The sequence below is a fragment of the Stegodyphus dumicola genome, chromosome 6 (genome assembly GCF_044657685.1).
Source record: "Stegodyphus dumicola isolate Sdum_Otavi_A_Nest chromosome 6, ASM4465768v1".
NCBI lineage: Eukaryota > Metazoa > Arthropoda > Arachnida > Araneae > Eresidae > Stegodyphus > Stegodyphus dumicola.
The window spans coordinates 2,668,570-2,795,445 of NC_140773.1; the positions used below are offsets into that span (position 1 = coordinate 2,668,570).

General features: G+C 35.3%; 1 long non-coding RNA gene across 5 annotated transcripts; it reads right to left on the bottom strand.

The window, feature by feature from the left end:
- Nucleotides 1-29,561: 29,561 nt before the first annotated feature.
- On the bottom strand, nucleotides 29,562-100,942 carry LOC146996646 (uncharacterized). 5 transcript variants are annotated; one of them, XR_015041440.1, is made up of 4 exons: nucleotides 100,700-100,942; nucleotides 83,259-83,344; nucleotides 69,287-69,833; nucleotides 29,562-30,149 (listed from the first exon to the last, which is right to left on the bottom strand). It is a non-coding gene; the product is annotated as an uncharacterized LOC146996646 (long non-coding RNA). The 5 variants fall into 5 exon arrangements; XR_015041438.1 differs by lacking the exon at nucleotides 83,259-83,344 and having other exon boundaries at nucleotides 69,695-69,833; XR_015041442.1 differs by lacking the exon at nucleotides 69,287-69,833.
- Between the last annotated feature and the right edge of the window lie 25,934 nt (nucleotides 100,943-126,876).

Below are 126,876 nucleotides of genomic sequence, written 5' to 3' on the forward strand. Positions count from 1 at the left end.
ACAATTTCAATCCATTAATTGTTGAAATGAAGAGTCATTTAGAAACTTTGAGTTCATATTTAAATATTAAGGTACATTGGGTTAAAGCCCATATAGGCTTTATTGGTAATGAGAGGGCCGACAGCCTGCCCAAGCAAGCGGTCTCAAATGTCAGTGCAATGGATATTGAAGTAACAGGTTCGAAGAGAATTGCAATTCGAAGAATACAAAAAAATTACGTTAACAAATGGAAAATACAGTGGTTCTCTTCACCTGAAAACAAAGGATTTATGAAACTAATTAAAATCACAAATAAAATTAAATGTATGAACAACATTGATGTTAATCAGGTTTTAACTGGACATGGTAGGTTTCCGTTCTATTTCAACCGATTTGGTGTGGTGTATTTAATTACGGCAAAGCACACTAGGGCTATCTGCCTAAGGGGAGGGATGCCTTCGTGGAGGACTTTCTAAGGGAAACTGGCTCGTATACACGTTACACATGGGGAAAACCACGAAAACACCCATGCAGCCAGCCCGTCCGCGGGATTCGAACCTCAGACCGAACTACCGGTGTTCAGCGACTTTACCGCTCGGCCGCTGGTGAACCTTCAACCGATTTAATCTGCAGAAAATAAATTATGTAATAGTTGTCAGGGTGATGGTAATGCTAGGCATTTCGTGGTTGATTATAGTTTAACAGTCCCTATTAGACAGATTTTTAACACTACTGATTTTAATGTAAGTGTCATTAATTTTAAAGTTTTTAAATCATATTCTATTGCTCTAATGAAGTTTATGAATGAAAATAGTGCGCTGGTAGGAATCTTCTGTTAAAATTGAATTTTGTGTTTATGTGGGTTTTGGATATCTGTGGTGTTCTATGTTGTGAATTTGTGTTTATGGATTTTTTGTTTGTTTGTTATTCTGTAATATTGTGTTAGATGTGCTTATTTATTTTTGATTTAGTATTTTTGTTTGTTGTTTGGGGATGGCTGGGTTACTGGCTGCCCTCTTTTGTGGAGATACGGGATTCCTTTTTTTGAGCTATGGGGACACTCGTGTCCAGGTGGGCTGAAAGGAGTCTCCAATTCTTACACTTCTTACCCATCATGCAATTATTTTTGTCAACCGATCAATTGATTATGATTTTGCATTTGAAATCATTTCTTGCCTCGTTTGCAGTGATCCCCCAAATACAGATCCCCCAAAATACCTTCGTTTCGTCGATTGTGAATGAATTCATTTTGCTACGGTTTTTTAACCTGTACCTATTGGATTCAAATGTCAAATGTTCTAGAAATTCCTTGCCAAACATTTCCAGTGGTGTTTTGGCTTCATAAGCAGTAAATTTGGGTTTCAATTCACTCTTTTCGGTAGATTTTTATCTACCCACTCCACAGTTTTCTCAAACTAACATTTAAAATAAAATGTCATAAATTACTAATTATGAATAATAAATGGCAGTATAAGAAAATGTAAGCAATATTATATGATGTTTAATTATGAGAAATTGTACTAACTTGGAAACAGAAGTAGCAGTCGTACTGACTTGGAAACAGAAATACAAGCCATTTTCCAAATAGCAATGCTTTACTTAGTGATGCTATACAGCCATCTATGATCGACAGTTGAAAGTTCTAATTTATAGAATGAATAAACTCGGGAATGGAATCCGTTAAGGCATTTAGAGAAGAATAAACAAATTTACACTTTTGTTTACTAGAGTGGACATGATGCGAGTGAACTTGTTAGTAACTAGAGTGGACTTGTTAAGTAACTTAATAAATCCCTACGAACTCTATAATTGGATATAAAAAATTTGAGCTGGTCTTGTTTTATTCTGTATAACTAAGAACATTTTCGTACTTTCATCTAAAATATATTTAGTGGAAATCTTTCTTTCTGGAATAGCCTTTCTTTCCGTATGATATTTTCATATGCAGTTACATTTTACTTGTTGTTTATTTCCGTAGTTTCAATGCGTAAGCAGCACATATCTCGAATTATGCAAGCTTAACACTTTTTCTAACGTACCTATACTTTTTCTAATATGGTTCATTAATAAAGAAATTTCTAGAGTTCTAAATAGTCAATCGATAATTAACAAGCATTGGGCAATAGATAATATTACTTTATGAAAAATGTAATCGTATTTGCTAAAATAATGATAAATTCAAGAAAAGAATTTAATATATGCCAGGAAATTCTGGCCAATAGAAAATATTTTCTAAATCCATCAAAATGAAATCAGATCCCTGATATGTTTTTCTTTTCTTGGTTATCCACCGGTGTCTCTCTCGCAGTACTTAGTTTGTTGTTTCACTTTCAACAAAGCCGCTATTTATAGTTTTCTGTTGAAAGAAACTCCTGCTGAAATATCAGCATAATTATAATTATAATGAGAAATAGTATTTTTAGAATATCTGTTCCATGGTAACCAATATCTACAAGGTCGCTATTTATAATTTCAAGTTGAAAGAGCTTTCTACTAATATCGGTTTCTAATAATAGTTTGAAAACTCATAACAGTGGCAGTTTCTAAAGAAAAGTAACTAATTGCTTACTGTACAATAGATTTCATCTTCAATTTTTAAGTGTCTTATTTTTAACCTCATGGCAACAAGTAACATCGTTCATAGTTTTAAAACTGTGTACTACCGAAAACAAAAGTGCTACTAGCTGGCAATAACGCCAGATGAGTGGCCAAAGCGAAAATTTAAGTTCTATGTACACATGAGAAGTAAATATTTTAGTATGAATGAAATCAATTTTTCTTTCAAAGCAACAGCCAATTCGTAAATAACTTTTTTGTTGCAAAACCAAAGGGATAAAAAACTTCACGCACTTCAGGTTAACATGTATGGTCGTCATGACTTACATTTAATATAACTTTTTTCAAAATCAGTAAAAGAATTAACGTGGCAATAACATATCGGGTCAGTTATCCTAATCCGGAAAAAAAAAAATTCCTAACAGTAGCTATTTATTTTATACACTGGCATTAAAGAAACATTTCAGCATGCGATGACATCACATGCAGTCGAGTGCTTTCTTCAGCATCAGAATATAATTCTACTAGCAACTTCGCTGCCAGCCTTCGTCTGGCTTTTAAATGTACCGAAAAAATGGCTGAAGGAAACGCCAAACGTTAAATTTAAAAACTGCGTAGGTTAGGTTAGGTTATTTAATTACGGCAAAGCTTCGAGGACTATCTGCCTAATGGGAAGTACGCCTTCGTGGAGAACTTTCTAAGGGAAACTGGCTCGTATACACGTAAAAACTGCGTAGAATTTTACTCTGCAGAACAACTTCATAAAAAAAAAGTTATTACGTATAACAAAATTACAATGAAATAAGCAATATCCCTTAATACAAATATTAATTATCCTAATAAATAAATTAACCAACTTCCCTTTGCAAAATCTTCAGAACTCAAATGGTTAAGAACTTTAAAAGTTTTAAGAAAGGAGGTTAAGAACTTTGCTTCCTAAAAAAATCACTCAAAACTTTTCAATATCTTAAAAACAGTGAAATGAGCAATAAATAACATAAAAGAATACAAAAAAAACAAAAAAATTCTGTAAAGCAAAGTATAATTAATGATATTTTATCTTACATTTTTAAGAGAAGAAGATTACAATGAAATAAGCTATATCCCTTAATACAAATATTAATTATACTAATAAAAAAATTAACCAACTTTCCGTTGAAAAAAAACCATACAAAACTTTTCAATATCTTACAAACGGTGAAATAAGCAAAAAATAACATGAAAGAAACTCCAAAAAACAAAAATTTCCGCGCAGAATTTTACTCCGCAGAACAACTTTATCAAAAAAAATCAATGAAAATGTATTATATATATATAAAAAAATGACAATGAAATATGCCAATCTCTTAAAAACAGTGACATAAGGAATACGATGAAAACTTGTTGCCAACCCCATATTTCTAAAAGAATGAAACTATTCAAAATGATGCGATTTCATCAAAAATCTATCAACAGCAATAAGAAAGGAAAATTGTTGCCAAAATCACATTTTGAAAGATGAATGATGTGAGAAGTGTACTCGGAAGCTTTATTTAAATTTAAAAAAAAAATACAAAATATTATCATTTTTCCCAAATTCTTTTTGTAAAAGCAGTCGGAAGGATGAAAGTTTAACGTGTCCAAAAGTCAAAGAAAAACAAACTGCACATTTTTAAAAATAAACTTTTTGAGAAAAAATCTCGTTGAAAAGGTGTTAAGCTCATTTTGTTAAATAAATTCGTATTGAATCGATTTATTGAAACACGAAATTTATTTTAAGTTCGTAAAATAGCTAAGTGCCTACATTTCATGATGATGTGAAAATGGAGTGTGTAGAGTAAAATCTCGCTTTCCTATAGCCCATTATGTCTCAAAATGACGCGATTTCGTCACAAAACATAAAATAAAAAAAATTCGAATTCGAATTTTTTATTTGAAAATGCTAAGAAATGTAAATACTAAAAGTAGAATAGACGTTAAACTGAGTAAGGTTTAGTTTAACACGTTGAGCGCCAAGCGTATTTCTCAGGCAATCTCGTTCAGGCCACGCGCGCCGCTTAAAAGCGCTGGCATCTTAAGGCTAGCGATTCTTATCGCAGTAGAAGATAGTTTACGTTTGGAACGTGATTCCTATAGGCATTCATTCAACACGTTACGCTCCAAGTCTGTTTTGTAGTTACATTCTATGCAGAGGTACTACAAAGCAGAAAATTAGTATTACTGAAGTCCGGAAAGAATTAGCGCTATCCCTTACAAGTCGTGAAAAAAAAAGATGTTCCATTGAACAGAAATGCAAGAATATCTAAAAAACGGCAGCATAAACTCCAAAGAAAACTGAAAAAAGCCTCTGAAGTACGGAAATATTGTAAATTATGCTATGATAAAAATGCAACTGAAGCTGGTAGAGTAATGGCTAGAAAAGAGACTAAGACAGTTGTCACAATTTGTAATAGCTGTAATGGAGAACCGTTTTTATACTTACGGTGTTTCAATGAAATCCATTAGTCGTGTAATGAATCAAAATTAAGTAAATTTTAAATAACTTTTCTGTAATTCCATAAAACAGTGTAAATTGTATAGTTATATATCATGTTACATGCTGTCAGCCAGCGGCAGTCGAGGCTGCCTAAACAGAAAGTCTAGTGTCAGCCATAGATGGCTGACATGGCGCTCAACGTGTTAATTAACAAGCTTTGCTGAAGTCTAAATATAGCTTATACTTCTGCCGTTCGTCTATTCTACCAGGAAATGTAAATGAGAGGGATTTCAAATAAGATAGTGATTATCTTATCCGTTTGTGTCCGACGTAAAGGACGTTGTTTGTGGTTGGTGAATTTTTCTTCCCTTTGCTGTAATTCGTGAAAAAAAACCGACCTTGGTGTCATGATATAACTTAATTGTATGAATTGTAACAGAAAATTCTTATTCCGACTAGAAAGAGATGTCAATATGTGTTCGTTAATTTTATTCTATACTTCAAGCTGAAGGGGTATCAGAAGAACGATATACTAACGTTAAACTGGTCATTTTCGATGTACCTTTTGTCAAAATCTTATGTAGATACATGTTTGAATTTTTTTTTTTTTTTTTGTGTGTGTAATTAAAGTATACCTATATGATTACACTTAAATGAGATTTTGAAAAACTTTGAATTTTAGAGCAATGTACAGAATATTTTGTTAGGCATAGTAAAATTTAGCCCTTTTCTCACACAAAAATATTTTTAAAATTTGTTTTCTTAGTTTTTCAAAAAGCTCAGTAAATATTAGGAAAATTAACAAATAAGCCATAAACAGTTTAGCTATCTGTGAGCAGTAGTTCCTGAGAAAAGGTACATCGAGTATAAAAAAATCACGTTTGAAGAAAAACGCGTTTTTATGTAAAAATCCTTATCAAAGCATTCGATGACAAATTTAAACTAGATTTTTTACAGTTCTAATTCTCATAGAAATTAAAGAATGGTATTTTTAGAAAGATAAATGTGTAGAGAATTTGAAAATGCAAAAATATGAAATCGCCATTTTTTGAAGATTTTTGGGTTCTAACACCCCTGAAGGCCTAATAAATTTGCATTTATTTTCTGTTGTATTGATTTATCGTTTTGATACTGCTAGCTAGTTTCGGGATGAAATTCGTCTGGTATACTGAAAGGTTAGAATAGTATTTCGAATTTAGACAAAATGACAAATAACAAAATAAACACGTCGAAGTATAACTTAAAAGTAGTGTCTTTAAATATCTATTAACTTAATTTTTAAATTTTTGTAACTTTCCCGGAAGATGCCGCTACCTTCCTGTTCGCTTTATTACAGCAAAGTATAAGTAGGACCATTACGTCCGCTACTTTCGAGTCTTGCAAATTTCTTTGCTCTTGATGAAGAGGTACCTGTTTTTCCTCGAAATCGATTGAGATTTTTGTCTAAATCTACGCGAAAATCAAGGTTGTTTCTTTACTAATTTTAGATAAAATGAGTTTATTGTCACAACACTTAATGCTGCAAACTCGAAAGAATGTAACATGAATGTATAGAGGAGTGTACACAAAAGTACTTCCGCTATCTTTTTACCCATAAGTGCTTCAGTGCAACAAGGAAAAGTACTTTGTCGAGTGATTACCGCGTATTACTGTACAAGACAAGTGGTCATACAGTAATAATTTCTCATTTATCTTGAATGCAGATATCATTGTAATTGTTACCGATATCTATGAGCAATGTAAAGAGTCCATGGTGGGGAATCCTACCCGAATTTACCAGTCATAGGTAGTGTACCCAAACGTACTGTTATAAACATAAATGATAATAAGGAACATTTAAAAATGGCACATAATTAGTAGCAATGCGGAGAATAAAGAGATTTTCCTTAAATGAAATTTGAGAACAGATATTAGATAGATACAGATAATAGAGATGCCCCTCCCGGAGGCATATTTCACAAGTGCACATCTGTGTAGCCACCGAGGGAGTGGCTTCTATGATGGACCAATGAGCATCCAGTAATATTTCTGTCACATGACCTTTCGCGTACTTTAAGATTTAAGTAAGATGGTTGAAAATATTCTGCCACGCAATTTTCTGTAAAAAATGATTAAAGCATCGTCGATTGCTTCTGAAACTTTTCATTGCGAAGTTAGATCAAATATAGGCAATTATGAAGAATACAAACACATGTTGGATACTTCGCAAAAATATCGATGTGAAATATTACTTAATAAGTGATAAATGTAAGATAAAGAAAGAAATATGTGATAAACATCTGAACGCAAATGCAATCTTTACATAAAGCTATGCGCATCAGAAAAATATTTACACCAATTAAATATGTAAATAGAAGTGAGCGCTTTTTATTGCAGTCTATATGAAAAAAAAAATTTCTATAATAATAACCAATGCAGAATTTTATTCAAAGTGAACTTTACTAATTTGCATTCGTATACACATTTAGTGTGTTAAATTTCACATTTAATAACTGCTACACATGTACTGTCTACACAAGTACTCATCAAGCAGAGTGAATTTATCTTATTTACAACGAGTATATTCAATTTATTCATACATAACTTTAATTTTAACAATGAATATAATCAGATCATATGTATTCTGAACCTCACACTTTAAAATTCAAAAGAATGCAAGCACTGAAATAAGAAAACACTAGATTCATTGTAGCACTTTCAGTCATTCTCATCTCAATTAAAAAAGTATACACTTGAAATCTCTTAATCCACATAATATGCCGTGAACATCAATCCAAATATTAATGCCTGATAAAAATCTTTAAAGTAAAATGTCAGCGATTAATTAAATTCAGAAAATTAAAGCACTACAAGATTTCTACTATTACGCCATATATTTATAACTTCGAAACAAATGCAAATTAAAACGTAAACAACATACGCTCCCATGCACGAAGATTTAGCGTCACAAGAGCAATAGCAACTCATTGGTCCATTCTCGAAACCCCTCCCTCAGTGGCTGCGCTGATGTGCACTTGTGAAATATGCCTCCCGGAGATAAGCATCTTCTGGGAATAAAAGAGATCAAATAACAATCGCGAAATAAAATTCAGACAAATTACAGATCATATGCAAATAAACGCGTCAATTCGTATTTTTTATGCAAATGCAGTGGGTTCGTAAGAAAAGATAATAATAATGGAGGCTCATCCGTCAGCTCTTTTATGAGCGCTTAGCATACTAACCTGCTCGTTTCATAGATGGCGCTGAGTGTTATTACTCCGTTTATTGCGCTTCTCGGTGATACTGTATTCTAGTTTTGTTGTATTGCTTAGTTCTTTGAAAATGGCAAACATGCTTCCGAAATAAAGTTCTTTTCTCTGCTATGAAACTGCGTTTTCCATTTTCTCATCCGAGAGTAATTTTAATGGCTGTTTTTAAAATTCATTTTTCTTTCTTCTGTTTCTCAGATGTCTTAGGATGGGTCAAATGCTATCTCGTTATAATGCTATTTTTATTTTAAGTTTCTTTTTGTTGATGTTTAAAATCTTTCCACCATTTAGCAAAATTTATTTACCTTTGTGTGCCTTCGTCTGGCTTGAAAATGTATCGGAATATGTTAAATTTAAAAATTGCGTAGAATTTTACTCTGAAGAACAACTTCATCCAAAAAAAAAAAAATAATAAATAAATAAAAGTATTATATGTAACAAAATTGCAATTAAATAAGCAATATCTCTTAATTCAAGTAATTTCAAGCTATTATGACGTGTCACACGACATGGTTCTGACACCGTAGACTCAATAATTCGTTCCAGTTAACAGTAAGAGACACAACTTTACGACCAGTATCAGGAGATTTTAGCGTTCTGCTCTGTGTCTGTAGTCACTGCCTCTCTTTCAAAGCCTCTCGCTTTCAGGAGGGCTGACGAATCAATGATCTTGTTTTTCCTCTAATCGTTCCAGATATAACGAATCAGAGGATATAAAATACATTTGAAAAATTAGAAGACTGGCTAGTTCAGTCTGAAGATTTTTTCCATAGGAACAAGACCTTAGAATGCTCTTGAACCGTCCACTAGAGAGACCCTCGTTAGCAGGTTCCTCACACCCTACTTCACTACAATCACTGTTCTATGCTATCCATGAATTACATATATGCAAAGAGTTTCTCATAATTGTAGAAAATGTTTTGGGTTTAAAAGGCAGTAAGTAAGCACGCAACCTCACAAACGTACCAGTCATTATACGGAGTCTGATGCGCTACCTGCCTAGCCACCCACAATCGTTTCCTCACATTTGCATAGATAATGCAAATTTAACATGCTGCATTCATGTGAAGGAAATTGAAAATGTTAGCTAGAACAGCCAATTATTATATATATTATTGATTTACGTATTTATTATAAGAAATTACAGAATTAATTATTAGAACATCATGTGTATTGAGTGTTTGTATTGAGAATACGGCAAAGCACACTAGGGCTATCTGCCTAAGGGGACGGATGCCTTCGTGGAGGACTTTTGAAGGGAAACTGGCTCGTATACACGTTACACATGGAGAAAGCACGTTTAAATGAGCAGTGTATGTGTCTTTTTACCTATGATTTTTACTTTTTGTGCGAGACAAAAATATTCATAAAACAAGCATAATCTTACGAATTTTGTATTTCGATAGGTTATTAAATAACCCTTTGGCTTGTAACCACGAATCTGACTCGTGGTAAAGAATTTGTGCCATAAACAAAAGCCACGAGTCTGACTCGTGGTAAAGAATTTGTGTCATAAAAAAAAGCCACGACTCGTAGTGAGGAATTTGTGCATAAAATGTCGCGTATTATTATTAGAACAAGCGACTGGAGTTATTCTACATCGAATATTTTCCCTTTGATTGTAACGTCAGTATTTTGTTTTTTTTCAGTTGTTTCTGACGAAACTGGATGATCTGTTACTTTAGTTCCCCGTAAAGCATCGTTACGTTCACACGTTTCAAATATAATTTCCTATAAAGAATTAAAAAACTCTTATACTCATCATGCCAAACTCTTATACCCATCATGCAATTATTTTTTTAACTGATCAACTGATTATGATTATACACCCCAGACGTCTTAAAGTGACTATTTGTACGTAAACATTGTTTATTATCTCACAATTCCTTTCGTTACACTGAAATATATATGTCATGAAAATTATACATTTAGCGCCAGTTCGAGTACTTGGCTGAATAGTTGAATGACAGGACTCGCGACCGAATGTCTGAACCCTGAACATAGGGCGTCCCCGAAACATTCTCTATGGCAGCCTCTTTTGCGAGTACATCCGCTCTCTCATTACCGTATATTCCGATATGGGCTTTAACCCAACCAAACCCCGCTTTAAAATAGCCGAATTTGAGGATTAAAATTGAAAGATAAATAGCTTACATTTTGCCGAATGGCATCAGTTTGGCGCTGTGGTGATAAAAATGCTCTATTTCGAACAGTGTTACCGTGTCTAGCTTTAAAATAATCGACTTTATGAAACAAGAAAATGCGTTAAATTTTTACAAAACATTAAATAAATCAAAAACAAATTCGAAATTCGGTGGCTCTTAGGTGCCGTCATTTTCCGGCAATGCGTGAAACATACATATATACAGATTTTTCATTTTCTTTTTAAAATAATGCACGGTGGAAACAATTTTAAAAGTAAATTCGGACACAAAGTCATCTAGACAGAAAGTGAGTTTTGATACTAGTAGCACCTCTGATGCTAATAACTGATCTTCTGTTTAAAATAGCGTATTGTTTTTATACACTTTTAGTAGATACATTATTTGATCTTTTAAATTTAAATTTAAGGAAATTATTATGTTACAATTTTTAAAGCAATCATTTCTTTTCATAACTATTAAACGTAAATGCTGTCATAACTTAATTTGTTGTAACTTTTAAGTAAATGTTGTCATAACTTATACAAACTAATATTTTCTAATTCATGCCACTCGCAGTTAATAATGAACTCATAACGCCCAAAATATTTCCATGGAGTAGTTTCAGCAAGTAGTGCCTAAAGAATCTGCAAAAAACTTTTAAATATTTGACTTCTCTGGCTGTACAGAGCTGACCTTACTAATAACTTTAGAGAGGAAAACATAAAAATTCTATCTCTCTCTAAAGGCAACTGTAGTTTTTTAGTAAAAAAACCTACAAAAATTTTCAGACAAATTTTAGTTTGATTTTTTTTCCCTCTCTTTCTCTTTTTCATATTTGTTCTCTCCAAGTTGTAAAAGAAAGTTAAATAGACATAAAATGTCAGACCTTTTTCCAAAACCTTTTATAAGCATTTTAAAGAAAAACTGCGACATTTAAAAGTTTTTCTTTCAGCCACCTTGCTCTAGAAAAGTTAAAATAATTTTCATGCTTATATAATAATGATGATAATTACGATCTTACTGGATGTATGCGCAAATAATATCTAGACGTAATTTAATAACAACTTAGTAGTGAATGTAACGTCATGCATATTTCTTCGCGTATTTTCCCCTAGCTTTTCAGTGTTAAGTAAATGTTTTAAAGATATTCACGTAATTTTTCCCTTCCTTTTTTATACATAATTCTTCATTTTGAGGACTAATTTACTGGTAAATTTTTATTCCATTGATTATTTTTATTTGGTGTATTCAATTCGTATTTGCACTTTTGTATTAGTATTTCATTCATTTTATTTTCCTTTCCAATCATTATTTGAAATGTATTTTGTCTAGATTCAGCTTAGGTTTAATGGCTCAAGAATTAAATTTGTCGATTCTATGAGATACTTGGGTGTCATTATCGATTCTAAACTTACTTTTGCTGAACATTTTAAAGCTGTACAAAAGAGTGTAGAGTTCCTCACTTTGGAATTCTATGTTAATGTTGGAAGTGAAGAATCTAGGAACTGATAAGCGAATAATCGCTTGCGTTCGGTGACAAGAAACAACAAGATAGAAGGGTAACTAACCTTTTATTATTTCAATAAGATTTAACAAACCTCCACCTGGGAGTGTACAAGCAAATCCCGCACTTGGACTTGAACTTAAAAGACTAAGAATTAAACTAAAACTAAGATTAACTAAAGAAGTATAGCCGACGCTATCAAGGTTCAAATTGAGCTGGCCCCTTAACTTATTTGACTACGAAGCTTAGAAAGCCTGAATACGGCCGGGCGTAATAACAGCTTTGAGAGAGAGAGTGGCCAAAAAGGCAGACGCGAGTAAATCAGAAACTCAGATTCTCTCTGATTCAGTAAGTAACTTCGTGGTTTAAATACCGCTCCTCCTCATTTAATATGAGGAGGAGCGGTATTTAATGAGGAGTAGCATCCTCATGCGTTCTGGCCGGAAGTAGTAAGTTGAAGTTAAGAATTTGACAGGAAAGGAACTTTAACTTAAAATTTAACTGTTAATAAAATTAACATAATCCTTACAAGAGGACTAACGATATACTAATTTTTTTATAAGTGTTCTTTTTCTGCCCATACTGTGAACTTTAAAGGCAAAACGATTCGTGATATTTACAGGAATGTTGTTGTTCCAATTACTATGTATGGTATAGGCTTCTGGGTTTCCAGGGCAGGGGAACTCTGTCGACTACGGATGAGTTAGATACCATACAAAGGAGCTGGTGCTTGGCCCTGACACGTAGCTTTAGGACGGTCTCTACGAAGGTCCTTTGCATCCTTGCTGGCACTCCGCCTCTCTCACTACTTTATAAAACATGATAAATTTCTACTTAGAGATGGCAGATTGGATTTCAAGTTATATGGTGATAAACTAATTACTAGACATGTGTTTGAAAAATTCGACAGGCTGCTTGTTCATCCTGCAAGCAATCTTGTTTGCTATTTTGATAGGGAATTACCCACCAGCGATATGTTCGATATTTATACCGAAGGCTCAGACATTGATGGAAAGATTGGCGCAGCCTTTGTCGTGTTTTACTATGGCACTGAGATTCATCACGAGCACTATAGGATGAATTTTTATAACTCGGTGTTTCAGGCCGAATGCTGTGCACTAGAAAAAGCTTTGTTGTATGTTCGATCTAATATCCCACGTTTTTCTATAGTTCATATTTACAGTGACTGTCTCTCTTTATTACAGGTTTTATGTCGTCCCATATCAACCAATTATACTGTTTTTAATATCAAGAAATTGTTTGGTGATGTCTTTTGGCCATACTATAATTAAATTGCGTTAAGGCTCATGATGGGTATGTGGGCAATGAGAGAGCGGATGTGTTGGCGAAGAAAGCTGCTTTGTCCGACCATGCTAAATATATCAGGATTCCCGGTTCAAGGAAGATTGCAAATACAGTGCATATTGGAAGACTGTCTGAATGAGTGGAAGCTTAATTGGTTCGGATCTGAGAGAAATAAAGATCACTTACGGTTTTTGCAGATTAAGAGACCTATGACACTTTACAATAATATTGATGTTAACCAATTCCTTACTGGGCATGGCAGATTTCCTAGCTACCTGAAAATATTTTCTGTACAAGAGACTGATCTATGTCCAAGGTGTGGGGTCTCAGCAGATTCTAATAATTTTTTCTACCGATGTGAAATCTTTAAAGACTTAAGGAATGTATATGGTATCACAGATGAAGACTTCTTGGACGTTCGGGAACATGTTAAGTATGTGGAGGCCGTCCTGGGCTACATAAATGTAAATAAGATTGAATGTGGAATTTTAACGTGAGTAACATGTTTAACCACTGTATATATTTATTTTATTATATCTCTTATGTATTGTGTTTGTTGAATTTTAAGAAGTAGTGTTTTAGCTTTATTATGTTGTGTATTTGAAATTTTTACAAAGGATTTTTATAAGTTTTAATAATAATTTTTATTAAATATTGATGGTTTTATTGTAATTTTACTTGTGATATGTCATACATGTATTTTATGTTTGATATTCTGAATGCTTTCAGAAAATATTATTTTATCTCTTTATACTTATGTGTTTTACACTCATGTCCATAAATTAAGGATAATGCAAAATCACGCAAAGGAAGAGTTAGAAACAAAACAAATTTGACTTATTTCTAAAGCTTATTTATTAAACAAAAGGTAAAGAGCAAAAAAAGATGCTATATGTTTGATATTATTTAAAAAAATAGCGATTTTTTACTTCCTGGAGCAAATTACAAAAAAAAAAAAAAAAAAAAAAAAAAACCTATTTACAAAAAAAAAAAAAAAAAAACAATATTACATGGTTGGTATGATTGTTAATACATTGTATGTCTCCCAGACGATGCAATACAGTCCGTACAACGCCTAGGCATGCTGAGTATCAAATTATCGATCTAATCTTGGGGGATATTACACCACTCAAAACGCAATGCCCTCCGAAGTTCCGGTAGACATGTAGGAGGAGGTTGACGGGCTGCAACTCGTCGGCCAAGCATGTCCCACACGTGCTCTACTGGATTCAAGTCCGGTGAGAATGCTGGCCAGTCCATAAGGGTGATATCCTCCGATTGAACGCATTCGCTTACGATGTTTGCACGGTGAGAACAGGCGTTGTCCTCCATAAAACAAATTGTGCGCCCATGGCGCCCCGAAACAAATGTGTATGTTGTTCCAGAATGACGATCCGATAGATTTGGCTTGTCATGGTTCCAATTTGAACATGCAGGTCAGTTCTGGAACCCAGAATAATTCCACCCCAAACGAGCACTCCTGCACCACCGTAACGGTGTCGTTCAATAATGTTTTCTTGTTGTTAACGGGTACCTGAAGCTCTCCATATGAAAGTCCGGCGAGAATCAGACTGCAAGCTAAACCTGGACTCGTCGGAAAACATCACACAAGCCCACTGTTGCGGTGGCCACAATGCATGCTCTCTACTCCAGGCTAACGCAGGCAACAGTGAGTTGCAGTAAGTGGAACGCATCTGACAGGTCTACGAGCATATAGAGCAATCTGCCCTAAGTGTCTGTACACGGTCTGCCTTGAAATTGTCGTACCAGTGGCTGAAAAGAGCTGATGAGACAGGTCTGAGGCTGTGCTCCGCCTGTTTCGTTTGGAAGTAACTGCCAAATACCGGTTCTCATTCGACGTTGTAACTCTGGGGCGACCTGTGATGTAACGTCTACTCACATTACCATCATCTTGGAATCGTTGCCAAAGCCTGGAGATAACACTCTGGGCAATTCCAAGTTCATCTGATACTTCCAGTTGGGTACGCCCACATTCCAGATGGCTGATAATTCTACCATGTAAAAAATCATCCAAATGCGTCCTATGTGTCATAACTATTCGGTTATTGCGCTGAAATGCTTATAAAGCGCCTGCGAACAATTTTACTTCTTTGCCTGTGTACGTTCCGATGTTTAAAAATAGTGGACTGCAAATTAACTTGATATTACTTCAGTATAGAACTCAAAAAACCTCAGACTCCTAACGTTGACCGAAACTTCTTTATTGACTTTCAAATAGTAAGTTAGGCGAAGAGGAACGGCGAAGACCACACAAACTCCGACTTCAGTGGCGGCTTACCAACACAAACTCAGAAGAACCTCCGCTTAGTTGAAACTCCAGTAATTCACAGCAACCTCGAAGCTCTAACCGCGAGCTTTAAAAACCTAACAAATTTGCGTCTGCGCCGCTCCTCGGTACAAAGAAAGAAATACAATTTGCATAACATCGAACATACCCCCAGCCTTGAAGTCCCAAGGGGGTTCAAACAATAAATTTAAACTGTTGAACTGCATAAACCTGAAAAAAAAATTAAAGTCTCTAAATCAAGAATTAAATGGCAAAGCGCATAGCTTTGCTATAGGTCGTTTTATTTCACCATTAGACGTGCGTAAACTCACCACTCGAACTTTCTCATCCAGACCGGGATGCACTTTAATAATTCTACCTAATTTCCAACGTAGCGGAGGTAGATTTTCGTTCTTAATAAGAACCATATCACCAATCTTCAGGTCTTGTTGTACCTTGCACCACTTGGGTCTCTGCTGCAATCTAGATAAATACTCACTGCTCCAACAATTCCAGAAATGTTGAAATAACCTTTGCACGTTCCTCCAACGGTCACTGCAGCTCATGGTTTCTTGAATTTGGTTAGATTCTGGAATAGCGCTTAAAGCCGCTCCGGTTAAAAAGTGTCCTGGTGTTATCGCCTCCAAGTCGCTACAATCACTTGAAGCTGGTACCAAAGGCCTAGAATTAAGACAGGATTCAATTTGGGTTATTAATGTCAAAAATTCCTCATATGTTAAAATAAGTGTTCCTAAACATCTTTTTAAGTGATGTTTCATAGACTTGATACCCGCTTCCCAAAGCCCTCCAAAATGAGGGGCAGAGGGAGGATTAAATAACCATTTAATATTTTCTGAAGAAATATAACCCTGTAGCTGTTCATCACGTTGAACAATGGGAAAGGCTTTCCTTAATTCTTTATTAGCTCCTATAAAATTCGTTGCACAATCAGTGAATTTCACACGGTTTGCCTCTACGAGCTATAAACCGCTTAAGTGTCGCGAGGAATGATTTTGTTGAAAGATCTCCAACTAATTCTAAGTGTATTGCTCTTGTAGTAAAACAAATAAATAGACATACGTAACACTTAAAGATTTTGACTCCTCTACCAGGACGATATTTAACGTTAAATGGTCCTGCTAAATCAATCCCTACACGAGAAAAAGCTCTACTTTGAGTAACTCTTGAAGCGGGTAAATCTGCCATTAGCTGAGTTGCAGTTTGCGCTCTAACTCTACGGCAGATAACACATTGGTTTATACACTTTCTTATAATATCTCTAGCATTCACAATCCAAAATCTATGTCGTATGACAGAAGTGAGTAGCTGCGTACCTGCGTGAAGATACGTGTCATGATAATGCTTAATAATTAAACGCGTAATATTGTGATTCTTAGGTAAAATCATAGGATGTTTCTGATTATTTGAAACTGCAGAGTTTCTGAGCCTTCCGCCTACACGCATTACTCCCGCGGAATCCAAGAAGGGACTTAAGACAGTAATTTACTTGATGTCTTCAAGGGTTTACCAGATTCTAAACAGAATAATTCTTCTGGAAATTCGGCTCTTTGCACAATCCTAACAATCATAGAAGTAACTTCACAGAATTCTTCAGTAGATAAATAACCCTTTATACGCTCTGTAGGTAACTTGCTACAATTATTTCTAAATCTTAAACACCACGCTAACACCCGACATAACTTTAACCATGACGAAAATCTTGAAAACACACTAGGCTCTTCAAATTTGGAAGCATTTGAACTGAAACTCTTTTTCAATTCCTTCAACATAACTTCACCCTCTAATTCTACACTTGAATTTTGCTGTACATGAATTACGGATTCGTTTAACCACTGCGGTCCCTTCATCCATAACTCACATTGTAGGAATTCTGATGGAATAAAACCTCTGGACCCACAGTCTGCAGGATTTTCTTTCCCAGCAACATAATTCCATTGAATACCTGGAACAGCTTCCTGGATTTTTGCAACTCGATTTGCCACAAAAGGTAGCCAACGGCGAAGTTCGGATGAAACCCATGCCAATGTAACCCGCGAGTCGGTCCATGCGTAAATATTGTTAATAGGCAGTTCTATGCATGATAATACTGCATGTAAGAGGTTTGCTAAAAGTAACGCAGCACACAACTCTAGTCTCGGAAGAGACTGGGTTTTTAAGGGCGCTACTCTGGTTTTCGATGTCAGAAGGCTGACTTTGACTGACGAATCAAGGTCGATTGTACGGAGATAGATGACTGCACAATAAGCCTTTTCTCAAGCGTCGCAGAAAGCATGGATATCTATCACTACTGCCTTCGGACTCAAGACATACCTCGGAAATTGTAAGCTTGAAAGTAAGGGTAATTCTAGATAGAAACGCTTCCATTTTCTACTTATTCTTTTATCAACGAGTTCATCCCAACCCAGCTGTAAGTTCCATAACTCTTGTAATAATATTTTCGCGTATATTATTGTTGGCGCTAACCATCCCATTGGATCAAAGATTTTGGCTACTTCTGATAAAATAGTCCTCTTAGTAAACTCTTTATCACTCATGCATACCGAAAAATGAAACGTATCACTAGAGTTGTTCCAATTAATTCCCAATACTTTTACTTTCTTGTCACTGTTTATTTCAAGAGAAATACTGGATTCTCGTAAGCACTCGGGAATATTCTCTAAAATAGCTGAACTGTTTGAAATCCACTTCCTTAAGCGAAATCCACCCCTTTTCATCATTTCATTCAACTGCTGAACTAGAACATTCGCTTCCTCTTCACTTTGGCCCACCAGCGGCTGAGCGGTAAAGACTCTGAACACTGGTAGTTCGGTCCGAGGTTCGAATCCCGCGAACGGGCTGGCTGCATGGGCGTTTTCGTGGTTTTCCCCATGTGTAACGTGTATACGAGCCAGTTTCCCTTAGAAAGTCCTCCACGAAAGGCATCCCTCCTCTTAGGCAGATAGCCCTAGTGTGCTTTGCCATAATTAAATACACCACACCACACCATCCTCTTCACTTTGTGCCCCTGAAAGCAAATCATCAACATAAAAATCACGAAGGGCAATTTTTGATGCTAAAGGAAATCTGACTTGTTCATCTAATGCAAGTTGTTTCATTACTCTAGTAGACAAATACGGCGCACAGGCAGTCCCATATGTAACTGTCACTAATCTAAATGTACTCAAGGGCTCACTAGGACTATCCCTCCAAAGCATTCGTTGCCAATTTGTATCTTCTGGGTGGACACGAATTTGTCTGAACATCTTCTCTACATCGGCACATACTGCAATTTTGTAATTTCTAAACCGTAGAAGAATTGGAAACAGCTCTTGCTGAACTCTTGGCCCAACCATCAAAATATCATTCAATGAAAGACCCGATGTCGTTTTAGCCGAAGCATCGAAAACAACTCTCAGTTTAGTCGTAGTACTTGATTCCTTTAATACGGCATGATGAGGCATGTAATACGTAGAGTCAATAAGAATCTCTCCCTCAGGCACTCCCTCCATATGTCTCAGCTAAAGGTATTCCCTCATGAAATCCTTATACTGTTCATATATCTGAGGCCTTTTTAGAAGTGAATTTTCTAAAGATTGGAATCTACGCATAGCTAATTGTCTGGAATCTCCAAGCTGAGAAGGCGGAGAGTGAAACGGTAATTTCACAGTATATACCCCACTTTCCTCTCTCGTATATGTAGATTTGAAATAATCTTCACATGATCTCTCCGATTTAGTAAGTATGTCAAACGTAGGTACAGCATCCAATTTCCAAAAGTCAGACAGCATCTGATCAGTTTCCACTTGTATATTATTAACAAAGATAGTAGGATTAATTTATTCACACTACCTGAAATAATCCATCCTAGTTCAGAACGAGAAGCTACCGGTTTACCTTCTTCGCATTTAATTATTTCTCCCTTTAAAAGAGGTAAGGCAATATCTACGCCTAAAAGTATATCAACAGGCCCACTTTTGTAAAACGTTGGATCTGCTAACATTAAATCATTATATTCCTCAACGTACTTCTTATCCAATGTAAAATGCGGCAAAGTTCCAATAATTCTATTGATGATAAATACTGGTGTTTTAAATGACACTTTCGTCGGAAAATGCGGAACGAAGTTTATTTCCGTAATCCCATTAATTTTCGTATCCAAAGACCCTAAACATGAAATAAAAACTTTGGTATTTCTTCTTGCTAACCCTAGCCTTTGTACACAATCTTCTGAAATCAGACTTGCTTGACTGCCAGGGTCAAGGAGGGCTCTACACAATTGGTATTCACCCGATGAATCTAACACTTTAATAACAGCCGTACATAATAAAACTTCACTCTGAAAATTAAAGTCTGAAACACAAGATTTAATTACTGGACTAGAACTTGCGATATTCTTCCCTGACCCAGCCGATTGAGCGCGAGGTTCTGGCCCAGGGAAAAATGTCTTAGCCGTCACTGATAATTCATTCGAACTGTTCGAAACTCCTTTAAGTGCCTTTGGTTCATTTTGAACTCTTTCAAAATGCAGTAGTGTGTGATGATTTTTAAAGCACTTTTTACATTTATGTGTACTTCTACACTCGAAAGCTTTATGGTTTGAAACCAAACAATTAAAACAAACATTATTTCTCTTGACAAAATTAACGCGTTCCTGCACATTCAGATTTAAAAACTTATTACATTTAAAAACTGAATGACCGGCTTTACAATACGTACACTGCGCGCGAATCTCTGAAGCCAATGAAGTTAATTTGTCTTTTGTAACTTGTTTTTTAACACCTTGCGGTTTACCTGCTTGCAAGGTTCTGGCATGAGATTTCAAGAACTCTAGCAGATTATTAAGTGTTGGTATTTCCTCACTCTTTAATGTTCTTTCCCACCATCCTCTCGTCGAAGAATCCAATTTAAACTGTACTATTAACATTAAAATAGTATCTGCGAATTGCTCCACTTTGAATCCTAGATTTTCAAACGAACATACACACTCTCTTACAGTGTCTACTAACACTAATATCTGACTAGGAATTTCAGATTGTAAATTTGATAAATACAAGATTTTCTTTAATAACGATGAAAGTAATTCTCTCTTATGTGAAAATCTTTGACACAATAAATGCCACGCTATTTCGAAATTCCTGTCACAAATAGTTAAAGCTTGAACAATCCGCAAAGCATCTCCTTTTAAAGAACCCTTTAAATATTGTAGCTTTTGTGCACCTGATAAACGGTCATTATCCACTATCGCCGTTTTAAATAAATCAAAAAATGATAACCATTCTTCAGTACTGCCACTAAATACAGGAAGAATTAGCTTAGGTAAGCGTATACTCGCTATTTCACAAGATTTAGTTTCCACACTAATGTCTTTAACATTCTTAAGTCTGGTTAGCATTAAAATTAACTCATCAACAGTATCTTGTATGACCTGTTGTTCTTCTATAAATACATCAATATCTTTTTCTTCACACACTACAAATATGTTACTAAAAATATCCGAAAGTTCGGTCATTAAGTCATTTAATCTAGATTTAAAAAGTTCTAACTGATCAACATCAGCAGAATCGTAAGTCACGGTAATTTTCTCTTTCAGTTTACTTAACTTAGCTTTAGCTAGACGCTTTTTAGTCTTCAACGTTGTAAATTCCATTATCTAATAAGAAAGATAAAAAAACACACTGACTCACCAAATTTACTGTGACTCCGTAGCCGACGGACCATAAAACATGTACGTTCCGTTGTTTAAAAATAGTGGACTGTAAATTAACTTGATATTACTTCAGTATAGAACTCAAAAAACCTCAGACTCCTATAACGTTGACCGAAACTTCTTTATTGACTTTCAAATAGTAATTTAGGCGAAGAGGAACGGCGAAGACCACACAAACTCCGACTTCAGTGGCGGCTTACCAACACAAACTCAGAAGAACCTCCGCTTAGTTGAAACTCCAGTAATTCACAGCAACCTCGAAGCTCTAACCGCGAGCTTTAAAAACCTAACAAATTTGCGTCTGCTCCGCTCCTCGGTACAAAGAAAGAAATACAATTTGCATAACATCGAACAATTTGCATAACATCGAAAGAAATACAATTTGCATAACATCTGATACTTCCAGTTGGGTACGCCCACATTCCAGATGGCTGATAATTCTACCATGTAAAAAATCATCCAAATGCGTCCTATGTGTCATAACTATTCGGTTATTGCGCTGAAATGCTTATAAAGCGCCTGCGAACAATTTTACTTCTTTGCCTGTATATCACTCTCTTACACTCTCGTCATTGTGACGTATCATCGGTGTCATCTGGTTACTTCCTGAAATTTGCATATGATTCTTGAAGATGTGTGTAGTGATTTTACAGGTGATATATTTATTTTAGAGTTCAATTTCCGCGTGACTCCGAATTATCCTTAATTTATGGACATGAGTGTATAGTTCTTTGTTTAATATGTTGTTGAAATATATGATCTGTAGCATTTATTTTCTCAGATCAGAGTTGTATAATTGGTATTGTATTTTATGACTCATGTACAGTGTTTTATACTGAAGCTCTGAAAGTTCTTTTATTTTAAAACCCGAAAGAGTTTTATTTGTGATTTGTCTTTGTTGATGCACAATGCACATGCACAATGATAGGATCATCATTGAGGACATTATATATGTTTAATTGTTAGTTTTGATGATAGCTCATGGAGATTATAACCAATGTTCAAACAGGGCTTTAAATATGCGGATCATTATTGGAAAAATTCATGATTAATTATTTGAATGCCAACTTTAATCTTTACACTTGAATTGAATTTTAGAACTGAATTGTAATTTATTTTGTAAGAACCACTGAGAACTAGGGTCTCAGTGCTTAAATCGGAAATGATCTTTCTGCTAGTCGTGCTTAGAGTTGGTATGGATTTCGTATTGAGCTTGGGAATTCCTCGTTGGTGTCTTTTCCTGGCCCTTCCTGGTGTTTTTTATATGTACGGCTGTGTTTTTGATTTATGTTTTGTAGTTATGTGTGGTTTTTTTTGTGTGGGTGTTTGTCGTGCGTGTGTCGGTGGATGTTTATGTTTCCTTCTCTTTTTTGTTTATTAAACTAACAACATTATTTTGATTTAATTATCTTTTGTTTTTCTCTCTTTCTTTTTCTGAAGAACGCATTATCAGATTTGCGGCCATACAGGTTTGTATTTTTGCGTTTGCTTTTGTTTCCTTATCTAACGTTTTTTGTTACCCGGACTCATTCCTTGCTTTCTCGTGGCAAATTATTCTATCAATTTGTTCGGTGGGCACAGCTGGGCCGCTGGTCGTCATCGTTTGTGGTTCGACGGAAGAAGCTCCGATAACCATAAGGCAGCAATGACATGCGGGTGGACTTCTCTCCTCTATTCTTACCCTCGTAAAGGTGTCGTTCAGTGATGCTGTCTTGGTGGTATCTGGAGTTCTTCATACGAAAATTCGACGTGAATCAGAGGGCAAGCTAAGCCTGGACTCGTTGGAAAACGTCACACAAGCCCACTGTGACTATGCACACGTTGAACGTTCTCTACCCCAGACTAACTGCAGGCGACAGTGAATTGCCGTGAGCTGAACACATCTGACAGGCCTTCGAGCATATAGAGAAATCTGTTCTAAATGTGTGAACACGGTTTGCCTTAAAACTGTTGTACGAGTAGCTGAGGAGCTGACGAGACAGGTCTGATGCTGTGCTGTGCTTACCTCTTTTAACAATTACTGCAAAATACCGGTCGTCATTCGGCGTTGTAATTCAGGGGCGACCTGTACTGTAACGTTTGCTGACATTTCCATCATTTTGAAATTGTTGCCAAAGCCTACAGATGACATTTTGGGCTATTCCAAGTTCCTCGAATATTTCCATCTGAGTACGCCGCCGATAAATTCAACCACGTAAAAAATCATCCACATGCGTCCTCTGTGTCACAACTATTCGGGTGTGGAATTGAGCAGCTTACAGAAGGATTGTGAACAATTTTCCTTCTTTGCTACCATCCATTATATACGCTTCTCTTACATTCTCGTCATTGCGTCATCTGACGAGTTGTCGTAGTTTGCATATTCTTGAAGATGTGTGCGATAATTCTACAGGTGAAAATTTTACTTCAGAGTTCGATTTCCGTGTCATTCTGAATTATCCTTAATTCATGGACATGAGTGTACGATTCTTCCCTGCCCTGGGCTAGGCGTGTTACACCATTTCGAGGTAATCCTTAACAAATATTTCACATGGTCCCCACACAAACAATCTAGTTTGCGAGAGTTGCGGGTCCGTAAAGCTAAACTTTTCCTCTTATTTGCCCGAAATGGCGTTTTATATCTAGACAACAAGTTTACATATTTACAAAACCATACTGTGTCTCGTGCTGAGCACGTTATGTCTGCCCTGTTTTTGCATACTCTTGCAAAACGACCAGAACAGGGCCTTTGCTAGACCATAGGACGCCTACTTACATTCCTAAGATAGCTGCCTGCAAATATAGAAAAAATGCTCAATAATTAATAGAGTTTTTATTTCACACACATAAGTGCTTACGGATTGCATAAAGTACTTACATATGACAAGTACTTGCAATGAATTTAAAGTATTTAGACATGGTACCGCTAGAGTCCGATCGCATCAGATTTTGGCCGCCAGCGTACTTTTACGCGCTGCACCTAATCTAGGAAAGGCCCTGAACCGGAAGCAATTTCAGACTGTGCAATTCTCAGACAACTCGCCTGATGGTGATTTGCAAGAGGAAATGGGATTCTTGAAGAATTCGTGCATCACCTGGCACACAATTTCCATTTAAATATTAGTAAATCAAGCGACGTTACTCCTGTCTATAATTATGATTACAATTCTCGTAACTATGTGGAGCGGTTATCTTAAGTAACAATCTGTACATAATTCATTACGTTTCTGCATTTTGTTTCCTGCATCGTATAAATTTTGTAACATTTTTTATTTATTTATTTTATTCCGTCTGTATTGATATATTCTAAATGTTGCCTAAAACTGTTACACTGTTCGCTTTGAATTGTACTTAAAGAACTTTTAGCAGTAATGTCATGTCGTCAGCTTATCCACACCTGTTAAATTTTATTTAATTCTAAAGTAAATCCTTATCTTCAGCAATTATTCGGACCATACAACATTTCGTTCTAATCAATTAGTTTCGATGGAGGTTAGACCAAAGAATATTTATATAAAGAAGGAAAGCTTTAATAGACGTAATGTAAATCAGTTCTGAAACGGTACTGCGCCGCTGTATCGCGGAAGGAAAACTTCTCGTTTCCAAATGGCCAAGTGTACATGATATTGAGGAGGCCCACTAGCGGCCGAGTGGTAAAGTCGCTGAACATTGGTAGTTCGGTCCGAGGTTCGAATGCCGCGAACGGGCTGGCTGCATGGGTGTTTTCGTGGTTTACCCCATGTGTAACGTGTATACGAGCCAGTTTCCCTTAGAACGTCCTCCACGAAAGCATCCCTTCCCTTAGGCAGATAGTCTTAGTGTGCTTTGCCATAGTTAAATACACCACATGAAATTGAGGACCACGGTGCAAATTCAAAGAATTTGTAGTATTCGTTCTTTAACAAAACTTTTCAGAATAACTTAGATTTTCGTAGATTTTGTGAGTCGAAATAAATAATCCATTAATTAATCCACTTGCTCTGATTTGATTTACGTTGATACGGCGGAGAAAAAACTGGTATCACAGAGCTTTAAACTCTAGACCAGGGTTTTTTAAACCTTTTTCAGTCGTGACCCCTTTTTATTATTGCGATTTTTTTCGCAATCCCCAGGATCCCATAATATTTACAAAACGTTTTGTGGAACCCTCATAAGTATTGCGCAAATCCGACACACGCGTCATTGTAACTGTCATTTTTTTCAATTGTACTGTAATATACTATTGCAATTTTATGTCATTCGCTTTAATTTCTAATTTTAAGTCATAGAACAATGTGAAAATTTTAAATAAGTAACAAGCGGAATGACAGCGTTACTGCAAAGCAAGGAAAGTGAACGTTTATATTATAAAAAGAATGCGCCGAAAGGTTTTTGTTTTTTTCTTTGTCTGTATGATCTTATCTTTACATTGTGTAAAAATATTTGGTAACTGTAAAAGTATTAAAATAAGAATTATCAAAACTGCTAAAAATTTTTGGTGACCTCCTGCTGCCCACAGTTTAAGAAACCTTGCTCTAGACCAATCGTGAAATTCGGTCTTCGACACCTGCTCGAGCAGGCACAAAATGGTATTAAAGCGGGATTTACACCGACTGCTGTTTCGCGCATGGGCAAAATGATATTAAAGCTGGATGGATAGCTAGCTCCCTCTGCGGTCTTGAGGAAGTGACCCCCGCTTCGATGTTTTCGTTTCTAAGATGCATGTACTTTGATTGGACCTCGAGTCAGAGCTCTCCGGTACTAACACCACATCTACACCTGATCCGATTTTATCCGTACCTGTGGCTTTTTGGAACCACCAGGTGTAAGAATTGGAGGCTGCCTTCAGCCCACCTGGACACAAGTGTCCCCATAGCTCAAAAGAAGGGACCCCGTATCTCCACAAACGAGGACAGCCAGCAACCCAGCCACCCCCAAACAACAAACAAAAATACTAAATCAAAAATAAGTGAGCACATCTAACACAAAATTACAGACCAACAAACAAACAAAATAAAATCCATAAACACAAATTCACAACATAGATATCCAAAACCCACATAAACACAAAATTCGATTTTAACAGAAGATTCCTACCAGCGCCCTATTTTCATTCATAAACTTCATTAGAGCAATAGAATATGATTTAAAAACTTTAAAATTAATGACACTTACATTAAAATCAGTAATGTTAAAAATATGTCTAATAGGGGCTGTTAAACTACAATCAACCACGAAATGCCTAGCATCACCATCAACCTGACAACTATTACATAATTAATTTTTCTGCAGATTAAATCGGTTGAAATAGAACGAAAACCTACCATGTCCAGTTAAAACCTGATTAACATCAATACTGTTCATACATTTAGTTTTATTTGTGGTTTTAATTAGTTCCATAAATCCTTTGTTTTTACGTGAAGAAAACCACTGTATTTTCCATTTGTTAACGTAAAATTTTTTCATTCTTCGAATTGCAATTCTCTTCGAACCTGTTACTTCAATATCCATTGCAATGACATTTGAGACCGCCTGCTTGGCCAGGCTGTCGGCACTCTCATTATCAATAAAGCCTATATGGGCTTTAACCCAATGTAGCTTAATATTTAAATATGAACTCAAAGTTTCTAAATGACCTTTAATTTCTACAATTAATGGATTGAAATTGTTTGGGCGGGAGAGAATATGAAGAAGTGACAGGCAGTCAGTGTGAACCACCAGGTGTACCGAACTTATCCGTACCGCTGTGTTGGAGCTTTCTAATTCCGGATCTTTTATTTGGCTTCTCCTTTCTTCCTCCATTCAGAAATGCGGTCAAGACTCATTTATGTGAGTTGCCTTCGGAGTTTTACAAGGTAGTTGGGTGAATCTTCGGATTATGGTAACTTGGCGAAACTTTGGCGACCAACCCTGCTACAGCAACCTGCTAGTATTTTTTTTGGACGCCATTTTGTTTTCACGATGTAAAGGTATGCATATATATATATATATATATATTATTCATCATTTTTTCCAACTATCTGCTAACCGAATTACACTTATGCTAGAACTTTTATGGAACAAAAGTGCTTAATCATGACGAAGATTAGGTGCAAAATTGGGAGTGCAGAATCGCCCACTGCTTCGCGCATTTTTAAGAATTGCACATACGCAGTATCCATGTACACGTCGACCTATTTTCACTTAAAAATCATCCCAGAATTGCACAAAAATGGCATTGCGCACACGCTTGACTTTATCCAGGTACACATCGACCTATTTTCACTTAAAAAGTCAAAGAAAATTGACAAAAGTCCAATTCTTCTTACTCTTGTAAAAAGCGCCAAACAAATAAGTGGGCGATTCTGCACTTTAGCAGCGAAATTGTTTTAAAGTGCTCATTAGCTAAAATCACGATCGAAATTTTTCGGAAAATGTCACATGACATGTCTCATGATCTCTCATTTCTCTGAGACAAAATAATCTGTGATTCGAACTGTGTACTTCTCAGATTATTGCTAAAGTCCTAGCTAGTAACCTTTATCGCCTTACCAAAATGTCTCCAAACTACCTGTTACCATATTCCAAAGATTAGCCGGTAGTTGAGTGTTTGGCTCAGTTACCGTCCGATATCGGTTCAATATCCATCAGATATTGTGATGTTAATATGACTACGTGTTCTTATTGGAATGGAGGTTTCTTCTAAAGAAATAATATTGTGATAATTACCAGTAGATTATTTATGCCTATTTTTCATTTGCTAGGTTTTTAAGATGTTTCTAGAAAACGTACTTTTTTTTAAGTGAACAAACGTTTTCTTACCCCAAATGGGCGTTCACCTCAAAACAAGATTTTCCATCGAATTATTATAAAAGTCTGAAACACTTTTCAAATTTTGTCACCAAATTTTACCTCCCTGTATTATATTTAAAGAAACTAAATAATGAATCAACGTGAAAGAATGTTTCTCGCATTGTGACAAATAACGGTACTTAGAATCGTCAAATTCTGAATGACATAGTCCTCCACCCGAACATGGGCACCTCTAAGCTCGAACTTGGAATTTGTTTTATTGTCTGTTTCATATTCTGTAAAACTTTAACGAATTTTTGATTAAAACCTCAATAATTTCAAAACGAGTAGTGGCAAGACTGTAGGGAACAGAACATATCTCCAGCGCGGGGACTGTCTATCGGAAATTCTAAAGCTACGTTGCTTTTAAATATTTTTAGCCTAAGGGACATCAGCCCAAATGCTTTCGAAACGTGTATGTATCTGTAAATGAAAAAAATCGTCTATTTGGGCGTAATATAAAATCTGAAATTTTTCAGATTTTTTTAGATTTATTATTAAGTTTCTAAGTTTACAGCCACTCTTTCTTTTCTTTTATGTGATGTTTGAAAGTCTGTAGTGCACTTATAATTCTTTTTATAGAATAAGGTCAAGCATATTTATTCGATTCGAATGCGCTAAAGATTATATAAGAATTTTAATTTGCTCATTTGTAGAAAGCATTTTTAATAGACAATACAGCTTCTAAGAAGCATAAATTAAAATGAATTAAAAGTTTAAAAATAATTATTTTTGATAAATTAAATTTATAAATAATTAAAAATTATGAATTAAAATATGTACAATTCAAAGATAATTCATTTAAAACAAATAGTCATAAAATTAAATCATAAGTTATAAATTAAAATAAAATAATTTGTAAACTTTATTATTTGCAAATTATTATGGTGACGTACATCAAAACATTTTAGAAGTTATTTTATATTAAAAATCAGGATTTATATTCAGATTTTCGAGAAAGCATCTTGCTGAATATCATAATTTTCGAGTATTAATTAATATAAGAATTAAGTTACTTGAATTGTGAGAATAATTGTTGTACTGTTGATTGCTACGAATAGCAAAGCATGTACAGAGAAATTTTACTTGCAAATTAGTAACTTTCTTTCCCTTTAAAATCACTTCACTAACTGATAGATTGACACTTTATACCGAAATTGAAGAATAGAGCTGCAGTATGTAAAACTAAGTAATTTCATTTGATTATTGATGATTTTAGAGTAAATGTTTTTTTCAGTTTCTGTCTCAAACTCTGGGGAAAAATTATGTATTTTTTGTCATTCTTAAGTATTAATAAATATGTATTTTAAATATATATTTACATATTCCGGATTATTTGCAATTTTTTATATTGTTGAGGAGATAAAAGACAAGGAAATTTCTTCAGGTTCTATTTCTTCAGGCATTTGTTGCTTTATTGTACAACACGTTTAAAAATTATAACAATAATACATAATATATAGAGCTTGATATTTGCAAGCAGTTTAGAGAAAGTGTTATAAGTCTCCATAAATTATTGCATTGAATCAGAACTTACTAGACTTTAAAAAAAAAAAAATACATATGTAACTCTGAATCAGCATGAATATGAGGGGCGTTTATAAGAAAAAAATTGCTTTCAAATTTTTTATTAGGCCATTAAATTATGTAAGAATATAAATAACAAAAGAAAAGTTAGGAAAGAGAGATTTTTCCCACGATGATATCAGTCGTGATATTGTGTTTAAAAATCATTACACTAATGTGGCATATCCTTTCATAACCGTAGCAAGTGATTTACAGACTTTTTATAAATTATTTACTCGTATTGAATCGGAGCTCTGTACAAGAAAACAGACTTTTTGAAAAGCTAGCACGCCTGTGAGATTTATCGATACCTGAATATGACTGATTTTTTATTTTTTTAAATAATATTACATTTCTAGTTTTGTTATGTGTATCAGCATCAATATTTTGTTTACAAACAGTTTCATATTTTATTTAATGTTTTTTAAATTATACAAGCATGGCATACTTTTCATTTTTCATTCAATTTTTATAATCAGAATAATAATAAAAAAGATCCCATAGGTATTTTCTAAATTTCGAATACAATGGGCAACGAATCCAATTTTCCTCACGTGTTAAATTCAAGTCTTGCTCGTCTTACAGCAGAGTGGCGATATCTTCTGTCTAGAAAAGAAATTAAATGATCCTTCTTAAATTAATAGAAAGATTTTTTTCTTTTTAAATCTTGCTGCGATAAGTAATCAGAGTTTTATTTAATATTTTATAGACATCTAATACAAATTAAATGATAGTAGAGGAATGTATGTGGCGTTTTCTGAGCCATTTATTTAAGTTTCAGTCACATACTATGCAATATATAGCATACATTAATGTATAAAAAGGTATACAAATAATTTGTTATTCATGCTAAGTATAACAAACATTGCTTTCTCTTATATTTTCTGTACTAAAATATGTAAGTTTTTGCATGTTTATATATAAGCATTAACCTAGAAGGGCTATTTTTCTCAAAAAGCATTTTGCGTCGAATCATTAAATGCGGTGAATCACTTTAGAAATTGTTGCCACCAAATATTATCGCCTTGTATTATATTAAAAAATTCAATAATAAATAAAATCCATGAATATATGCATATTTCTCAGTGTTAAAAAACAACGGTACCTAAATCTATCAAATTTTGAATAACATTGTCATCCACTCGAATATGTGGGAATTTGGAATTAGAAATTTTGTTTTATCAATTTCACATTTATTAAACTTGAACGAATTTTTTGTCAACGAACTCAACGATTGCAAACCGAGCAATAAAAACACTGTACGAGAGGGGGGAACATTTTTAGCTACTGCACCGGAAACTGTCTATCGGAAATTCTAAACAAGTTATGCTATTTTTAAATACATTTATCCCAAATACTCTCGAAACGTGTGTGTAAATAAATGAGAGCAACGTCCCCTTTGGGCGTAATATAAAATATGAAACGTTCAAACGTTTTTTTTTGGGGGGGGGTTGCTTTTTGTGTCAGATTTAGTAGTATTTGGTTTTACGTCGACATAACTTTCCTTAATTGCTTACTGCAATGGTTTCAAACTCAAATTGAGCCCGACATTTTAACAAAATATTCCTTAACTAAATTTTAATTTTTTTACTCAATATTTATTAAAGCATACAGTAATAATAATGATACAAAGCTCAAAAATCTAATTCCATCTACTTTCTTTCAAAAATCTAAAGAAAGTTGAAATCAGCAAAAATTACATACACTTTGTTATTGAAACCTATTGATAGCTAAATATGAATTCTTAGACTGATATTTATTTCCAATTTTTCTAATAAACTGGATTAATCACTAAATAAATTTTAATGTAATTTTAACTTCAAATAATACTTTTAACTTACATTAAAAATGAACAACCTATGAAAACTTTGCAAGTGGTACAAAATTTGAGATTAAATGATAGGAACCTTAATTTTTTATTTATTTAGTAAATGTTTCTTGAATGTATACAAAAAAATTTACTATATCAAAGATAAATTAATTTTCTCCATTTATAGATTTTTAGGACGTTACTCGTTTTCGTCAATGAAAGTAATGTAAAATAAAGCTCAGAATCATTAAGATCTTAAAAATTCTTCCAATAACAAGTTATGTCGTACTAATTTGCCAGAAATATATAAATAATAAAATTTCTTAAAGAGCCCCATGCGGGCCGCGAGCTGCCAATTTGAAATCACTTCCTTAATTGTGTAAAAGAATCTGATGTATACACCACAAGACTTCCTTGTACGGAATATTAAATTATATGCATTCCTTCTTGTATTTCATTTAAACTTATTGGACTGAATTAAATCTACTTCCTCGCACAGTAGAATAAATGCCGTCTTTAAAATTCACCATCTTTGTTTACCATAGCTACACTCTGACACCAAGTTCACTTAACAGCGTTACATTTCGTTCATATTATATAACTCAGAATGCACACAATTTATATCATCTGAAGAATTATCTAATCGTTGCCACATGTTCTATTCAAATACTGTAATAAATCTAAAACTATGATAAAAGAAATTAAGCAAATAAAAAAAAGGAAACGTTTTCACGGAAGATTCAGTATTTTTCATTCAATTAAATCAGTTCTCACTTCCCGACAAGGAACAAATACGTAAAAACTCAAAATACTCGTATCTATATTAAAAATTACGAAGTATGTCTTAAACCGTCATTTCCTCGAACAAATTCCGGAATGGATTAAGCATGATTTAATTTGCAAAAATAAAAGAAGGCGTTATCTTTGTTGTTGCGAAGCTAAGTTTCTCTAGATTGGCAACAAATCTACTATTCTGCTGTTTCAAATGTAAACCAGCAATGGCCGCCATCAAAAACATTGTTAGGCTTAGCGGCACTTAAACAACTTTAAAATTGTCGAGAATTCTAAAAATATTGCATGCAGATTTACTAAAGGCATAAAAACCTTAACCGGAAGATAAAAACATAATACAATCATTTTTAAAGCAAAAAATGTTCAATTTACAAACATATAAGAGTAAAGAAACTGAGATCACTGAGCCGGATAACAGAGTGGATATATATATAAATATATTTATATACGTTTCGTGCGGCCGATTGCAACCAAAATACGACGTGCACATCTTCATGTTATAGCAGTCCTATATACAAAATTTCAACGTTGTGAGGCTACTCGTTTTTGAGTTATGCGATATACGTACGTACAGACGCCACGAGAAATTCTCTTCAAAATTAATTTTAATTCAATTTTATAGTTTTGTGGAGGAAAAGCGTCTCTTATTCTGTTCCCTACTTACAGATGTAACGCAAAAACATCCTTAAATTGCATTCGATAGCGGTCATGATGGGTATTTTCGTCAAAATATGATGCCTGACACTTTTCGCGATTACAATACTTCCTTTTTACTTCGTACAAGGTAAAAACAGTGATAAATTTAAAATATAATGCACTTTACCAAAAAAATAATCATTAATGTTTGAAAGAACTAAAAATAGATATAAATCTAAAATTAAGCTCGGATTTAAATTGTTAAGCATTTAGAACTTCATTAATTCAGACAGTATAAATGATATTTTACGCTCTTTCCTATAAGATATTTTATCTTTTAGAAATAAGTGACATCGTTTGGCATGTAACTGTATCAAATTCTACGTTGTAGAAATAGGTACGTAATCTGAGAATTTCATTTGTTATTTGGGCAAAGGGACATTAGCACAAATGCCCTCGAAACATATATGTAAATGAAAGAAAAAAAATAATACCCCCTTCGGGCGTAATATAAAATCTAATATTTCTGTGTGTCTTTTTTAGGATACATGTTTAATATTTTATATTGAACCGCATATGAATACTTAATAATAGAACAGTAAAACTGAAACTTTAGTTAGGTTTGGTATAGTTACGGTTAATTACGGCAAAGCACACAAAGCGTTATCTGCCTAAAGGGAGGGATTCCTTCGTGGAGGACTTTCGAAGGAGAACTAGCTCGTATACACTTTACACATGGCAGAAGCCACGAAAACGCCCCATGCAGCCAGCCTGTTCACCTGGATTCGAACACAGATCGTTTGGCCGCTGATGGACCAAAATTTAGTTATATTCATGTTGTTAATTATAAAACTTAATAGTAAATGACATCATAGAAAATTCTCGAATCTTCAGTTAAAAATTCGTCTAAAACTTTGTGTATAAAACTGAGCTGATACTATAGAATGTTGATTCTAAGAAAAGTTCCTTCTGGATGATTAAAAATAAGTATGGAATGACTTAAAACATTCTCCTTGTGATACACAACGGGAAATGAACTCAGGAGACGAGAAGCTCAGATTTTTCTGCTTTAATTATTAAATGACGAGGACACCAAATCTCAGCGATCAGGATAATGATCTTGTATTTTGTTCCTTCTTCCAGCATGGCTAATTGGCGTAACGATAGCACACTGGCCGCGTATTCGAGAGGTCCAGGTTCGAGTCCTGGCGAGGGCATTAAAAAAAATCTGACTCCACAATGGTACCTAAACTAAAAAGATGGTTGGCAATAATTCATCACTACACTTTAGATTAGGTGGGAAATAATGCAACGATATACTGCGGATATAGGAGTGCGAGTTTCTGTAACATAGTGCGAGTTTGAGTAAAGTTTACAGTGCGGTGAAACTTAGGTGGAGTTAATGTTTCGTGGCTTTAGAGCGGAATAGATAGTGTTACAGCCGTGTAACGTAGTGCGAGTTTGTTCCGTGGCGTTAGAACGGGGTAGCGTAGTGTTAGAGCGGTGTAACGTAGTGCGAGTTTATATATCCTGGCGTTAGAGTAACGTAGTGCGAGTTTATGTTTCGTGGCGTTCGAGCGGTGTAACGTAGTGCGGATTTATGCTTCGTGGCGTTAGAGCGGTATAACGTAGTGCGAGTTTACGTTTCGTGGGGTAAGAGCGGTGTAACGTAGTGCGGATTTATGCTTCGTGGCGTTAGAGCGGTGTAACGTAGTGCGAGTTTATATATATCCTTGCGTTAAAGCGGTGTAACGTAGTGCGAGTTTATGTATCCTGCCGTTAGAGTAACGTAGTGCGAGTGTATGTTTCGTGGCGTTAGAACGGTGTAACGTAGTGCGAGTTTGTTTCGTGGCGTTCGAGCGGTGTAACGTAGTGCGGATTTATGCTTCGTGGCTTTAGAGCGGTGTAACGTAGTGCGAGTTTATATATCCTGGCGTTAAAGCGGTTTAACGTAGTGCGAGTTTACGTTTCGTGGCGTAAGAGCGGTGTAACGTAGTGCGGATTTATGCTTCGTGGCGTTAGAGCGGTGTAACGTAGTGCGAGTTTATATATCCTGGCGTTAAAGCGGTTTAACGTAGTGCGAGTTTACGTTTCGTGGCGTAAGAGCGGTGTAACGTAGTGCGGATTTATGCTTCGTGGCGTTAGAGCGGTGTAACGTAGTGCGAGTTTATGTATCCTGGCGTTAGAGTAACATAGTGCGAGTTTATGTTTCGTGGCGTTAGAGCGGTGTAACGCAGTGCGAGTTTGCTTTGCGGCGTTAGAGCTGTGTAACAGCGAGTTTGTTTCCTGGTGTTACAGCGGTGTAACGTAGTGCGAGTTTGTCACGCGCCGTTAGAGTGGTGTATCGTCGTGCGAGATTTTTGCAACGTAGTGCTGTAGCGGGGTAACGTAGTGCGAGTTATGTAGCGCGATAATCCGTTTGGCTCCTGCTTAACTTCAAAGCGAGATCATGCTTTAAAAGCCCGAACTCTGGTAAATCCTAGCTATTCTAATTTAGTATGCTTTTTCACTTTCCTTAGAAGCATAACTAAACTCCATTTTAGTAAAAGCCCTTTACCAACGCTTTCCAGTTCCTATCCCTCCTTATTTGCGCCAGTTGGAGTCTAGCTTCAAGGTAATTGAAACAAGTCTAAAACAGAAGCAGTTTGTTTCTATTTTAGTTAAAGCATCAAATCGTTCATCTCCACAACAAATCGTTCATCTCAAAGCAACAAGCAAGAGGATGTCCACAGGGATCGTGTATGAGCGCGGGCCTTTGAAATTTCACTTTTAACCGTATTATCGACCATCACTGGCCTGCTCACACACAAATCGTAGCATTTGCAGACGATGTTGCTTTCATCATCAACGGCCGCTCCAGAGAACAACTCCAGGAAAACGGCAATAGTACCCTTCAAATTTTCAACGCTCTATGCAAAAGAATAAAACTACAGATCTCGCACCAAAAATCGCAGGCACTGATTGTCCACAAACCACGTCGAACTATTACTCGAAATCCCACATTTAAAATAGACAACCACAGGATCCGATGCGTGGAAATGATTAACTACCTCGGCCTCACCATTGAATACCTCACTGGCTTCAGCACTTACACAACAAAAAAAAAACTCACCACTATGAAAATAGCACAAGCTCTGAAGACAATGCGTGGTTACTCATGGGTCTTGAACCACCGAATTACGAAAATACTACTTACAACCGTGGTGAACAAAATCATATATGGAGCCGCTATTTGAGCAATACCACAATATTGAGCAACCACCAGAAAGTTGCGAGCTCTAAACGCCATACAAAGACCTTTCCTTATAAATATCGCCAGAGGATTCTCAACTACCTCTAACAACGCCCTACAGACACTGGCATGTGTGCTTCCGCTCCCAATCCAAGCACAAATGGACGCAATCTCCACAATAGTCCTCCAACTCAAGAAAACAACTAACTTTAATGACACCACATTCCACCCAACAGACTACGAAGATCAGCCTAAAAAGTACGTTGCTTTGAATCTTCAAAACCTGCACTGCATTTTCGACAAATCACCACCCACAACGGAATACACGGCTTTCACTGACGGCTCAAAAATCGAACAAAAGGTTGGCAGCGCTGCAACCATCCAATATAACCTTAGCTCACACAAATGGCAAGGGCACCTTACATATCTAAACAGCGTGTACTAAGCTGAACTGACAGCAATACTCTACAGTATGCAAGAGCTCCACCAACTATCAACGGATACTGTCCATATGGTCAGGGACAGCCAGTCATCAATCTATGCTATTAAAAATCCCTGCACAAATTCACCAATAGCCCTTCAAATACAAACAATTATCAATTCCAGCCAAAAGAACTTCGTTCTTACATGGACGAAAGGTCAAAGCAATTGCGCCGGCAGGTCAAAGCAAAGCAGGCAGCTCTCGAACAGTCAGGTACTACCATCCACCTTCCATGGCCACGCTCCACACTGAAGTTTGCTCTAAAAGTGACGGCCAAAGAAGAGTGGCAGAGACAATGGGATCAAGGACCGCAAGGCAGAAGGACGCATTCACTTGTCCCATGTGTCGATACTGAGCGCACCGTTTATAATTATTATCTCTCTCAATATATCTCTGATCATGGACCGTACCCAAAGAACTTCTATGAACGAAAACCTTTCAGAGTCTGAAATATGCGTTTGTGGCAATCCGGGTGATCCAGACCACTATTTATTTCAATGCCCAATAACAGAAGACTATCATATCCGCCATCCCACAGCACCAGGAACAGACTTCAAACGCTTCTTGATAAAGCACCGGAAAATCCACATTAGTATCAAAAACATAATTGACACACTCTACCGTCACGGTTTGAAACTGTGTACTCCATAACTGTTTTAAGTGCTTTTTCTTCTCTGGTACGAACGCCAGTTTTCCAATTGGGGTGCCTTTATAGTCATTGCAATAGTTTATCTTAGTGTATCAATGTCAGTACAGATTTAGCACCTAGACAATACGATCACAGTTATGCACATTAAAAATGGCATAACTGGATCTGATGAACTCTACTGTATGTATGAACTGTCAATGAACTGTGAACCATCTATGTACTGCTACTGTCCCAATAACATCACATTAATATCACAATAACTTAGCCAAGATAATAATGTTTAATGTTTTTCCATTCAATTCTTTTTTTTATTTGTGTTTATTTGTGTACATATATTTATATTTATAATTTCACCATCGACTGTAATGTATGGTATTGTATTTGTAATGTCATTGTCATCAGCAACTGTATCTCCCGTACCACAAGTTCTCTATGCCCTAATGATTAACGTTTCAATTAACAGTGATGCGTGGCGTAAGTACGCCCTGTGGAGGTGTTCATCTCAAGAAGGTTAGTGTGAAGGAGCGACACCAGTTCTGCCAATGGCAATGTATTTGTGCTTCCCACAGTCCTGTCCTGTTTCTATTTTAGTTTCTATTTCGCAGTGGCTAGCGCAGCTGCACCACATGTCCGGCGTTCCATACCCGGGCTGGGCAAGGTTCACTCACCCTTTTATTCCTTGAGTGGCTCGATAAAATGAGTACCAAGTTCGCTTGAGGCTAAGCACCGGGGGTCCTGCGACAAGCTGACCACTTGTCCATATGCTCACACACAACTCGAGACCCACAGTCAAGAAAGCAGATTTCGTGCACTGCAAGCCTTGGCCCACTAGGGCTACTTTAACATATTTTACATTTTTAATTTTGCTGAAAGGAAATGAGTGATGAGTTACAAAATGTCGTAAAACGTTTTCCAAAACGTTTTACGACATTTTTGTCTGAATCTGTAAAACATAAGCATAACAGCTTTGATTTAACAAATGATAAATATCCTTCTTTAATAAATGAAGTGTAATAAGCAAAATTAGCGAAGATAAAACAAATTGTTCATTACAGCAGGTTGAACCGCTATGATATTCTAAATATTGGAGAAGAGGACAAACTTATAGCTAAAGTCGCTGAACACTGGTAGTTCGGTCCGAGGTTCGAATCCCGCGAACGGGCTGGCTGCATGGGCGTTTTCGTGGTTTTCCCCATGTGTAACGTATATACGAGCCAGTTTCCCTTAGAAAGTCCTCCACGAAGGTATCCCTCTCCTTTGGCAGATAGCCCTAGTGTGCTTTGCCGTACTTAAATAAACCAAACCTAAACCAAACTTATAGCACCACCATCTTCAGAAAATAGTGTTGCTTGATGAAAGTGTTGTTTGATTTTGCAGAAAAAAGTGATGTGAAGATTTCCCTGCTAAGTATAAGGATAAGGATAGGGGGACGTGGGCACTATGCCTCTACCATACGGTTAATTAGTATAGCACCACGTCCACCATGATCTAGATAACCCTTAAGACAACACTAATTCAAATACGTGAGTACATTATTGAAAAATGACCCGTAGGAACCCATAAAAGTTTTTTTATTCTATGAAAGTTCAGGGTTTTTACGGACAATTGGCCTACGAAGGCCAAATCTCCGTAAAAACCCACTAGTCTACTTAAGTACCAAGAGTGAAGACACACTAGAAGTACCTAAAGTGTAGAGAGACTAGAAGTACCGAAAGTGTGGACAGACTGGAAGTACCGAGAGTGCAGACTACAAATACCGAGAGTGCAGAAACACTAGAAGTACCGAGAGTGCACTTAAGTACTACATAATTACTAGACACACTAATAGTACCCAAAGCGCAGAGAGACTAAAAGTGCCGAGAGTGCAGACGCACTAGAAGTACCGAGAGTGCAGACATATTAGAAGTACCGAGAGTACTACTTAAGTACTAGACACACTAATAGTACCCAGAGTGCAGAGAGACTATAAGTACCAAGAGTAATTTTAGTCTCTTTAAGTACCAAGAGTGCAGACACACTAGAAGTACCCAGAGAGCAGACACACTAGAAGTACCCAGAGCGCGGACAGAATAGAAGCACTGAGTGTGCAAACACACTGGAAGTACCAAGAGTGCAGACACACTAGAAGTACCGAGAGTGCAGAGAGACTAGAAGTACGGAGAGTGCAGACAGACAGGAAGAATTTTGCACGCAGGGAAATGGAGGACATAGGATTGAATTGGATTATTGTAATTTGGCACAAAACCTGTCAAGGTTATCTGCGCCAGACTAATGGTAACAATGCAATTAGTCATTTGTAAAAACTTCCAGCTTAGGTAAGAAGAGACAGATTACAGTTTATGATAAGAGCTGATATCTTTTAAAAAACAGGTTAAAGTCTATTATAAAAGCCAATGTCTTTTAAATACAGAAACAAATTACGATGATGTGTTTTTCCAATTAAAATTCCTAAGTCCAGTTCTGAACAATTAAAATGTTTTTGGCGAAAATAATTAAAACTCTGGCATTCCACCAAGATATGATAGACTGTCAGATCTGCATTGCAGTTTGGGCAGCTGGGATTCTCTTCTCCCTTCAGAAGATACTCATGGGTCAGGCGACAATGGCCAATTCTCAGTCGAGTCAAGAGGACATCTTCCTTTCTATTAGCCATACATGGCCAGTATCCAATGGTGGGTTTTACATTTCTCAGCTTGTTATATACTTTGTCATCCCATTACTTCTGCCATTTGCTGAGGATTTTGCTTTTGACAAAACCTTTGATGTCTGCTAGTGGAATCTGAAGATTGTACATTGTGGTTGCGGTTTTAGCTGCAATATCCGCCAATTCATTCCCCTTAATGGCAACGTGTCCAGGGATCCACGAATATAGAATCTGGTATCCCCGAATTTTTAAAGAATGATTCAACTTCAGGAGGAGGACATGGGAAAGCTTTTCAGTGTATTATAATAAAGGAAATCCGAAAAGAATATGAAATAAATTATATTTTATAAGTGTTTAAGCAGAAAAAGTGTAAAACGCCCGGAGAAATTTGACAGTAGACTGACCTTATATTCGACGGCATTTTACTGTCTTAGTGCTCCAGGTATTGATTTCATTATATTCTATATTATAAAAGTGCGTCGCTCATCAGCGCAAAAAAAGGTCATCATGTAAATATTCCATCAGATGTTTAAGAACATATCTGAAAAAAATGTTATTTTATTAAATGTGTATGAACACAGTATATGGTCTGCAAAATTTGCATGTTTCGCATTAAAAAATATTTGAAGTTATTGTACACTAAAAGGATCTAAATTTTATGGTTTATATGATGTATAATTTATATCTTCTGTACGAATTAGCAATGTTTTTATAGTTATGAAAATGTGTATTTATGAAATTCTGTGTGTTTTTTTGCACGTGTAGTAAGAACAGCGCGTTTACCGTTAACATAATAAAGACTGTTCAAACATCTTTAAAATGTATGGAATTTTGAAAGAAGACGATACCAATAAGTCGAATAATCCTTCCAAACGAAAACTCGCATTTACAAAAAATGCAAAAAATTAGACAAAGATGCATTCTTCTGAAACACGTTTTCAATACATAATACAGAGGCTGTTCGCACATGTTTTAGACGATTTTCGTATGCGGTAATAAAAAATCGTTTGCTGCAAAAGAAGTATATGTACTATGCTTTTAGAAGTCAAGATTATCGTCTGTGGCTTGAAAGTTTTGTTTTTATTCAAAATGGCGAATTTAACAAAGCAGTGGTTCGAAGGCTACATTGACACTCTTTTCGAAGAGAAATATGCATACTCCGTTATCCATAAACGATGTGAGAGTCATGGTTTTGTGATATCTAAAGCGTCGATAGGTAATATCATCAACAAGAAAGAAAAAAAACGTCAAATTGGAGTCTCAAGTGGGACAAAAATTCCAAACAAGTATCCAAGGAAAAAACGGACATCTTCGACTATTTCAAAGATACGTTGTTTAATGTTAAAAGAAAAATCCCCCTAGTCAAAGGACAGTTGCAAAATCATTAAAATGCTCGGTGTCCACTGTAAACAAAATGATAAACGTTGATTTAATCTTAGAAAGCGAAAAAACGCAATGTGCATCGTCTTCTTCCAAAGCATATCGCTCAACGCAGGACACGCTTCAGAATTCTATATGAGAAACACTTATCCAAAGAAAAATGGAAAACAATTGTCACAATAGATGAAACATGGGTGTATTTTAAGGACTGTAACAAAAAAAGAGCCATTTATTATCATAAAAGGGGAGAAAAAATTTAAGTACATGGTTCAAAGAATCGAAAGAAAGTTTTCTAAGAGATTCATGATTGTTGCTGGTTTTTCTTATAATAGCAAGTTAAAAATAAAGAGAGTGCAAATAAAAATGTCAAGATTAACTTCAAATACTCTCAGGAACATATTTTATCGCCAATTTTTTTGAATGAAATACCATCGCTTTATCCACAGTGCCATCAATCTGTGAGACTCCATCAGGACAAAGCTAGCAGTCACACATCAAAATCCACTGTAAATTTTCTAAAAGAAATGGAACAAAAAACTGGTATCAAGGTCATACCCTTCACTGATATACCTACTAAATCTCCCGCTGTGTCACCTATGGATTTGTGTGCTTTCGAACTTTTAAAAACTGCATTATCTAAACATTGTTCCCAAACCCTAGCAGGACTCTGGAAAGCTGTTCGGGAGGAATGAGATAGAATATCTCTTCTGCCACTTCAAAAAGCATTATTATCCTAGAAATTGCGGTGTCGAAAGACAGTTCAGAATAAGGAAGATTCAAATAGAACATTTAAAACACAAGAAGTATATGTAATTTAGTTTTGTGAATACAATATACATCCTCTAAAAAATGTGTGAACAGCCTCTGTATTCGTTTAAAGTAGCGCTTCTCAACCGCTGGTACGCAAAACAAAAATTAAGTGGTACGCATATAAAGTACTTTTAACTATAAATTAAAATATCTCGTGAATAAAAAGAACACCCGGGAAAAATTTCCTAATTGAAGATTTCAAAAATAACACCTTTGTTCACATTTGCCGTAACCGTAAAACATTATTTAAAGGCATTTCAAATAAAGCTATATGAATTTATTCGCACAACCTATTTGTGTAAACAAAGATTTTCTTCCATGTTATATTTGAAAAACAAATACAGAATAAAATTAAAAGTAAATCCTAATTTACCCTTAAAACTAAGTGATCTAAGACTAGACAAAGAAATTGACCTCTCCTAAACTGGCACAAATTTCGCACTAAATTTTAGAATTAAAGTATAACATAAATTTTGATATTGTTACGTTTTTCTTCTGACACCAGTTGTTACGTTATATCCTTCCTTCAGGTTCGTACGGGGTTCGTAGATTTGGAGTGAATAACGACGACACTTGATGAAGTATCGAAACACACTTTATTAGTCAGTATTGTCAGGACAGCTCCACGTTTTACAGTCCTCGATGAACTACTATAAACACGCTGGAACTATCAGCAACACAGCCTTCACAATTTCAGGCAATAACGATGGAGACAGCTTCCTGCAAAGCACCAGAGTGCAGCTCCTGACTCTGCTTGGTCGTTCTCAGAACTCCACGTACTCTTAAGACTCTCCACACTACAACTCGCGATGCACTGGACGACACACGAGCACAGCTCCCGACTCTTCGGTTCAGTCGTTCCCGGAGCTCAGCACGCTCTCTCGACGATGCACTAACCGCGATACACTAAGAGACTCCTTCGGTGCACTCGACGACCCACTCGGCACTCGTTGCCCGGCTGTCAACTCGATCGACTCCGCACGGCTCGCTACACGAGGCACACTTTCTGAGACACACTCCCTCACTGCGGACCAGCAGGGTTTATATAGCTTTCGGCTTGTGTGCGGGAACATTCTGGGCTAAACTGGTAAGAATTCGTTCCAGAAGGTTCTCCATCCGTCCATAGTATGTCGCCAAATGGGTGATTTCTCGCCAAATGTGGCAACCCTACCTTCCCTTGCCATTTTATGGCAACCCTAAAACTGCTTTGCTGGGAAGCTACCTTACCGCGCCTTAACATTTCGTAACAATATTTTCATGTGTGTATATTAAACACAAATAGCCAATACGTTATGCAAAAGACAAAATATATTTTTCATAATACTTCTATTCAGAATTTAAAAAATGTAGTGGTTGTACTAAATTTTTTCAATTCTTTGTTCAGATGACATTGCTCGAAAGGTTGAGAAAAGCTGGTCTAGTTAGCTCAAAACGAACTTCATACATCTGCAAACTATGTTAATTGACGCAATTTATATGTGTTGTGGCCGTGATAAAATGGTTTCACGTATTGTGAACCATATTATGTCACAAATGTGGAAAACGCTGAGTGCGCGGAAGAAATCGTGGACGGAAAGAACTCCTTGGTGGAATTGAGGACTAGAATAAAATAAGAAGACAAGTAAAAATGGCACATAAACGGACACAAAAGGATTGATATTCCGCGTAAAATCGAATATAAAAGAAGAAACCCAGCAAACTATAAAATACTTATCAAGCGTATGAGGAAAGAACGTAAAAATTCTGATTTTGAGAAATGGGAATTATTATAATGGATTCTTTAGAGTTACCCCGCTAAAATGAACAGAAAATAATTATTGAGAGAGAAAGTAAAGGCTCCGACTGCGTCCATTGGGGACAATTACAAATTATCGAAGATATTTTATGTCTTAAAGATTTTAATGAGGATATAAATGAAGAAATTATGTAGCGGGACGGGGTCTGGGTCATAATCCCGACAGCCGAAATCCCGACAAGCCAGAATCCCGACAGTCGGAATCTCGACTGTCCAAAACCCCGACAGGGCCGAAATCCCGACAACCCAAAGTCCCGACACGGTCGAAATCCCGACAGGGTCAAAATCCTGACAGGGTCAAAATCCCGACAGGGTCAAAATCCCGACAGGGTCAGAATCCCGACAGGGTCAGAATCCCGAGTGTCCAGAATCCCGACTGTCTAAAATCCCGACAAGTTAATATCTAAATACAAACACTCAATTTAGCTTAATAAAATACAATTTTAACTAACTATTACATATTACTAATTAAAAGTTTAAATCAAAAAATCATAAAAATTATGTCATTACTTAAAATAATTTTTAACAAATTGAAATGACCGTTAAAATTTGAAATGAAGATTTATAAAATTCTTTTTATTAAGAAAAAGAAAACATCACTTACACATGCAAACGACATATTTACAGAGACACATTGTGAGCGATAGCACGAAGATATTCCATCACAGGTCGATTATCACGATCGTCCACAACAGTCATAATTCTCCTTTCTCTGTCATCATCTACCTTTCTACGTTTTCGTTGTTCTCCGCGAAGAATGCATTCAACTTGGTATTCCACATGCTCCTGTACTTTTTGAAATCCTATGATGTTATAAACGCCAACATGGCCCGTCCAATTAAGGTCTCCCATCTTCTGTGTCAATCCTCGACAGCATTTTGAGTGCGCGGAGCATTTATAGCTGCCTTTTCTAGATCACTAATGATTCTAGATGGCCTCAGTTCAATATTATTTTCTTCAGCGAAATCAATTAAATCTTGGAATAATCTTTTGTAATTTTTTTCAGATTTGCTATTCATCAAAGCATATACTAGTTGCAGCTATGGAAGTATGTTAAGGGGTCATTAGGCCTTATTGGGATTTCGCCCGTGTCGGTATTTTGACCCTGTCGGGATATTGGACAATCGGGATTTCGACCCTGTCGGGTTTTTGGCTTGTCGGGATTTCGGCTATCGGGATTATGTCCGGATACCAGCGGGACGAAGACTGTTTATAATGAAATTTTGATTGCCATGAAAAGTCTACGGATAAGGTCTAATCCTGGGTTGGATAGGATCGGGGCTACTTTGTTGAAGATATTGTTTGAGAATTCTCCTTCCTTTTTCATAGTCTTATATAATAGACGCTTGAAGATAGAGGGGGCGGAACTCAGACAAATCTCACTGCCACCTGTAAGGCGCTTAAGGCTGTTGCCAACGACAGGTGCATCTTACGCTCCTTGCCAAAAGGAATTTCGTGGGCTTGGGCTGATGTTACTGTCAGACAAATGAGCATAAGTAACAACAACAAATAATTTTTCGACTTATTCTCTTCGTAAAAACTAATGTTGCCTTTTTCAATTCGCTTATGTAATCATTTACATCGTAATTTTTTTCGCCCGGCGGGCACTATTTTGTCTTTTTTTGACATTGGCCACTCCTAAGCCGGAAGTGGTGGCCATTACTTTATTGTGGAGGCTCATAATAAGCGGCCACAGTTTCGTCCTATGAAGGGACGAACAGTTATAACCGTGCCTTCTCCAGAAACTCGAACCCGGGCCTTTTGCTATCGTAGTCGTCTCCCCTAACACTGCTATATCATCTGGGCGGCCTTACACCCAAAAAATGTCAAGCCAATACAAAATACACCTGTATTGGACATCAAAAAGTTTAAATTTTAGTTTACTGGTATATACTGAGCAAAATATGTTAAAAATTATCATATAGGTCGGCTGAAAGAAAACCAGTAAATATGAAAAACAGAAAAGCGTAAAAAATGGCGTATGATTTCATCACCTTCGATTAAAAGCTTCGCTACAGCAGCTATAGAATTAAAATTGTAAATTAGGATCAAGATTGTATAATTTTGCCCAGATTTTTGTGTATATATGTAATTAAGACTTGTAATTACATAATAATTTAAACTGTATAATATTTTTACAATGCTCTTATACGTATTGATACTTTAAATTCCCCAACAATTTTTATAATTATGTTTTTGTATGGTCGCGTTATTATGATCGCTTCATGGTTGAAAATGATTATTTGTTCATTTAAATACTAATTCTGTGTATTGAATTTTTGCTATTAAAATAATTTACTCAAACATGCGAAGGAGACGAAACGCAGTAAAACCCGAATTATTGCAATTTTTTGAAGTGTTGGTGTATGTGATTTTGGCAAAGAATTATCTGCCTAAGGGGAGAGATCCCTTCGTGGAAGACTTCCTAAGGGAAACGCTCATGAAGCCAGCCCGTTCGCAGGATTCGAACCTCGGAGCGAACTACCAGTGTTCAGCGACTTTGGCGTTAGGCCACTGATGGACGCAATTTTTTGAGGAAAGGGTTAATTCTCCTTGATAATGAGACCTCTTCCGGCTAATGGTCATTACTTTATTTCCTTTTTACTTCCTTGTACGAAGTAAAAAGGAAGTATTGTAATCGCGAAAAGTTTCAGGCAGCATATTTCAACGAAAATATCCATTTTCACCGCTATCGAATGCAATTTGACGATGGTTTTGCGTGATATCTGTACGTAAGAAAGGAATAAAAGACTCGTTTCCTCCAAAAAAATTATAAAACTGCTTTAAAATTAATTCTGAAGAGAATTTTTGGTGATGTCTGTACGAACGCATGTACGTACGTATCTCGCATAATTCAAAAACGAGTAGCCTCAGAACGTTGAAATTTTGTATGTAGGACTGCTACAACATGTAGATGAGCACCTCATATTTTGGTTGCAATCGGCCGCACCAAACATATACAAATATATTTATATATATATCCACTCTGTTACCCGGCTCAGTGATCTCAGTTTCTTTACTCTTATATGTTTGTAAATTGTACATAATTGTCAACAATTTTAAAGTTGTTTAATTGCCGCTAAGCCTGTTTTTAATGGTCACCATTGATGTTTACATTTGAAACAGGAGACTAGTGGATTTGTTGCCAATCTAGAGAAATTTAGCTTCGCAACAACAAAGATAACGCCTTCATTTATTATTTAAATCATGCTTAAACCTTTTTGGAATTTTTTCGAGGAAATAAGTGTTTAAGATTTACTTCGTAATTTTTAATACACATATTTTGAGTTTTTTATGTATTTTTGCCTTCTCGCGAAGTGAGAACTTAGTTAATTGAATGAGAAATACTCAATTTTTTTACTGTTTCTTTTTTGTTTTCTTTGCTGAATTTCTTTTATACATCATTCCAGCTTTATTATAGTATTTGAATAGAACATGTGGCAACGATTAGATAATTCTTTAAATGATATAAGTTTTGTGCATTATGAGTTATAATATGAACGAAATATAATACTGTTAAGTGAATCTAGCGCCAGAGTGTCGCTATGGTAAAGAAATACTAGAGTGAATTTTAAAGAATGCATTTATTCTATGGCGGTTTATGCGCTGTCGGCGAAGTAGATTTAATTCAATCCAATAAGTGTAAATGAAATGCAAGAAAAAATGAGTATAGTTTAATATTCCGTACAAGGAAGTCATGTGGTGTACACATCAGATTTTTTATGTACGCACTGTTCTGCCTTATTTTTATGTATGTACTGTTCTTTTTCTTTCTTAAAATGTGCGATTTTAATGCGTCCGATTACTAATTTTAGAAGTTTATTACAAGTTTTTAATAGCAGTTCTTTTAAATTCTAATATTTTGTAATTTTAATTTGCTACAGTTTTACATTTCCTTTCCTAGGAGAAAATCATAAATAGAAAATTAATAATTACATATATATGTTACTGGCAAAGTTTGAAATCCAGCATTCTATAGCAAGGCTTCTTAAACGTATTTCAAATCCCTTTTTAAAAATGAGATTTTTTTCCCCCCTACCCCAAGAACACCATAATATTTACGAAAATTTTGTAGGCCCCCCATGATCATTGCGCAAATCCCACGCACGCGTAACTGAAACGTTCAATTTTTTTCACTTGTGACTGTAATATACTATTGGAGTTTTAGGTCATTAACTTTAATTTATGCTTTTAAGACATAAAAACACGTGAGCATTTTAAATAGGTAACAGACGAAATGACAGCGTCACGTGCAAAGCAAGGAAAATGAACGTTTATATTATAAAAAGAATGCTTCGAAACGTTTTAGTTTTTTCTTTGTTTGTATTGTCTAAGTTTTATCTATTTTCAGATACACTGTGTAAAAATATTTGGTAATTGTAAAATTATTATAATAAGTCAAAGAAATATTAAAACTGCTAAAATTTTTGGCGACACCCCCTGCTGTAAGTCCCGGGACCCCATGGGAGCTGCGACCCACAGTTTAAGAAAACTCTGTTCTACAAAATCCTAGGCATTGTATATAATGCTAAAACTAGCCTGCGATGTGAAACGATTCATATTTCGTACATTTCCTAAGCACGTTATATAATGCCAAATAACAAACCGGCAAAGTATCAAAGACATATTCAGATTCGGCTAATCTTTGGAATATGGTAACAGGTAGTTTGGCGACATTTTGGTAAAGCGATAAACGTTACTAGCTAGGACTTTAGCAGTGTACATGGATGTAGTCAAGAGTGTGCGCAATGCCATTTTTTTGCAATTCTGGGATGTTTTTTTAAGTGAAAATAGGTCGACCTGTACATGGATGATACCGTGTATGTGCAATTCGTAAAAACGCGGCAAGCAGTGGGCGATTCTTCACTTTGTCCCAATTTCGCACCTAATCTTCGTATTGATTATGCATTTTTGTTCCATAAAAGTTCTAGCATAAGCGTAATTCGGCTAGCAGATTGTTGGAAAAAAATGTTGGAAATATTGAATTAAAAAAAAAAAAAAAACATGCCTTTACTTCGTGAAAACAAAATGGCGTCCAAACAAAAACTAGCAAGCTGCTGTAGCAGAGTTGGTCGCCAAATTTTCGCCCAAAAATCGCCAAGTTACCATAATTCAAAGATTAACTCAGATTCCTTTCGAAGAATCAAACTACTTACCAAAAGTTAACAAACGATGTAAAATGGCCAAAATTACTACTAAGAAGGAATCACTACTGATTGCCGCTGATTCGCTAGAATGCGATTGTTTGGACAAAACAAAATTGCATTTATTTATCGTGTTAAAGAAAGCGTCAGCACTATACAGTTTTATTCACCAACGCGGAGTTACTTCCGGTACTTGATCAAAACTCATTCCAGTACCGGACTCGGACGAGGTGACAAAAAGTTGAAAGAAATTACAACCAAATACACAAACGTTGCACATAATGATATTGAACTGTACAACCACCTTTGCGAGCCCTGCCAGAAAAAACAAAAAGGTATTAACCCCTTGGGTATATTTGACGTCTGAAACACGTCATTCACTTTTTTTCTCCTAGGAGCGGTTGACGTGTCTAAGACGTCAAACCAAAAATTAAACTCTTGGGTACATTTGACGTCTGAGAGACGACATTCACTTGTTTTCCCTAGGAGCGGATGACAAGTCTAAAACGTTATTTGAGGTTATGCACAATTCTATTCATTTCATTGTAGCTTGTATCAGTCATAATAGAAGAGGCAATTACAGTGTTTCGGTGAACATTATTTGCGATACACTGCCCCATTATGTCAAAAACAAGGAATATATTTTATGATAGTGATAGCGAAAGTGACTTTGAGTAATCTAAAGAATTTTTTAGTGATCCTGAAATTGACAATTACAATGAAATACAAAGCGAAGGTGTTGAAGACGATATTGAACTAGAAAATGATGACAATTGTAATATAATATCAAGGTTTCGAAGACGCACAAGACGTCTATCGAGCAGTGATAGTGAATCTTCTCGTGAATCAGTATCAGTGGAATGGATTTTGGAAGAAGAAAATGTAGCCGATATAAAAAAATTTTCTGAAATATCTGGAATTAATCCTTTGAGCCTGCGTAGACTAGGTGGTGGTAATCCTACGCCTTTAGATGTTTTGAAAGAAGTCTTGAATGAAGATTTTTGGGACACTATACTAGAAGAGACGAATAGATATGCCAGACAAGGGATAGAAAAAAAAGGTTGTGTTAAAAAAAAAAAAAAAAAAAAAAAAGCTGGTTTCTTGTAAGTTCTGATTAAATGAAAGCTTATATTTCATTATGCATCTTGATGTCGCACATGAAGAAGCCAAAAATGCATATGTATTGGTCAAAACGATATGCAATAAGTACTCCAATTTTTGCCAGCACTATGGCACGCGATAGGCTTTTGATATTTCAAGCTTTCTACATTTTACGGATAATGAAGAGGAAAATAAAGATGACAGAATAAGAAAGATTAGAAATATAGTGGATTACCTAAATACTAAATTTTGTTACATTTATACTCCTAAAGTGAAGTAGCTATTGATGAATCGAACCAAAAATTATATCCGTTCCACATGCAAAAATTTTCTCAAATAAATCCGTACCCAAGGGGTTAAAAAGGGAATTATTGTGAAACTTGCGACTGTTTCCAATTTCCATTGTCAGGTAAATCTTATCGATTCCCAGTCTGAGCCGAGCCAGATAGAAAATACAAACTGATTGTGGTATATCAAGATCATCCCACCATCTTTATTTTTACATATTTCGAACAACAGTTTTTTTAATGGCACTCTTTCATTAATTTTTCAAACCGACATTAGACTTATCGTAAACCTTTTTTCATACTTTCTACAGCATTTGTTATTCTATAGAATGCCTAGATATTATATGCAATGCCTAGAGACAGTGTGTAATAATTCTCATACTTCCCACGTTCAATCGTCCGGTATTACATACAATGCCTAGGCATTCTATAGATGCTGATAACATATACGCACACACAGAGGAAAAGATAAAATCGCAACAAATTGAAGATAGCTTAAAGATTCATATTCGTCTTAAAATCCAATATCCCCAAAGGCAAATTTAAGAGAAGCATACTGAAAATATCTAAGCTTTAAAATCGTCCGGCATTACGTACAATGCCCAGGCATTCTATAGATGCTGATAACATATACGCACACACAGAGGAAAAGAAAATCGCAACAAATTGAAGATAAAATGTCAAAATTTTAAAAAATAACTAGACAAGTAAAAACGTATCACTTTACTCTTCGTGCAACTCTCACAAATAAGAAGCATTTTCTTATATCTTAACCTAACATCCAAATCTTGGACACTTTTGTCAATAAAGTGCACATTTAACAATACTGAAATTTTATAATTATACTCGTTTCGAAATCAGGAGGCTTCATTGAAGGAAATACGAAACAGGAACTTTTGTCAGTTTAAAAATTAGAAGTAAAAGGACAAAGTCTTAAAACTATACCTTTTTTCTTTTTTTAAGAATATATTTTTATCTTCATAGCTATTTTAGGAACTTAAAACTGCTGAAAGTTAACACTGAAGTATATCTTGTATAAATGCTACATAAATAGAGAATGACAGCTTAAAGATTCATATTCGTCTTAAAATCCAATGTCCCAAAAGGCAGATTACTTTTCAGCAAAAGAGAAGCATACTGAAAATATATTTAGACGCATTCTTCAGTTGTTCCTCCTGAACATAATTGCTTCCAAAAATACATCTGTTCTGCTTAAACGTGACTTTAAGAAGCAATATCAGAATTTTTAAATCTCATAAATATGACAACTGTGTTATAAGTAGAATCTCCAAGTTGTTTAAGTCTGTATGATTTGTGTATGAGCGAATACAAAAACCAGGAAAAATAAAAGAATTGGAATATATAAACAAAAAATATGTTTTTTGAAAGTCAACATGAAGATCATTGCTTGCTATAGTAACATCACAATGAATTGCTCCAGCGACGTCATAGGTTATTGGAGATAATAAACTTGGTTGTTTGTATTTAGTACAAGTTTCGGAAAATAGCGTTTCATTATTACATTTTGGAATCTTTAGACCCTTGCACCAACTTTTCAGAATGCATTACGTTTAAGTCAGCTAGATTTAAATAATCACACCTTTCATGCCACAGTTTCAGTTTACTGTTTGATTCATTTGCATTACTCTTTCCAACATCTGAAACCTCAGTTACATCCTGTTACTTCACAACATACAAGCCATTTTGCTTCGTTGCATGCGAGACTATGAGTTTATTTTTTGTCTTTAACACACACGCATGTTTCTAAAGTAGACATCCATTTTTTTTTGCGCATGTACATTTACGGTGCGTAACCAAGTTAACAGAAATTAATTATCTTTTTAGATTGGAAACGTAAAATGCATCATTAAGTATTATGCGTTGTGAAGTTTTACAGGGTTCATAGCCACATTTTAGTTAAAAAAATAAGCACCTATAAGCACTTTTCAAGCACATTTTAAGGAAAAAATAAGTACCTGTCTAATTACATTATACACAACTGCATAACCTTAAAAGAAAAATTAGACTTGTAATTTAAAATATGAGTAATGCAATATTTATTAAGAGAATAAACATTACCTCAACTATGGAAAACAATTAACTTTTTTTTAAAATTTTAAATGACAGTTCAATTCACAGAATTAGTTTACAATGAGAGAAAAAAAACTATGCAGAACTAAACTATATAACTAAATTTAATGATGATATTTCAGTTGAAAATATAGAAAATAAATAATAAGCCATATTAATTGTATTCGTTTGGCATCTAATAATAAATACAATTTATTTTTCCACTCATATTAATATTTAAATAATTTAACTTAAATCAAAATTCTGAACATTTTCTAAATTTTCATTGCATAACAGTTTTTCCTTAACATATATCAAAGTAATTTAAGTAAAAAAGAGGCACATTTCTGAAATCAGAAGACGGGATATTGCTTCATGCAGTCATCCTTTAACAGTAAAAGCTTAACTAACCCGCATACTCGGAAATTCCCGAATATTCCGGATAGTAACTGGAAAAAGGGGAGTGGGGGAGATTGTAGCAGTTCTTTAGATTTAAATTTAGGCTAAATAAATGATTTTGACATTTCGATATGTGCATCATATAAAAACCAACGGAACTGAGAAATATTCTGCTTAGAAAGCACAGTAAAACTCTTTCAAGTGTTCATAAACAAATCTCAGACTGAACATCAAAATTAATTATTAGTGCAAAATACCGCAAACGTTATTGCACAATACGTGCGACGTAATTCTTCCATATGTGATATTACGCAATCGGAATCAACACCTGCCGGTATGGTATTCGGAGAAAAAAGAACTAAATAAAGGAAAAGAAAGAGACTTACTAATCTGGGGTGTTTATGATTCTAATTTTCAACAGACTGTATTAAATTTCCGGAATAGACTCAATCTTCGCTTGGGTTGGGTAGACCGCAAAAACTTTTAGTCCTATTCAATCCAGATTGGACAGTGACAAAAAAAAAAAGTCCGCTGCTTCAATATTAGGAGATTTTTGCGGAAAAACTCCCAACCTCCGTACTGTATAATGTATTGGCAAAGAAAATGAAATTATTTTGACTATTCAATTACTTTCCTTTTATTTAAGCCATTCCGAATATTATTCCTTAGAAAGCTAATCTGTGTAAAAACACACCCATTTTTGGAAGTTTATCTATACTTCAGCAGTTACTGCAACTATATTATTATAAATATTCATACATATGTTCATAATATAAGTATAACGATCATAATAAACACGAATATGAACTGACTACGCGGAACGAGAATGCAAATTATTAAAATCTTGATAGAAATTCAAACGTGTGTAGTATTTGGTTGGGAGAAAAGGAATACCGAATGTACCAGAATTTTCTACGTTTTCGCAAATCTTTGGCCAACAGAACGACGTGCACCTGTCTGTACTCTCGCGCGCACCATAGGTTACGTTAATGCAGAGGAACATGGAGGTAGGAAAGGGAGGAGGGGCCATTCCGCGCTAGAAGTGAAGCACTGCTTTGAAGCTTGGGTCACCAGACGGGGTGTTCTTTGTTTACATTCAGAAGCTCGCTTGACAAGATTCTGATAGTATTTCGACACACGACAGTTCCATAGAATTCGATAACTAACAACAGCGATTTTGATTATGAATTTGTTTTATAAAATTCTAAGCTGTTGAACTACAAAAATATAGATTTTAAGAAAATTGCTAAAAGAGATCTGCCAAAATTTATTTTCTAGATGATTTGAAAAGTTTGAAACTTGATGGCTAAAGGTAAATATAAAATTATGCATGTTAAAATATTTGTAATTAGGCACATAGGTCAGATTAAGTTTTTATTAAATAGAGTAACGCATGCAAGGGCTATCTGCCTAAAGAGAGAGATGCCATCGTGGAGGAATTTTGAAGAAAACTGACCTTTGAGTGGGTATTAAAAATAATACTTATAATTTTCATTCAAATTATATTCATATATATTTTTTATGTAAAACTTTCGGGTGTATGTTAAATTAGTGTAAATTACTTTACACGAAAAATATAGTGAATGCACAGGAATTAAAGATTTGCACATGCCGGAAATGATAAATAGGAAATATGTATGGGTATTTATGCATGTGCTTGCAAAAAGCATGTATCTGCCTTTGACAAAATACTTAAATATTCATTAAATTATTTATAAATGTATTTGAAATGAATTTATTCACTTATAAACAACTGTGAAAGTACTGTGAAGAAATCTAATGATTAAATGTATCTAATTTATAATGATTGTAGGTACTATTCGGTTTCGAGGGCCGTAAAAAAATTGCAGCGAAAATGTACGCCAAAAGCGCCAAATCTAGCAAACGCGCCCATTTAACAGCGCGCCAAATCTAGCGTACGCGCTGATTTTAGATTGCGTAAGTTTATATAGTTCTATATTTCTTAAGACGCCATTGAAATACTAGTTTAATTTTTAAATCCTTTTTTGATATCCTATGGATTTAACAATTTGGGAATTGCCCATGACGAAAACTCGGCAATAGAATTTTGGGTAAAGTGCAGAATCACGAACTGCTTGACGCGTTTTTAAGAATTGCACATTGTCGGTATCCATGTGCACATCGACCTATTTTCACTTAAAAAAAATCCCAGAATTGCACAAAAATGGCACTGCGCACATCTTTATCTATGTACACATCGATCTATTTTCACTTAAAAAGTAAAAGAAAACTGACAAAAATCCAATTGTTTTTACCTTGTAAAAAGCAGCAAATAAGTGAGCGATTCTGCACTTTACCGAGAATATTTTCAAAGAAAAGGCATCATTCATTATACAATACGTTTGAACAACCAACGAGATGAAATTATGCTTTAACGATAAATCGATAGCGAAATAGCGATGCAGGCATCTATTCAGTTATGTTTAGCAATTTTTATATAAATTATAGTAATGATCTGAAATAGTTATTTACTCTTATGCTTCCATTCAGTCATGTTTAGCCTTTTTCATGTAAATTATAATAAAAAAGTATTATATGAAATTAACCTTTCATCTAAATTAAAACATTAGTTTGAAATAGTTATTTACTATTATACTTCCTTTCTTGCCGCAATGATTAGGGTTGCCGCAATTATTTTTGGCAGCATTGGCATCAACAATAGTTTGGCGATTTTTTACGGCCCTCGAAACCGAATAGTACCTGATTATAAATGTTATCTAAATATATAATAACTTTAATATTGAATTGTAAACATAAATTGAAATCCTGTTGACAAATACGTTATAAAACTATTTAAGCAAGAATTGTTCATATTGGAAAGCAATCTGTTAAAAGGTATTGTAAAGCAAATGCTATGAGATGCGCACTTAAGAACGTAATAAAGAGTTTTGGAATATGTATTGTTGAAATGAAGGGTAAAAAAAAAATCTGATAAGTATAATTAAAAGAATTATTCCCTTTACATTTTATAATAACTCAGTTACAAGTTTTAAATAATACTTAAAAAAAAAACTTATTTTATTCCCTTTCAGAAATGTTCAGAGAAAGTCAAATACTATTTAATACCTATTTAATTATTAGGAATTAACGAAATACTTATTTGAAGTATTTCGCTAATTCCTAATAATTCTCTAATTTAAAATGAACCGAATAGAGCATTAATTATAAATTGACTTACATTTTTCGATTTAAAAGAAGCCAAAAAATCATGTCATATTTAAGAAAGTATTTTAGGAAGAAGCTCTATAAATAGAAAAGAAATAATGCATAATTTTAATATTAATAATAGAATAAACTTTGATCTTAATTTTTGTACCTTAACCGAATAAAATCGAATTACCTTAATTTTTTTTTCTAATGTAATTAACGAAAACTTGTGAAAATATTTCATTCAAATTAAACCATTCTGAGAAAACTGTCCTGTGAAAAGTATAGCATTTATTTCCGTTCAGAATGAAATGTTGTTTAAAAATATGTTGTTTTCACATACTTAGGACTCTGAAGTGTTGTAGAAAAAGAAAATATATACATTTATATGTATATTTGCGACATAATTACAAAATATTTACACCCGAACGCGTCAAATCCCATAGAACTCAATTGTAAATGACCCAATGTTTTGGTCACCACGTAGGGATCGCCGGTGCTTCAGAGCAGGGTACGGAGAAACTTGTTTAGGGCGACTCCATCTTACTTCCTACCTCCATGCAGAGGAAGGGGGGGAAAAGCAATTTTCGGGAGTATGATTCACCATCTGACAATGCATATAAAGAAGAAAAGTTGTTTGTTTAGTTTCGGCTTTGGTACGGGGAAAAAAATGCGCGTTCATTAAAAACAAAGGATTAAAAAAAAAAGCACTAAAAGCACAAAATAAGCACTAAAAACAAAAAAATAAGGGTTTTAAACAAAAAGTAAGCACCTATAAGCACCTCGTATTTTATTTTAAAATATAAGGACTTATAAGCACTTGTAAGGACCGCTACGAACCCTGCGTTTAATAGACACTTGCATAAATTTCAACTTTCTCTTCTCCTCTGACTTCTAAAATTTCATTATTTTCTAACTGAACTTCGCCTTTTATTTCAGTTACAGACGTGAATTTACTTATGTCTTTGCATATGTGTGCTGTTGCTCCTGAATTAAGGTACCAGTTAGGTGTTTCTAATTCTCGTGTTGAATTCACTATGATGACAGAACAGCTTCGTTTAAGGGATTCTTGATTAAGATTTTTGCTTGGCAAAGTTTACAATTGGGTGCCCCTTGTTTCTTTTCGGGCGCCAAGAAAGCACAATTCCAAGATGGCCGCTACACAAAACCAAAATAAGAAGTATCATCAACTTAAAAAATATTAACAGCTACAATCAGAAGACAAGCGTCTCTTTTGAAATCATTCATACCGATATTTCACATGTTAATATTTTTAAAAATAATAACATGCAACACATAGTTGAAAATATTAAAACAAGTTTTTACTAAATGTATAAGATGTAATAAGTAAGAATAAAATTCATATTATATTAATGACATAGTTTACAATTCGTAAAAAAAAAAAAAAAAAATAGAGCTTACCTTGATCATTATTGCGACATCATTGGAGAATATGCAGGTACACGTACATTTGTGATGCAATTCAAAAAGTGCCGGGAAGGAACCGGAAACATACCGAAAACTAATCGTGCATACACCAATCAATAACAGCTTTCTTACCGTTTTGCTCCAATTAAAAAAACAAGGCATATTCATTTTTCCAGACATTCCACTTTTCTAGATGACGGAGAACGCTAGAGCTAAATATCAAGCAGGCAGCTAGCAGTCAAACAAAATGGCGCTTAAAATTTGAAAGCACACAAATAAATTATTTTGGTTTTGTCACGCAATCACGAAAACAACCAATAAAATTCCCATTTAAGAAAGTGACAATGATAACATCATATAAGGTTAAAAAAAGTTACGGTAATCGCAAGGTGACATGCTTATTTACAAAGCCTACAGACCGTTTCTATTGCTGTTTGCTCCGATTGGTTGAAACAGGAAACGTAGGGTTACAGAACCTAGTGCTAGTTTGGTTCATCGCCTTTAGAATTTGTATTTAAGAGTGGTGTACCAAAAATTGTGCATAACTCACCGGAGAAACCGCAGCTCGGAGGTAACGAGCGCAAAGAAAGGTCTCAGACTTCTTGATCGCCGGTTCTATCCCCGCTTGTAGCTATCATAAACTCTGCTCTACACGGGTTTGTTTTTATCTTAACTTTATTGAATGACTTCGTCATTATTTGTTTGGGTGCGGTGTTAAAAATCAAACGCCTTTATTTTCTCTATTTTTGTTAATTTTTCTTATTTTTATTTACTGGTTTGTACTCTTTTAGTAGGTACCAGTAGCAAGATTACGATCCAAGATCCCGAAAAGCGTTTCAATAGAAATAGCGCATAATGGAATAAAATATAAGGTACTTTTCCGTTTTGCCGGCGCAAGCGATAAAGTCGCCAATAATGGTACAAGCGATGCCAAACTGAATATTCTCGCTGGTAACCTTTTACGCCTCATTTTCAAAACAAGTCGCAGCTTTTTCTTATCAGATTGATTGTTTCTTTCAATACTGGCATATAATTGCATAGAATTTTTTACAGATAGTTCAGTTTTATGTCTAAGGCCATTTTCGGTAATTAAGTCAAATTAAGATGCAATCACAGAGCTTACCTGAAGCCGAAAATATAGAAAAGGTAAAGTCAAGGGTTAAATTCATCCATTCTAATGACAATGCATTAGCGAAGTAAAGCACTACAGTTTTACATAATTTCTGAGTAAGCTATTCGTACGAATTGAAATATTTCTTGCATTTAAATTTGTGTTCCAAATTAAGATTTAACTTGAAATTAATGTAGATAATTACTGAGAGCATTAGAATTTTGTAGAGTAATTTATGTGAGATGAGATCGCTTGGGGTCACGTGATATGAACCGGCGAATCAGGATGTTGAACCATGAAAGCATAGTAAATTCTTAATGTCTTTTTACAAATTTATTGTCTTTATTTATTGGCTTTTTATAAAATTTTAAGCGATATTAAAATGTTTATGCCTTCTTTTTTTAAAAGAATTCTTAGAACTAACATTTTTTTAATATTTTTTATGTGTATACTGTATGTTTTCGCCAATAAAGTCTGCTTGGCGAGATTTGCGCCGGCGAAACGGAAAAGTACCAAATATAATTTTAGTTATACTTTTCATAATTTAGATAAAAAAGAATAGGTATCCGACGCCCTTACATGTTGAATGTTTTCATTTGGTTTATTTTTTAATATTCCTTTATTTGTATAAATTAATGCGCTATGGAAATTTACACAAGAGGCTCTTTCTAACAGAAATGATGAAAAAGTGCATATGCTATCTCCATGTAAACACCTTTTTCTTGTAAAACAATTACGTACTTTTAAAGTTTAATTAAAATACAAATAAACTATTAATAAGATCAGTAAGTTATATAAAATATATTCCACACAATTCCTCCAACCTTTCATTCATAAACTAAAAAAAATATCGAATAAAATAAACGCTGTTTCCGTTTGTTTGGCGTTAATTACCATGCCTACAGGGCGCTAACTCGCCATTGCAAATATGTCCGCCAAGAAGATGTTTCATCCAATGAAAGCAGACCTTAGAGAAATGGTCTGTAGGCTTTGTGAATATGCAGGTGACATCAGTGAAAGCTAAAACCAAATTAAAACTATCATCGTAAGCAGAAATGGGGTTTCATCACCAAAATTGAACAAAATTTGTCGCCAATCGAAGAGGCACCCTATTCTACACTACAGCATTTTGCTTTTAGTCTACATTCTGATGTTTGCGGCCCTTTTTGTTACCTTCTAGCAACTTAACATTTAGCGTGTTTATGTCAGGCAATTTATCACGCAATTCTATCGCCATTCTAAAACTTTCGAATTCTCCGGTTAAGCAACATAATAGAAAAATATTTCGGAATTCATCAGGAATTTCAGGTTCTATTTCTGCTAGTTTGTTTGCAATTTCGAACAGAGAAGTTGGGTAATCCTGCATTGTTTCGTACGCGTTCATCTATTTCGAGGTCCGTTGCTTTAAGAGGCTAACTTTAGTACTAGGGCTTTTAGGCTGATGAATTTCGTGCAGTTTCCTCCCTGCCTCGTATGAAGTTTAACATTTTTTAATATGCACTATCGCAGATGATTACACGCTCATAGCAATAATTGCTAAAGCTTTTTGATCTTTTGAAACCCACTTGTCCAGTTCGGCTCGGTTACTTTCGGAAGTTTCTGGTTTCATTAGTTCACTCACTCATGGCTTCCCAAAGTTCTTATTAGATTAAAACCATTTCCGCCTGAAACCTCTCTATTTCATACCTATTGTTACCCAGTTTTTCAATTGGAATATTCGAGTTCCATCATTTTCATCAGATACGTATAATTTCAGTAAAACCAAGAAAAGAAGAAAGGGTAATTTGCTTACCTTGTTTTGGTGCCACTAAAAAAAAAAAACACAAATGTTCAATATCCTGCTCCGAAGGACTCCTTGGGAATCTTCGTTAACTGGGCGAATAGTGTATCTTAGCTCATGAACCTGTTGTTTTGAATATTTGAAGGTTCGCGAGAGTGATACGCAGTAGCACAAAACGTGGATACCTACCAAAGGACACTTGCTGTAATTTGAAAACAAAAGATTTAACGGGCACATTCCTTGGGTTTAACAAACAGATGAACGTATCATGTAAGACTATGACACGTTAGTAAAACCATATGATTATGTTCATGGCTGGTACAACATGAAATGAATCTGGCACAACAATGACTGGTACAACAGGAACAGATGAATGTATTATGTCAGACTATAACACGCTAGTAAAACCATATGATGATGTTCTTGACTGGTACAGTATGAAATGAGTCTATTTGACAGTTCATTCAGACAGACAGGTACTTGGCGGCGTAATAAATTATCAGGGATATTGTGCTAGATTCCTGTTACAATCCATAGTTACACTCCACAGCAGGTTTCCATCCTTTGAAATCACCGCACCACTGAATGATTCACGGTTGTTAGCTACGTCGATAAGGCACACCGAGAGGACACACAGTCTTCACCACTATCGGAAGGTTTCCTACTGCGAGATTCCAAACTCTACTTGCAAGCAAGAGAGAATATGTAAATTTCAAACACAATAAAAAGAAAAAAAATCGTCAGATATTTGGTTTTCAATTCCAGTGACAATCTATCTTAATGATAAATTCGTGTTTATTCCCTCATATTTTTAAATAAAAGCTCTGTTGAACAAAGCAGATGTCACCTATAAAAGATGGTACTTTGGAGTTATACTGGCTTTCAGCAGGCGATGTACAGGGTGTTTCTAAATGAATATCGGGGTGTTAGCGCTTGATAGTATTACGCAAAACTTAAAAATATAATTAATACATGAAATGAAAGAGTAACTCAAACAGTTGTACAGGTGACAGCAGGGCCGGACACCCGGACGGCTTACAATGACTACTCGGGTGCTGTCCGGACCCTGCAACTATCTGTAGCTGAAACTTTAAATAGACATATAGTAATTTACAAATAGACCTGATCGTGTAATCGCACAATGCGTCAATGTACATAATGCAACACACTAAGATACTGTAAACTCAAAGATAGACACAATACACCAATACACATAATTGTGACACACTAATACGCTATACACCAGTATTCTATACACTAATATACTATACACCAGTATACTATACAATAATTCACTAATATACTATACACTAAAAGATAGACACAATACACCAGTGCGCACAAATGCGACACACTAGTATACAATGACACTAATACATAAGTACCATGTACACAAAAATACACATAGGTAAGATAATACAATTATTCTATTACACTACTGTAACATACACGTGGATACAATACACTGAGATAGGTAGAAACTTACGCTAAGTTACAATATATAAAAAAGTTAAGTATTGATACACATAGATACTGCGTAAATTCTATATATTTTAAAATACACTTTTGTGTAAATATTAATAATACACAGTACTACTACAGGTGTTACTCTGTATGTTCTTAGATCTTGAAACATGACAACATGATGCTAGAATATATTTATAGACACAATAAACCAATGACACGATGCGTCAATATACATAAATGTTTCACACTAATATACTATACACTAAAAGATAGATACAATACACCAATGTGCATAGATGCGACACACTAATATACTATACACGTATATACTAAACACTAATACACGATACACTAAAATATAGGCACAATACACCAATGCACATTAATGCGACACACTAATATACTTTACACTGATATACATTGACACTGATACGTAAGTACCATGTACACAAAAATACACGTGAATTAGATTATACAACTATTCAATTATACTATTGTAACATACACGTGGATACAATACACTGATAATACGTGAATACAGTACACGTAAATAAGATTAAACAATTATACTATACTACTGTTACATACACGTGAATGCAATACACTGAAATATGCAGGCATATACGCATATGAGAACACTAAATACTACGTGGATTCGACATATTATGAAGTACACATTAATGTGAATATTTAATACATGCCTACTACAGGGGCTGAGCCTCTTAAAAACTTGACAACATGATAATAGAAATTTACACTTTGGCTGGTAGATGTACATAAGAAACAGGCGGACATAAACTGTAAGAGAATTCTAGACTGCACTATACACTTGTCTATGCATTATTCTCTTGGTGCGTGTACGATGGGTACAGTGCATGCCGAGGTACGTTGTTAATGCGTCTGTGGCACGCTGAGCATATATGCTAGCGAGGTACTCACTTTGCACGTATGTTACAGAAACTGGCATGTGCGGCACCTATGCAGGGCTGCAGAGCTCCTGCCCCAGTACTTCTAAGTGATCCATGATCTTTTTGATTTTGTCCATAAGTCGTGGTTGTTTCAGCACGAATCTTTTAAAGGCGGCCACATTATTCGACGGGAGTTTAACGTGCCATTGTGTGGTGAGTTGACACTCCGTCAGGTAGTGGTCGGGGGACCCGATTTTTCCGCAGACACATAGGTCTGTGGAGGATATATTTCTCTCTGCGAAGTAGGTCGGAAACGGCCCATGTCCTGTGATGAATCTTGTTAAGAAGGGCGCAGATATGAGTCGTTCCGTGTCCACTTTTCGTATGAATTCGAAAGTTCGCCGACTCTGTGGTGACGTGTTCCATTCCTGCTGCCACTGCGACAGAGCTGACTGCCAATTCTGCCGCTTGAGAAGTGACTTTGGTAAAGGTGGGTCTATTTGCACCGCATCCCGGTCCTGTGCTGCCTCTTTTGCCAGGGTATCTGCGCGTTCGTTGCCCTGGGCACCAACGTGCGCTTTTACCCAAGAGATTTCAATTTTTTGGACCGGACTCGTATTTCTTAGTGTCTCCTGAATTTGGGACACGAGTGAGGAGGTGTGGCGTGGGTCGTTGATGGCGTATAGTACCGATAGGTTTTCAGTATAGATTGTAAAATCTTCTGCTGTGGTAGTTTGTGCCCATTCTATTGCTTTCAGCAAAGCAAGGGCTTCCGCCGTGTTCAATGTGAAAACCTTTCGTCACACGGCACACATCAAGTCGATAGCCCAGCTTTTCTCAAATGTTGATTAGTGTTTGTGGCTGTTACACCCGATCCTTTAGGAATTAACTCACATGATCCTTTATAAACTCAACATTCTCTTCACTAGCCCTTGGTCGTCCCGTACTCTTCCCTTTGCAAAGGCAGCCTGTACTTTCAAACTGATGATACCATCTACGGAAGTTATTATCACTTGGGGGATCACATCTGAACTTAATCCGGAACGCACGTTGCACAGTAACTACAGATTCGGTCTCTGCAAACTGCAGAACACAAAAAGGTTTCCGTTCAATAGTCACCACGCACATTCCCCATTTTTGGAGTATGCTTGTACCAACAAACAGAACTGTTTATGTTGCTCTTTCATTTCATGTATTAATTATGATTTTAAGTTTTATGTAATAAATACTACAAAAGATATCCATATTCATTTAGAAACAACCTGTATTTAGCCTGCTCTTGCCAGTTCCTTGATGTATCCCAAGTTGGACCAGACGGCTGTGATTCGGTACAGCGATTTTCTCCCGTAGATCTGATAGTGACGCATCATATTTCCCGGAGTTAGCTGCTAGGCTGGCGTGTTCGAAGAGGGGTACTCCTGATTGGTTCGTGATCTTATTTTAGGAGATGGGCGGTTAAAGTGTGGTATATCTTATCTTCTGCTATCTGGATGGATTTATTAAATAAATTAACGTTCATTCTGTAAATGAAGTCCAGGATGGTTTCCACATTAGTCAGAGTGGGGAATCTTATTTCTTACGTAATACGGTGCACCGGTGATGATGTGTAACACCTTGTTTTGAAATAGTAAAAGATGTTCATGCCGCCCAACCGGTATAGTGGTTAGCGTTGCTAACTGCTGTACCTTGGGGGTTGACTCAGGCGAATGCCTGAGAAGTACTGGTTAGGATCTGTACCTAGGCAGTCTCAACCACGGGGGTATAAAAACTGACTTCACAGAAGGCCTGATGGCTCTCGGGACAGAGTAAGGCTCAGCAGGAACCGTAAGGGCCCTTGCTCTGTGGGGACATTGTAGATTCAATTTTGTGTGGGGCGGCACTAATCTGAATGGCAACTTAGCCGGGGTGGAGCTGCTCGCACTAAGAGTTGTACCTTAGGGCCCTGTTTCGAATCCCGGAGAAGGCATGGATGTTCATGAATGTATAGTGCCCGTGCGGTCTGTAGGAACTCTAGATATGCGACGAGCCGAATGTCCTCTCGAAAGGTTGGTGGTGGAGACCTCTTACTCGTAGTCCGGGATGGTCTCCATTAAAACTGGAGGGGCTGAGATAAATCGCACTGTCACTTGTAAAGTGCTCAAGGTTGTTGCTAATGGCACGCGTAAATTTTCGCTACTTGCCACGAGGAATTTCATGGTCTTCGGCTGACTATAGGCCACACAAGTGAGCTTTCGCTACAACAACAACAAAGAGTGTCATCTTTTGATTTGCTCAGTTAATTATATGGATATATCTACCAACTGTTGCCGATTACAGATTTTTCTTGCTTTACTGCGGAGCAGGTATTTTATCCGCAATATATATAGTACACAAAATTTAAATTTTTAGTTTTATGTGATTACGGCAAAGCCTCGAGGTCTATCTGCCTAAGAAGGGATGCCATCGTGGAGGATTTTCTAAGTGAACTGGCTCGTATACATGTTACACATGAAAAATTCATAAAAACGCCCATACAGCCAAGGTTCGAAGGTTAGAATCCCGCGAACGGGCTGGCTGCATGGGCGCTTTTGTGGTTCTCGAAATATGTAACGTGTTGATATGAGCCAGTTTTCTTTACACAGTCCACCACGAAAGCCTTCCTTCCTTCCGTGTAGTGCCTTAGGGTGGAACACGTAAATCATAATAATTAGAGTATATCCTAAAGTTTATATGGCTAAGTGCTCGTCGCGTTTGAAAAAAGACCGAAATCAATGCAATAGGTGAGTACTTCCCAAGCATTTCTCAGCGATGGTGTTTCAAATGAGCCTTTTTCCAAACGGTTGTGACAATTTTGTCATTTCTGTCGAAGCCGAGAATACTTTAACCATTTGTCCCGCCTTCATTTGCCGCTCCCTCTATGAAGGTAAAAGATATTGGGTCTATGGAATTGCACTAAAGCAATCACGCGATTCGTATTAGCCAGTCTTCGCATCTGACCTATCTTGAACATCAATTTCTAGTAGCAATTGTTGCCCCTCTCTTTGCAGTAGTTTCGTTAAGTGTTCTTTTAAATATGTCTTGGAGAAAAGTACCTGAAAATCTTCAAGGGCTAAAGTATCCTAGCGTATGATGACAGACCTTTTAGATTGAAACATAACTATAAAAAGGAAATAAACAGTATGTTTGCCGATGTAACGGTTCCAATGGAAATATTCTTCCAGAAAAATTACCCGAAACTTTTGATTCTTTCATAATGATGAAAACGGTAGAACTTTCGCATGCGAGACAGAGAGCGCGACGAATGAATACGAAAATAGAATGTGATTTGGTGATGGAACTTTCAAGTTTGGTTTATTTAACTATGGCAAAGCTCGCGAGGTCTATCTGCTTAAGGGGAGGGATGCATTCGTGGAAGACTTTCTAAGGATTGGTTGGAGTATTTTGGCACAAAACCTATGGGGGTTATGTTGCGCCAAAAAAAAAAGTTGTGTATTTCCAAAACTTTAAAATAAAGACAAGACACCATGCACCATTCAGTGCACACTCACAAATGGAAATTTAAGACAACGTTATAGGTATAAAACAGCAAGTGTATAATAAAACTTGAAATAACATCAAACACATAAAATTCTTTTGCAAAGAACTAGGATATGAAGACCAGGAAATACAGATAGAAAAACTCTATAGTCAGAGGATAAATTTTCATGATATGAATATAATTAGGTCCCGGTGGACTTTCTAAGGAAAACTGGCTCTTATACACGTTCCAGATGGGGGAAACCACGAAGACGTCCATGCAGCCAGCTGGTTTGCCTGGAATAGAACACAGGTCAAAGAGCTACCAGTGTTCAGTAACTTTACCGCTCGTTCGCTAATGGAACTTTCAAATCATATCCATTGCACTTAGGTCAATGCAGATATTGGAAGTTCTGACTATTTAATAAATATAATGCTATTTATATAAACGTTAATCACAAACAGGAAGGAACGAAACACACGAGAGGTTTTTCTCTGTATTAAGAAAATACATTCATGACCGCAAAAATCGCTTATAATCGAAGTTAAACTGCCTATTATAAGAAAGTTGGTAAAAGTATAGTTTAGGGTACCCCTTGCCGAAACTTGGCGATTTTTGGCGGTACATGTATACTGATTTTGTGCAATTCTTTGACTCGTTATTTTGGCTTGCGAAGCGGCGATTTTTGAGCTACACAAAACCAAAATAACAAGACAAACTCGGTATCCATGTACACGTCGACCTATTTTCACTTAAAAAATATCCCCGAATTGCACAAAAAGGGCATCGCGCACTCTTAACTTTATTCATGCACACGTTGATCGATTTTCACTTAAAATAATCCCAAAATTGCACAAACTTGCATTGCGCACTCCCTTTATTTTGTGTGTACACAACGATATATTTTCACTTAAAAAGTCAAAAAGAGCACCAAATTCTACAATATAGGCAAACAAAAAATACATAATCCCAATAAAATACATTTTAAACCAAACAATAAAATAACATAAAAAAGGAAAAACATGTTATACATTTAAGCACTACCAAAAGCAAACATTCACTTACCATGATTTTCGAGTTCGCTTCGTACACCCAGAGTCACGTAAAAATCAAAATATCAATCATACTCAAATGACTTTTTTCAAACCAGGTACTCTTTCTGATCGAACGCTTCACATAGTGACCATCTGAACCTTTCTTCCTACAAACCCATTCAAATCCATCTAAACGGTTTTTACATTCGACTAGACGCATATCCTTCCTACATACAGGACACTCATAATGGCTACTAAGTAAATCTGCATTTACACACCAGTCAATTAAAGCTCTTTTCCCCTTTCGCTCCAAATCGTACAGAAACTTCAAATTAATCTTACTACATTCGGCCATTCTACCTCCTAAAGAATCAAACCAACACACACCCGAAAAAAGCTTACAAAACATCCCATAATTCAAAATTTCCCGGAATCATGCACTCGATTACGTCACAATAGGGGATTTCCATAACATTCACATATTCAGGCTACCATAAATGAAACAACAACTTGGCGATAAATCAAACAACAACTTCGCCATAATACAAGGGGTACCTTAAAGTCTACTCTACCCGAAGGTTTTCTATTCCCCGAATTGCACAAACGTCGTAGAAGTGAAGGGTTGCAGCACCCAATCAGTTTTTGAAAAAGATGGTGCGAAACTAAGTTTTATTGTTAGTTTTCTAACAAATGTTATAAAACTGTTAGTTTCTGAGGCTCTGGTGTAGAATTGGGTTCCCTTTCGATTAGCGACAAATTTTGGCGATGAAACCTCATTTCTGGTTACCATGATAGTTACAACTTTGTTTTAGCTTCCTGGATTTTAAAAATGGTTTGGTTTGGTTTGGTTTGGTTTATTTAATTATGGCAAAGCACACTAGGGCTATCTGCCTAAGGGGAGGGATGCTTTCGTGAAGGACATTCTAAGGGAAACTGACTCGTATACACGTTAGACGTGGGGAAAACCACGAAAAAAAGCCCATGCAGCCAGCCCGTTCGCGGGATTCGAACCTCGGACCGAACTACTAGTGTTCAGCGACTTTACCGCTCGGCCGCTGGTGAGATCCTTTTAAAAATGAAAATAGATTGATGTGTAGTACATGGACAAAGTTAAGTTTGTGCAATTCTTTGATGTTTTCTTAAGTGAAAAGAGATCGATGTGTACATGGACATGGAGTTCGTGCAATTCTTTGACTTCTTATTTTGCTTTTGTGTAGCGGCCATCTTGAATTGTGCCTTCCTGGTGCCGATCTTGGAGTCAGAAAAGAATCGGGGAAAAAAAAAAAAAAAAAAAAAAAGGGGGGGGGGCACCCAATTGTGAACTTTTACCGAAACTAACTAAGATTTCAAAATTTCAAAATTTTATCATTAGAACACGGGTATTTTACCTAAGAATAATTTTTCCACCTCAGCCTTGGCCCAAATTCTCGCCGCGTATTCTTTCGCCGCTTTCCCATCATAGCCCTTGGCGTCAAGAACAGCCTGCTTAATTTCTGTCAGTTTATTTGTCTGAGACACGTTTATATCAAATCATCGACTAACTCTATTAGAACAGCTTTAGTAAGCTTCATCATAAACTCAAAAACTGTGAAAAGATAAAATTAAGAAAAATAACCTTACACTCTCCTCCCTCCAAAATATTACAAAATACAAAAGCAGGCTTATTCTCTACAACTGAATAATTCCCCAATACTTCCTGAACATTAATTGCCTTAAAATCTCAAAAGATTGAAAGTACTTAATATATACATAAATACAATATATAAATTCCTCGATAACTGAACTTGATTTCAAACACTTTAATTTGTATAACTATGACATTACACTTGGAAATACCTGCCTCCTGTAAACTCAATGCATCAAAATACTTTAGATATAAACATATAAATCAGAAATGCTAAATAACGTGCAAAATTCTGCCCAATGCACACCTCTGTAATACTCCTAATTTAAAACTCGGTTACTAGAAGAATGGAAGATACAATTAAATTCCAATTAACAATAGTCTAACCACAAATCCCCGGTAATGAAGAATGTCTCGGAATGAATGTTTCGAATCAATAAACCCAAAATGAATGAAGTCTCAAAGAGCGTCTCTAAAATCACAAAAACGGTACTCACAAGTTTGAAGACCCCCTTCGATGATTACACAGAAAAGCACTTGGGTACAGGCATCTCTCCAAAAGAATTATTCATTGCTCTTCAGCACAAAATCACACTGCGACGTTTTCCTTCGGACATATGGTAACTTTCTGAAAAGTCCTCATTATACGAATGCCCTTGCGCACAAAATATTTAATTGTTCTCGTGCAGAGACGAAAGACTTCTCGCGCAAAGTATCTAAAAACCTTGCCGTTTCTGGAAAGTCCCTTCGACGACCTGGTACACTCACTCAGGAAGATATATGGAAAACAGCGCTCGATGTAAGCTGAAGTCCACATGCGAAAAATTCATTCCTAAATTTACTTTCATTGTCCTCGTGCAGAGAAAAAAGTCTGACTTCTCACACAAAGTTTCTAACAACCTTACCTTTACTGGAACTTTCCTTCGACAATCTGGAACACTCACACAAGAAAGATATACGGAAAACAAGGCTCGATGTAAGGGTTTAATCCTAGTATCCGGTGCATACGGGATTTGGCTTCTTTTGGCGACTTTATGATGAGCACTAAAAACGAAACATATACGATGAGTAGTAAACGGGTCATTCAAAGAATATATATAGTTATACATAGTATATAGTATGTATGTAGTGATAACATATAGTGTATAGTATATACATAGACGTTCTTTGGGTCATTTTTGGTGTTGGCGATAATTTTCAAAATCGCGCCAAGGCTGCACCGTATACTAGGATTTTACCGATGTAAGTCCACAGAAATTCTTTTCTGAATTTACTTTCAGGAATAATCCACACTTCTGCCACCAAATACAATATTACTGCTGTGGGGTAGTGGCCGAACACGCTGCCCCAAACTCTTCTTTTATCTTAGGGTTGAAATTAATTCAAACCCAAGTTATAAAACGATAACAAGAAATTAATAAAAACGTAACCTTAACAAGTGAAGTTGACAACAATCTTTTACCTGGATAACACCAAGTCCAGCAGGGCTTCTGTAATGGTTGCAACTGAACTGTGCTAAAACAACAGCACATCTGAAATGGTTCCAGATAGTCCGAGCTAAATCTCAGCACAACAAAATCGTCCAAGCAAGACGATGCTATATACTGGAGCGTATATACTGGAATATACGCTCCAGTATATACTCCAGCATATATACTGGAGGTTGTACGGTCTCCTAGGTCAGGTACGCTGTGTTGTTTAACGTGCAGGCAAACTCTCGTACCCATTCGCTAGAGCATTCCACGGCACTGTCTTGAAACTACTCGCTTCTCCAAACATTGACTATTCCCTTTCATGGGGTCGCTCATCCTCCGCTGAATACGGGGTATTCGCCACTGGTATGAAAAAGGTAAGACTTTATTCTGAGTCTAGTGAAAAAGAGTCTATTACGTGGGAGCTGTTTGACGGACGTTGCAAAACGAAACCAGATAAGAAATTTATGATGAACGACCTTGTCACAATTGAACTGTTAGGCTCCATTCAGGCGGTGAGAGGCATAAAATACGGGAGCTCCGTTCACATCTGCGAGACAGGGTCTAAGCCGCAGCCCATTACGGAAGTTTAATTTGCGCATGCGTGGATATGTCTACAACTTTCTACTGTATTTTCTTTTTCAAGTTTCGCGCATTCGCTCTCAATTGTCGACTCTTATATACTAAATTTGCCTAAAGTCGGAAACTTCGAACGTCATGCCAAAACTCCTAAAACAGTTTTTGTAACGTAGGAAGATTTATTTACCTGGCAGCGAAGCTCGGCTTAAACAAGGTATGACATTTAGAAACTTCGAGTTCATATTTAAATATTAAGCTACATTGGGTTAAATCCCATATGGGCGTTATTGGTAATGAGACGGCCGACAGACTGGCCAAGCAGGCGATCACAAATGTGAGTGCAATGGATATTGAAGTAACAGGTTCGAAGAGAATTGCTATTCGAAGAATGAAAGAGAATTTTACGTTAACGAATGGAAAATACAGTGGTTCTCTTCACCTAAAAAAAAAAAAAAAAAGGATTTATGGAACTAATTAAAATCTGCAGGAAAATCAACTATGTAATAGTTGTCAGGTTGATGGTGATGCTAGGCATTTTGTGGTTGATTGTAGTTTAACAGCCCCTGTTAGACAAATTGGTACTATTCGGTTTCGAGGACCGTAAAAAATCGCCAAATTATCGTTGATGCCAATGCTTCCAAAAAGAATTGCGGCAAGAAAGGAAGTATAATAGTAAATAACTATCTAAGATGGATGTTTTAATTTAGATGAAAGGTTCATTTCATATAATACTTTTTTATTATTATAATTTATATGAAAAAGGCTAAACATGACTGAATGGAAGCATAAGAGTAAATAACTATTTCAGATCATTATTATAATTTATATAAAAATTGCTAAACATAACTGAATGGATGCCTGCATCGCTATTTCGTTACCGACTTATCGCTAAAGCATAATTTCATCTCGTTGGTTGTTCAAACGTATTGTATAATGAATGATGCCTTTTCTTTGAAAATATTCTCGGTAAAGTGCAGAATCGCTCACTTATTTGCTGCTTTTTACAAGGTAAAAACAATTGGATTTTTGTCAGTTTTCTTTTACTTTTTAAGTGAAAATAGATCGATGTGTACATAGATAAAGATGTGCGCAGTGCCATTTTTGTGCAATTCTGGGATTTTTTTTAAGTGAAAATAGGTCGATGTGCACATGGATACCGAGTATGTGCAATTCTTAAGAACGCGTCAAGCAGTGGGTGATTCTGCACTTGACCCAAAATTCTATTGCCGACTTTTCGTCATGGGCAATTCCCAAATTGTTAAATGCATAGGACATCAAAAAAGGATTTAAAATCAAAAAAGGATTTAAAAATTAAACTAGTATTTCAATGGCGTCTTAAGAAATATAGAACTGTATAAACTTACGCAATCTGAAATCAGCGCGTACGCTAGATCTGGCGCTGTTAAATGGGCGCGTTTGCTAGATTTAGCGCTTTTGCGCATACATTTTCGCTGCAATTTTCTTACGGCCCTCAAAACAGAATAGTACCGACAGATTTTTAACATTATTCATTTTAATGTAAGTGTTATTAATTTTAAAGTTTTTAAATTATATTCTATTGCTCTAATGAAGTTTATTAGTGAAAATAGGGCACTGGTAGGAATCTTCTGTTAAAATTGAATTCTGTATTTATATGGGTTTTAGATATCTATGTTGTGAATTTGGGATTTTTTTTTGTTTGTTTGTTTGTTGTCTGTAATTTTGTGTTATATGTGCTTACTTATTTTTAATTTAGTATTTTTGTTTGTTGTTTGGGAGTGGCTGGGTTATTGGATGCCCTCGTTTGTGGAGATACGGGGCCTCTTCTTTTGAGCTATGGGGACACTCGTATCCAGGTGGGCTGAAGGGAGCCTCCAATTCTTACCAGGTATGACATTTATACCACCGTCTGAACGGAGCCTAATGAACAACAAATGTGATAGAAATCAAAAATAAAAAAATCTGAAAGTTTTCAGATTTTAAATCACGTCCAATGAGGCGCTTTTTTTTTTTTTTTTTTTTTTTTTTAAGGTTGTGTGTGTTACCTTTATTTATTAAAAATCAAGTTCTTCGCACTTAAACCATAAAATTCAATTCAACAGCAATATCGCAAAATATTCTTAAAATGAGCATATCTTTAGAATTTCGGATACACAGTTCCGCGCTCTGGAGATAAAAAAGGTTCTTCTCTCCCCCCCTCCGTAGAATGTTATTGTACGCTGTGAAATCGTAGAGTTTGTTGATCAAAAACTCGCTAAAGTTCTACAAAATATGAAATCGATAATAAAACGAATTCCAAACTCCAAATTTGGGCTTCCAGATGCCCATATTCGGGTGGAAACTTACGTTATTCAAAAATTAAATGACTCTGGGTACCGTTGTTTTATCACAATGCGAGAAACATACATACATTTATGCAGATTCTTCATTATTTAATTTCTTTAAATATAATGCAGGGCGATAATATTTCATGGCAACAATTTGAAAAATGAATCGGACATTTATAGTGAACCAACGCAAAATGCCAAAACGAAAATAGTCCTTCAGGGCAAATTGCCCTTTTGGAATAATAAGTCGCCAATGTAACTGAGAAGGCGAGAGTTATTAAGAAAGGGGAAGTGGTTGCAACATGTACTCCAGTAACCACCGTTGAAAGAAAGAGTAACATCCAAGAATCCGTGTCCTCAGAGAGCATTACATCGGAGTTATTGCAGAATGCGCAATTAAACGATAAAGAGAGGAATGCTGCCGATCGCGTCATTCAAGATCTTCAAGTTGTTTTTTCCCACTCGTCTTCTGACGTGGGTCGAACTAGTTTGACACAACATAGAATAGATACCGGCGATCATCCCGCGATCATGCAACATCCAAGACGTCTACCGTTTGCTAAACAGGAAGAGGTGCGAACACTGTTAAAAGATATGGAAGAAGGCGATGTCATCGAGCCTTCAGTAATTCCATGGGCATCTCCCATCGTCCTAGTCAGAAAGAAAGACGGCTCAACAAGATTTTGCGTTGACTATCGCCGATTGAATGAGGTTACGAAGAAAGACAGTTACCCTCTTCCTAGAATTGACGACATTCTAGACACTCTTTCTGGAAGCAAGTGGTTCTCAACACTTGATTTAAAGAGTAGGTATTAGCAGGTAGAAATACAGCCTGAAGACCAAGAAAAGACGGAATTTACTACTGTACAAGGGCTTTGGCAATTCAAGGTGATGCCATTTGGACTGTGTAATGCGCGGGCAACATTCGAACGTCTTATGAAGACTGTTTTGAAAGGCCTTTCCTACGAAGCCTGCCTCATATACCTGGACGACATCATCATCGTCGGAAAGAGTTTTGAAGAACATTTAGAAAATCTTAGGAAGGTGCTTCAAGAAACTGAAAGAAGCCAATCTGAAGCTGAGTTCCGCTAAATGCAAATTGTTCCGAAAGGAAGTGACTTACCTGGGACATGCCATCTCTGCAGAAGGTGTGCGCACGGATCCTGAAAAGGTATCAGCGGTTAAATCCTGGAAACGTCCCGAAAATGTCCATCAGCTGAGAAGCTTCCTAGGGCTTTGCACCTACTATAGGAGATTCGTGAAGGACTTTTCTTCCATCGCAAAACCCCTTCACAAGCTGACAGAGAGCAACCAAAAGTTCTTGTGGACAAAAGAATGCGAGGATGCATTTAACAACTTAAAGGAGGCTTTAACATCTGCTCCAATCCTGACGTATCCTCAGCTCGACCGACCATTTATTCTCGACACCGACGCGAGCAATGAAACTGTCGGTGCTGTTTTGTCCCAAGAAATAGACGGCAAAGAACGTGTAGTGGCGTACTGGAGCAAATGCCTGTCTAAGCCGGAGAGGAATTATTGTGTCACCAGGAAAGAGTTGCTCGCCATAGTCAAAGCTGTAGAACAGTTCCATCACTATCTATACGGCAGAAAATTCCTGCTCCGCACCGATCATGCATCATTGACCTGGCGTTTTAATTTCAAGAATCCTGAGGGTCAAATAGCCAGGTGGATACAGAGACTCCAAGAATATGACATCACTATCCGTCATCGTAAGGGATCATCACACGGAAACGCCGACGCCCTGTCTAGAAGACCTTGCCAAGAAAGCTGCCGATATTGTTCCAGGGTGAACGCGAAATACGAGCTGCTGAGTCCGCAACACAAATTACAACATCAACATCGGCTGATCGAGAACCGTGGAGTGATGATGAAGTCAGGAAAGACCACCTGGAAGACCGCGACATTAAACCCATAATTGATTTAATGGAGTCATCATACAGAAAACCTACCTGGCAGAACATTTCTATCTGTAGTCCTACAACCAAACAATATTGGGCACCCTGGGATTCACTTCACGTTCGAAACGGCGTCTTATACCGGAAATTCGAATCGGATGATGGGAAGACGTACCGATGGCAACTTATACTTCCAAGATCCCGCATTCCTTATGTCCTTAAAGAATTTCATAGCAGCCCTACAGGAGGTCACTTTGGAATAATGAAGACCTTGCAGAGAGTTCGTGAGCACTTTTACTGGAATAATGCAAAGGATGACGTGCAAAAGTGGTGCCGATCTTGCGATGCCTGTGCAGGTCGGATAGGACCGAGGAGACGCAGCCGAGGCAAGCTGCAACGTTACAACATAGGGGCGCCTTTTGAACGTATCGCCTTTGAAATCCTGGGACCTCTGCCACGAACTACTGATGGCAACAAATACATACTCGTTGTCATTGATTACTTCACCAAGTGGCCTGATGCTTATCCTATTCCTGATCAAGAGGCTGTCACAGTAGCTGAGGTAAATGATACCGCACTGAATTTCCAGGTTCGGAGTGCCTCTTCAGTTACATTCCGATCAGGGAAAGAATTTTGCCTCGGCAATAATCAAAGAACTATGCAAACTACTCGGCATTGACAAACGTCGCCATTGCATCCCCAGTCGGACGGCATGGTAGAGAGGTTCAGTCGAACCATCCTTAATAACCTCTCATTAGTGGTTTCCAGAAACCAACAGGACTGGGACAAGAAATTACCACTCTTTTTACTGGCTTACCGCAGCGCTGTCCACGAGACTACCGGCTATTCTCCATCACAGATGCTCTTCGTTCGTGACCTTCGTCTGCCTTGTGATCTATTATTTGGCCGCCCTCCGGATGCTCCTTCATCGTCTGAGGAATATATTCAAGATCTCCAGGCCCGGTTTGAAGTGATGCACAACTTTGCACGAGAGCGAGTCAACTTGGCGACAGAGAAGATGAAGACCCAATACGACACAAGAGCTACTGGACATAGATCCAACAAAGGAGACAAGGTGTGGTTGTGGAACCCGATTCAACAAAAAGAACTCAGTTCTAAATTGCAGTCACCTTCGATTGGTCCATATACAGTCCTGAAGAGACTGAATGACGTCATTATCCGTAAGTCTTCGAACACTAAACCTAAAAAACCTTCGAACTCTAAAGTCGTTCATTACGACAGGTTAGCTCATTACAATGGACATAGTACGTAATGTAAATAATTGTAAATAGTGTAAAAGCCCATGGTCCGTTTTGTTTTTAAATGTGCATTTGATTCGATTTGTATTTAGTATTTGATTTGCATTTAGTATTTGATGTGTATTTTGTATTTGATTTGTATTTGATAGCATTTGATTTGTTTTATTTATTGCATTTGTTGTTCATGTTGTTTATTATTGTAATGTAATGCTTATTATTGCATTTATACCTTTAGTTGTATGTTTGGCTTCCTGTCCAGGGATTGTACTGCCCGGGACGTGCAGTCCTTGGGAAGGGGGCAGTGTTACGAATTTGGTATTTAAAAAGCTAATGTTAGTTCAATTATAAATTAAATGGTTTTATTTCTCGCGCAGTGCAGCGCATGACGAATATTAAAAGAAAGCTAAGCCGGAAAAATTAAAAATACAAGAGCGCGTGCGTTAAATAAATAAGTATCTCTTTTTGATTTCGAGAAAGTGCTGGAAAATTCTAGTGCGTGATTTTAAAATCTTATAAAAGGAGGAAAACATCTCAGTTTGTAGTAGTTGCTTAGTTTGTTGTTGTTTAGAAAACTGCTCTTGTTGATTGTAGCGAATTCGCGGATTAGCGTTCTTTAGCTGTTTTGAATTACGTTCTATTGGACGTTTGAGTAGTTAAAAGATAACTACTGTGAGATATTGTAATACTGCATGATAATTTGAGAAAATTTAAGCATTTTTGTTGTAATAATAATAAATTTTTGTTCATTTTTCATCGGATTTGTGCATTCATTTCGTAACGAAACCGTACGCAACAATATGAAGTTTAATTAACGCAGCTAATAATAACTACATTACAAACGTATTAAATGTGTAATTCGGTGCTTCTGTTTTTTTTCACCTTAGTCTTTCAAACTTTCAATGATAACTGGTACTACTCGATTTTACGGTAGCCCTTATCAAATTTGGCAAGATTGTCGCCAAGTTTAAAAACTATGCATATAGTTTGTGGCTGTCAAATCCCCGTGATTGCTTTTAACATAACATCTCAAATTGCTTTTAACATGGCGATTGCTTTCAACATGGCATAGTCTTATAGATAAATGGCTGTAACCAATCTTTTCAAGCTTGTCTGTTTTATAGTCATCTCAATAAAGCAATTTGAATAAACGGTCGATCCTACTGCTACCTAGTGGTTTACAATTGTTAACATTGTTACGAATTTTGTACATAGAGAGATGATTTTAGTGCAATTATATGTGAAATTCTCGTATTTTTCTGCATAACGCAACATGAAAATTTACAGAGATCATGCTGTACCAAAAAAGCAAGAATACCGGGGCAACTATATTTAACATTGAGTAAATGACCATCTCGCTAATTTGGCGAAATATCGCCCAGCTGCAAACGGCTTTGGCGACTCATTTCGGTCGCAAATCTGGCGAGAAAGCCCCAAAATCACCAAGCTTGGCGACCATTTGGCTGCGGTCGTTGTGTAACTCTAATGAATATTATAGTTTAATAACTTTAATCGATGTTCTAAGCAACTGTAACTGTATTCGGCCCTCATATATGCCTTTCGGTAATTTCGAGAAGCACAAAGTACTAGAAATATCTCGACGGTATTAAAAAGTATAAGACCGGAAAGTGTATCAGTTCGTCAATTGTAATCGTTAGTTGTTAGCTCACAAGAGCATTTGGAAAGCTTCGCTTTTCAGATGAGCTTTTGGATTCTGTTTTGCTTAACGTTCCTAGTAGCTAGAAGTGTAACTACTGATTGTGCTCTGTGACACTGTGAAGAGCTGTTTCTTCGGATAAAAATAAATTTTGCCCATTACGAACCCTTACGCACGCAAGAATATGTGCTTGCCTCCAGATTCGGAACCTGAACAAGAAGGAGATTGGGATTCTTCATTTATGGCAAAGCACAAGATGGCTATCTGTCTAAAAGAAGGGATGCCTTCATTGAGGTCTTTCTAAGGGAAAGTGGCTCGTATACACGTTACACATGAGGAAAACCACGAAAACGGCCATGCAGCCAGCCCGTTCGCGGCATTCGAACCTCGAACCGAAATACCAGTGTTCAGCGTCTTTACCGCTCGGCCGCTGGTGGGCTCCTGAACAAGAAGGCACTGACCACTTTGTAAGATTTTGATTAAAACAACTTTACTTTGTAGGTTGGATACTTACTTGGAATGTGAAGCGAAACTGTATCCATGATAAAGCGTACGAAGAGTGTGTATGTATTGTGAATACGGCAAAGCACACTAGGGCTATCCGCCTAAGGGGAGGGATGCCTCCGTGTAGGATTTTCTAAGGGAAACTGGCTCGTATACACGTTACAGATGGGGAAAACCACGAAAACGCCCATGCAGCCAGCCCGTTCGCGGGATTTGAACCTCGGACCAAACAACCAGTGTTCAGCGAATTTACCGCTCGGCCGCTGGTGGGCGCGTACGAAGGGAGAAAAGACCCTTTTATTCGACTCAAGGAAGAATTTATAGACTGATAACCTGGTGCTTACAAATTTAGCCAAAGCTTGGCTGCAATTCAAATTAGAAATATAAAATTAAATCTAAATTAAATAATCAGCCGAAGCTGCACAGAGATAATTAACGAGAACTGGCTACCACCGACGTACGACCGGCAACTAATATATGCACGGTTGCAGAACACGATGTGTCTGTAGTAATTCGACACCTGCTTGAATAGTATCTTTTCACCCTACTTCGAACAAAGCGCGAAATTGAAATATCGTTCCGACAGGGAATGGAAATAAGAAAGGTAAATTACTCAACAAAAACTGATTAACTTCAAATTAACCAAATCCTCACAACTTCACGACATAACCCTTCGAATATCCACTGGTGTCTGCTGTGGAAGAACCCTGTTTTACAGTCGTCGATGAAGTGCTGTAAAAACTCTGAAACGATCAGAAAAACGGAACTCTCTGAAACTCCGAACGACATGTCGTCTCACGAACAAACGCTCGTCAATTTGGATTATTCTTCCAGGGCCACCTATTCGTCCGTTAGGTCGTCGATGCACATTTACCGAACAAAACTCTCATAAAAATTGTTCCAGTCAATCCTGGTATTTTAACACATGTTGAGCTGTTCATCGCACCACTTAAGCGACATCAGTTCCCTCTGCCGAGCAGAAGATGAAACGCAGCGCTGTTAGGATCGGTATTCTGGAACGATTAAACGGATTTGTCGGATCGAATGATTTTTTTTTTTTTTTTTTTTTAATTTATAACTTTTTCATCTCCACGAACTTTCCTTTACGTATAGTTTCATTTCGTGGCCATTTACGCATATTGGATTGCAAGGTAATGTAACTCTATCAATGAAAATGGTAACTCCTCGGTAAATTAAAAACTGTAAAACATTGTTTCACAATGTTTAAATTCAAAAAATCTGATGTGTACAACACATTACTTTTTTGAACGGAATATCTCTACATATAATAAAAGGTAAAGTTTGTCTGCGTGTGTCTTTGGTTCGTGCTGCATATAAGCTAATAGACTCAGGGCTAAAAAATTTGGTACATAGGTGCATCTACACAAGAGCCAGCGCACCTCCAAGCCAGGTTTTCGAAATTCGAATGACTTTTTATTTTACGTTTTTTATTAAAATCGCATCAGACTTAATGGGCATACCGCCAACAATGGCAAGCAGGCAGCATTGCCGTTGTTGCTGATATCAACACTGTTGCCACTCGGGAAAATGAAGGCGAAAACTAGCGTTTTAAGAGTTTTTTAATTAATATCTCTAAATTTTAGCTACCTTTACCAGGACCCAGAAAAGAATTGTAAAAGGTTTGGAAACTGAGTTATTAGCGAACAAACACACACAGACTTTCTCGCTATGCTTTGTATACTGGACTGCTGACTGTTTTCTCTTGAAAATCTCTACATATAATAAACGAAAGAGTCTGTCTGTGTGTGTGTCTTTCGTTCGCGTTGCGCGTAAGCTAATAGAGCCACGGCTACGAAATTTGGTACATAGGTGCATCTAGACAAGAACCAGTGCACCTCGAAGAGAATTTTTCGAAATTCGAATTCGAATTTTTTTAATTTTATGTTTTGTGACGAAATCTCGTCATTTTGAGACATAATGGGCTACAGGAAAGCGAGATTTTACTCTACACACTCCATTTTCACATCGTCATGAAACGTAGGCACTTAGATATTTTACGAACTTAAAAATAAATTTCGTGTTTCAATAAATAGATTCAATACGAATTTATTTAACAAAGTGAGCTTAACACCTTTTCAACGGGATTTTTTCTAAAAAAGTTTATTTTTAAAAATGTACAGTTTATTTTTCTTTGATTTTTGGACACGTTAAACTTTTATCCTTGCGACTGTTTTTACAAAAAAGAATTCTGGAAAAATGATAAAATTTTGTATTTTTAAAAAATGTTTTAAATGAAGCTTTCGAGTACACTTCTCACATCTTTAAAAATGTGACTTTGACAACCATTTTCCTTTCTTATTGTTGTTGATAGATTTTTGATGAAATCGCATCATTTTGAATAGTTTCATTGTTTTAGAAATATGGGTTTGGCAACAATTTTTCATCGTATTTCTTATGTCACTGTTTTTAAGAGATTGGCATATTTCACTGTCCTTTTTTATATATATATAATACATTTTTATTGATTTTTTTGATAAATTTGTTCTGCAGAGTAATATTCTGTGCAGTTTTTAAATTTAATGTTCGGTGTTCCCTTCAGGTAATTTTTCGGTACATTTAAAAGCCAGACGAAGGCTGGCCGAGTAGCGGCTAGTATGAGATAAAATATTATTAACTAGCGGAAGTACCCAATGGCTGTAATGGCAGATTGAGAGTAATGCATCTAACATCAGAGAGAACGGTACTGCTGTAATCCTTCTCTAATAACGATGCAAAAAATACGATTCATAGTCATACATTTGTAAATCTGATGCGATATGGAACTCACATAAAAAATTTCGATAGAAAAGTAAGCTACATCTCTCTCATTATATCAGCAACAATGGCAAGCAGTTTTGAATGATTTTCGTCTTTCTTATCAAACGGTTATAAAAGCTCAAGTTTCATCCAATACTTCACGTGTATTCATTCAATTTTAGTGGATTAAATGTGGCAAAATATTTATCATCATTAACCAGAAATCAATAACACGAACAAACAGATATTCTTTCTTCTCTATATATAGAGAGAGAGATTTTGTAAAAAACTGTAAAACTTTTAAATTTAATGTTCGGTAACAAATTTTTGATTAACAAACTCTACGACTTGAAAGCGAGCAGTAGCGCATTGTAAGGCACGAAATACAGTGCACTCCCGATTATTCGCGGAATGGGTGGCGCGACCGCCGCGGATAACAAAAATCGCAAATAATCCGAAAAAAGCTAAAAACGGGTATAACAAAAGAGAAAACTGTTATTCCAACTCTGAAAAATGTATATGCACAATAAAACGTAAGATAAACAGCAGGAAATGCTTAACTAACGCTTAATATTTTAATAGTATATCACTCAAAACTAACCTAAAATGCATTTTGTTAATGAAAACAGAGAAGTGCTTTGTACTTACGAGAGGCGTCATGGATACACAGAAAATTAAAACATATTTACTGTTTTAAGACTGTAATGTATCATGTAATTACAAAAGCATAACTGTAAAATCAGTAAGATTAAGTAAGACGTATCAGTAAGATTAAGACGAGACAGGGCCGTGGAGCGGGCACTGCAAGGGTGAGTAAGAAATATCTTACTCATCAGAGGGGAAGGTTCCGAGAAGACCTGGGATATTTTTGCTATAAATAAGCACGATGTTTAGCAAATTTAACGTTTCGCTCAGTTTTGTGAACACTTTTATTTTCTTTCTGAACTTCTGCTTTACGCTTGTAAAAAAAAAAAAAAAAAAAAAAAAAAAAAAAAAAAACACTTTGTGCGGCAGGCGCGGATAATCCTGTAAGTGAAATTCACTTGGGGCAATATCTGGGGATAAGCAAGATGTGGCAAAAGATCTCAAATTCACTCATTTTTTGCAGCGTTGTTGGATCAGTATGCGTTCATCATCCAACTGCAAATTTTTTAAACCATTTCTGGATAGTCCTTACACTAATAGTGTGTTCACTATATTTTTTATCGCTGCAAACCTGGCAGATTCACCACACTAAAATAAAAAATGTAGCACAGCACGTTTGTACTGATTATCTATATTCATCTTCTACGGGTACTAAAAATGCGTTCGATATTTACGAAAGTTGGTGATGCACTGAATAATATGTTAGTCAAACGATGACAAGTTTCAACAGGTTCAAAATTGTATTGTTTTAGTAAATGCGTCATAGTGAATTCCACACATACTCTTAAACCCGATAAATCCATCAGTAAAAATCTTACTAGAATCAGTGCAATGGCAATTTTAACCCTTAGCGCTCCGCACGTTTTTGTACCACTGCCTACCAGCAACTCCGGCACATTTTCGCAGGATATAACCCATGGACGTAGGAAGTAAGATGGAGTAGCCCTAAACAGGTTTCTCCCGTACCCTGCTCTGAAGCACTGGCGATCCCTACGTGGGGACCAAAACATTGGATCATTTACCATTAAGTTCAATGGGTTTTGACTCGATCGGATGTAAATATTTTGTAATTACGTCGTAAATATACATATAAATGTATATATTTTCTTTTTCTACCACACTTCTGAGTCCTAAGTATATGAAAACAGCATATTTTTAAACAACATTTCATTCTGAACGGAATTTGTTGGTTGTGCATTAGCACTGAAGGCGTAATGAGTACGTTTCCTCAAGCACAGAATTAAAGAATCATAAGTCAAAAATTTTAACTACGAAATCTTTATTTATTAATAGGATAATTCTGCTTAACTTAAGCATAACAATAAAGTAATAATCTTCACACACATTAAAATTGAAGTATTCAAAAGAATAACTTACATAGAATCATCATCAGTACTAAATATCACCAGGCTTACATATTAGGCAATAAAAAGGAGAAACACGAACATACTTTGCCATCGTACCTGAAAGAGAAGAAAGTACTAACTTGATTTAGACCTTTGGCCCAAGTAGAAGTAGCAAGTATGAAAATCAAATATACTGCATTGGACAAGAACTTTACCTTCTCTCGCCAATATATATCTTGGCGCACGTTCGTTTCGTATGCCTTTCGATTTTCATTATGCAAAATACCTAAATTTATGCTAACAGAATTAAATGCTATACTTTTCGCAGAACAGTTTTCTCAAAATGGTTTAATTTGAATGAAATATTTTCACAAGTTTTCGTTAATTACACTAGAAAAAAAAATTAAGGTAATTCAATTTTATTCGGTTAAGGTACAAAAATTAAGATAAAAGTTTATTGTATTATTAATATTAAAATTATGCATTATTTCTTTTCTATTTACAGAGCTTCTTCCTAAAATACTTTCTTAAATATGACATGATTTTTTCGCTTCTGAGGCATCTTTTAAATCGAAAAATATAAGTAAATTTATAATTAATACTCTATTCGGTTCATTTTAAATTAGAGAATTATAAGAAATTAGCGAAATACTTTAAATAGTACTTAACTTTCTCTGAACATTTCTGAAAGGGAATAAAATAAGGATTTTTTTTAAGTATTATTTAAAACTTGTAACTGAGTTATTATAAAATGTAAGGGGAATAATTCCTTTAATTATACTTATCAGATTTTTTTTTTACCATTAATTTCAACAATACATATTCGAAAACTCTTTATTACTTTCCTAAGTGCGCACCTCAAAGCATTTGCTTTACAATGCCTTTTAACAGATTGCTTTCCAGTACGAACAATTCTTGCTTAAATAGTTTTATAACGTATTTGTCAATAGGATTTCAATTTATGTTTACAATTCAATATTAAGGTTATTATATATTTAGATAACATTTATAATCTTTATAAATTAGATACATTTAATAATTAGATTTCTTCACAGTTGTTTATAAATGAATAAATTCTTCATTTCAAATACATTTATAAATAATTTAATGAATATTTATGTATTTTTTTAAAGACAGATACATGCTTTTTGCAAGCACATGCATAAATACCCATACATATTTCATATTTTTCATTTCCGGCATGTGCAAATCTTTAATTTCTGTGCATTCACAATATTTTATTTTTAATTTACCCAAATAAGTAAAACGTGTAAGATTAAAGGGATTATTTTTCAGATATATAAAATTAAAATGATGAGTTTAAAATGAGCAGCAGTAAAGCCTCTCCTCTAAAAAATTTTAAAGGGTACATGTTACAATAATATATGAATGTGAAAAAAATTATTTTATTTAAAACATTTTGGCGTTTGGAACATAAAATAAAAGTAGCGAATACTCTATCAAGGGTATCGAAAGACTTATACAATTTTAAAGGTACCGTAAGGTATTTTTCCTTTTTTAAGCATAACATTTTTGTTAAAATTTATATTTTTGTAGTTCAACAGCTTAGAATTTTATAAAACAATTTTTTATAATAAAAATCGCTGTTGTTAGTTATCGGAAAATAACCAAGACGAGATTTTTGCGTAAATGTCACTGAACTATACAAATTGCTATTATCCATCACATTATGAATGTTTCTTTCATGCGAAAGTGTCCCTTTTCCGATTTGTATGGAACTTTCGTGTGTCGAAATACTATCAGAACACTGTCAAGCGAGCTCCTGAATGTAAACAAAGAACTACCCATCTGGTGACCGAAGCTTCGAAGCAGTGCTTCACTTCTAGTGCCGGTTGGCCACTCCCTCCTTTCTTACCTCCATGATAGAACCAATAAACCTGCATATTCGCCAGGGGTATCGTACCCATATTGATAATAACTCCAATAAAAGACCCAAACTCATCCTGTTCCACCGCACGCCACGTTTTCCAAATAGAATTACTACATATTCTTTAGAACATTTTCTGCGTCATTGTTGGTTTCTTTTATAATTTCATTTACCAGTTCGTTTGTGAAAAATAATTTGAAATATTGCGCGGCTGTACAATATTTGTAGGAATTTGTGGTCCAATGACCTTTGGCGATACACTAAAATGTATTCTATCCGAAACATCTAATTCTTCCGTGACATCGCGCCATTCATCTAATTCTTCGGGCGATTCTTCGCTTTCACTTTCAATAACTACCATTAGTCGTCTCTTTGGTAGTATAATTTCGGAACCACTCCTTGAAGTGTCAGGATTATAATCAACATTGTCTTCCACAATATCTTCTAACAATGAAAAATCAAACACACCTTCACTATCACTCAACTCTATATTCTCATCCCAATAATTATTTTTCTCCATGTTGCTAACCCTAAAATGGGTCAAATAATGTTTCAATCGTAACAGTAGCGAGACTGAGCACGTTTTAACTACAGATAACAATTGCCAACGCCGACGATTCCGTAACATCTTAAGCCTAAGAAGTTACGGAACAAATGACGGACGGCTCCGTAGCGGAGCCAACGGAGCGCTAAGGGTTGACTTGATACACCAAATAACGTAAAAATGAAATTTCTTGTCAAAATATCGCAGTTTTTAGACAATTTGAAATTTTCTCATATTATATGCAACCCAATCATCGTAGATGCATCGCATGTTGCTTAAATTCGGTTGCTAGGGAAATTTTTGTTACAGACACTGGAGAAATACGAATTTGAAATGTCTAGAAGCTAAAAATTCCCGATATTTTGAATTTAAATTTCACTTTTAAGTTACTTGGTTTCTCATTAAAATGGCAAATTATTCAAACTTTGAATTAGTTAAAATTTGGCACATGACAATTATTAAGACAGCATTATTTTATGTATAATCAGTACAATCGAAACGCCGAAATCGGTATAAAAGAATTTCCTCGGAATAACATTGGCAGATATGTTTCCATGTTTGTGTAAAATCTGACGGTCTTTGTGTTATATTTTCAAGATTTCCTTGCTTTTACGAGCGCGCGCCCGCATCCGCTGTTTCAGAAAAGAGCCACAATCAAGGAACCAAGGAGCCACATTTGGCTCGCGAGCTACTGTTCGCGGACCCCTGGCCAAGGAATTTTTCTCTGGTAACTGTTTATCTCACTGCGAAAATGCTGTTTTAAAACCCTCGACTAGAATTACTATCACTTTCCTCTTCCGTTTTTCGGCCCACCAGTAGTCGAGCGGTAAAGTCGCTGAACACTGGTAGTTAGGTCCGAGGTTCGAATCCCGCGAACGAGCTGGCTGCATGGGTGTTTTCGTGGTTTTTCCCATGTGTAACGTGTAGCCAGTTTCCCTTAGAAAGTCCCCACGAAGGTATCCTCCCCCTTAGGCAGATAGCCCTAGTGTGCTTTGCCGTAATTGAATACACCACACCACACCACCTCTTCCGTTTCCCTACCAGAATGCAAATCTGGTAAAGAGTATTTAAGCCGAGGTTCTTCGGAAGTCACAGCGAGTTTCTGCTTCTCGGTGACAACAATACCAAGTTTAGAGACCTGTGATAAGATTAAAGTCTTCGACTTGGCATTATAGTTTCCGCCATTTAAATTGCTGCGCTTACGTTACAGCCGAAAACATCGCGAACGAAAACGTCGTGGAGAAAACAGCGCAAGGCGAAAACGTCCTGATACAAATCATCCGAGGAGAATGATCTATGGGTGACTTCGCAGTTCGTGTTTACTTCGCTGTGATGAGTCGGTTCTTGTATTGTTCTATAGTTACAAGTTAAGGCTGACATGTTAAGTTCGATAGTTAGGAGGGAAAGATAGATTCAGCGTAACGTTTGCAGCTAGTTTGCGTGGATTTATCTCTTGCCGAAAGACTGAGACAATCATTACTTGGACGAATTAATTTTAAAATTTAAGGGTAGCTCGTTCTCCGAACGCTTTCAGGAAAAGGAAATTTTTTTAATTTTCAAAGACTGACGCTAAAAAAATATGTGACGAAATGCAGTAGAAATTTCAACTATCAGTGATTTAAATCAGGGTTTCTTAAACTGTGGGTCGCGGGACCTGCTGCAGGGGGGTCGCGAAAATTTTAGCAGACTTGATATTTCTTTAACTTATAATAATTTTACAATTACCAAATACTTTTACACAATGTATCTGAAAATGGATAAAGACAATAGAGACAAAGCAAAAAACGAAAATGTTTCGACACATTCTTTTTATAATGCGACATGCGACGGAGGACGTGGGCACCACCCCTGTACCATATGGTTAATTGGTGTAGCGCCACGTCCACCAGTGTCTATATAAATATCGACTCGGACGCTAGGTGCATTAGATTTCACTTATTGCGCCTGACTGGCGTAAGATAAAATATTCTACTATACAAGGTTATATACATGCAGGGGTAGGATATGGAAACAGTAAGATGATAATGCATAAAACAATTATATGTGGAGATATGCTGAAATATAACATACCAACTCAGATATCATAGATACATTAAACATATGTTACATGAAAATCAATAACTAACATACTATTATACCTACATTAATCAAACATTACCTAAATATCAAGGACTAAGCGTTCATTTCCCTTGCTTTGCACGTGACTCTGTTTGCACGTGTCTGTTACTTATTTAAAATTTTCACATTGTTCTATGGGCCCACCAGCGGCCGAGCGGTAAAATCGCTGAACACTGGTAGTTCGGTCCGAGGTTCGAATCCCGCGAACGGGCTGGCTGCATGGGCGTTTTCTTGTTTTTCCCCATGTGTAACGTGTATACGAGCCAGTTTCCTTTAGAAAGTCATCCATGAAGGCATCCCTGCCCTTAGGCAGATAGCCCTAGTGTGCTTTGCCGTATTCACAATGCACCACATTGTTCTATGTCTTAAAATTAGAGATTAAAGTTAATGACCTAAAACTGCAGTAGTATATTACACTACAAGTGAAAAAATTGACAGTTTCACTCACGCGTGTGTCGGCTTTGCACGATACTTATGGGATCCCACAAAATTTTTGTAAATATTACAGGGTCCTGGGGGGTCGCGGAAAAATCTCAGTGATAAAAAGGGGTCGCAACTGAAAAAAGTTTAAGAAATCCTGATTTAAATTATGCTGCAATGACGACTGAAATGCTATAAAATAGAAGATATGACTTGAGACTATGAGAAGAATATTGTAAAGGAAATACGAGCCATTTTCCTTAAAATATTTAGCCTATTTATTTTTATAATCTGTATTTAGCCTATTTACATTCTATGTGTAATACAAACCATTTTCCTTTTGAAAATGTGTCGTATTAAACATAGAGAAAACCACGAAAAATGAAAATGCTGCCAGTCCGTTCGCCTGAATTCGAAGCCGGGCTGGACCCTACTAACAGTATTTAGTTACACTGGTAAGGGCAAAAAAGATTTATTGAAATGTCTGCCGCAATATTCAGACATATAACAATATTTCTCCGATTTAGCTTGTCACTGTTATTGATTAGTAAATTGAATAAGCCCTCGTCTTAATAATTTAAATTTTTTATTTTTAATAATGCACTTCATAAGTTAAAAAGCATTTAATTAACTAAGTATTCAACTAAAATCGATTAAGAGCACTTGGGAATTTGTTGCAATTAATAAAAGATATTTATAATTCCACATGTGTGGCGTAAGTAGTGTAGAATCGCTTTTTAAATTTTTTATAATCACTAGTAATTTTAAATTTCACATATATTAGATTAAAAAAATTAAAGAAAAAGAAATTCCTAATTAAAACCTTTTTAATCACATTCTCTTTTGAATCCTAATTTATTTTGGTACTTTTCCGCTTCGCCGGCGCAAATCACGCCAAGCAGACTTTGTCGGCGACAACATACAGTATACACATTAAAAAATTTAGTTCTAAGAATTTTTTATTTTGAACGCATAAATATATTAATATGATTTAAAATTTTGTAAAAAGCCAATAAATTTGCAAAAGACATCAATTTTGAATTTACTATGCATTCATGGTCCAACATCCTGATTCGCCGGTTCGTATCAGAAGACCCAAAGTAATCTCATCTCACGTAAACTACTGTACAAAAATTCTCTACATTAATTTCAAGTTAAATCTTAATTTGGAATACAAGTTTAAATGCAAGAATCATTTCAATTCGTGCGAATAGCTTACTCAGAAATTACGTAAAACCACAGTGATTTACAGTACATTCCCGATTATACGCGGAATTGGGTGGCGCGGCCGCCGCGGATAACAAAAACACGGATAATCCGAAAAAAGCTAAAAACGGGTATAGCACAAGCGAGAACAGTCATTCCAACTTTGAAAAATCGTTTTTGTACAATAAAACGTGAAATAAACAGCAGGAAATGTTTAACTAACACTTAATATTTTAGTATATCACTCAAAACTAACCTAAAATGCATTTTGTTAATGAAAACAGAAAAGTGCTTTGTACTTACGAGAGGCGTCAAGGATACACAGAAAAATTAATACATATGTATTGTTTTAATACTGTAATGTATTGTGTAATTACAAAAGCATAACATTAAAACTGCACCTTTTTGAAGAAATCAGTCATTTGTGTTTGCTTCTTGCTTTGGAAGCATTTTCTCTTGATCCGAGATTGCATTTTTCATAGCATAATTTTCTCGGCCAACTCCGCGTCGTCTTGTTCTTCCAAATAGCTCAGCAGTCCGTCGACTTGTTGCAAAGCCGCTTCGTGAGTCTTCCGCATCTGCACAATGGGCTCTTCTTCGCCTTCACTTCGCTTTCCTTCATTCTCGGTCTCTCCCCTTGCTTTCTTTACAATTTCGTCATCTGTCAAGCGTTCGAAGCCAGGTTCATTGACGTCACACTCCAACCACTCGTTAATGTTTTCAGCATCGACGTTCTCACCATCCGGAATTGTTTTCACCATATCGGCAAGAGTTGGCGTGGGCGTGTCTACATCTTCATTCTCTTCCTCACACTCAAAGGGTTGTTGTTGGCTTCAACATTAGGCATGAGTTTTCTCCATGATTTTATGAGGGTTGACGGTTTCACTGAGTCCCATGCAGATGCAATATCGTAGATGCTGTCCAAGATTGTGTAGTGTTTCCAAAACTCTTTCAGATCATAACCTTCTTCAATTTTGGTCATTAGCAGCTTGGTTCGGTATGTTCTCTTCATTGTTGCAATGACTCCTTGGTCCATGGGTTGGATTAGCGCAGTAACGTTTGGAGGGGAGAAACTTTGCAAACATTTGTCCATCAGAAGCACGCTTGTTGCTGGGTGAGAAGGTCCGTAGCATAGCTTTTTCAGGCAGGTTTTTCAATTTAAGATGTTTACGCACTTGAAGAACAAAGATTTTTTCGAACCATTCTTGAAAAATGTTTACGTTCATCCATCCTTCTTTTTTTTGTTTTTTTTTTTTTTTTTTTTTTTTTGTTTTTTGGTTAGAGTAATTTTCTATCGTTGTGCCTTTGAGAGATCTCAGTTTTTTTCTTACTTTCCAATGACACCAAGTCTAAGTTTATGGCCACCGGTAGCGTTACTGCAAGACAAAGCTGCTAATGATCCTTTCGTTGCTGCTTTTTGACCCGCCGCTTTACTTTCATTTTCAAATTCTAAAGTGCGAGTGGGAAGACATTTCCACAAAAGTCCCGATTCGTCGGCATTGTAAATTTGTTTAAAAGATAGTTCTTCTTTTAAAACAAATTCATGGTGTAAATTCGTCGTCTGGTTGTTTATCACCACTAAGTTTCTTCCCATGAAGTCCAATTTCTCGAATTCCACGTCACAGCTTAAAACGAATCAACCAGCCAGAAGACGCATCAAAATTTCCTTTCAGGCCTAACAACTCAAAAAAGGTTTTTGCCTTCGCCGCAATGATAAGACCATTTACAGGAGTACCCTCTTTTCGAACTTGAGCTAACCACTCTGTCAATGCCGTGTCTAACTCAAAGGTGTTTTCATACTTCCCTTCATAGTTTTTCGCGTTTTCATTGCGGAAGCACTGTCCGACATTGATGCAAAGTTCACCAGTTTGTCTTTTTGCTTTAGAAGGTCACGCACTGTTGTTTCCGCGATTCCGTAATCCAATTCCATTTGCTGCCTTTGCTACTTTGGAAATTAATTCTAGTTTTTGCGCAATCGTCAACACAACCTTCTTTCGTTTTCCTGACATTTTAAATCAATAACGAAAAAACAAAACCAAAAAGCACAAACACTGAACACAATAAAAGATAAGAAATTAACTCCCACCGGTTCGCAAACACCATCAGGCTTAAACTAACAATGGCGATTGGGAGGTAGTGGACGTGTCAGCAAGATTAAGACGAGAGAGGGGGGTGGAGTGGGCACTGCAAGGGTGAGTAAGAAATCACTCATCAGAGGGCAAGGTTCCGAGAAGGTCATGGAGGTAGGAAAGGGAGGAGGGGCCATTCCGCGCTAGAAGTGAAGCACTGCTTTGAAGCTTGGGTCACCAGACGGGGTGTTCTTTGTTTACATTCAGAAGCTCGCTTGACAAGATTCTGATAGTATTTCGACACACGACAGTTCCATAGAAATCGAAAAAGGGACACTCTCGCATGAAAGAAACATTCATAGTGTGATGGATAATAGCAATTTGTATAGTTTACTGACATTTACGCAAAAATCACATCTTGGTTATTTTTTGATAACTAACAACAGCGATTTTGATTATGAATTTGTTTTATAAAATTCTAAGCTGTTGCACTACAAAAGTATAGATTTTAAGAAAATTGCTAAAAGAGATCTGCCAAAATTTATTTTCTAGAAGATTTGAAAAGTTTGAAACATTGATGGCTAAATTTAAATATAAAATTATGTATGTTAAAATATTTGTAATTAGGCACATAGGTCAGATTAAGTTTTTATTAAATAGAGTAAAGCATGCAAGGGCTATCTGCCTAAAGAGAGAGATGCCATCGTGGAGGAATTTTGAAGAAAAACTGACCTTTGACTGGGTATTAAAAATAATACTTATAATTTTCATTCAAATTATATTCATATATATTTTTTATGTAAAACTTTCGGGTGTATGCTAAATTAGTGTAAATTACTTTACACGAAAAATATAGTGAATGCACAGAAATTAAAGATTTGCACATGCCGGAAATGATAAATAGGAAATATGTATGGGTATTTATGCATGTGCTTCCAAAAAGCATGTATCTGCCTTTGACAAAATACTTAAATATTCATTGAATTATTTATAAATGTATTTGAAATGAAGAATTTATTCACTTATAAACAACTGTGAAAGTACTGTGAAGAAATCTAATGATTAAATTTATCTAATTTATAATAAATATAAATGTTATCTAAATATATAATAACCTTAATATTGAATTGTAAACATAAATTGAAATCCTGTTGACAAATACGTTATAAAACTATTTAAGCATGAATTGTTCGTATTGGAAAGCAATCTGTTAAAAGGTATTGTAAAGCAAATGCTATGAGATGCGCACTTAAGAACGTAATAAAGAGTTTTGGAATATGTATTGTTGAAATGAAGGGTAAAAAAAAATCTGATAAGTATAATTAAAAGAATTATTCCCTTTACATTTTATAATAACTCAGTTACAAGTTTTAAATAATACTTAAAAAAAAAACTTATTTTATTCCCTTTCAGAAATGTTCAGAGAAAGTCAAATACTATTTAATACCTATTTAATTATTAGGAATTAGCGAAATACTTATTTAAAGTATTTCGCTAATTCCTAATAATTCTCTAATTTAAAATGAACCGAATAGAGCATTAATTATAAATTGACTTACATTTTTCGATTTAAAAGAAGCCAAAAAATCATGTCATATTTCAGAAAGTATTTTAGGAAGCTCTATAAATAGAAAAGAAATAATGCATAATTTTAATATTAATAATACAATAAACTTTGATCTTAATTTTTGTACCTTAACCGAATAAAATGGAATTACCTTAATTTTTTTTTCTAGTGTAATTAACGAAAACTTGTGAAAATATTTCATTCAAATTAAACCATTCTGAGAAAACTGTCCTGTGAAAAGTATAGCATTTAATTCCGTTCAGAATGAAATGTTGTTTAAAAATATGTTGTTTTCACATACTTAGGACTCTGAAGTGTTGTAGAAAAAGAAAATATATACATTTATATGTATATTTGCGACGTAATTACAAAATATTTACACCCGAACGCGTCAAATCCTATAGAACTGAATGGTAAATGACCCAATGTTTTGGTCACAACGTAGGGATCGCCGGTGCTTCAGAGCAGGGTACGGAGAAACTTGTTTAGGGCGACTCCATCTTACTTCCTACATCTATGGAGAAGGCATGGGAGTAAAATCCTAGTATACGGTGCAGCCTTGGCGCGATTTTGAAAATTATCACCAACACCAAAATTTATCCAAAGAACGTCTATATATACTAGTATGTGTGTATATACTACACTATACTATGTATCTTGAATGACTCGTTGACTACTCATGTCTCGTTTTTACTGCTCATCATAAAGTCGCCAAAAATAGCCAAATCCCGTGTGCACCGGATACTAGGATTAAACCGGCATGGGATATTTTTGCTATAAATAAGCACGATGTCAGCAAATTTAACGTTTCGCTCAGTTTCGTAAACATTTTTATTTTCTTTGCTTTACGCTTGTTTAGGGGAAAAAAAAAACTTTGTGCGGCAGGCGCGGATAATCGAGAGTCTACTGTACTTCGCTAGTGCATTCTTATTAGAATGGATGAAGTTAACCCTTAATTTTGCCTTTCCTATATTTTCGCTTTCGGGTGAGCGGTGTGATTGCACCCTAATTGACTTAATTACCGCAAATGGTCTTAGGGTATAAAATTGAACTATCTGATAAACATTTTATGTAATTGTATGTCAGTATTGAAAGAAACAATCAATCTGATAAGAAATGGCTGCGACTTATTTTGAAAATGAAGCGTAAAAGGTTACCAGCGAAGATATTCCGTTTGGCGTCAGTTGTACCATTATTGGCGACTTTATCGTTTGCGCAGGCAAACCAAAAAAATACCTTTATTTTTATAATAGAAATTATTTCTCCTGTTACTATTAAAGTTGGGTAACTTCGCAACTATTTTAGTAGCAGTCGCCAGATTTTCCGAATGTGTCAGTTGTTTTTGATGTTTTCATGTCCCAACGACTCTTATAAATAAATCGTGATATTTTTTGCCTTAAACTCAATTTTAAAATATGAATTTGTCAATAGAAGAAACTTAAGTAAAACTCCTGCAGGAATGTTTTATTTTGCCGCAAAACGACTAAAGAGACAGGAGTTTGGTAGCGATGTCAGCCAAACTATGGGAAAGCCGGTGCAGCAACGTCAAGCTTGGGCACAGTTTCTTACGTTTTCAAAGAGAAACAGATCTTTGGGTCCATCGCCTAAGCGAAAACAGATCATGGGAAAAAAACAGCACAAAAACATGTGTTTTAACTTTTCATGTATCGTATAATTTATTTAATAATTTAATTTTTTTCGTATAATTTATCCTTATTTAATAATTTAATTTTGTATTTCAAATCGCTAAAGTGTGTTTTCCTTTGATGTGTTGATAATGTTTACCGACAAATATTTACGGTTTGGGAATCGCTTTTTTTTAAGTTGCGACAATCGCCAGTTTGCACTCGATAAGTAACTATCACCTTTTCATCTGAAACGGTCGTCAATTTGCGCCAGAGTGGTTGTTATGTTAATAGGTAAATACTTGAAATTATTGTTCTTGTTATAATTGCGTTCTTCTAGTAGACGTTTCAAGTTCTAAAGTTCGTCTGTTTATATCTTTGTTCTTTAATAATGAAAGCTCAGAACTAACGCAGAAATTTGGAGATTAATATATAAAAGAAAGAATTTACTTTTACATTCGTGTACAAACAAAACTTTGAAAGATATTTACAGAAGATTCACTATGAAAGAATGATAGAAAAGAGCAAGGACATTGATATTCGCGCCCTATTCGCATGAAGTTAAATAGATTCGCCGCGACAGCGAGCCTTCATTAAATAAGCTGTCACAGATCGGAATATCAATACAAGTCATCCAATCTGATTTATAACCTTAATTCAAGACTTTGAGCTTAACATTTTACAAAATTAATTTTTATTATTTGCTAAATTAATTTTGATTAAATTCTAACTGAAAACAGATCGCTACGTATTTAGGGAGAAGATTACAAAAAGATTTGGAGACGAATACGAGTATTTTATTATCCTTAATAAGCAAAATTTGTATTTTTAACTACTAAAATGTATTTCTTTTCGTATGTTGACAATGTCTACCGACTTACGATAAATATCGATAGTTTGGGAATCTTTCTAAAAAAATTTACCGAAAACCAGCAGCTCGCATCCGTTAAGGTACTTTAAGGTTTCATTAGTAAAAACAATCCCCAAATTGAGCCGAGGTGGCGTTAATACGTAAGTACCGAACATATTTTCATTTCGCAAAACAGATGGAACTAACGTATTATCTCGTCGACCGTCAAAGTTGACGACTGCCCTTGAATCACGAAAGTTGCTCCAATGATGACTAAGGAATTTTAAAAGAAATGGCGCCTCTTTCTGTAATAAACTCTTACAATATCCGACCCGCTCCGTGAAACTGGCTTTCGTCAGTTTCTACTATTGACACTCTGATTTTGCAGAAGCTCCGTTTAAAACGCGATGAGTGCAAATTTCTCGCAGGCAATTCCTGCAGTCTGTAAGTTTTTTATCCACCGTATTCAGCAGACAATATCATGTCCACTAACACACAATTTTATTGGTGGCAAGGTACTATAACTTTCAAGATAATCACCTACCGGTAATAACTACCGGTTACTCATCTGTAGAAAGCAGGTCCCAAATTTTACTCATTTTTTAAATGCAAACATATATATATATAATAATAATAATAATAATAATAACAGTTAATTTATATCCTTGTTCATAAAAACCTAACGGGGCATGTAGAGAATTAACTGGAGTTACAAGAGACAAAAGCGACATGTTTATATCATGCTTATCCATAATTGGCGCTAAATCGCACTGCATGGCGACTAATGTATTGTCGACAGGATAATGCGTAAGTACGAAACAAATTAATTCTGTCTTAGTAACATCTCTGGTGAGTGACTCTTAATTTAAAAACCGTATTCTAGTAAAAAATGCATTTTAAGAAACATTCAGAGTAACGCCCATTCGGGGAGAAATTGCTAAATATTATCGAAATTTTCCTAACAAGGTATATCTTGATTTGTCCTCCAAGCCATTATACAACTGCGATGCGCATTCGTACAACACTCGATATATTTCAAGCTAGTTAAAAGCATAAAATTCAAAAATAACCCAGAAATTGAAAATTATACAAAGCACACTAGAAATATATATAAAATTAAGTCTCATATTGCACAATAATTGAATTAAACATAAGTGAGCAGAGTCGTACAAAATCAATAAATATCATTGTGAGTATAACTCAAACATATAAACACCATCTTTTGTATAAATTTGCTACTACATATATACATTTACAAATTTTTATCTCTTCACTGGTGATATAATATAAAACCTTCCTTTTTGTCAAAAGAAAAAATCTGATGTTTACACCACATGACTTCCTTGCACGGAATATTAAATTATACGCATTTTTTCTTGCATTTCGTTTAAACTTATTGGATTGAATTAAATATACTTCACCGATACCGCATAAACCACAATAGAATACATGCATTCTTTAAAATTCACTGTAGTATGTGTTTACCATAGAGACATTCTGGCGCTAGATTCACTTAACAGTATTATACTTCGTTCATATTATAACTCATAAAGCACAAAATTTATATCATTTAAAGAATAGAATTATCTAATCGTTGCCACATGTTCTATTCAAATACTATAATAAAGCTAGAATGATGTATAAAAGAAATTAAGCAAACAAAACAAGAAAGAAACAGTTTTTCACAGACGATTGAGTATTTCTCATTCAATTAATTAGTTCTCACTTCACGAGAAGGCAAAAATACATAAAAACTCAAAATATCTCTATTAAAAAGTACGAAGTAAATCTTTAACACATATTTCCTCGAAAAAATTCCAGAAAGGATTAAGCATGATTTAATTGGCAATAATAAATGAAGGCGTTATCTTTGTTGTTGCAAGGCTAAGTTTCTCTAGATTGGCAACAAATCCACTAGTTTGCTGTTTCAAATGTAAAAAATCAATGGCCGCCATGAAAATAAAGGCTTAGCGGCACTTATACAACTTTAAAATTGTTGATAATTCTAAAAATATTGCATACAGATTTACGAAAGGCATAAAAACCTTAACCGGAAGATAAAAACAACATAATTCAACCATTTTTAGTTCTACTCCTTTTTGAGTTATGCGAGATACGAACGTACGTTCGTACAGACGCCACGAAAAATTATCTTCAGAATTAATTTTAAAGCAGTTTTATAATTTTTTTGGTGGAAACGAGTCTTTTATTCCGTTCTTAGGTACAGATATCACGCAAAAATATCATTAAATTGCATTCGATAGCGGTCAAAATGGATATTTTCGTTGAAATACGCTGCCTGAAACTTTTCGCGATTACAATACTTCCTTTTTACTTCGTACATGGAAGTAAAAATAGAATTTTAAGTTTTCGCCTAATTTATGTAATTACATGATGCCCTTAAGCAAAAAAAGATCGTTCTGTATACGGGAAGAATAATATATCAATAGATCTCAGTCAGAGAATTGCTCAGCTTCTGATCTACACACATTAAACATTATGTAGATATTGTGTTATATTATAAATTACTGTTATTACAATTTCGTTTTTCATGAAGCTTTACGTATCATTAAGTTGCTTTCATCTGGTTAGGTTTCACATCGACGTTTATATTTGACTCGCCCACCAGCGGTCGAGCGGTAAAATCACTAAACCATTGGACCACTGGTAGTTCGGTCCGAGGTGCTAATTCAGCGAACTTGCCGGCTGCATGGGGGTTTTCGTGGTTTTCCCCATGTGTAACGCGTATACGAGCCAGTTTCCCTTAGAAAGTCCTCCACGAAGGCATCCCTCCCTTTAAGCAGATAGCCCTAGTATGCATTGCCGTAATCTCAATAATGTAATTATGTCTGACTTTAAGTGGCACTCCGTTAGCAGAAAAGTACCGTCAAATATTTTAAAATTTATACACTGAAGTGATAAAAATATAAGGTGAGTCTTCGGATTATGGTATCCTGGCAATTTTTTGGCGAAAATTTGGCGACCGACCCTGCTACAGCAACCTGCTAGTTTCTTTTTTTGGGCGCCATTTTGTTTTCACAAAGATAAGGCTTTTTTTTTATCAATTTTTTTTTCCAACAATCTGCTAGCCGAATTACGCTTATGCTAGAACTTTTATGGAACAAAAGTGCTTATTCATGACGAAGATTAGATGCGAAATTGGGAGAAAGTGCAGAATCGCCCACTGCTTCGCGCCTTTTTAAGAAGTGCACATACGCTGTATCCATGTACACGTCGACCTATTTTCACTTAAAAGAACATCCCAGAATTGCACAAAAATGGCATTGCGCACACGCTTGACTTTATCCATGTACACATCGATTTATTTTCACTTCAAAAGTGAAAGAAAATTGACAAAAATCCAATTCTTCTTACTCTTGTAAAAAGCGCCAAAGAAATAAGTGGGCGATTCTGCACTTCAGCAGCGAAATTGTTTCTCTAAGTGCTTATTAGCTCAAATCACGATCGGAATTTTCCGGAAAACGTCACATGACATGTCTCATGATCTCTCATTTCTCTGAGACAAAATAATCTGTGATTCGAACTGTGTACTAAAGTCCTACCTAGTAACCAAAATGTCGCCAAACTACCTGTTTGCATATTCCAAAGATTAGCCAAATGTAATAGTCAAAATAAGAAACCATTATTGACAACCAACAGTAAATGTGACCTTAACTAACAGTTTTGTTGTGTAAAAAGCTTTTTTGCCTGTTTTTAACTAGTGAACGAGTATTGTTTATTCCTTGTTGTGCGCATTATAAGCAATATTATAAGTGTTTCAATCTGTTATACGAAGTTTATGAATTCCTCGAAAATATATTCGATGACGTTTACAGAAGACGCCGCTTAATGCGATTGCGGTTATTCGGATATTGTATTAGAATTAATCTTTTAAATTGAAGAAATGTCACCAAATAAAGTCTAAATTGCAAAAGTTTTAAAGTAAGGATTAAATGATTTCAGTTAACCATTTAAAATTAGCCTTTCCTCCAAAAACAACCATAGTTTGATGTAGATTTTAAATAACGCTACCAATTTTGAAGGCTACCAGCCACAAGTTCCCTCTTTTTCAGAAGCAAAAACATTCTGCAGAATTTTTTTTAAATCCCGAAAGGAAAAAGTATCCTCGAAAACATCTACGCGAAACTAAATGCCTTACCTTTTTTTGCTTACTTTTAAAAGTTACACTTTCATGAATTTGCACTTCATGGAATGTTACACTTTCCGAAGCTTATTGAATCGTTCGTAAATGAACTTTTGAATAAAAGACATTGTCAACAGTTAATGAAGAATCTACTGCATTTTCCTAATTAAAATGCTGAGATGCAACATCACAGAGTTACAACAACAACAAAACGCAGACTATTACATTATATTTAAAATAATTCAACAGCGAAATTTGAAAATATTTATCAATTATCGCGAATAGTATATTTCAAGAGTTTCGTAAAAAAATATATTAATATAGTTTGCTTCTTCATCTTTCACCTACATTCAGTACAGAATTCAACGTTGTAAAGCGAAGTAGTATCTACGTTAATTTCCAAATTCCGTAATTTCCATAGAAGTATCTACGCAATTTCCAACAATAGTTTGGTTTAGGTAACGCGAAGTGCAGATGCATTTAACTAAAGTTAATTTTTCGCCGTTTGTTAATGTTCGTATGCAAGTGCATAAACTTTGGGAAATGAAAGCTGCATTATTCGTATACGTAATCATTTCTGGTTATTTTCCCATTAGCTCAAATTTGGTAAATAATACAAAACGTGCAAAATGCAGCCGAAATTTGGATTCCTTAATTCGATAATGCACTTCTGAAGCCATTTTAAGATTGAATTTAATATGAATTAATAAATATAATTCTGGTAAAATTAATTTTTACGGCGCATATTTGAGATTTCGTCTGAAATTGCGCAGTAAATTTACAATATTTCGTAATTTGAAGATACAAGAGAGAATTTTAAAACTTATTGTAACTATTAGATTATTATTATTAATTTATTCTTTTAAGAAATTGACTTGAAATATAATCAACTCCTATTAATAAACAATGGGAAAAAATTGGTGAACCGATGCTTATCTAGACATATAATGTTAATTAAAAAGAATCGTAGTTATAGTATATAATGAAATTAAAAGCACGTATCGGATTCGTACAAAGAGTTATAGTAAATAATGCATTTACCTGGGATACATCCAACGTTAGAGAAATTGGCTTGCATCTTCTTTACAAATGGGAAAACCAACATGCAGACAGCACCTATAGTGGAAACCAAAGTCGAATTACCTTTAACCGCTCGGCTGTCCAAAAGAGCAAATAACAACGAATACTTTCATCGCCAAGCTTCTGAATTCCTCAGACCTCATTCCTGGGGAAAAAAGTTTTGTGGGGATTTTAGCCCAAAATGGCAAGTAGTCTTTGCGTTGTTTAACTTTTCGTTGCCATTCGGAAAATGTAATCCTTTAAATTTAATCTGCTTGTTGTTAGCGAGCAAGCTAAGTTATTTAAAAGTAATAAATGCAGTTCTTAAGAACAGTATTTTTTTTTTTTTTTTACTTACGAGTCCGATTCAATTAAATAAAAATGCATTTATGATATATCTAACTTAAAAATTCAATATTTTTATAGAACTACAGAGGCTGTTCACACATTTTTTAGACGATGTATATTGTATTCACAAAACTAAATTACATAAAATTCTTGCATTTTAGATGTTCTATTTGACATCCCTTATTCTGAAATATCTTTCGACACCACAATTTCCAGGATAATAATGCCTTTTGAAGAGGCAGAGAGATATTCTATCCCATTCCTCCCGAACAGCTTTCCAGAGTCCTGTTAGGGTTTTGAGACAACGTTTGGATTCCGAAAGCACAAAAATCCATAGGTGACACATCGGGAGATTTAGTAGGGATATCAGTGAAGGGTATGGCCTTGATACCAGTTTTTTGTTCCATTTCTTTTAGGAAATTTACAGTAGATTTTGATGTGTGACTGCTAGCTTTGTCCTGATGGAGTCTCACAGATGGATGGCACTGTGGGTAAAGCGATGGTATTTCATTCAGAACAATTGGCGATAAAATATGTTCCTGATAGTATTTGGAGTTAATCTTGATATTTTTTTGCACTCTCTTTATTTTTAACTTGCCATTATAAGAAAAACCAGCAACAATCATGAATCCCTTAGAGAAACTTTCTTTCGATTTTTTGAACCGTGTGCTTAAATTTTTTTCTCCACTTTTACGACAATAAATGGCTCTTTTTTTGTTACAATCATTTAAATACAACCAAGCTTCATCTATTGTTACAATTGTTTTTAATTTTCTTTGGATAAGTGTTCCTCATATAGAATTCTGCAGCTTATATGGTTTGGAAGAAGACGATGCACATTGCGTTTCTTCGCTTTCTTAAGATTTAAATCAACGTTTATCATTTTGTTTACAGTGGACAACGAGCATTTTAATGATTTTGCAACTGTCCTTTGACTAGGGGGATTTTCTTTTAACATTAAACAACGTACCTTTGCAATAGTCGAAGATGTCCGTTTTTTCCTTGGATACTGGTTTGGAATTTTTGAGGTTCCTATTTGACGTTTTTTTCCTTTCTTGTTGACGATATTACCTATCGACGCTTTAGATATCACAAAACCATGACTCTCACATCGTTTTTGGATAACGGAGTATGCATATTTCTCTTCGGAAAGAGCGTCAATGTAGCCTTCGAACCACTGCTTTGCTGAATTCGCCATTTTGAATAAAAAAAAAACTTTCATAAACTAAAACATTTAAACATAAACAACTTTCATAAACAAAAAAAAAACTTTCAAACTTTCATGCCACAGACGATAATTTTGACTTTTAAAAATATAGTACAATTGCAATTACTTCTTTTTTAGCAAACGACTTTTTATTACCGCTTACCAAAATCGCCTAAAAATGTGCGAAGAGCCTCTGTACATTACATTTTTCCGTTTTTTAAATATACAGATTTCCACATTGGAATTCTAAATACATGCTTTCCGAATATCCTATCAAATGTTTCGCTATTCTACCTTGATTTATCTATCCATAATGTACTCATAAATCATATTAAACTTCAAAAGAACTCTTTGGAGCGATCATTAAAATCTGAACGTTTTTCGTTTTTCGTAAAAGGGGGCACTGTTTGAATATTAATTTGTTTACCGCCATTTGTTTTAACGAACTCTAATTATGTGCTATTCACGCTATCCCGGCAATGCATTATCGACTGAAATGTACTAAAGACTGAATGACGTAGTATCTGTTATGATTGACCAGAAATTTAAAGAGTCCAAGTGATATTAAATAAATTATGTTTCCCTTCAAATTCTGTTAAACATTTGTAAAAAGATGAATTTTTTGAGTAACTTTGTACATGATTTGAATTGTTTTAACATTGTATAAAATTTTTATTTTAAGTATCGCAATTTTGTTCTTCATTTGCATTGCATTTAATTTCTTTATTTTATCGGAAACAATTGCTGACTAAATTGACTCGTTTTCAAACAAATTCTTCGGTCTCCACAGTTTTATTCATCAATGTGGCATGTCGACGGCAAAAGCAGAAAATTGCGATGAATATTAGTTAAAACTTAAATCCCTAATCTTGCTGAAGCAAAAGAACAGAATGGAAAAGGAAACTACTGGGATTTCGGAATGAATATTAAGTAATGTACCTAAAAAAAACTTTTATTTCCCAGAAGGGAAAAATAGTTTACTAATTTTCTCTTATTAATTATTAGACAATAAGAAGTATTCAACCGCTAAATCAAAACTAAATAAACTTATCTAAAATAACGTAATTTGATTTCGGGGGAAGCAAAAGGATTCAAATACGAATTCTCCTATAGAAATCCTTTGCTTTTGAATCTTCTGCTACAAAAATCTTTTTCAGTTAAGCTGTAAAAATATATCTTATCTCTCTTTTTTCCGGATAAGAGCCAGATTGAATTTTGAAGTGAATGAATTGAATTTTATCATACTACTTAACTTTCTCATTAAAGTCTCAATATGTAAAATAACAGAGTTCTAAAAACAGAAGAAAATGCTTTCGCTACTCTTAAAAGAATACGTTCATCACGAATTTCACCAACTAGTCCGAAGTTTAACTAAATATATGATACAAAATTCAGTTAATTTGTACAGCAAATGAAATAATTTTAGCTCGTTTTTCAAAGAATTTAACAACGAGCAGGATAATGCAACTTTTAGATGCTGTTGCTCATATTTCATCTGGCAAGCCAATTCACTCGCTATAACATTTCCCGAATGATGACATATATGGGTCATCACATGCACGGGAATGATGACACGTACTGGAATGATGAGTATAACACTGCACGTTCCAATATTTAAGCACTCAGGCTCACCAATGGCGGGTTGGAAAAGTTGCTGAACGCGGATGCATTTCCCAATGAATGTGGGCTACTTGGTGAGTTGGTTGGTTGGTATCTCGCAAATGTCCATATACTCGGCGAATGCCATCAATAAATGCTAATTTATCAGGTCCATTAAGAGACTTTTATCCCCAAACTATAATACTTTTTTTTAGTTGTAGAAACCACATGTTGAGGAATCAAAGTTTTTTTTTTTTTTTTTTTTTTCCACTTTTCATCTAAACAAATTTTTTTTTTTTTTTTTTTTTTTTTGCCGTACGATCCAAATAAGTTAAACGTACTTTCGTCACTGAATATTATAATTTAGCTCAATTCCAAAGGTCTTTGCTAACTAAAGCCTTTTCTTCTATTCCTCCTGGGGGTCGTCGTAGAGAACTTTGCGATGGTACTGCTTATGTACCTAACCAATCGCGGCCTTGGGAGTATACAAATTACAAAACTTGTGGTTCTGGAGGCTCCGGAGAGAACATAAGGTCGGAGAGGTCGGCCCGTGAGTCTGGCAGGTCCTAAAACTGAGGGCTCTAGTAGCCCGGGGTCCTCCCGGGTACACTGGGTATCCCACTGGGTAAAGTCTCCCGGGTACCCTCTGCGACGGGCTGCCCGAGCGACTGGTAGGTAGCAAACTGGCGACTGGTGACGCCCTGGGTCTCTGTTGCTCCAGGTGCTTTGGCGCCCATCTCTCCAAGGTTCTAGACCAGTGTTTGAAGCCCTAGGCCTAGTTCGGCGGGGTTTGACGACCCTAAGTGTCATTAAACTGACTGAGAGGAGACTGCCCAGAGATTGTCTTATCTTTTTTTCCTATTTGCTTCACTAATTTTCGTATTTGCTTCCTCATTACGCTTCTATCCTTAAATCTATGTGTATAATTTTTTACAGTACATGGTGTCAAAAAAAGCATGACGTAATGTCATTTTCAATTTCATTGCTACTAATTACTTTTAACAAAGCTTTAAATGAGTCCCTTGCTGAAAGTGGTTTGGGTCAATCAGACTGCTTGCAGTTTCCACTTGCTTGGTAAGTAAAAGTAGGAAACAGTTGATATACACCGAAAAGGTAAAACCATTGCTCCTTAATTGGACTATTTTGGCACGATCTTCTCTGATTCCAGACATTGTCAATTAAAATTTTTCTTAAAATAAATGTGCCAATTGACTTTCGGTGGGTATTTTTCATTTCTTATGCTATCTGAAGCACAGTGGGCTTCTCCACCAGTATTTATTTTTAGTTTAACTTATTAACAATGAAGTTAGTGCTTAAATAAGGGCTCTGTTCAAATATTTTTTCCCGTCGCTGTACGTCTCGGGCTTTTCCCATACCGATCGTGCAGCACTGCACGGAAGAAAAAAGAAATTATTTCTATATACTCTCCAACTTGTATTATGATGACTACATGAGTATGTATTTTCTGTTTCTATATTCGATGTCATATAACTACCGTACTTCTGTAGACTAACAAGCAAATGTAATACTCGCTTGCCCTTGTATGACCCTGTAATTTTTATTTAAGATCCAAATAAACTCCCGGTGCTGCCTCCTGGGACCCCAGGGAATTGTTGCTACTAGATAGTGGAGGATGCGGGACATATGCCTGCTTGCCTCTATCATACGTCAGGCGTCCCCGTCCTCCGACACTTGTATTATGATGACATCATTTCTGAACATTTATAGAACTTCATTTTCTACACCTGATAAGAGCAAGCTTATTTCATAAGAATTATACATAAATAACCAAACTGATGAAAAACGAAGAATTAAAAAAATAAAGTACAGAAAAAGATAAAAATGCCCGTAATAATACTGGTTCTAACTCTGGGCGCCTGCGTCTGAATTTGTCGCGATCAAAACTTTTTACTTCGTGTAATAAAACAAGTATTAAATCGAATCGTCGCAATGGTTGTAAAATGCCTTTAACTTGAAAATCTTCTCTCCGGGGGTTTAGTTCAGTTTATTATGGCAAAGCACACTATGGCTAGCTGCCTGAGGGGATGCCTTCGTGGAGGACTTTCTGGGGAAAACAAGCACGTAAACACGCTATACGTGGGGAAAACCAGGAACTCATCCATGTAGTCAACCCGTTCGCCTGAATTCAAATCCAAGTCGAAACTACCAGTGTTCAGCCATTTTACCGTTCGGCTGCTTGCGGTCCCCTCTCTCTCAGAACTTAGCGCTGTAGTATCAATATGCGTATCTCCATATGCAGATTGTTAATGTTGTCAAGCAGTAAAGAATTTTACGGGCTTACAATCATGTCGAAATATGTATAAATATAAATAATTTCAAACGTTATTTATATTTTGATATGATTGTAAGCCGTAAAATTCTTTACTGTTTCTAGGATTTTCCGGATAAATATTATTAATAAATGTTCTGTTTTTCTTTAATATTCAAAGATCTAAGTGGAAATATAGCATAGAAGCAAATTAACTAAAATGTACGATTTCGTAATTTTTATAAAATTGATATTAAAATAATTTTTGTAATTTTTTGTGTTGATCCAATGGTTGCAAAAATAAAGGCCAGGTTGCGTTTGATTTCATTATGGCAAAGCACACCAGGGCTATCTACCTGACAGAGGGCTTTGGTTTACAAGATTACGGCAAAACCTCGAGGGCTGTCTGCCTAAGGAAATGATGGATTCGTGGAAGACTTGCTCGTATACACATTAACACTTGCTCGTATAGAGAAACTTGCTCTATACGAGCTCTAAGAAAATGCTCTAAGAGAAACTTGCTCGTATACACGTTACACACGAAGAAAACCACGAGAACGCCCCTGAAGCCAGCCCGTTCGCGGGATTCGAACCTCGGTCCGAAATACCAATGTTGCGCTCGGCCGCTAGTGCGCGCTAAGGGAAGGGATGCCTTCAATGGAGAACTTTCTAAGAGAAACAGAGGACCCACCAGCGGCCGAGCGGTAAAGTCGCTGAACACTGGTAGTTCGGTCCGAGGTTCGAATCCCGCGAACGGGCTGGCTGCATGGGCGTTTTCGCGGTTTTCCACATGTGTAACGTGTATACGAGCCAGTTTCTCTTAGAAGGACCTCCACGAAGGCATCATCCCCATTAGGCAGATAGCCCTAGTGTGCTTTGCCGTAATTAAATAAACTAAACCAAACTAAGAGAAACCGGCTCGTATCTATGTTACTTATGGGAAAACCACGAAAAGGCCAATGCAGCTAGCTCGTTCGCGGAATTCAAAACCCGGTCGAATTAACAGTGTTCAGCGATTTTACCGCTCGTCCGTCGGTTAACCAGATCTCCGAAGATTCCAGCGCCAATCATTCCGGCTGTAGTTATAAAGGAACAGTTAGTTAATCAACAAATACAAGCTACGGGTATGATACATGGGAAAAAAAAAACCCTTAAAACGCTTATCTTAATCTTTCGAATGAAATTTGCACAGGTCCCATTAATGCACAAGGTTCTCGATATCAAAATCCTGTAATTTCAAAAATACACTATTGCAAGTCATGTCCCGATTTCTAACAATTCTTCAAAATGCGAGGGGAAAAAATAGAAAAATATCAGTTAATTTCTATCAATTTTTACAAAAACTACACCAGCTTATGCAGAATGAATAGGATTGACAAAGCACAACTGGTGCAACCGATGTATTCGCGGCAGAATAAGAATCGCTGAGATTTCACCGGGATGCAAAAAGCCATACTTGAGGATGACCTTTTAAAGGCTCTTATTTGCTTAATGTTTCGAAGGAAAAAACGGCTACTTCTACTTTCCGGTTATTTGAATGAAAATCGGATAGTCAAGCTTTTACTTTATATGCACCTCTATGTTTTGCTTCTTCCTTCAAATGCACACTTTTCATTTTGAAAACTGATTTTCTAAAACTTTAATTTGCAGATGCACAGTCGATAAGTGTATTTTCGGAAGTTAGTTTTATTCTTTCACTTTCTGTGCACTTGAGGTTTGCTTTTCTAAACCGGCTCTTGGTCAAGAACTAAATTACTTAAAAGCAGTTACTACTGACAAAGGCTTTTCGCCTAACATTATTCGCCAAGCGGTTAAAAAGTACTCATCTCAAGACATCAAAAAGCACTCTCTCGTTTTAGATCATAAGAACTCTGTTGTCATTCTTTTCTTTCCAACGATTAGTTATAAAATTGCACGTTTTTACAGAAATTCAACTTTCCGCTCGTTTTTTTTCTTCTTTCAGTATAATTCGCAGTTCCATACTTAACCACTTGCGCTACGATTAAACTTCACGGTTGCGGTGCCGTGCGCTACAATATAACAAGCGGTAAAGTGTCTCATTTACGCCGCTCCGCGTCTGCGAGTGCGATCCAGAGCTGTAACTCGAGAAATAAACTGTTTGAAATTAATCATTTCTCGACTTCTTTAATAACTTCGGACGAATGGTAATATGTTTCGCAGAGAAAATCTTTTTAACTAACAACGAACTTATTTATTTAGCATTCTAAACATTACAAAAAGAATAACATTTCGTGAGTTATCAAGCTCAAAGCAATATATAAAAAACATAACTGTTGCCACAAAAAATCTACATTATAATGAACATATTAAATTATTGTGTATTAACTGAGTTCGTGCATGCTCCTAAACATAAACAATCTAGTTGTTAGGCGACGTGTGCACCACGTTATTTTCATTTTTGCGATAAATGCCTATCGACGTGGTGTTCACGTCGCTCGCGGTTTGAGACAAAAGCATCTCGACGTGCGTGGCACGTCTTTTTAGCGCAAGTGGTTAATGAGCCTTACCGGATACGAACTCCAAGAATATACAGGGTGTCCCATATATAGCGTCCAAATTCTGCACAACCAGATTCCTCTTTGGGAGTACATAAAAAATGTCCAAAGAACTGTACCCGTACGATCCATAATTTACAAGAAAAATACATCATAACCGGTGCAATGAAAAACGCTTTATTTGACACATCAGCAGCAGTATTTATAAAGGCAGATGTTCAAGGTGCCCGCCGTGAATGAGGCAGACTTTAGCGCGTCCTGGAATGGATGAGTGCACACGTCGTAGCAGCGCGTTGTCACAAAGTTCAAGCAGCATGCAGCTAAGCGATCAAGTCCGTTTCTATAGTCACTAAGTCTCGATACACCAATTGCTTAAGATGTCCCCATAGGAAAAAAAATCCAACGCTGTGAGATCTGGCGATCGCGGTGGCCATAGAACCGGAGCCCCACATCCAAACCAGCGGCCTGCGTATTCCATATCCAGCCAATCACGTACAGAAGAGATAAAATGCGCCAGAGCTTCACCCCGCTAGAACCATCGGCGATATGACGTCATAATTTTCTTTTGCAATTATGTCGAAAACTATGGACCGCACAGGTACAGTTCTTCGGGCATTTTTCATGTAATCGGCACGAGGAATATGGCTGTGCAGAGTTTGGATGCTATTTACGGGATACCCTGTGTACAGGATTCGCTGCCAATGTAATCAATTTACACTGATCAAACTGAGAATCCCGTAAAATTTCGAGCTACAGAACATGAGACATATGTTCTATAGCCCGAAATTTAAGCATTTCACATTTATAAAAATCTTTCAGTTATAGTTAGCCATCCCAGTTTCAATCCGTCTTTACACTCAGCTTTTAAGGAAATTATTTCCTAGTTGTTTTCATTTCTTGTCAATAGATGCTACCCTTTTTTATTGACAGCTTCTCTTTCGTCACTTGCATTACTGCAGCTGGTTCTATATTTAAACCTTCGAAAAAACTAGTCTTACAAATTTATGAATATTACCCCGATTCTTGCAGCTTTAACACAGTTTATATTTCATAACCAAGATTACACTTTTCATACGCTTTAGCATAGATTCAAATAATTTTTTTATGTGTTAAAATTTGCTACATTCCTACACGAAAATTGCTTTTGGCAAAGCTTTTGAAAAAGTATCATGTTTCCTTGTTCTTTTCTTCAATCAATTCCATGTATGTTCTATAGAAATTAAGTTCCGAATATGGAAAAGGTTTCTTAATTTCAGCATAGTTGTAAAATAACCACAAGGGCTGTATGTTAAGGACAGTAGGGCTGTATGTTTAAGATTGTAAACATATCTTTAAACATACAATCTTATCAACATACAGACAGTTATTCTGATAAAACTCGAATGTATTTTGCATTCCAGGGTTTTTCGCAGACGTTTCCAGATTTTCATTAAGAATATTTATATATTTATACCAATCCATATTATTTTAGACAAACGCTATTTTCGTATTCTAAAGACAAAGAAACATCTTCATCTGTATCCCTATGCGTGACATTAGGCAGTAGGTTTTTCGAATTCAGTTCTTAATTCTGATTTTCCCAGCTATTTATTCGTCTGTAGAACAAAAAAAACTTTACTTACTGTAGATTTTGCGAAGGCCAGGCGTAGTTTTTCTTATTTTCTTTTTGATGAAAAATTTCCTTCTTGCCGATTGCCCTTTTTATTCGTGTGCTCTAAATGATTCTTCTAAAAGCTTCAGGAATAATTTTTATTGCAAACCGTTCTTCTAAATCCGCTAAACGATTTATAGTACAGAAAACAAGAGAAAAATATCGACGATTCCTTGGTGTCAGCTTAAAAACTTCTCTTTAACGGCCAAAACAATTACTTACTACTTTTTGTTTTCCAAAAGAAATAAAAAACATAAAACAGCACAATGTTTTCTGGCTCCATTTTCTAAAACATTTAAGTCCCTTCCGTTCATTTTTAAATTTAAAAAACACGTAACTCAAGATTTATTCTACTAAGAAACTTTCGTAAAACAATGAAAGCAACAGATGTTAAAAAATGTCAGAATTTCCAAATTACTTATATATTTTATAAAAACGTTTTATTTCAAATAAAAATATCATACGTGAAAGAATATCAGAGAAAAATGTGTAAATAGTTCAAATATTAATGCATTCACATATTACAATCATTTTATACAATATGATATAAATTAAATGAATTTGGTGTATTTAATTATGGCAAAGCACACTATGGATATCTGCCTAAGGGGAGGGATGCCTTCGTGGAGGACTTTCCAAGGAAAACTGGCTCTTATACATGTTACACATGGGGAAAACCAGGAGAACACCCATGCAGCCAGCCCGTTCGCGGGATTCGAACCTCGGACCGAACTACCAGTGCTCAGCGACTTTACCGCTCGGCCGCTGGTGGGCCTTAAATGAATTTGATTTGCAGTCAAAATGGATATTTTCTTTGAAATATGACGCCAAAAATTTGTCGCGATTAAAATACTTCCTTTACTTCGCACAAGGAAGTAAAAACACAAGCAATTTAATTTTTCAGAATTTTAAAATATGCGCCTTCTTTTTATTAATCTTGATTTCATTCATGTACCTTTTTAAATTTTATTGCCGCTGAATTTTTAATTTTATTTCTGCAGATTAATCAAAATTTCGTTTACTCGAAATTCATGATAGGAACTCAGCTTATAAAAACGACTATATATAGAAAAAAAGAATGAGGAAATACAATCTCTACATACTTCTGATTTTGCAGATAAATTAACATGCAAAATAATTATATAGCAAATAGTGATTATAAGTTGGTAACAGTGATAAGTATAAAAAAAAATCGCTTATGTACACCACATGACTTCCTTGTATGGAGTATTAAATTATACGCACTTTTTTCCTTCATTTCATTCCAACTTATTTATTCGAATTTCACTAGAGATATAGTATTTCTCGTTCAATTAATTCAGTTATCACTTCGTGGCAAGGCAAAAATACATAAAAACTCAAATTATCTTTATTAAAAATTGAAAAATATAAAAAATTGAGAACACTAATACAGTTAAAACAATTAAAAACAATTTTTGCAATTAAAATTAGAGTTTCTACGGAAAGACAACCAAATTGGCTAGCGGGCAAGAAGGCAGACTTTCCGATGTACGAAACTAAAAGTTTATTTTGGTTTCAAATGTAAACAAATATGGCTGCTATGGTAAAAAATTAGGCTTAGCCACGCACATAAACAACTTTTAAATTGTTGATAATTCTACAACTGTCGCACGTAGATTAACTAAAGTTACCCGACATAACAACATAATTCAATCATTTTTAAAGCAAAAATTACTTTGTTTACCAACATATAAGAATTAAAACAATTGAGCTCATGGAGCCGAGTAACAGTGTGTGTGTGTGTGTGTGTATATATATATATATATATATACTTTTGGTGCTGTCGATTGCAACTAAAAACGAAGGTGCACAGCTACATGTTAGAGCAGCCCTATATACAAAATTTAAATGTTCTAAAGCTACTCGCGTTTGAGCAATGCGAGACACATATATATGTACGTACAGTCGTAAAAAAATATCTCTTCTGAATATATTTAAAATCCTTTTTGCAACCCCTTTTGGGAAAAAGAGTCATTTATTCTGTCCTTATGTACAGATTCCTTTACTTCGTACAAGGAATCAAAAAGTTGTTCGCTGGTGGAATTAATATATTGGTACACTGTAGCAAAAATAGACACTGTAGCCTATTGGTACACTGTAGCAAAAATAGATTATGTAATTCTCGAAAGATTATTAAAGAAAGGCCAAGCAATTTAAATATCTTGTGTTATCTATAAAACTGCTTGTAAGAATGAAGAATTTTTCTTTTTACTTTTTTATACGAAGCAAAAAGGAAGTATTGTAATCGCGAAAAATTTCAGGCATCATATTTCAACGAAAATATCCATTTTCACCTGTATCGAATGCAATTTAACAATGTTTTTGAGTGACCATCTGTACGTAAGGACATAATAAAAGACTCTTTATCGCCCAAAAAGTTATGAAATTGATTTGAAATGAATTCCGAAGAGAATTTTTCGTAGCGTCAGTGCTTCCGTACGTACATATCTCGCATAACTCAAATACGAATAGCCTCAGAACGTTGAAATTTTGTATATAGGACTGCTATAACATGAAGATGTGCATCTCGTATTTTGGTTGCAATCGGCCGCATCAAAAGTATATAAATATATACATATATACATTCGCTCTTTTACTCGGCTCAGTGATCTCAGTTTCTTTATTCTTATATGTTTGTAAATTATACATTTTTTTTTGCTTTAAAAGTGGTTGAATTATGTTGTTCTTATCTTTCGGTTAAGGCTTTTATGCCTTTAGTAAACCTGCATACAATATTTGTAGAATTATCAACAATTTAAAATTTGTTTAAGTGCAGCTAAGCCTAATTAATTTTTCCATGGCGGCCACGCTTGTTTACATTTGAAGCCGCAGAATAGTGAATTTGTTGCCAATCTAGAGAAACAAAGCTTCGCAGCAACAAAGATAACGCCTTCTTTTATTATTGCGAATTAAATCATGTTTAATCCATTCTGGAATTTATTCGAGAAAATAAGTGTTTTGGATTTACTTCGTAATTTTTAATACTGATATTTTGAGTTTTTATGTATTTTGGCTTGCCGTGAAGTGAGAAAGGAATTAATTGAATGAGAAGTACTGAACCGTCTGTGAAAAAATGTTTCATTTTGTTTTGTTTGCTTAATTTCTCTTATACAACGTTCTAGATTTATTATAGTATTTGAATAGAATATGTGGCAAGGATGAGATAAGTCTTCAAATGATATAAAGTTTGTGCATTCTGAGTTATAATATGAACGAAATGTAACGCTGTTAAGTTAACCTAACGCCAGAGTGTCTCTATGGTAAACAAATATAGGGAATTTTAAAATGTGCATTTATTCTCTTGTGGTTTATGGGCTATCGACGAAGTAGATTGAATTCAATCCAATAATTTTAAATGAAATGCAAGAAAAAATGCGTATAATTTAATATTCCGTGCAAGAAAGTCGTGGTGTACACATCAGCTTTTTTATTTATTTAATAAACAGTGTTTCTGTACAGTTCTGTGTTATACGTACTTTCCGAAGTACTAATTAATGGTACTAAATTAATTCTTGAAATTAGTTTAGTAGGACTGCTTCTTTCAACATTGCGTTTTCGTTTTAATTTTTCCAAATTTTCTTCAGAAGCAATGTTTTACATCTTAAAGAATTATACACTTACAGGGAAAGTTATAAATGTAAAATGCTCACCTGTATCACCCTGAAAATCTTTGAAAATAGGTAACCTCTTGTAATGCATAACCGTTGAAAATAACATTAATAATCACCACTAAAACTTCTCGAGTTATAATTAAACTACGATTTATTTACATAGATTAAAATGAAAAGAAAGGGGGAAAAAGTTATATCGCCGGCTTCGCTAACATATCGTCTGCTCGTCTATCTGAATGGCGAATGAAAGTTACGTCATGCAGTTACAGTTGTGTGGCGATTTTCGCAGTTTTCATATTATATTTAAGAAAATTAAACAATTTCTTTATGTTCAAGAAAAAATTAGTTAGCATATTTAACCTTAGTTTAAGAACATTAGTTAGTACATGTTGTGTTTAAACAACAATTTCTTTTATGATTAAGAACATTAGTTAGAATATTTTACAAGTTTGAGAGCTAGAAATCTGACGATAAAATACGAAAACCATGCTTTAAAAAGAATATTTGTTATATGCGCCTATCAAATGAACTGTGAAATTCTGTATAATTTTCAATCAATGTAATAAAACAAAGAATTGATTTTCTTGAACAAAAGTACTTGGTTTATCTCGCTTTTTAATCATCATTTTAACTTTTTTTTTTGCTTTGCTTGTAATTAAATCATTTGCCAAGCATCAGTAAAAAATATATTAAAAGTAAGAAAAAATTGATGTTATAATATTTTTTAGGAAATTCTACAGTTTAGGCTTTGAATTGTTTCTTCGTAAATAATATTATAGGTGTTAGAATAAATTAGTGTTAGTTTTGTATAATAAAACTGGCAACATCAAACGAGCGCCAAACGATAAACTGACGAGAGAGGATTCTACCTATATGTTGATGAAGTCTTAAAAAATTTTAAATGTGTGTTTTACTTGAGTCTAAGCTCTGTTCCTTTTTGGAATATACTCGTGATATTATTGCCTAATAGGTAAGTCTGAAAATATATAAAATATTTATGAATCTTTTGTAAATTCTTTCTTTAACAATTCAATTTAAATGTTGAAGAATTTTATTTTTGTGTTCTAATTGAGTTAAGCAAACTCTCTAACTTGTTAAATAAATATTTCATAGTTATTCTAAGTTATGATTCTTTAATAAAACTGTGACAAATAGATGGTAGTGTACTTAAACGCCTTAGCTGTTTTGAATGCACAACTTACCAAATGTTGATCATACATATCTAGTTTATTTTATTATTTATATTAGTCCAAAGGGGCTTTGTCCCTGAAGGACTATTGTTTTCGTTTTGCGATTTTGCGTCGGACTCATAAACGTCGGTTCACTTTTCAAACTGTTGCCACAAAATGTTAAGAGTCCTGCATTATATTTGAAGAAATTAAATAATGAAAAATCTGCATAAATGATTTTTTATTTCTCGCATTGTGATAAAACAATGGTACATAGAGCCATCGAATTTTGAATGACGAAATCCTACTGCGAATATGGGCATCTGAAATCCCAAATTTGGAATTTGTTTTATTATAGATTTTATATTTTGTAAAACTTTAACGAATTTTTGATTTACAAACTCAATGCTTTAAAAGCGAGAAATGGCAACGTTATATAGAAAAAAATACTTTTATCTCCAGCTCGCGAGACTGTGTATATCGGAAATTCTAAAGATATGCTTAATTTAACATTATTTTGCGATATTGCTCTTGAACTGAATTTTATGGTTTAAGTGCAAAAGAACATGATATTTAATAAATAAAGGTAACACTCAGAACGTTAAAAAAACGCCCCTTTGGACGTAATTTAAAATCTGAAACATTTCAGATTTTTTTTTATTTTTTTTATTTTTGGTTTTCTAAGTAAAAAATAGATTGAAAAGGAAAAAACAGTGGTGTTTATTATACTTTTTAAGAAATTCTGTAGATTAGGCTATGCATTTGTCCATCGTAAACAATACTGTAAATCATTAAACACCGACGTATTCAATGATTACGGTATTGTTTACAACTACAGTATTGATGTATTGTAACTTGTGTTCGTTACTCTCAGTAAGCTCATGCATACATATACATGCATAAAAAATAGATCCTTGATGGCAGTTTTCGTTCCTCAAAAAGAAATCCAAATCCTTAAGTCCTTTTTTACTAAAATGTGGTAAAAATGTCTGTCGTTATTAATTTATAATGAAATAATATCACATCAAATTTTTCTCTTGCAATATAGCATTTAACACCTTCTTTCAAATACCTGATTTTGTTTTCTAGATCTTGAATTGAAGAATTCTCACACTAATAGAATAATCTGAATTTAGCTTAACACATATTCGTTATAACGTTAAGTTACACATGCGGTCATTTTGATCGTGTATACATTTTAATTTTACTACTTAAAAGTATCGTAAGAAACAATAAGGAATTAAAGAATATTTAAATTAACAAAGATTATTAAACGTGACTGATAATATACTTATTACAATTTTGAAATTTTTACGAAAGCAGAAAAAATTTTACCAAACATTGCTCATTCAGTATTACCAAAATCAAAACGTAAAATGCCCATCGGTCAAATTGTTCGATCTGTACTTATAGGTGTTAAAACTGTCTTAGTTGTTAGACTGGAATCTGCGTACATTAGTACGCAGATTCCAGTCTAACAAAAAATTATTTTAGATACACGTTTTAAAAAAAATTAATATAAAGCTTTAAAAAATTTTTAATTTTAATTTCTAAAAATTTATATTCTTTCATATTGCAAAAATATTTTGGTACTTTTCTGAAACTTTAACTGCAGTTCGAGATGTTAGAATGTAATTTGTAACTTCTTGATTGGAATTTAATTATTTGATTATATTCTCGAAAATACTTTTCATTTTCGGATTGGTCGTTCGTCTTTGGGAGTTTTCTCATCTGAGTTTATTATTTTAACTGAAATTTATAAAATTGTTGCATAGTTATCCTTAGCAAGAACACGAAGAAGTTAATCCTACTGCGAATATGGGCATGTGGAATTCCAAATTTGAAATTTGGAATTTGTTTTATTATAGATTTCATATTTGTAAAACTTTAACGAATTTTTGATTAACAAACTCAAGGATTTGAAAGCAAGCAATGGCAACGTTGTATAGAAAAAACATTTTTCTCTCCAACGCGCGAGACTCTGTATCAAAAATTCTAAAGATATGCTCAAAACTATTTTGCGATATTGCTCTTGAATTAAATTTTATAGTTTAAGTGAACGTGAAGAACGTGATATTTAATAAATAAAGGTAACACATAAAATGATAAAAAAACGCCCCTTTGGACGTAATTTAAAATCTTTGGTTTGGAAATTTTTGAGTTTAAAAATAAATGTTCATGTTACAGTTGCGGAATAAAATTATTTTATTTTTCCCAAGCATAAAAATATTACAGACAAAAAAATTTTATCTGATAAAGGAATCATCCTTTCAATTCCTTTGCTTAATATTCCAAAAATTGTTTTAATTCTGTAAAAAAATGGAATGAAGTTTTACTTCTTCTTGGTAATATTGAATGTATAAAATAATAAAATATCAAAGAGCAAAAGTGAAAAGAAGACAAATTAATTTCTATTGTATTTTCTTCATTATCCTTTAAAACAAACGGAACATACATTCAAATCTAAGCAGCAGTAATTGAAAAGTTTAATACATTTAATTCCCGCGATGAAACGAAAACGCTTTTCCGACTTAGCCAGGAAGAGTTCATTACTTTCGAGCAAAACAAACTCTGGTACTCCTTTATACGATACTTTTGGAAATAAAATTATGTTTTCTGTAGTTCGCAATTTTTAGAGAGTTGATTTACTACCCGAATTTTGGAACTTTTGCTGTTTTAAATATTGATATAAATGAATCCTGTATCCGTGAAGACAAGTACTTGATGCATGGCTAAGCAACCTCTTAGCAACGAATTTCTTCCTTTCCGTGAAGGCTTTAAACCTACCATAGTAGAAGACATTTTCATTTTTAATGAGCGGCATGAATTATTTAAAATGAAAGCGGAAACATTTAACTAATGAAAAGTAAGGTACCGTTTTATATAAAATGATGTGCGAGGATTTGCGAAGTAGAACCACCTTAAAGAGATGACTACTTTACTCAAATTTAGATCCAGACTGGAATGGATTTTTTTAGGCACATCTGCGCCCACTATGGGACTGAGGGCAGATATGCTTTAATGCGCGACTTCCCAAGGGAAATTTCTTTGTGCTACACATGGGAAGAACCGCGAAACCCCGTGTAGACGTTCCATTTAATTGTCAGACCAAATTAATTTAAATATAAATCATGCTGCCAAATAAATTAAATGCTTGAAGTTATCATGATATATATATAGAGAGGGTGCTCCATAAGTGGGTCAACATTTTAAAAATTCATTAAAATTGAAGAAATTTGTAGAATTGAACACGATTTCCGAAAAGTCCTTCAAGAGGGATTTATTTTTTTGGTAAATGAAAAACATAATTTCGTCAGTAGAGAGCGCTGTACGAGAAGAAATCGCACATTTCAAGGAAATTTTTTTTTTTTTCATGGATTTTTTACTCTTATTCAATGTATTGCCATAAATCACAGTTTGCGAGCGAGTTACGACACCGTTAACTGCAGCAAGTAGCAGATCCGAACGGATGCAAGAGATTTCGTGACGAATGATGTCCTTTAACTACACCAAGGAATATGTGCTATAGTTCTGGAATTGGTGTAACGCCAAAGTCAGAAATCAATTGGTGTTAAGTCCGGCTAGCGAGAGGGCCACATATTTCTACAGTGACGGCTAATTGCTCTGCTTTCGGTGAAAGTTTTGCTTAGGAATTGCTTTACTTCTGTTGTGATATGAGGAGGTGTTTCATCCTGCATGAGCGTCACTGTGTCAAGAACATTATGTTACAATAAATGCGTTATCACTTTCTCCTGCAGCAGGTTTCCAGTTAGAGTGGCACCTGAGTTAATTTAGTAGCAGCTGAGTTGATTACCTGAGTTATCAGGTTTTGGAAAATCAAAATCCTTTTCTGTTTCATGTTGGAGGTAATTAAATTGCTTTTCATCGCTGATATTGTGCACATCATAAGAATTATTATCGAAATCTTTGGCAAAATGGCCGATGTGGTCAGTATCACTATCAATATGCAACTTAAGATGGTTATTATCAAAAGCTTCGTTATTAACTTCGAGGAGATCGGTGTCACTGTCTATGTCCAAAGGAATAATCATTAAATTCATTAATATCAGCATATGAATCAAGGAAATCTAAATTACGTACCTTGTTTCCGGCATTAAACTCGTGTTCATTACGGTTAATAGAGTTTTCATCATTATTTTGCTGAATTCTCTCTTCTCTTCGAGAAAACAAAAGGAAGGCAGTCGCAAAACAAATAAGTATGCCCAATACATACCCATGCCTAATTGCATAGCCATGTCTATCCCTAATTTAGTGGCACTTCAGTGTAGTTACTACTCGTGAAGCTTGGGCATACGTGTAACGCTTGCAAGAGATCAACATGAATTTACTGCCGAAAAAGAGGAGCAAAAGACTTGATATATTGGTTCAGAGAAAAAAAAAATTTTTTTCTAAAGGTTTTATTGTTCTTACTGGATTCTTTTATAAGGGGAAACTTAAAATAAGGAAAGTAGAAAAAAATATCAAAATCAATTCGGATTACAATCAGAAATAACTTTAAACACCTATATTAAAAGACGAAATTCCATCTCTTTATCCAAACAATCCTGACTGTATTAATTTCCATCAGGATAAGGCTACAAACCATACCTCTAAATCTACTGCTTTATGTTTTGAAAAAAGTGAGATATGAAACCGCAATTGAAGCTGTTCCCTCTAGACGCATATCCACCAAATCTCCTGATGTGTCTCCTATGGATTAATGTGCATTTGTACTTTTAAAACAAGCTCTTTATACGTGGCATCCCCAAACATTGGACGGACTGAGGAATATTGTGAAAGAGAAGTAGCATAAAAGCAACCTTGATGTGGAAAAGGCTTTTCTCATACAAATCAAGATGTAATATGATGGTTCAACAAAAGGGCTCCCAGACGGAATATATTAGAAAATGAAATTATAACGTTTGTTTATATATATAATTCTTTGCAAAATCCTTAAAAGGATACCTGAACACCCCCTGCACTCAGTCATTTGCGATAGTTACGTTGAATTTTAAATTTCAGACTAAATGTTTCAGGATTATTCATAGGGTTTCCTTTATTCTCATTTTTATTAATAATGCCTCATAAATATTTATTCAAATATATGAAAGTATATGAAAGGTTCATTTTCTAATTTATAAAATACTCTGTTTTTAAATATTTTTAAACCAGAGGGACATTAGCCCGAATTCTGTCCAAATGTTTATGTCTGCAAATGAAAAAATGATCCCTTTGGGCGCAATACAAAGTCTGAAAGCTTTCAGTTTAATATTTGTTTTGGGTGTATCTGTGGGGTGTAAATTCCTTAACTTCCAGTATATATCCAATCGAGACATTTTATAAAAGTTATTTAAATTAATTTCTTCCAAATTTCATGTCATGACTGATTTGTTTGAGTAAAAGTTAGGTTATTTGAAAAGGGCAAAGGAAAGGATGGTTACTTGCCTGGCGCGAGGGATGACTTAGCGGAGAACGTTCTATGGGAAATCGCCTAATATACATCGAGATAAGGAAAACTGCAGAAGCCAACCATGCAGCCAGCACGTTGGCAGGGAATGAAACAGGGTAAAACTCTTAGCATTCTTAAACACAGGGCATATTGCTATGGGACACATATTGAAAATACTTCGTTTGTAAATAAAGCAATATATCCTCATTTATTACTTCTACTAAGTTTTGACAGAAAGGCAACAGAGAGAAAAAAATCTAAAATACAAAATAACATCCTTATTCGTGTTTTAATGATAATCTGGAGGTTTTTTTATACGAAATGCCGACAAATCACATAGGAAAAACAAAAAGGAAGTAGCTGACGGTCACTTCGAATTGGGAGCACAGACAACAAGGGAAAATATGCCTAAGAAAAATTTCAATAATAGCTACAGCTCAACTTAATTCAATGAGAAGTTATACTTAAAATAGAGCATATTGGTAAATCATAACTGAATATGGTGTGTAAACTAGTAAATTAATTTAAGATCACAAGAAAAACAAATTTAGCAACGGCATTTAACTGCAAATAATATTTTAATTTCAGGTTACCATATAATTTCATTTAAATTTTGCAGTTCTGAAATGTAGCTCTAGAAAAGAATTTTAAAATGATTTTCTGTTTCCATTTCAGCTGTAGCGCAATAGATTGGACTGAAAACATCTTTCCTCTCTCTTATCGAAAAAGGCAATTCCTTCCGTCCAAATCTAATGCTCAGTCAATAAGGACGTCACTTAGTCAGTCAATGTTCAATATTTATTCAGTCACTGGTCAGGCAAAGAAATCTTCACTTTCTCAGTCGATTTTCAGTAAATGTCCAATTTTTATTCTGTGACTGGTCAGTTAATCAGATCGTCACTCGGTCACTAGGCTGTCAATGAGATCGTCACTTAGTCAGTCAATGTCCAATTTTTATTCAGTCACTGGTCAGGCAAGGAGATCTTCACTTTCTCAGTTCCTGTTCAGTGAATGTCCAAATTTTAGTCTGTCAGTGCTCAGTTAATGAGATCACTCAGTCACTGCTCAGTCAATGTCCAAATTTAGTCAGTCTCCGGTTTGTCAATGAGATAGTCAGTTAGTCAGTCACTGGTCAGACAATGTCCTACTTTTAGTCACACAATGAGATTGTCATTTAGTAAGTCACTGGTCAGACAATGTCCAATTTTTAGTCAGTCAACAGGCAATCAAGGAGACCGTCACATAGTCAGTCAATGTCCAATTTTTAGGCAGGCCCTGGTCAGTCAATGTGATCGTCAGTTAGTGACTGGTCAGAAAATGTCTAAATTTTAGTCAGTCACTGGTCAGATAATGTCCTACTTTTAGTCAATAAGATTGTCATTTAGTCAATTACTCAGTCAATGTCCAATTCTTAGGCAAGTACTGGTCAGTCGAGATTGGTGTCATGGCAAACAAATTTATCACGAATACAAACTGAAATTGTGTAAACTTATCTCAGATCTATATAATATGTTTTAAGTCCTTTGTTTATTTTTAATTTTTTAAAGCAGAAATATTTCAGTAGTGTTTTTCTTATGTTTGAAATTTTGAAATGCTTGTTATGATTCGAGGAAGGATGTTGAGTGTACTCGTCATCAAAGCAGATAAGAGGGAGGGTACGAACGACGAGATCAACGAGCTGTTCTTCAGAATCTTCAGTTGGTTTCAGTTTTGTTCTATCTACTTGATCCAGTTTGCCATTCATTTTTGGTTCATTATTTGTGTTAAGGAGATTACCAGAATCGATGTCTCTTTGTGCTCCAAGATCGTTATGCGATACAATGCATTCAGCATCCAATGATTCAATAGAGGCATTCAAACTGAATTCTTCCTGGTTCAAGATGGTTATACTGCTATTCGGGCCTATTTGATTACCTGAGTTATCAGGTTCTGGAAAATCAAAATCCTTTTCTGTTTCATGTTGGAGGTAATTAAATTGCTTTTCATCGCTGATATTCTGCACATCATAAGAATTATTATCGTAATCTTTGGCAAAATGGCCGATGTGGTCAGTATCACTATCAATATGCAACTTAAGAAGGTTATTATCAAAAGCTTCGTTATTAACTTCGAGGAGATCGGTGTCACTGTCTATGTCCACATCAAAGGAATCATCATTAAATTCATTAATATCAGCATATGAATCAAGGAAATCTAAATTACGTACCTTGTTTCCGGCATTAAACTCGTGTTCATTACGGTTAATAGAGTTTTCTTCATTATTTTCCCGAATTCTCTCTTCTCTTCGAGAAAACCAAAGGAAGGCAGTCGCAAAACAAATAGGTATGCCCAATAGGTTGTCGATAAAAGCTGTTGGTATAAAAACATAACACAATACTGTCAAAAAAAAGAACTCCATTTCTAAAAATGGTTCAAATGCAATTTCAGCATTAAAAATAACAAGCAAATAAGCTCCACACGTAAGATTTTAGCACCACTAGATTTGATATCTCTAATGATTATGGTTTATAAGCATTGTTAGAAATGTATGCATTAACTTTGTTTTAATTCAACAAAGCCTAAAACAATTATTGGTAAATTCACTGTTCCGAACGTTGTTAAAAAGATTGTTTGAATATGTAACAATGAAAGGTATTCTGATATATAACTCTACTCACAATAGAGGGAAGATTCTATGAGTCTGTCTTTCGTTCGGTCTGCGTGTAAGCTGATAGACCCAGGCCTACGAATTTGCTACATAGGTGTATCTAGGCAAGAGCCAGTGCACCTCGAAACGAGGTTTCCAAAATTCGAATGAGTTTTTAAATTTTATTTTTTAATTTTTGTTTTATTCATTTTTTTGATAAAATCGCATAAAATCGGTAATTCTGTCTCATTACATCAGCAATAATGGCACGCAACCATTATTGCTGTTGTATCCCTGTCGCCATTGTTGATGATATCAGCACTGTTGCCATTCGGAAAATGAGGGCGAAAATTAGCGTTTTAATAACTTTTAATTAATATCTCTGATTTTTGCTATTTTTTGGGATAAAAGTGGAAGCGGAAATGTGGAAAACGAACCAATGCTAAACTGCCGCTGCCATACATATTCAAATAAATGTTTCTTCTTTGGGGGTTTCTTGCAATACAAAGCATAAACGTAATACTTATATGTACATATATATATAACCAGAGATTATTATTATTAAAACGAAAATACTTGAATACTCTGGGAAAATATTTTTTATACAAAAATTACTTTCAAAACATGATTTTGTAATGGATTTATTAGTGCAAAGCACAGAGAATCATGTTTACCTGCCACTCTGATGGAAAGGCTTTTATCTACCTATGACTGGGTAAAAATGAAGCTAAATATATACACAATACAAAAATATATAAAACTATTTTTAAGTCTTTAATAGTCACCTTTTTAAGATAAAATCAACTGGTTAGCGTAACATGAACTTACGTTATATAATTAGCAAGAACGATACACCAAAATGAGTTTTGGTGATCGATGTACTTAGTGTACATAGTGTTTTTTCTACTTTTCATTATTTAGTCTTTATTACATTTACTTAATTATTGCTGATAAATCGATATGGACTTTGCGAAACCTTAGGGCAGCACATTGATGTGTATTATGCGTGAAAAATTTCAACAACTGGTCTGTGCAACTATGCTCCGCTCACTTATGTTACATGCCTCAACAACTACGGCCACGATATTCCGTTAGCTTCAAGACACGGAGCAAGGAGGACGCTACAGCTTAGCACTTACGAGGATAAAGTTAAGACAACGTGTTTATGCTACAGATGTGCTAATTAGCTTTTACGATGTGAATGTTACGCTTCAGATATTTTAAATCGCTATTTTACACAAGTTATCCCACTGTTACATATTGCCACATTGGACGTGATACCGAACTTCAAGTGAAAAGGTTTGTTCCAACATTGGGATTTATTTTTGACTTTTATATGATACCCACTAAGAAGAGATATAGATAGGTAACGATTTCAGGGTATTGTACCTCTTAAGTAAGCGAAGACCTATAAACTATGACCTATATGTTATTAGAGGGAATGTATTTAGCGCTACGAAGGCTTATAAATAATAAGCTCAATCATATGCTTGCATACGAAACCATCACAACAGACGACATTTTGACATCATAACAGGCGACGACATTTCATACGACCATCATAACAGACATTCTGAACATGGAAAACGAGTGAATAGAACATAACACTTCAATTCTCTACATTCCTCAATAATAAGATATACTAATTTGGAAAGATGCTCAGTAGAATTCAAGTCGGGGCTTTTAAGTAACCAATTTATGACAGAGAAGTCAGAGGAATGCTCTTCCATCCAACCAACCAGTAGCCAACCGTAACCTGTGAGAGGCGCAGTTATCTTTCTGAGATACTCCCTTTCCGCGTGAATGACAGGGACATAAATGGATGGAGATGATAGCTCATCAACTCCACGTACAGAATCATATTGAGGGAGGTAAGAACAAGTACTAAAGGTCCCAAACACAACCAGAAGAAAGCATCCCAGGCCATGATTAAGCCTCCACGGCCTTGTACAGTTCCAATCTGTCACACCGGATTCATACATTCATGATTCTCTCGCCATATTCTGAGCCTCCCATCGGTATTAATTAGAGGGATCGAGACTCATCACTCCTACACATTTCATGTCCACTAGTATCTATTCTCTATATTTTCTTGCCCAGGTAAGAATGGCAACTCCATTTCATGCATTTAGGAAAAGTACCCTCGTGTGTCTACGGCTTCCGAAGCCCATATGGTGAAGGGAGCGATACACGATCTTTTTACTGACTGTCGCCTGCTTTAGCTAGGTGATAATTTGAGCTAATATTTGGCTTCATTAACCATGTACAATACGGCTGAGACGTCTCACAGCACGATTGTTCTAAGTTAAATGTACTTTGCAGTTTGCAGAGTCGCTACTTCTTTTTCCCACCATCCGTGTATTCTCGGTATGCTCTTGACACTGTCGACCGTTAAAATCCTATCCCGCTGAGGATTTTAGAAATTGTATGGCCCATGCGACGAGAGATTACTATCTGCCCGATATTGAAATTTTACCTATACTGGTATATGAAACAACTGATTATCGACAAGCATAGTGCTAGCTGTATGTGCATTTACCACAACTCCCTCACGTAAGCCCAGATGCGGCGCAGCGCTATTCAATTTGCATAGCCATGTCTATCCCTAATTTAGTGGCACTTCAGTGTAGTTACAACTCGTGAAGCTTGGGCATAACGTGTAACGCTTGCAAGAGATAAACATGAATTTACTGCCGAAAAAGAGGATCAAAAGACTTAATATATTGGTTCACGGAAAAAAAATTTTTTTTTCTAAAGATTTTATTGTTCTTACTGGATTCTTTTATAAGGGGAAACATAAAATAAGGAAAGTAGAAACAAATATCAAAATCAATTCGAATTACAATCAGATATAACTACAAACCATACCTCTAAATCTACTGCTTTATGTTTTGAAAAAAGTGAGATATGAAACCGCAATTGAAGCTATTCCCTCTAGATGCATATCCACCAAATCTCCTGATGTGTCTCCTATGGATTAATGTGCATTTGTACTTTTAAAACAAGCTCTTTTTACGTGGCATCCCCAAACATTGGATGGACTGTGGAACATTGTGAAAGAGAAGTGGCATAAAATCAACCTTGATGTTTTCAGGAAAAGGCTTTTCTCTTACAAATCAAGATGTAATATGATGGTTCAACAAAAGGGCTCTCAGACGGAATATATTAGAAAATTAAATTATAACGTTTGTTTATATATATAATTCTTTGCAAAATCCTTAAAAGGATACCTGAACACCCCCTGCACTCAGTCATTTGCGATAGTTACGTTGAATTTTAAATTTCAGACTAAACGTTTCAGGATTATTCATAGGGTTTCCTTTATTCTCATTTTTATGAATAATGCCTCATAAATATTTATTCAAATATATGAAATTATATGAAATGTTCATTTTCTAATTTATAAAATACTCTGTTTTTAAATATTTTTAACCCAGAGGGACATTAGCCCGAATTCTGTCCAAACGTTTATGTCTGCAAATGAAAAAATGATCCCTTTGGGCGCAATACAAAGTCTGAAAGCTTTCAGTTTAATATTTGTTTTGGGTGTATCTGTGGGGTGTAAATTCTTTAACTTCCAGTATATATCCAATCGAGACATTTTTATAAAAGTTATTTAAATTAATTTCTTCCAAATTTCATGTCATGACTGATTTGTTTGAGTAAAAGTTAGGTTATTTGAAAAAAGCAAAG